The following is a 144,179-nucleotide window of genomic DNA, read 5'->3' on the forward strand; positions in this document are numbered from 1 at the left end:
TGTATAAGTGTGTCTTGGTTCGTAGAGTAGGAGAAGGCTCTGTAGCTGAGTGCACAAAGACCTAGTAGTTCGCAGCTGAGTGCACCGACCCCTGCAGCTGAGTGCGCAGGGCGGAGTCGAGTCTATAACCAAAGAAGAGATTAATAAAGAAAAGTTTTTGTTACCAATTCATGTATCTATTCTTGGATTAATGAATGGTTGATGTAAATTGCAAATATATCGTTTGTTTACTGCATGCACATGTATGAATGATTTATATTGCTAAGGGTAAATTAACACGTACAAATAAGCTAAGTTAACCAAGTAATAGTAGAATACTAGTAAGGACTTGGGTAAAATAGCGCTCGGCCCCCTAGTAGGGCTGCGTGAAGGCAACATCTCAGACTGCGAGGTATGGGTAAGTGCACGTAGTGACGTGCACGTAAGGTCTAACCGCAAACCACTTGGACTCATCAAACATCTCAAGGGTGCAGAAACCTAGTTCTACACCCTCCCATACTACTTTAGGTGAGACCTCAGTCCACGCTCCGCGAACTGTTGCTGAAAGGGCCAGTAGTACCAGGATTTGTTTGGCTAAATCACCTCCGAACCTGGGTCAGGCCCCAACAAGCCAACAAAGGATAACCTCATGTTGGTGTAGAATAGATTGAAACAACAAGTAGATCAACATCGTAGCAAAAGAAGTTTTGATGTAGGTGATTTAGGTATTCCTATGACTACAACCATATAAACAAATGAACCTCAAGCAAGCTAAGAAGGATAATAAATTGTCACCAAAGTATTATGGTCCGTACAAGGTGTTGCAAAAGGTTGATACCATGGCATACAAATTGGAGCTTCCTGTAGCTTCTCGAGTGCACCCAGTTTTCCATGTTTCTTTTTTAAAGAAGGTTATAGGTGACAAGCTCCCAGTTCAAACAATATTGCCAGAACTTGACGAGGAATGAAAAATCATATTGGAACCTAAAGCAGTCATAGAAACAAGAACTCGATAGCTATGAAATTGATCGATTTCGAAGTATCTCATCAAGTGGAAGAACTAATCCACTGAAGATTCCCCATGGGAGGATGAGAATTTTATACAGAAGCATCCAGAACTACTCAAGCATTGAGGACAACACTTTTCTGAAGGAGAGGGGCATGTTAGGTCCCTATAATAGTAGTGATTCCCCCATTACTATTGTCATTGTATCCCTTATTGTTATTATTGTGCCCCTATTGTCCCCATATTATTATTAGTGTGCACCATAGAAACCCACTATTGTTATTGTTGTGCCCTTATGTTATTACTGTTATGTCAACTTTGATTATATTGTGACCCCTTAGACTCCTATATATAGAAAGGAGTTTTAGTCATTTGTATCATCCAAGAATTGTTCATTTGTGTAATGTAAAGGAGGTTTCCCCCTCGAAGAGGTTGATTTTGAAGGCATTCATCTATCTTTTCTTCTATTTTGTGAGCTGGTTGCATAATAGAACACCTTTCTTAGACTTACATCTTTTACAAATTGGCCCCATTTGTTTGCTAAAATGATAGTGAACACTTCCATTTTCTCTACGAAACACCATTCTAGCTTGGCGATCATGCGAAGCAACTCATGGAATTGGAGTATTGGTTTTATCATTTCTTTCCATAACAAAATGGGAAATCATTCTTCTATATTCATTACACCTAACCAAATTATGTTTGGAAGAAATAAAATAATGTTTGTAAGAACGAAATATCTACAAAACAAATCAAATTTGTTAATGAAACAAAAAATAAATTACATTTTCTTCATTGTTGCATTGTCCATGTGAAAGTCATCAAACTGATATTTCTTACATTTCTTGCAAATTTGTTTCTCGACTACTATTCACCTCAATAGAACTCTGTGAAAAAACATCAACAAAGATATTTGTAAAACAATAAAATTTAACATTGACAACCACGAAGCCTTTCAAAATAAATATGCATTAAGCATCTGTGCTACGCTAAGAGGAAAATTAAATTCACATTCTTCAACTTCAACAATATTCTCTATAGAGCTATGTCGAGAAATATTGGTTCCAACATTTCCAACAGACTGACCCAAATCATCAACCATTCTAGCAAGCATATTACTATCACCAAAAACATCATATGCAACAACTTCTTCCCTGGAATCAGATTCCCTATCTTCCATTATAACATCTGTTGCACCATTTCCACAGCCCCCAAGGTTCTCATCTCTATCAAGGGTCCCTATGTAAACACAATATTCCAAAACATACAACATCTGAGAAGATATATGGAAGAAGACCAAAATTTGGAGAGAATCAACAACAAACCAAAAAAAAATGCAAACAAAATGTTCTCCTATGTACAGATGAAAGTTTCTAAACTTACGATTAGTCTTATTGTACGTTTCATCATTTCTTGAAGTTTGACAAGTCGGTCATTGACCCTCGCATTCAATAAGAAATAAATATTTGATTGCTTCTGAATTTATTTTCCGATTATTAATTATTTTGACACTATTCTAAAAAAAAAATACGAGAAAAATAGAATAGTAAAAAGTTCGGATTCACAAGAAAAAAATGCAAAAGAAAAAAATTGAACAAACACAATACATACAAATTCAGTAGGAGTAGCTATATTAACGATATTGTCGCTACCAAGAAACATCTGACCCTCTTCGCCAACACAGTCTCCCAAATTTTGAACCATTTCAGGAAATTCTTCATTCCTATAGTTCTCATCAACTCCAAAAACTACATTTCTTTCATTGTTTTCACATAAAATACCATTGTTGTTCATATGAAGACTCTCTTTCAAAACACAATATTCTAAAAAAAAGTCAAAAGTTAGTAAACCTTCAAAAAATATAAGTTCTTTCATATGATAAACATGCAGCGAAACGACCATCAAAATAAAATTTGCGCTACAGAAAACCACTGCTCTTTTCATACTTATGATTTATAGGTCCTCCTTCATCATTTGCTAAATCTCTTTTCTTTCATTAATACACAGATCTTCTCCATGATTTAATGATTTCCTTATTATGTTGATACCATTGTCGTTGGTATTCACTTAATCATTGTCATGTAGCAGTAGAGCGAGGTTTTTTCGCACCACTCTTGCTTCTTATTTCACTCAACATCTCTATGATAAAGTTAAAGTCAATTGAAAAGTCGTTTCACAATTCCGTTTGATGCTAATACATACTCTTCAATCTTGAAATAACTAAAACTAACAAAAGTGTAGAGAAGAAATATTTGAGAAATTATGTTTCCCACGACAAACTTGGAACACATGCAAAAATGTTCCCCTTACACATAATCAATACAACAACAAGTTGAAGAAATTAAAAACAAAGAAATACGAACCGCATTCGAAATTTACCATACGTATGTCGTCAATATAACTTCAAAATGTGAATTACAATGATGTTAAAAAAATATTTAAAAACATACAAAAGGTCTTCTGCATTATAAAAAAAAAAACATGGTCAACACTGAAATGCTAAATCAATACATGCACACATACTGCACCTATGTGAAGCATACAATCTGCATTATGAATAACCGAAAATAGATTTCCATTTTCAATGACATCATCAAAATCCTCCACTATTTGCAGATAAAAGCATGAGGCTATCTCCTTAATATAACTTCAAATTGTGAATTACAATGATGTTCAAAAACAATTTAAAAACATTAAACATACATATGGTCTTCAATAATATACAAAAAAGAACATGTTCATGCCTAACGCTAATTGAATACCTCCACAAGTAGTGGAGGTATCTCAATAATAGAATCTACACTAGGAATCAATGAAAAAATATTTCCATTTTCAATCACATCATCAAATTCTTCAATTGTTTGTAGATAGAAGCATGATGCTTCAAGCATGTAAAATCCATCACCAATTGTTGTTTTCCACAGTCCATTCAGTAAATCATACAATTTTAATTGCACTCCAGACCAACCATGCATAAGGACTTTTTCTCCAACTATGTGCAAAGGTAGGTAACCTGCACATTTACTATTTATATCCGAAGAGACAGATTAAAGCAATGACAATCTGTGTCCCCAATCATCTTCAAAATATTCCAAACTTTTCTCTTCCAACAGTCGACCAAATTGAAAATTATCTATCTTTTCAAGTGACCAAATATATGTGCGCCCATTATTAACAACACAAATAAGTTAATTCTTGTATAACCCTAATGACATACATTGTATGTCAACAATAGGAACAAACGAATAACCCCAATTATTTTTGTTCAATTCCAACCAGTAGATAGTGTAACCATAAGTAGGGTAATATTCATTATCTCTGTCTAGATATACCCAATAAAACTTTTCTTTAAAGTAGATAGCCTCCTTTGGTGGAGCTACACCACTGTATGGAAGCTTCGTCCTCTTCCAAATGTTGTCAATACTACTGCAAATGAGAAAAATGTGAGTCCATGTTTTTACAAACATGTTTCAAAAACACCCATTCATAATTTCCTAGATTGCATTTTTGATCCCCAACACAAAGAACTCTAACATTTCTAAATGTCTTCGTAAAAGGGTTGACAATGAAATAATTTTTTGTATGAAAATAACTTCCATGCATGTTGAATATAATCGTTGATCCCACTATTCATTGAATTCTATATGCAAAATGAAGAAAAGGAAACACCATAGTCGAAAAGCGACCAATATTGTTAAGGTATGATTCTAGGAAGTAATCATTGGGAAAACGAGTGGACAAAGAAATAAATCCTAACTCTTTCTCATGACATCAATCACAAGCCGCAAGAGAAAACAAAATTTCCAAGACAAGACGCCATTGTCTACAAACCAACTTAAATTTCATCAATACTGACAAAGGAAGCCAATGAAAGAGAAGCTCAATAATGTCAAAGAGGAGAAATTTCCAAATAGCAGTATCCATACCAAAAGAAACAACCTTTGTTGGCAACAAAAGGAAAACTTCCCTTGTGTACTGCAAAGAAAAAAAGAAAAATGTTAAATCACAATAGCAACAACATTCATTCATTGTTTTAATGTGAAAATTGATTAGGAAAACAATCCATTTTCATAATTACTTGGTTTTTATATACTTCAATATTAGACTAAATAAATTAAATAGTGCAACTTAAAAATCCAAAATTATACAAATTTTTAACCACTGCACAATAACCATTTTTTCAAAGATTTCCTCAAAGATAGGCAAATTAAAAGTTTTCAAAATTTGAAAAAAAAAATTCCCCTAAACACTTAATAAATCTATTTGTTAAATAAATTTAAACTAATATTGAATAGATACAAAATTAAGATAGCTATATACATATAACTTCTCATAAATTACTCACCAATTATTTTATATGTTTTTTTTTTAATAATAATAAAAAGTTAATTCACATTAAAAGACAAAAGCCAATAGTGACTATCTTTATCATTCATTATTAACTGAATTAAAATATCATTTTTCGCCTTCCAAATATATGATAATTACCCTCATTGTTAATTCAATTATTATGATATAAAATAAAAAAAAAAACTTTGAACATTCTTACACATCTACTAAGCACTCTAGCATAGTTCCAAAAGCTATATGCAAACCAAAAAATATTATGTCTAACATAGTTTTGAATTATAATGATATTTATTAAAAAAATAAAAATAAAAACATTTGAATATAATTACACATCTACTAAGCACTCTGACATAGTTTCGAAGGCCATATGCAAACCAAAAATCATTATTTAAATAACTCAACATTTTTCATAATGTTCATGAATTGTTATGACACATTAGATGGTGTATGCTATAACTTTAACATTTCCAAGGATTCTTTATAACCTTGCGGTCCTTGTTTACATGTCACCATCCCCCTCATACCAATTTTTTTTACTTAGATCATTAACTATCTACCATGTAAAAAGATACTTGCTTTCCTTACACATTTTAGTGTTGCCAATGCACAGGGTTATTGGGTTCGATGGTCATAATTATGGTTATGAATCTTTATAGAAATTTTAATTATCATTAGTTTTTTATAATCATACAAATTTGTTTTCCAAGGTTTGCATAGTCCTTGACATATCAAACCAATTACCGCATAGTTTAATATGGGCATAGGTTCATATTCCAAATGTAAATATATACATGCTTAGTTATGTCTCTCGGATTCATAGTGGTATGGTTTAATGTCCAACCTGAGAGAACATTAACTTAGATGGGGTTACATGTACCCCAACTTTCTCAAATCTTCCCTCCATTTACACACACCTGACACTGGAGCTACCTTTATTGAGGGATCAAGGAGTGTTCGATGGTGGATGTGGTTCTTGGGATTCGTAGATGATCAATGGCTCAGGAAACTCGGGAACACATCAACAGTGGAGAGGACTTCACGGTGGATGAAAGGTAACTGCCTCTGCCTTCCATGCCCTTTTGTCGCTCATTCGACTCCTCTGCCGAGCCTGCCTCTCTCTGCAACCTAGTTAGGGTTTCATGTACTCTTCCTTCTGCTCAATTTTTTTGGGGGTCTTTCCTGTCATGCAACTTCTCCCATGAACCCACTACTCACTAGGGTCTGTTTTATTCATGCCATACATCATGGTAAGTTGAATCTTTGCCAAATTGCTAAGGGTTTCATGATCTTTTTTAAGTTTCTCTCTGGTTCTTCATAAATTCACTTGTCTCGACAGATATCACACTCCATTTTGTGATATGGGTACTTGGCCCTTTTCCTGGTGTGAAACAGATATGTCGTCGAGTTCCTTCAAACCTCTGGCACTCATTTCTGGTAAGCGTTAGTTTATTTTTGTGTATACTATGGAGTTTACTTGACTTTTCCCTTGATTTGCTAGGGTTAACCCTTACCTTTCCATGTCAAGGTTTCCAGAGCGTTGAGAGAATCCAGAGGGTTTCCACAGGTGACGACACCTCTTGGATGGCTCTGACACTACAGGTGTGGTACTTGTGTAAATTTCTGCTCGTAGAAAAGGGTTCTTAATTTTCGATTGGTTGTTAACGACAACAACACTGTAGGCGCCATGGCTTGGTTTTTAATGTTTTGTCATTTTTTTTTTAAAGGCATATGTAAGATGAATTGAGACTCCTAATTACATTTTGGAGACAATCCTTCTATGAAGAAACCAGTTCTTTCATTCGTACTAATTAAGATCTGGGTGTTATTTTATTTTTTCCATATGGGAACGATTTTTTTGGTATGCAAATTGAAAATTTTATTTTGTTCTTGTATATGGCTATAAGCGTTGTTTCTATTCTTGCTTTGTGCACAAAATGTTGTGGTTTCTTCTTAAGAATATATGTATACTTGTGTTTAAACTGTTTACAATTCGTTGATTCAATTCTTTGCATTTGGATTTCCTTCAGTTAGGATTGTTGTGTAAAGTCGAAGGTATTCAACCGACACTGTTAACTTACATGAGTTATTTTATAGACTTTGAATCACTGTATTAGTTTTCACTGTATAAATTTTACCACCAGTTTAATGCTTTACTGTATAGTCTAATACCCAACACCTGGGTTTGTTGTTTTTAGTGATGGAAGAACTTTTGCTTGTTAACTCATTTCTTGGCTCCTTCCAGTAACTCCGTTTTTCCAGGCCATTTCTCTGTAGGGTTTTTTCTCCCCTACATAGAGAAATTTACCTATATAATAGTCCAATGTTACAACTTGACCTTTTCACCTTTAATGAGCCATATGAAACTCCCCTTCACCACTCTTGGTCTATAACTTCCTTTCAGTCATTCTCGGTGCCTTAACATGACCAAAACTTCAGTTAATAATCCGCTTAGGAAGAGGTTGTACATCCAGTTTAACTTACCAGTATGAACACTATGTATACAATATTACTCCTATTTATATGCTTAATAAACACATATACCATATTTCCATAATATAGACATGTTTGTAACATTCACATTAATTTTCTTCAATTATAGATAATAGGTTAACAACATCAATATTTCATTCCTTTCACACTCATTATGCATTATTTAGGAGTAAAATAAATATTGAGTTACTTTTCTTTTTCTATAATCTATTAACACGAGATGCTTTTATACCAAACTATAATAAACTCAACATAGCTAGTATCGTGTCATCATTCATCCATTTACCATCTATTCCTGTAAATATTTACTCGGGTTGAATGCTAGGCATTACTTGTGGAGGTTCCAGTAAAGTATGGTCTATTTTATATCATTAACTCAACATAGCTAGTATCTTGTCATCATTCATCCATTTACCATTTAGTCCTGTAAATATTTACTTAGGTTGAATGCTAGACATTACTTGTCAAGGTTCTAATGAAGTATGGTCTGTTTTATTTATGTATCATTATGGTATGTTTTATTTATGTATTATTGGGGTTCAACAACCTGTATGTTAGAAGTACCTGTAGATTCACAAGGGTTCCCGATATGGTCTTTTTTATTTATGTATCATTATGGTCTGTTTTATTTATGTATTATTGAGGTTCGACAACTTGCATGTTAGAAGTACTTGTAGATTCACAAGGGTTTCCGACCCTAATTGTTATTATGGATTCTGCATTATTTCGGGTAATGGCCATATGACCCCAATTCAGTTTTTCCTTCACATAATTACTATGATGATTAATTTATTTCAAGTTATTATCTATACAAGTTCTGGGTTTAGTTCTTTTGTTTCATTTGTTAGTTTGTGATTACAGTAAATGCAAATTCAATTTAATTGCATCCGACTGACTGTCATTTCACAATCTCTCATTTTATCTTGCCCAGTTTCCACTCTTGGGCAGTGAGAATATCTATAGTGGTGATTGGTTTAGGTAATAATCATTAACTTTGTGTATGCTATAACATTTTCCTACTATGGCTTCCACCTGTTTTCTCCAGTACATGAGTTATTTGTGATGGTGTGGCTTGATTAGCCTTCTTGAAAATTAAGATATCTATATACATATATCTCCTCATAAATTTCTAACCAATTATTTTATATGTTTTTTCTAATAATAATAAAAAGTAAATTCACATTAATAGTTGGTGCACTAAAGAGATAGTCTTATCTTATATAATTAGTTGTTATAGCAGTATTACAAATTTAGTTCACACACCGACATGGAACACACAATCAATTATTCCTACCTATAGGAATACCCTTACCGAGACAGAACGAGAGTTCCTACAACACCTACCCATAACCACCTGTCAAAGACAGGAGACGAGTCTGACCGAAGGGAGGCCTTGCCGAGTAGAACCAGTGTCTTATAGAGTTAGTCGTTATAATAGTACTACAACTTCAGTTCACTTCAGTTCCTACATGTAGGCATGACCCTTACTGAGATGGAACGAGAGTTCCTACAACACCTGCCCATAACCACCTGTCAAAGACAAGAGAGGAGTCTGACCGAAGGGAGACTTGCCAAGCAGAACTAGTAAGAGATAGAAGCACTCTAGTCAGAGCCCCAGTGCGTTGTAGGAAGTGCTCTGGTGGATGCATTCTTTTACGGTGAATAAGAATGGAAATTATCATTTCAATTTAGTTTATTATTATTATTTACAAAACTTGTTATAATCAATACCATTCAAGTATTCAACTATTTATGGAACTAAGCTTCTATACTTCACCATCTCGTGTTATATCTTTAATTAAAAATTTACATAGGAATTACATGGCAATTCATATTTTCAATAAAAAATGTCGTTCAATTGTATTACTCATTTGAAGAGAGACGATCACTCTAGTATTCCTCTGCAATGCTAAGATTATGAAGCACACCCCACCCATGCAATTATATTGCCGTAGCAAAGTCCAAGAAACAACAACAGAACAAGCCAAGCTTCCATAAAATATGAAATTTTACAAGCATGAAAGTGGTCTCAGCATCCATGATGAAGGCAACCATTTTGCAATGCACCCACAACCTACCCGTTTTAGCATCCACTTCTAGAAACAATAATCGGTAAAGACTGGTACAAGTAGTCATTAACCTTTAGGAATTTTTTTTTAACTTTCAATAACTTTTACCATATTAAGTTACTTTTAATAATTTACTTCTAACATAGTAAATTAAATTTTTAAAGGTCGAGTCTAGCTCGAATGCTTTCCTAGAGGAATGCTTTGCTGGAGGTAGTTTATTCCAGTGCAGTCCAATAAAATTGTGTCTTCGAATAAGGAAAAATTTTGTTTATTCGACCTTGGTCATGGAATTCATGGAAGCCAAATATAGTAAGATTTGTTTCAAAACAACTTCTCTGCTTTTCGTTATAAAAAACACAGTAACATTTAACTTTAACATGATTTTTTTTTTTTAATAAATTTTTCTATAGTAAATTACTTTCAATAATTTACTTCTAACATAGTAAATTAATTTTTTAAAGGTTGAGTCTATATAGAATGCTTTGTTATTCTAGTGTGGTCCATTAAAATTGTGGCTTGGAATAACCAAACAGGTTGTTTATGTTAAAAATACAACGAATCAATCTTATTAAATCAACTGAGAAATCTACAGATGTCAAACACCACCTGTAAGACTGCCTTTACAGTACACGCTCTATACTTCATACATTACATGCAAAATATATATAACAATCACACATTTAGGGAAGTTGAACTGAATCCTATAAACTAGGAACAAGATCCTAATCTAGGGCTCGGTTTGAACAATTTCTACATTAATCTCAACACTCCCCCTTAATGGAGATATTGATTGACAGATATATGTAACACTTCCTTAAACAACTCAAATTTGATTCTACCAAGAGGTTTGGTAAAAATATCAGCATCATTGTCACAACTATTACAATACTCAATATGGATTTCTTTTGACTGAACTTTGTCCCTGACAAAACGAAATTGTGTATCGATATGCTTTGTGTTCTTATGAAATACTGGATTATTTGCAAGTTTGATGGAGCTCTAGTTGTTGCATTTGATCACTGTTGCAATCTTCTGTTCTTTTCCAGCATCAAGGAGAAGTCTCCTCAACCAAAATGCTTCACATCTCGCTGCACACATAGCTTGATATTTAGCTTCCACAGAAGATAAGGATATTGTGTTCTACTTTTTGCTAGTCCATGTAATGACCCCTGATCTAATGTTGAATGCATTAACTGTTATGGATCATCTGTCATCTACATTTCCAGCCCAATCGGAGTCTAAAAAACTTGTCAATCTAACATCACACGAATCAGTATAAACAATACCAAAATCTAAGGTTCCCTGGAGATACCTTAAAACACCTTTAGCTGCAACCCAATGGCTCTCAAGGGGCTTTGACATAAATTGGCTCAATGCACTGACTGCATAAGCCAAATCAGGCCTAGTTGTAGTCAAGTAGATTAGACTCCCAACCAACTGTCTATACAATGTTACATCTACCTCCTTAGATCCATCATCATTCTGAAGTTTTAAATTATGTTGTAAAGGTACTGCTGCAGCTTTGCATTGATCCATTATGAACTTTTCCAGTAAGCTCCTTACATACTTACTTTGTGACAAAAAAGTTTGTCCAGAATTCCTCCAGACTTCCAAACCCAAACAATAGTGTAGTTCTCCAAGGTCTTTCATCTCAAAAACTTGTGACATTTGCTCTTTGATTTCTTTAATGAGATCATCAACATTCCCTGTAATGATTAGATCATCTACATATAAAGAAATCAAAACAATCCTCCCCTCTTTATCAAACACGGTATAAAGATTAGGGTCATTTTTTCTTCTTTTATAACCATGCTGCAAGAAAAATGAATCAATTTTGTCATACCATGACCTGGGTGCCTGTTTTAATCCATACAATGCTTTCTTTAGCCTGCAAACTAGATGTTCTTCCCCCTGTTTGAAAAACCCCTCATGTTGCACGAAGTAGACTTCTTCTTTTAATTCCCCATTTAAAAATGCAGATTTAACATCTATCTGGTGAATCATCCAATGGTGTTTGGTAGCTAAAGCAATTATCATTCTGATTGTGTTTAATTTAGCTACAGGGGCAAATGTTTCATCATAATCTATGCCTTCTTGCTGTGAATACCCCTTTGCAACCAACCTAGCTTTATACTTATCTATGCTCCCATCTACTTTAAATTTAGGCTTATACAACCATTTTCATCCTATGGGTTGTTTCCATTAGGTAGTTTAATTAAATCCCAAGTTTTGTTTCTAAGAATTGATTCATATTCCTCTTCCATAGCAGCCCTCCATTCACTATATTGACTAGCTTCTTTATAACTAGAGGGTTCAACAACATTCATCATACTAGTTATAAAAGCATTTTCCCTATATCTTGATGGAAACTGAGCTTTCCTACCTGATCTCCTGAGTGGTGGGGTAGCTTCAAACCTTGTATGATCATCATTTTCTAGACTTGGCTTGACAGCTACATCATCGTCTTTCCCTTCCTATTACTGCTATTGCTATTGCTAATGCTACTACTCATTCTTGTCACCTGATTCTTCACTTCCTTCTTCCACTAACAAGGGCACGTGCCATTCTTCATTAGCATTCCCATGGCTTCCTTCATTAACCTACTCATAAAAAACTACATTTATGCTCGCAAACACTTTATGAGTAGAGGGATTAAACAGTTTTTAAGCCTTAAATTCTGTACAATACCCAACAAAAATACATTTGATGGCCTTTGAGTCAAGTTTTTTTCTATCTTCCTTTGGGGTATGAGAAAAGGCTTTGCTGCCAAAAACTGTCAAATGCTTAACTGTAGGCTTATAACCAAATAAAGATTCAAAAGGAGTTTTGAAATCTAAACTTCTTGTTGGACTCCTATTCTTTAGATATACTGCATTATTAATCACTTCAATGCAAAAGATGTTAGAAAGATTCTTACCTTTCAACATATTGCGAGCACACTCCACAAGGGTTATGTTCTTCCTCTTTGCAACCCTGTTTTGTTGAGGAGTGTGGGGTACTATAAACTGTTGTTGTATCCCATTATCTTTGCAGTATTTGAGAACACTAGCTTTCTTGTACTCTCCCCCTTGATCCAAGCGGAGAATCCTGATGCTTTTACCTGTTTGCTTTTCAACCATACTTTTGAACTCCTTGAAGTATTCAAAAGTGTTGATCTTCCTCCTGAGGAAATACACCCAAATAAATCTAGTACAATTATCAATAAACAATAAAAAATAGTATGCACCACCTAACGATCTTGTCTACATAGGCTCGCATAGATATGTGTGTACCAGGTCGAGTATATCTCTCTTCTTTCTATCAGGATTCACAGGAAATTCATCTCTGTGCAAATTTTCCAGTGCACATGCATCACAATCAATATGAGCAGATTTTAAAACAAGAAGACCTTCGACCATACCTCTTTTCTGTAAAAGTAGCAGATCATTGAAGTTAATATGGCTGAATCTCTGGTGCCATAAGTCCACTGTAGTCATGGTAGATGATGCCAATGCCTGATGTGGTGTGCTTTTGACATTTAGCTTGTACAATCCTCCCACATGAATACTTGATGCAATAGGCTTCATACAATCCAACAGGTCTTTAATGACACAATATGATTTATAAAACTCTACCTTGATATTTTGATAAGTTATAGTAGAGACAGAGATCAGATTATTTTTGATCCCTGGTACATACATCACATTATGGATATGTCTAATATTTCCATTAGGCAAAACAACAGGAATATTACCATAACCTTTGATTTGGTACCCTCTATCATCACCAAGATAGATGTTTGCTCCACTGCTGGTTTCTTTGAAGTCTTCAAACCATTGTCTATTCCCTGTCATGTGGATGGATGCACCTGAGTCGACAAAACAGGTATCTGCTTCATCCTCCTTAGCTGAAAGTGCAGAGTCAGATATGAATAGCCTGATGTTCTCACTGTGTTCCTCATTGTTATAGAAATATTTGGGCACTGCAACCCCAATCGCATATGTCCATAAACCAAGGGCTTCTAAACCCATAAAAGTGTTGTTTCATACCCTAAAGGAACAAGGTCAGCTGATTACATCATTTCCCAAAAGTTCTCCCTGAAAAAATGCTCAGAACTGGTCAAAATTGGACCATCTCACCTGCTCCATGGTCAGGGTGCGATGCATCTCACCTATTGCACACGGGGAGTGTGATGCATACTAAAAATCCCTTCTGTAGGGTGCGATGGGTGAGAGTAGACAAATGGCAGAGGCAGTTTGCTAGGTGGAAACTCAAAGAATCTTCTAGAAACTGCTCATATGACACTTGCTTCTCTAAATTCGCCCAGGGATGAGTAAGAGATCATGAAATCTCCAAGTGGAACCAAGAACTATCAAAGAAATGACACTAATCAAAATCCCAGAAGCTGACTCACCCACCTGCAAATATCTATATATGGATCCCTCATCCTAGAGATCCAGAGGCTGGAATTTTGTATTTTGTAAGGAAGTGTTGTTGGTTTCTCTGTAAAGCATTGTATTGTTGGGTGATCTAGTCTTTTCATGAGGTGAAGAGGGCTTTCATGTTGGGAGGATGGCACTGGATCAGATAGCTGGGTTGTAATCCTCTCTTCTACTACTTCTATCAATAAAGCTATTTGAGTTTTCCTCCATATGCTTGTATATCTCTGAATCTTGTATTTGTGTATGAATTTGTATGGTTAATGTACATTTGATCCTATATTGTTTATCGTTATAGATCTCTATGCTTTAATGGTACTTTGCTGCTTTGACTCTACAGGTGTTCTTTGAAGCGGGACAAGTGAGAAAGGAGTGGCGCAAGCTCTATCAAAGGAGAGAGGAAACAAGCAAGGAGCCAAATGAAAGACTGAGGTTGGTACTCTCTGCTTCTCTCTCATTTATCTCTCATAAAGGAAAACAAAAGTAACTTTGAATTGTTTGTTTTTAAGATAGCTACCCGTCTTAGTGGGACTAGCTGTGCTGAATGGACACTAGTTTTCTTGGAAACAAAATGGTGACTCCACTGGGGAATGAATAGTTTGTTTGTTTGTCCTTGTTGTTTGCATTAAAAACTACAGACGAAGCCTGAAGTTAAGCCAGCTAGCCTTCAAACTGCTTTTGCTATGCAACTGCAAAGTAGATCAACGCTGCTTCAGTCAATCTTCGGGTTGGTTTATGAACTGAACATCTGACTTGCAAACATCCTAAGAGCCCTGGTGGTAGCTCAATAACCTCATTAGATCAGCCCCTATACTTTGTATTTACTGCCTATCATAAGCTCAGCCTAAACCCCTAAACTTAGTTGCAAACTATGGGTGAAAATCGAGCTCAGTCTTGTCCCTGGACCATCGCACTATCTCTCATTGGCAGTCTGGATGCATCACACCTCCCATGTGCTGTAGGTGAGATGCATCCCTATTTCCCTTAAGGACAGGTGCGATGATTGAGTGAGACTGTTTCTGCCTCCAGATTTTGGTTTTTTCTTCATTGTTTTCAGCTCTATTCAGTAGTTTTGCTATCTATGATCAGTATATCACTGTTGAAACCTTCTTCCTTTACATTATTCAGCCTCCATTGATAAGGAATTGTGAATGTTTTTTATGTATTTTTCATCATTTACAGTCCTCCTTTGCAAATAGTAGCTTAATCAAACTGTCGTCTTTTGATTTGAAAGTGTCGCAACTGTTGTTTTTAGTCAAGAAAAAGAGTGTCCTAAAGTCTTCCTCTTTTAGATAGTCGATTACACTTTTGCCATTGTATTTGATTTGAGTTATCAATTCTTTGAAGTGTCAAAAACAATTTTTCCTTTCGAAATTGAAAGTGTCGTCTTAGTCTTCCTTTCGTTTTTGAAAAGAAATTGCTAAAGTGTTGCTTTGAAGAAAAGTAATTCAGATCTGTACTTAGTTTTCTTTTTGTCATTCTCACATTAAGGAAACTGAAAAACAAATACATGCATGTGCATTTGCATTTAGACTGCATGCGGAAATTGATTTAGGAAAAGTGCATTTAGTGTGTGCTCTCTGCTCTATGTTGAAAGAATTTTACTCTTCTTTCCTTAGTAGCTAGGATTTTCATTGCTAAAAGAAAATAAATGACTGTTTATCATCTTAGATTGCATATTTAGGAATTTTATATCTACATCATTCAGTGAACCTTGAAAGGCAAACTTCTTAAGAAAGATCAACTGTAAAATAAACCTCAATGAACATAAAAACGCTTTGAAACCTAACGCACAACATCTAGAAGTCTAGGCTAGAGACATATTCCAGTGTCGTAAAGCCTGGTAATTATCGTTTTCATCGTAGGTTGGGTGATTCCTCCTCTTTGATACGAAAAGTGCCAGTACAGACTTGTGCTCCCATGTACTGTCAATTATATATTGGGAGACCACAATAGGTTGATATCCTTTATCCTTAGGAAGCCGTGTCTGCCGCCATATCAATCGAAATGCACTGAACACAACATTCGGGAAGATTGACTGCCGTACGCAAAGTATATTGAATTTTTGCGATTGGTTTGGTAATCCCTCTGTCTAGACTTCCAAAGTAGTCACTTTCATTCCTTTGCAGACTCCTTAAAGAAAAGGTCCATCTGAGCACTTGTCACTTTAGGCTCATTAAAAATCGAAGGCGACTAGAGTCATCTTTAGCTTTTTCTTGACTCTTAAAAATTGAAAAAGCAAGTTGTGTCAAAGCATCATAAAATTCATTTAATTCAGAATAACATTTTCCCCTTTTAATTTTGAGTTGATCAAGTAATCCGCAATCATGGAACAAAGTCAATCAAAACCCCGTCATTTTTGGAGACTAACGAGTCAACCATCTTTGACTCCGGAAACGAAACCATTCTCAGCCAAGTGATCACATTTAATTAGGTCAAAGTCTCCTGGTTTATTTGAAACTTGTGTTTCAACATCATCAGAGACTCCAGTTACTCCAATTATTTCTGGAACCCCTGCCTCTACAGAAGAAGTTCCGCAGTTACAAGAGGACATTAGAACTGATCCTAGTGTAATGGTAAACACTTCTATTCCTGAACCAGCTCCATCTAGGGCTGATTTGGAAGGTGTCACCCCTTCAACATCTGTCGCTACAGAGTCTATACCTTCTTCAGCACTAGAAATATTTTATGGACCTAACAGTTTATCTCTTCCACCTGGACTGATTGCTATAGAAGAGATTGTGGAGGATCTTCCATCCAGTACCCTATTGCATTTTGGAACTGGAATCCACCTATATCCTTCTACTATAGAAGTTAGTCACCCTTCACCGCAAGTTCCTGTATAATTGCTAGGAAATATTTTGGATAGATTCGATATGTCTGAACAACCATTGACATCTAGGACTATGTCATCTGATACAACAGTAGCAGAACTTCCTGCCGCTATTCCGACAATGTTCGTTGGTACACCATCTGTCCCAACTAGCTCTCAACCACTAGATGGAGTCCACCCAGGGACTGTTTCAACAGCATGGTCTGTTCCTGTTTGTTCATCCAGAATCATATCTGGAATTCCTTATGTTGAGTCTCAACAAATTGATCCTTCACAACAGTATCAATTTGGGCAGTCTAGTCTCCAAAGATCAATTTACCCTTTGAACACTGGATTTCTGCCATATGGGGGGCAATATGCCTTTTCATTGTTCCCTCCGGGAGAGCAACCATATGAGAGTTCATAACAAAATTCGGGTCAGGCTGGAATTGCATCCAGTGGTTGGGTGCCAATACTGCCTCAACAGCTAAGAGTTGTATATTCAATGCAACAAAATCAACTTGTGTCAAACATTCCCACTACACCAGCTATTGTGACGGTGTCGCAAGTACAAGCGCTACTTGTTGTATGTCAACCTCAAGTCTCTCAGGTCGTAATAGAACAACGTCTTATCTCCACAACTCAATCACAACTGCCGATTAGTGGCTCCTTAACGGAAGCGACTCAGGCTCAAACGGGTACTATCACCCTTCATCTTGGTCAAACATCCAGTATTGGACAACAACAAATGGTCTCACAGCCATGGCTGGTGCAATATCAACAACCACAATTCCGGTAATCTTACCGGGGACCTGAGCAACAAAGCTTTGCGAGTAATGGGAAACCGTATATTCAGAATGGTTACCATCAATCATATTATAATGGTTATGCCCATCAACCTTATCAAAGTTATCAGCATCAAATGCATTATGCTGGTATGCAAAGACCCACTGCTCAGGCGATCCCATCTTATCCTGGGTATTCTTTGCCGAACCTGAATCAACAGTTGCCTTTCGTAGCAACTTTAGAATTACAAGATCTGAATCGGCTAACAAATGATCCAATTGCTTACGCCCCTTGGTGGCCCGCGATTCCTCATAAACTCCCGTTAGATATTCCTAAATTTAATGGAAACCCGGGTGAAGATCCATCGAATCATGTGATGACCTTTCATCTGTGGTGTTCGTCCAACACTCTCAATGATGATTCGATTAGGCTTCGCCTTTTTCAGCTAACGTTAACTTGTCCGATAGCGAAATGGTACATAGAATTTCCTAGAGCTTCATTCGATAACTTTAGCGCCCTCGCCACCACCTTTTTAACCCATTTTCAGTTACCCATAAGGTACGAAACAGGAACGAAGCTTCTTACCAATTTTAAGCAGACGACAACCACTCACATATATGATCATATTCATGAGTGGCAGCATCATCGTCGAATGGTAAAGACATATGTTCCTGATCAGCTTCTAGCTGAATGGTTTATTAAGTCATTATTACCTTATATTACAGAAGATGTGGCCAAGGGAGGAGTTGTCACTGAAGAGCAAGTCATTTCTCATGCGCAATATCTAGACTTGATCTATACTCAGTCTGGCACGCTCTATGACAAAATTCCTAATGCTCCTAAACTAGAATTTTTTGTTCCTCCTCCTCCTAAATCGAACAGGGACTCTCATGTCGGTGACGGCGTGATTGGCACCTCAAGTACGCAAACTGCAAAGGCCCCATCTGGTAAAGCCCTTGTAGTTTCTAGTAAAAAGGAAAATGATAAAATTCCTGCCTCGGAGGTTAATTCCGTGTCAATCGACAAAGGCAAAGAACCGAAGCAACCAGGGGGCAAGAAGAAAGGGAAAAGCAAAAAGAAGAAACAGGATGATTCATCTCCTGAAAAATATTCTGGAAACCCTTCTGGACAAAAGAAACCTAATTGGCCATGTCTCATATGCGATGAGGACCATTGGACGAGAGATTGTCTGCATAAAGTTGAGATTAAGAAGTTCTTTAAGAGTTCAAAAACCTCAGTTGTATTGACTGATCTGTTTCCAAACCCAAAAACCAATCTGGTTGCTAGCGACAATGCTTCCCCATCCCAAGTGCTTATGTTTTCCATTTCAAAGCAGCAAAATGATGCTTTGATATTGACAAGGAATAAAGATTACGGGAATCCACAGCTGTCGAACAACAAGATTGCAGATCAACCTAGTAGTTCGACAACAACTTCAACTGAAGTTGTGCCACCCATCATTACTGAACTAACAATAAAGCCGCCAAAGGGAGTAGTACACAAATTGACATTTAATCCTCGTGCTTGAGTAGCACAGAATTATAATATAGTAGAGGATCTAGCCTAATCTCCATCCGCTATGTCGACGCTTGAAGTACTGCAAAATTGCCCCTCCCAAAAGCAGGCTCTATTATCAGCAATAGGTGGGATTGACCCAGTGGATTCCAATTTTGTGGCCTTTAATCATAAAGGATATGAACCTCAGTTACCAGCTCAACTCACTTTCCTCATACAAGTGAAATCCCTCAACAAAACTGTTCCTCGAAAAATTATTGATGAGGGGGCATCTACATGCATTATGTCAAGAGTTTCTGGAAAAATTTAGGCTTACCACCTTTGTCAAGATCATCAACAACATTAAAAGCATTTGATGGACGAACATACACCCCGTACGGGATTTTAAGTAACTTGAAAGTTGAATTGGGGGGCAAAACAGTAGAAATTGATGTCGAAGTTATTGATGGAAACCTTAATTACAACATCCTACTGGGAAGGCTCTGGATTTATGCTATGGTTGTTGTTGTGTCAACTTAGTTTAGAAATATTGCATTTCCCTTCCAAGGAGGAATTACAATCGTTGACCAACAAACCTTCCTCCCAAATAGTTCACAAGTTACGGGAAGCATTCCAATGATCCATGGAAGCTCTCAATCGCTTCAAAATATCAGAGTAGGCCTCCTAAAAGACCCTACCTTAATGGGTACTTTTGCCCTACCACCTCCGACAAATCTGGCGGAAGTGGCCACGGTGGAAACCTGCAATATGATATGTTCTATATTTACAAGGATTTAGAAGATTTCCGAAAATTTTATTAGCATGGATCATCGCCAGGAATTGCCTCCAAGCCCAATAGAAATATTGTAGCAATCAATTTTCTTGGCCTGGGGGGCAAACCTAAATCAATACTCATTGAGTGTTTGGATAGATAAGTCTAAGGAATATGGCACCTATTCAAATCCTTGGTCACATGTACATTCTACAGACGAAGGAATCATTAAGTCAATGATGATAGGAGAGGCACCATGGGAAGATTACCACCATCATTCCCATCTTCCGGATAACCACGAAGATTATTCCAGTGACCTTAATCATCCTTTAGTTTTTGATTTTCTATCAAATACTGTAAATATGGTGGATTCCGAGAAAAATCTGTACAATATTGAAGAAACTATCGCATAAATATCTCGACCAAACCTAATGTTGTAGAGAATATTCATGTCGGCAAATCTTGCTCTTCTTCAGAACTGGAAATATATTGCGTTCTCTTTCGCAAATTCAGAGATATCTTTGCATGGTCATATGAAGAATTGCCAGGCATTGTCTCGAGCATCGTTGAACACGAAATTAAGATGTATCCAAATGTCAAACCGGTACGACAACGGCTTCGGTAGGTACACCCGAAGAAAGCCGTTGCCATCAAGATAGAAGTTGAAAAACTTTTACATGCTCGTTTCATTTACCCAGTTCCTCTAATTGATTGGGTATCGAATATTGTTCCTGTGATGAAAAAGCAAGGAACGATTAGAGTGTGCGTTGATTATAGGGATGTAAATCAAGCTTGTCCAAAGGACAACTATCCTACACCCTTCATCGACCAGATAATTGATGAATGCACCGGATGCAAAATCTTTTCATTCATGGATGGATTTTTCGGGTATAATCAAATAAATATTCGCCCACAGAACCAGTCGAAGACTGCATTTATATGTCTGTGGGCCACATTCGCGTACCGTAAACTACCTTTCAATTTAAAGAACACAGGGGCAACTTTTCAGAGGGCTATGATTTATGCCTTCCACGACATCAAGAACATCGTTCAACCATATCTCGACGATCTACCGGCTCATTCGCGAAAGCGGACTGATCATCCGCAGCATTTGAGAGCTATATTTCTACGTTGTCGACACTACAAGATACGACTCAATCCACACAAGTGTGTTTGGTGTCAGTTCTGGTCGTTTACTTGGTTTCGTAGTTTCTAAGGATGGGATTCAGCTTGACCCATGTAAGGTTCAGGTAATCATCGATATGCCTCCACCTTCAAATTTGCTTCAGATTCAGAAACTCCAAGGGAAAGCAAACTTTTTGAGGAGGTTCATTCCAAATCACACCGAACTTGCTAAAGGTTATATGCGTCTTTTTGAAAAATTAAGTGCCCTTTAACTGGAATCAGGTTGCCCAAGCTTTCTTTGTTGCTATAAAGGAATCCCTAATAAAAGCATCATTAATGTATGCTCCTGACTATCAAAAAGACTTTAACCTGTATCTAGCCGTAGCAGATACGACCATCGCAATGGTTTTAGTTCAAGAAGACAATGGAATCGAACATCCTGTCTATTATTTAAGTCGAAACTTAAATGATACAGAAAGCAAGTACTCCTATGTTGAAAAGCTGGCTCTTGCAGCTATTCAAGCAGTACAGAGATTTCGACACTATATCCTCTTTCACAAAACTACCATTTTGTCAAATTGCAATCCTATGACTTACACTCTATCGAGACAGTTACTTGGGGGCAAATATTCGAAATGGATAGCCATTTTGCAAGAGTTTGATCTGGAATTCGTAAAATCCAAATCAAAGAAATCTCTGGTTTTTGCGGAGTTACTATGCGACTTCCCATTGTCGTCCAACGATTCAACATCCAAAGCATCAATCATGGATGAATCTTTGTTTCTGATATCGTCGAGCGATCCGTGGTATGGAGATATAATCATTTATCTCCAAACCCAAACATATAGGCCTAATACCTCTCACTCAGAACAACGACGTACTCGATACCAAGCAAAAGACTACATGATCGTCGGTGATACACTTTACCGTTGCGATATCGATAGAGTTCTGCGAAGGTGCCTAACCCATGAGGAGGCCGAAAAAGTTCTAAATGATTGCCATTCAGGCCCGTGTGGGGGGCATCAATCTAGTTACGCTACGGCGCAAAAGATCTTACGAGCAGGTTACTTCTGGCCAATAATGTTCAAAGATTACATAATCGCAGTCAGAATTTGCCATGCTTGTTAAATCTTCGACCGCAAAACTAGAATACCACCCGCACCTCTACATCCAGTAGTTGTTGTTAGGCCATTCACCAAATGGGGCATAGATTTCATGACATGTAACCCCACCTCGGGCGGGGGGCATGAGTATATCATAGTCGTAGTTGACTATTTTACAAAATGGGCCGAGGTGATGCCTACATTAAACAACAGCAAGGAAATGGCTGCTCTTTTCTTTTTCAATCATGTAGTCTCTAGATTTAGTGTTCCATAGGGTGTAGTCACAGATCATGGATCGCATTTCCGCAATCACATGATGGTTGAATTGGCTGCCAAGTTAGGACTGTCCCACGACAGTTCTACTCCGTATTGTCTGCAAGCTAACAGACAAGTTGAAGCCATCAACAAAGTCTTGAAGCGCATGCTGCAAAGGATGATTGGAGTCCACAAATGGAGTTGGCACCTAATCCTGTACTCAGCCTTGTGGGCATACCGGACATCGGTGAGAAATGAAACCGGATTTACACCCTTTCAACTGGTGTATGGCCTGGAAGTGGTCTTACCGATTCAGTGTGAAATTTCATCTCTCAAGCTTGCAGTCGACCTTCTCCCTGGAACTTCAGAGGAAGAAGCTCGTTTCTTGGAATTAATCCAACTGGATGAAACCCGTCGTGACGCCACCTTGGCTAAAAAAGCTCATAAGAAACAAGTCAAGGCGCAATTTGACAAGAATGTCAAGCCCCATGTCTTCTCAGAAGGTGACCTGGTCTTACTCTATGATCAGGAATCCGATAAATTGGGAGCAGGTAAGTTCCAATCATTGTGGATGGGTCCCTACATTGTTAAGCATGTATTAGCAAAAGGAGCCTACGAGCTAGTAGATTACGATGGGATTCCACTGTTGCAACCTCGAAACGGGTTGTACCTTAAGCATCACTATGCTTGACTAAGTGTAGTAATCTCTTCATATGCTTTTGTTATGTTTTTGTTTTCATCAAGAGTGATCGTTTTGGTTAGGTAATACAATTTTGCATTTTTTGCAGATGTTGAACCTATTGGAATCATTTGTTGGATACGCCGATGGAGCTAGTCGTAGTACGCGGAACCTATCTTCTGCAGCCTGGGCCATTTTTTATCCAAGCGGCAAATTAGTGAGTTTCAGAGGGGTATGTATTGGTCGGTCAATGAACAACATCGTTGAATATAGCGCATTGATATAACTTCTCTCAGAATTCGGTTATCTATTGTATGTTCCTAAGGGTCAGGATTTTGGAAAGGCAGTTTGATTCTATTCAATATCAACACATTTCCAGAAACTTAAACACATTAACTGATTCATTAGCAAATTATGTGTTAGATAGACATTTGTAGCATTTATAAAAGAAAAAGCATTTCAATCAACATTTGCATCAGGATCATATAACTTAACCAAAATAAAGCTCCGAAAATCAAAAATATATATAACTGTTTATAGTTTTTACAAAATGTTCTATGTCCAGGACAAAATCGGTCATACGACCCAAAAACTCAAAAATGCAGGAAAGCACCCTAGACTAATGGTGCTGGTGATAACAAGTCACCGCCTGTGCAATCATACATAAGAGCCTAGTCCATCAACTCAACACGCCAGTAGTATGGTGCTATAATCTCAAAGGTAGCTTGTCGGTCCTCACATTTGAAATACCAAGGGTGAGACCCTCGATCTGATCCTGTAATACTGCAAGGGTCTCGGCTACGTCCACATTGCGAAGGACAACCCTCCCTACAGCCTCTCCTGCTGGAATGACAACTGCTACCCTCAGGCGCACTGCTAGTCGCACTGGTCCAATATCTGCACAAATACATGGGTTTGATTAGTCTTGATAACATTTAAAAAACACAAGAACATTATAAAAACAATAAACAAAGATATAGTCAGATCTTTTTACCTATAACACCCCACTGCTCGCCAGCCAGCAACACCAAATCTGGGTCGCCCCGGAAATCCATCCCAACATATGGATACTTGGCATAAACCATCTGCTGACGGTTGAACCACTCGAAGAAGGCATCAGAGAATGAAATCTGTGACTGACCAGCATGTCTGGCCATAAGATCAACCCATCTCTGCATCCGTGGCTCTGTCGGTGCTGGCAGTCTGAGTGAAATGTATTGTGGCTGCATCAGTGGGATCTTCTCCAAGGTGAAAGCGGTCAGAATAGAACCATAACCAAAGTTCTTGGATCTTCCATTCTTCACCTTGGTAAGCTGTTCTTTTATAACTAGAAGTACTGCATCACACCAGTTGAATACCTTTGGTTCAAGGCATTCCAAGGCATACTGCATATAGGACCTGTTGGCCAAGTGAAGAGCGCGCTACTAGCCAATCTAGCAAAGGTGAATAAGATAGTCCTCAAGGATCGTTAGTGACATCTCGAATACTGATATTGCCATCCCTGCTCGGCTGAGATCCATCTCTATAGTATCGGCGAATGTAATCCCTCACGGATTCACCCCCACGGGCGGATCCTGATAGTGAGAGAGGGGCACCACGCCTCAATAAACTGGTCAAGAAGTAGATATCCTCAATAGTCAAAGGGATGGATTTACCTCTAATCTGGAACACTTGGTTGGTAGGATCCCATGCATCGAGAAGATATTGCAACAAATTGATTTGTTGCCTCATGCTGGATATGCAGAAGAACTTGAGCAAGCCACAGTTTCGCAATGCAGTAACCGTACCCGGATCATGTAAGGCAATCATATCCTCTTCTTCATGCTCGTGTTCACACCATGTAATGACCATCTTGATCCGATGAATCTCTGAAAAACAAACAAGGGAAGAATTAGGATCCTGATTTGGGCAAAAACAGGCAAAATTTCCATGAAAAATAGTGCATAAACTTTCCTCCTTGTGCCCATCGCACCCTAGCTATGTACAGGGTGGGATGCATACTGACTGGCTAATGGCCAGCTCAGTATGCATCACACCTTTCGATGTATACTAGGTGCGATGGGGAGAGAACGAAATGTTCAAACCCCTGGGGCCCAGAAAAACAGGAAAACATGCTCAGAATCAGAAAAGGAAAGAATGAAATTGAAGAGCTCAGGGTTAGCTCCTACCTGGTCTAGATGGTGCTGAAAATAGTCCATAGAATCTCTCGGAATTAGTTGATGAAAATTGAGAGGGAAAACACCTCCAGAGATCCAACAATCCAAAATTTGAATGAAATGGTAAAAATGAGAGGTAAAAAACTACTTTTATGTTACTGTTCACGTAATTCAAGTAAGATATTGGTATTTAACTCATTTTTCAAGCATGTATTTACATTTATAATCAGTTTGATGGAGCAATTGAACAAGTAGTACAACCGTCAAGAGAACATAGTGTTAATGGTGAATTGAACATCTTTGACTATTATCACAAGCAGGTTTACGCGAAGTTCAAGCTCGTTAAAAAATAAAACTAACGATGAGCATATGTTCCCCTAGAGTTCAAGTTCATTAAAAAATGAACCCACTCACGAGCAGGTTTATGAAAAGTTCAATCTCGTTAAAAAATAAACCTAGCAAAGAGCATATGTTCCCCCAGAGTTCAAGCTCATTAAAAAATGAACCCACCTTCGGTAAATAACCTTTGTGATCGCATTGCTATCAGCTTTTAAGCCTTGGTCGTGTTCTTACCATCACCTCCACTTTTTAGCCGATCATATGCCTCCACTTGATTGTTTACCCTTTTGAGGAACAACTGCGATGAGTGATTCTGTTAGCGACCTTCTTTACACTGCCATGATTGAAAAGTTCCAAACCTTACCTGGAACTAGCTACTACCCGAAAACATCACTCATTCCTCAAAAAATGAGTCTCTTTTAAGCTCTTTTTAGACTCGTAAAATATAAAAATATTGTTGAGCAATTGACCTCCCCAGCTCGTTAAAGTGATTGGAAGTGCCATCCCTCCTCTAGATTTTAATCTTTTTGGACATGAGGGATCATTACACAAAAAGATCGAGCACTTGTCTTTTTCGGCTCGCTAAAGTGATCAGAAAAGTCATCCCTTTCGTATTATTTTATACTTTTTCGGACTTAAGGGATTATACTACGAAAAAGGACTATTGGAGTTTCCTTTCTGTTTCTTTTCAGATTCTCTAAACCTGAAAAGGACCAAGTTATCTTTGTCGTTAAACTCATTAAAACAATAGTGACAAACTTGTCCATACGAACAAGAGCAAGCTTCACTGTCGCTAGGCTCGCTAAAACATAGCAATAGGTTTGCTCGAAGGGAAAATTATAGAACAAGCATATGTTATCCTCCTCAAGCTTGACAAAAATAAAGAGGTACTGGTCAGCAATGTCTGGGGAAAAATTGGGAAGAAAACTGGAAGAACTTTATTGGTAGCAGGTCGCTCTTGAACATGACACTGTCACTCCATTACCATGATTGAGTTGGGTTGGGTTATTCCGTTCACTAGTCATATCACCATTGGTCCTCTGTACCATCCATTTTTGGGGTTAACGCTACCAATCCATTTCAGTATCTCCGATATGCTCAAGAGAAGTCGCTCAGAGAATTCACCAACCCAGCTAACGCCTCATCCGTTACAATACCTTCACGCTCCTTTTTTCATGACTGCCACCATGAACCTTGTATCATCAGATCGTTTTCACCTCCACAAAATCATTTCCTCCGTTTCATGTCGTAAATGTGGGATTCATTAAGGCCCTCCTACGTCGGGTCACTTCTTGTCGACATCAGCTCATTATCCAAGAAGTTGACTTAGGAACAACCCTTTCAGTACTTTGAAGCTTGTATGCCTCAATGGCAAGTTTCTCACTTCCCGCGACAGGTTTACATCAATGGCCTTCGACCGAAAGATTTTGCGTGGTGTTCGACATCGACTCATGTATTCACACCACGTGAATTGTACTGTAATACCTTGAGGGTCATTAACATTATCGGTGATTCCTCTCGCGCCTGTTAACAACTTTCATCATTGGGTGGTACTCAGGCAATGTCTTTCTATGTTCGGCATCAGAACATCTTTTCACATGGATCGACTTGTACTTCGAGCATAGATTGAACGAGTTTGAAGACCCCGGATCTAGTTTCATCCATCTAGGCTGCGATATATTCAAGAAAATAAAGACATCAAATGTACTCCACAGCTTCACAAATAATCATCGTAGTTAAGGGATGATGGCTCTACCATAATCATCAGTCTGCCACACAGACGATTGTCTGTCATATGTACATGAAAATGAATTTATAAAGTTGAGCATGGGAATGCTTACCTCAGCTAAATCATGAAAATATTATAAAGATAATGTATTGTATTGTATCTTATTACAGGTCACCTTCCAGTTCGAAAAACCTCGGATCCTCATGATAAAGCATTTCACCCGACATTAGAAGATTTACAACCTCATGCTTTAGGGGGCAACTGTTATAGACATATTTGGGCATTGCAACCCCAATCGCATATGTCCATAAACCAAGGGATTCTAAACCCCTAAAAGTGTTGTTTCATACCCTAAAGGAACAAGGTCAGCTGATTACATCATTTCCCTGAAGTTCTCCGTTAAAAACTGCTCAGAACTGGTCAAAACTAGACCATCTCACCTGCTCCATGGTCAAGGTGCGGTGCATCTCACCTACTGCACACAGGGGGTGCAATGCATACTAAAAATCCCTTCTGTAGGGTGCGATGGGCGAGAGTAGACAAATGGCAGAGTCAATTTGTTAGGTGGAAACTCAAAGAATCTTCTAGAAACTGCTCATATGACACTTGCCTCTCTGAATTCGCCCAGGGATGAGTAAGAGATCATGAAATCTCCAAGTGGAACCAAGAACTATCATAGAAATGAAACTAATCAAAATCCCAGAAGTTGACTCACCCACCTGCAAATATCTATATATGGATCCCTCATCCTAGAGATCCAGAGGCTGGAATTTTGTATTTTGTAAGGAAGTACTGTTGGTTTCTCTATAAAGCATTGTATTGTTGGGTGATCTAGTATTTTCATGAGGTGAAGAGGGCTTTCATGCTAGGAGGATGGAACTAGATCAGACAACTGTGTTGTAATCCTCTCTTCTACTACTTCTATCAATAAATCTATTTGAGTTTTCCTCCATATGCTTGTATATCTTTGAATCTTGTATTTGTGTATGCATTTATATGGTTAATGTACATCTGATTCTATATTGTTTATGGTTATAGATCTCTATGCTTTGATGGTACTTTGCTACTTTGACTCTACAGGTGTTCTTTGAGCAGGGCAAGTGAGAAAGGAGTGGCGAAAGCTCTATCAAAAGAGATAGGAAACAAGCAAGGAGCCAAGTGAAACACTGAGGTTGGTACTCTCTGCTTCTCTCTCATCTATCTCTCATAAAGGAAAACAAAAGTAACTTTGAATTGTTTATTTCTAAGATAGCTACCCGTCTTAGTGGGACTAGCAGCTCTGAATGGACACTAGTTTTCCCGAAAACACTCATTAACAAAATGACATGCATGTTGCTTATGTCGCTTCCGACCTTCATCAAACTTCTTTTTCATGCAATATCTGGCTATATGGTTGGTTCTACCACAATAAAAACATTTGGTCACAGAGTCATTTCTATTGAAAGACGTACCTTAGGGTGAGGGCTGTGGGGCTACGCTGCTCTTCTGTGTTGCATTTGGCTTTCCTATGAAGGGCTTCTTCTTCGCCATTAAGGCCAGATCTGAACTCTGGGGTTTATGAGTCAGTCGTCTTTCCTCCTCCTGCATGAGGATCCCTATCAATTCTTCAAACGTGGGGGATCTTTCTCTTGCATTCAAGCCAATGATGAACATCTAATACTCGTCAGTCATACCATTCATGGTAATCACAACTAGATCTGTATCTGACATAACTTCACCGATATATTATTTTATTGGAATTTGAGACATTTCTGTATATCTGTATTCACATAGTGGGATAAAAGTGTCAAATGGAAAGGCTTTGATATGAAGATATAGTTTTGAGTGTGGCATTTATCTTTACTCTGCCTTATTTCTCTATTTTTTTTATTAAATTATAAATCTCAAATTTGGCATTCAACGATCTACAATGAGTTGATATGACATAACTTGTGACAGTTTGAGGGTTACCCTTTTGGTCCAAGAGCCACATTGACAACTAAAGGGGCAGGTTTTCCTATCCTCCATATGGTGCCTTGGAGTTTTTTTCTATGGGGGAACAACATGAGGACTAACGCCTTGTTTAGTAATGTTGTCATGTTGTTAGAGATTATCACATTAAAGGGTTTCCCTTTGATACTTTTGATTTTCATTCATTCCAAGGAAAATCTCATGAAAAGTTCATAATTATTAAGAGTCATTATTCCCAATGATTATAACCATTGGACCCTTAATACAAAATGAATCACACACTTCAGGATTGCAATCATTAGAATATCCAATACATACTCCCTCATAGTCTTTTTTTACTGAAACAAGAGTTCGTCCTTTTATTCAAATGTATCTAAACAACAAATTACATAAAGTACAACAATCCCAAAGGAGATGTGGGCCATAGAGTTAACGAGCCACACAAAGCCTTGGGCACCGAGCCAAAGGCTCAAAAATTGGGCCCAGGGCCCCAAAACATAAGCATGAGACCTTTAAAATAAAATAAATCTCTGAGACCGTTCGATCCGCCTTCAGATATTTGACAGATGAGGCTCTATATCGGAACGAAAACATGCAAACTCTTTAATTCTTGAATCAGACCCGATGAGGAAATAGAGACCATAATATAATGATTTCGGGTCTGCTAGGGGGGATAACCCTTGAGCACATAAATCGCTCGAAATCCACCAATCCCAACCTTGAAGAGAAACAAGCATGGTAGATAACACTGCACTTGGACCCGAATTCAAATGAAGCCATCGTTTAAGTTAAGTTCAGGTCCAACAGGCATGGTAACCTCCTTGCAAGATGCCATGCAAAATCCCCAGGATTGCTTCAAATTTGCCTAACTGTTAGCATGTTAACCAAACGTCCAACAAAGCTAATTCAAAGGCGATCCTCTTTTAGAGAATTTCTTTTCCATAAAAAGACTAGTCATTTAAATTGACTACCGCCCGAAAACTTTGGGTATGAAGGGTTTAGGGAACAAATTCCCGCCCGCAGACCAGATATCCATGCATTACTTCACCATAAAAGACCAAAATTCCCCTGTTTCCTTTAGTTTACATCCTTCTAGTTTCCACTGCTTTGATAGAGCTCCATGTCCACACTCGCCTGTCTGAGACATTCTTCCCTCAATCTGCCTTGGGGGGTCTCTATCCAATCGTAAATTTTATTGCTCTTAGCACAGAGCACGCCTTCATTAGCTAATATGTCTGCTACTTTGTTGGTTGTTCAGCGCACATGAGTAAAACTAAGGGTTCTCATGTTCTGCAGGTGGGATTGAATCTATTGATACACTTGCAGAAGCTGCCAATGTCTCGAGACTTTATCTGGAGTAGAGCCATAGCAAATTTTCTTGACCAAATTAATAATCAATTCAGAATCAGATTCAATTATGGTATTATGGAGATTTGAGTCCCTTAAGATTTCTAGACATTGCTCAACAGCCATAAGCTCTGCCATATTGTTAGTGGCTTTTCGCAAATGGCTATGAAAGATGGTCTTTATGAAACCCTTTTCATCTCTTATTACTCCTCCATACCCCGCCATACCCAGGTTTCCTTTTGAGGCTCCATCTATATTGCATTTCAAAAATCCCTGGGGGGTTGCCAAAAATCCTTATAAGTTATTATATGACTTACATTCATGTTTTTTCCCTGTGGGACAAGCCCTTGAAGACCCAAATACAATAGTATCTGCACATCCGTATCTTTAGGTTGGTCCTTAGGGGGGACTCCCTCATAGTCCTTAACACTATAGAACTTTCTTAAAAAAATAAATTATGCCACCTTTATCTACAATCATTTACTTGAAACTCTAGCATTGGACGTATAAATCAATTGAGAATTTTGGCTAGTTTGTTGTTAATGAAGTTATGGTTTCTACTTGAATCAATCAACACCATTGCCATTTTCTTTTTGATATATCTTTATATCTTGAGAGTTTGATTATTGTTGATGCCAACCAATAATTGAAAATATATGGTTGGAGTAATCTCTTCTAATTATAACTCTTATGACAAGTCTAGTTCTTGATCTTCTTCCTCTTCACAATTTATGTTGAATAATTTCCTCTCACCACATTATGATCCTTACTATACTTTCTATTGCAATTAGAAATAGTACCTATTCTCTTCCCCATTTTTACACTGAGTGAGGCTGAGAGAGGGAGCACATTGTTCTCTATAGTTGTTAGTTTCCACCCTTTTTGTAGCCATTTTTATTTTCAATTTTCCTTGCCAAACTAAAACATGTTCTAGGGATTTAGGTTCTAAGAGACACACATATTGTTAAATTCTCTCCCTTAATGTGCCCAAAAATATATTTAACAAATTATCCTGTCAATTATTATTTACTATAACAAACAACTTTTGAATTTTTTGAATGTGTTCTATAATTAGACATCTTAACTAGAACTCTATCAACTTACTAAGAATGTGTTTCCCTTAATATCTCCGTAATATGTTGTTAGTTCTTCCATAAAAAATGGATTTAGACAAAATATAATCAATTTCTTATTCAGAGAGTTATTGGTACAAGACAAATTAATTATGTTCTAAATACATAGATGCAAGAGTTACCTTTCGTAAAGTTTTACATGACGTAGATCAAATAACTACTCCATTCAAATATCTATTGAAAAAAGAAAATATCCTAATAAATAGGGTCAAACTATCAATATAATATCCCAAGTTTTGATTAAAATTCAATAACTATATTTGTATGAGATGGACTATCAAGCTTGTCTATGTAATGGTTTTGAATATTATTAATAAAATACATCACCGACTATAGATGAACAAGGAAAATAGTTATAGGTGGCTATGGTGACATGAGAGGAGGGTAGTTAGAGAGGCTAAACCTTTTTTATTTTATTATACCCATATTTGAATTATTGGAGAAACGGTGGGTATACGATCTTATTGTTGAAACCATGTGGCATTATAATAGAATGTTATTTAACCCCAACTTTTGGCTTCTTTAGAGTGAATTATTCATTATTCTCATTAACTTTGTCGTTCCATCTTCTAAGGGGAGAAGAAAAATTATACTACTGTTGGATGTATGCTAATACTTGTAAATTGTAGCATGATAATATGCTTGAGTGTTGGTATGCTTTGGAAGAACTCATCCAATTGTCCATGTCTAAGAGTATATGTAGCATCTAGTATTGAGATTTTCTAACGAGTAACACTAGATTTTTGGAGGGAAATAAAATGTTGTAGAGAAGGAGATTCTTTTCTCGGGGTTGTGCAATCTAAAAGGGAAATAGAACTAGGAATTTATATTTTCATGGGACTATTTAGTAATTATGAAGGCTAAAGGGGGAAAGAGAGATAGGAGTTGAGATTTTCATGGGACTAGTTGAGTAATTGTGTAATTTTGACTATTGTGTATATCTGTGAACAATGAAATATTGAGAGTTGATTTCATATGAGAGATAGAGTTGGCCTAAGCACCCATCCTTTTGATATCATAGCCTTAGCTTTAGAGTGACTTTTTGTAGATAGTGGATGTACAACGGAGTCTATGCTTATGTGGAAAGCATTACTTCTACATTTAGTTGGTGAATATTTCATAATGATAACTGTATTTTTTGTGCACTATGCATTAATATTGCATTTTGTATTCTAATGGTTATCATTCTTTTACTACTGTGTATTCTTATGAGCATTTGGATGACATATATTTAGTGTTTTTAAGTATCTTACATGAGTTCTTGAGTATCATGCATAAGTTTTTCATTTTCTAAGGGATAGATCACTTGTAATCCTAATCAATGGATTAATTTTCCAACTCTATTATACACATCAAATGGAAAATATGTTTGAGGATGCTTGAGTAGGCTGTGTAGGTGAGGGAGGTTTGTTATGGTGTCACTCACAACCTCTTAAAACTGTGTTCCAAATGTTGGCTAAAACAAGTTGGAAACTTGGATTTTAGAGGGTACACACTACTTTTATGAAGGAAACTCGAGTACATACACAGGTCTTGTGAAGGAAACCCACATATACATCTTGTAAGTGTTTTTCTCCGGATTCCTCACGCATCTCATGTATTTTATTTGTTTTTCCGATGGTTTTGCTGATAATTTTCCATGTAAAGGTCGGAAAAGGTCGAGGAACTTCTAGAATTTGGTTAAACTTGAAAATATCCATCATTTAGTGGAGAGGGTGGCTTGATCAAGTCAAGGAGTTGAATCCGAGCAAATTTAGATGTGTGAAAAGAATTGTTGAGTGCTCCATAACCTGTAGCATTTACTGAGTTAATCATCACAGAAAAATGATGAATAGAGGAAGGCTTTGAGTCCGTTTGGTTAGTTCCATTGAGAATGTGAGAGTATGACATAGTGAGGGCATTGAGAGTGAGTAGAGATTGCATTAGTTGCTCATGTATTTTTTTAATGTTTGACTAGAGTATTTTATGCAGAAATCTTAGATAGTATTGAGAATAAAATTCAAAGTTTATGTGTTGCAGGTGGCAGAGAATTGGCCGCCATTGATGTGTTAGAGAGCATATATTGGTGTGAGAATAAGAGAATAGTATCCCTCCTTCATGTTATAGCTTGATTCATATTTTATGTGTAGAACGATAGTGTTGTTGGGTTTCTCATGTTGAGAAGATTGAGAACCTAGTTTGAAAATAAATGAAATGTGGTTCGCATGGAGGAAGTGAAGGCATGGAGGCTTTAAAGTAGATAGTGATTTTGTATATTTAGTAGAAGGAACAATTTTCTCCATACAATAGGAGTTGGATAATCCAATGGAAGTTGGGTGAGGGTCTTTGATCGTGGTGGTCTTCAATGGATGGTAGTTCGTAGGTTCGTGAGAGAAACAAATTTCCTAACTGATAGGTGCTAGCATACTGTGAAGGAAGCCAATTATTTCAGCTTATGGTTTTAATCTAATCCATGTAAAATATTTTTTGACAAAATAATAGAAGATTTAAGCAGTGCAACAACAATAGGTTGGTTATCTCTCGAAAGGGTTTCCATGAGAAATACTTGTGTCTTCATGTGTGCTTATTTGTGTTGATGCTTGCTATGGTTATTATGATTTGAGTTTATTACTGCTTTCATATTCAATTAAGTTAATGTTTTGAATGTGTTTGTATATTTGATATCGTGGTACAAATATTTAAAATTGACATCATTACTTATTCAACCTCCTCGAGTAGTGAGCTAGTTTCCAACAACTGGTATCAGAGTCGATGCTCTTCAGTGAATATTGGCCGCTTGGAGAGTAGATCATATATCATGGCCATAAGTAAGAAGAGGATGTATCAAAAGAGAAAGGGTTTGAAGAAGGAAAATATTCAATCCTTTGCAAATGAAGCAGTAAATTCTGAAATCTCAACCAAAATAGTTGTGTAATGAGGTAATATGTTAAAAGCATTTTTTAATTATGATTCTAATGGTTTTGTTGAGTTACATAATGAAGTAGAAAATGATGTTTCTCTTGTTAAGGCTCAGTATGAATAAGAAATGGTCGCAATTAAAGAATGAGTTGCTGAAGTAGATAGACTAACCAATGCATGTAAATATTAGAAAAGAATGTTGCAGATTTATGGTCATAAGGAAAATGGTTTAAGAGAAGAGATTAATGGATTGAAAATTGAGCTTGAGGAAGCAAATAAGATTGAGGAAGAAATGAGAAAGCAATATAGAGAAAAGGAGGAGGAATGTGAGAGAATGGAAGCATAAGTGGTTTCATTAAGGAGTGATTTAGAGAATAAAACCACTTCCTCATCTATCAAGCCAAATTTCAGCATGATCAAAGGAGAAACCATTTTAATTACAGCTACAAGTATATCTGATGATAATAGTAGAAAAAGTTGCAAGAAGGGGAGGCATCAATAGAACAGGCAGAAAAATAAGGAACTCAAGGAAGAAAAGCACCTAGTGTTGGGCGTGGGATCCCCCAAGGTAAGTTTTGGGGCTTAAAGCCCAGGTTTTGACTAAATCTAATGTAAAGACTCCGTGTTTTTTGGGCGCAGAGCGCGAACTTGTAAATGAGTCATAGGGTTGTCTGCCCTTATTTTTGTAAATGTAATGTTGGCTTTAGAGATCCACCCATGGTCCACAGACCATGGATTGTATAAATAGAGTGAGGCTCTAAGTTGTAAATAAAGGAAGAACGAAGAAAGCAATAGATGGAGAATTGAGTCTTATCGAAGTGTAGAGTCGAGTCTTTGGGTCGTAGAGTAGGAGAAGGCTCTACAGCTAAGTGCGCAGAGGTCGAGTAGTCCACAGCTGAGTGCACAGGGCGAGTCGAGTCTGTAACCATTGGAGAAGTAATAAAGAGAAGTTTTACATCATTTATGTGTATCTTTTTCCTGTTTTGTGCATTGAATGTATCGGATATAAATTGCATTTCTATTGTTTATATGATGCGGGAACTTATATGAATGTGTTGATAAAATGAATATAATATAAAGTATATGTTTACGCGAAGATAACTAACTGTTATAAGAAGATAAGTAAGATACATGGTGTAACTTGGGAAAGTAGTGCAGATCACTGCTAGGGTAGTGCGAAATCACCTTAGCCCCTGGTTAGGGCTGCGCGAAGGTGATTATAATAGATCACGAAGGTCTCGTAGGTCAGGACAGTGCGCGAAGTAACTTGTGCGAAGGTATTCACAGTTGGACTAAATTGGCCCCTCAGACATCTCAAGGGTGCAAAAACTTGGTTCCAACATCCCCCCATACTGCTTTGGGTGAGACCTCAGTCCACGCTCCACGGGATGTTGCCGAAAGGGCTAGTAGTACAGGGATTTTTTTGGCTAATTAACTTGAACCTGGGTCAGGCCCCCTCAAGCCAACAAATGGTTCCATTGCCGGGACCGAAATCTGCATAGAGATGTCTGATGTCGTATCATTGGAATCCAACTAAGAAGGAAATTGAATATTGGTTGGACAGGAGAATTCAGGAGTTCGCAGCGTAGGAGAACAGGAATCTGCGACTATCAAAGGAAGAGTGGTTATACTGCTACCTGTACACAGAGATCCATGCAATCTTCTTCACATCTTTCCCTACTAAGCTGTACGAGTGGATCGCGAAGCTAGCAAATAGCCAAGGGAGGTGGAAGTTTGATGGTCATATTGTGTGGACCCTAGAGTTGGTGCACAGATTGGAAGCATCAGAAGATAAGATCACGTGTGTTGTTGATCACTGGCTCAATCGGATTATAGAAGGATTCATTACTAAGTTTGCGGTAGATACTTCAGTCAGCTATAGCGACGCAGAGCGATGCTTTCTCAAAGAACCGTGAGGTAAGTACATAAAGTCTCTGAATACTTGGATTAAAATGTTATAGTGTGAAAAGAGGGTTATGCATTTACCTTGATGTTCTGAGCTATGTGAAGTGGAAAAACCTACAGAAACAAAGGAAGTAAGGGACCAGAGAATAACCCTTTGATTTCACCTCCACGAGGGGACAAGGAAGAGCTTGCAAAGGTCTCTCCACGAAGTGCGATCCATTTGATAAGGCAAAGGATTCTGCGCATACCACCCCCACCCACACCACCACCAGTTTCACTGCCTTCACCTCCATCTTCACCCGTACCACCTCCGCCACCACCATGAGTTAACATGGCAAGCACGATAAAGTTGCCTGTGTTTAAGGGAGTAGGAAATGAGGATCCAAACCAGTTTTAGTTCGTGATAAGAGCCGTATGGGAAGCGAAGGTAGTTATAGATGATAATACAAAGAAAGCGACATTGGTTAGTGCCCTGCAGGACTGCACACTGACTTGGTATATTAAGCATTCTAATGACAATCTGAATGCGGGAATCGCGGATATCCAAACTGCGTTAAATAAGGAATTTAGCAGGCCGAAGTCGGAAGTGCAGTCGATCATTGGGTTCAAAGAGATCACAATGCTACCAGGCAAGACTCCTTGGGAGTTGGATAAGAGGTTGAAGTGCACAATTCATGAAGCTAATATGACTTTGACAGATGGAAAACATCGCGAATGGTTTGTAGCATCGCTAACACCACATTTGAGGAACTCACTATCGCAATAGAGGTTAATGACTCAAGAAGAGGCCTTGGAGATCATGATGAGGCTGCATGAAACCTCGATGCAAGATGCTAACTTGGGAGTTCAAAATATCGATGCGCAGTTGAGAAACTTATGCCTTGAAATGTAGAGTCTAAAATAGGATAGGAAAGCTCGACTAGAAGTGCGCGAAGAGGTATGGTGCGTTAAATGTAAGGGTCAGGGTCATGATAAGGACCACTGCCTAGTGTTCGCAAATTACCTCCTAGGAAGAGGACGAATGCCATTAAGGCTGGAAGCGCAAGCAGGACCTAGCGCAACACCTGCTTTGTGGTGCACGATTTGTCAAATAGGAGGAAGCATGCTATAAACAATTGCCATTTGTTACAGAAGTACACACAGAATTCGTAGCAATTGTTCTATAAATTTTGTAGGTCAGTAGGACACGATGAGCGCACTTGTAGAAGCTATGAGTTGATGATGGATAGAACTCCCAAATATAGAGTTCAGGCCGAAACACAGCCCCTAGACCAGAATGTAGGAGTGGCGCGAACTAGATTTCAGGGGCGCGAATGAGGCCAAGGTGGAGGAGGACCTGGAAGAGGTCGCAGACAGCTGATATGCTACAATTGCGCAGGGCTAGGACATTATGCTCATGATTGTATGAATCCAATGCGCCCATCATGTCTGTATTGTACCCTGTTTGATCATGAGACGAAAGATTGTCCTATGCTTATAGCTAGGATACGTGACAAGGGAGCGCTACCACCTCCCCCAACTCAAAAACTGCAGATGATGAGGTTTGAGCCACATGAAGAAGATCCGAATGTGAACATTGTGCTCCGAAGTGGAATTGCGATGGGGGATGATAAAGGAAAATAGCTCGAAGATATTACTTGGGTTCGCAAGGCTCCGACGAAAGAAGCAGAGTTTGATTTGGAGCACACTAAGGAAACCTTCATGGAAGCTAAGAAGAGCTTCCCTGGTGCCTCCACTTCAGAAAGAAAAGATAGGCTGGAACAAAAAATGGACGCATTTATGCTTACAACGTTCCTGGAAACATGCATGAAGCTACTACGTGACAGTAAGGCTGTAAAAGGATTGCAATAGCTCATTAACAGATGCGTTGGGACCGCACCAGGAGAATACGCATAGTCCGGAAGATTGGAAAGCATAAAACAAGGACGGGGAGAGAAATGAGGCTAACCATGCAGATTGGAGAATATGAGATGGACCAAGTAATTCTAGACTTAAGATCAGACGTGAACATTCTGCTGAAGTAGACATGGGAGCGCATGGGGAGGCCTACGCTGTAGTGGTCTCCTATTCAACTGTGAATGGCGAAGCAATAGAAGATAATACCTATGGGAGATTGCAGGGAATCTTCGTGGATATTAGGGGAGCAAGCACACTAGCAGACTTTGAGGTGATAGAGATTGTTGATGACAGTAATCCCTACCCCGTTCTCTTAGGAATTAATTGGGCCACTAACATGAACGGGGTGATTAATATGAAGAAGCGCAAGATGATTTTTGAGAAGAAGTCTCTGTGAGTAATTATACCCTTGGACCCTGCTGACGGGTCACACTATACAGAGCCGATGCACGACTATGAAAGTTGTTGTACCTCTGAGTTGATAATGGTCAGCTATCAAGCCAGAGCATCTAAGATAATTGTTTTGGGGTTTTGTTTTAATTTGGAGGACCAATGAATGAAACAGATGTAACACTGTAATGCCTAACCTTTTGAATAATATTAATATCAAAGCAAAGGGCTGCTATAAAACTTCACACAGTGAAATAGCTTGAATAGTGGTGAGCAGAAACAAAAATAATATGATTATCACAATTTTCAAAGAGAAAATTAAATAATCATAAGTATGAAAATCTCTGACCGATGTTCAGAAGGTTTAAGAGAATATGCTTAAGCTTACAACAAGATGCTGATGATTTATTGATTCAGAGGGAATTAATTAAACAGACAGTCCATTAATCCATTCTCTTTATATATTATCACTTCAAAAGCTTATAGGAATAGATTGAAACACAATTATTCCTACCTGGTTATCTCTGTAAGACATAAGAATATGAAGAAACACATAATGAGTGTTCTGGAAAAACTTATAGGAAACACAAACTGTGTAAAATAGAATTCAGAATCCTTTGATTTGTATTAAGTGTCCATAAAAGTCAAGTACATCAAGTGTTTGGAAATGCTTCATCAAAGGTGCAACCTTTCTTCAAGGATGCCACTCTTCTTCAAGGATCAACCTTTATTTAAGAGTGCAACCAAAAATAACTCATAAAGAGAGTTATTTATACAACAATAGAACTAAGAAAATATCTGAAACTGTTTTTACAAAAATAGATTATTATAAAATCAAAATAAAGAATGCTAGTTGATCTAGCACTATTTTGATGCTGCTCTGTTGATGGTTATCATTGAAAAAACTGAAAATTGTTGAAGCTGGCTGACTATTCCTCCAAAAACTGAACATTGTCAGATTTTCACATTGAATGTCATATTTAATTATGAACTTTCATCTGATACACTTTCATACGTTTGTCTTTGACTTGTAATTCTTTATCTATCTCCTCTGTTTTAATAGTTACTGTCTCTGTGTAAATGATTTCTTCTTTGTTTTAACCATTGCTGTGTAAATGACTTCTTTCTGCTTTGTGATAATTGTCTTTTTCTTCTGAATAAAGGCTTTTGAATGGATTTCCTTGTGAATCTTGGAGTAAATAGGTTTTTATATCAGTATCAAACTGTTTATACAAACTTCTGGCCTTCTGCTAATCACCTACAAAATACAACAATTTATTAAGAAACTCACAGGCTAACAGGGAGGTGATAAATGGCTTCAGGGAACAGGAAAGTCTATGGACAGAGTCCTGGCAATGTTTGGACGGTAATCGGAGGTCAAATTGGGTTGCAAAGTTTCAGGGTGGCGCAGGAAGGGTTAGGCAAGTTTCACTGTGTAAACGGGCGAAAAGAGCGAAAACGAGGGTCGTTGGCATTTAAACGGGAAAATTTAACTTTGGTGCAGAAATTCATAATGTGAACAGTGAGTGGTTTCATCATACATGGGGAGCCGGTTTTATTGCTCATTGCACCACTTTTGGCAGTCAGGCGGTATTTCCCCGAGGGCACGCGAGTTAACGTGAGACTGCCACATAGCTAAAAGGGGCCCGAGCAAAACCACGAATCTTGCATGCTCTCGGGCCTTTAAAGCTTGTAAAAGAAATGAACGCGATATGGATGTGCACCATTAGATTTGGGGGTGAAAGATATAATGGCTATTGTGTAGTAAAGTTGCACGGAGGGCAAAGATGCGGAGATTAGCAGGGCCCAGGGGATAATTACAAAGGATTTGTAATTATTTAATAATAAAGTGGCGATTAAACATATGCGGGTTTATGGAGTGGGACCAGGGTTAATCGTGGCGGGGTTTATTTAACCCTACCAAGGGTGGTGGGTTAAAAGAGTTTTTATATCGGGAAAATGATGATTTGCGCAGTTAACTTTATAAAGCGGGGGTAAACAAAACTTAGGCCAAGGGGTTTTATGGGTTTTTAGGGAAATTACAAGGGGAAAATGATTTTTTCAAAGGGGAAAGGGTTTCACACTAGGAAAAAGGGGTTTTTGGGTAGAAATGACCTTTGGAGGGTAATTTGCTAGGAAAATGTGTGAAACCAAGGGGCAAAGGTGAAAATGAAGGGAAAAGGGTATTTTCTTAGGAAATGATGGGATAATGAGGAAATTAGTAAGTATGTAGTGGGGGGTGAAATGAAATGAAGGGAAGTTAACCAAATCAACTTGTGAACATCTTTTCACTTTCATAACTGCTCCTGACACTTATTAAGACTATAGATCGTAATCCCAATTGACATTGGCAACCCTTATAAATTAAAAATCCCCGAGCTTAGAAGGGATCCTTTGTCAAAAGATGAATAAAATATATTTCTTGGCAAGCAACAACAACCTTTGTTTGATAGGAGGTCTGCCACATAATTTTGTTCTCTGTAGACCTTATTAAAATTTAGTGTCTAAAAAGTCCTCATCAATGTTTTAATTTGATGCATCCAAGATATGAGAGGAGGTGTGCCAAATTCTTTGTTGTACCTAATCCAGGATCACCTTGGAATCCCCAAACACAACTAAATCCTTAATACCAAACCAATTTTCACATTGAAGAGCCCCTCATAGTGCTATATTTTTGGCGCTATTGTTTGACCATGAGCCATAAAACCAACTTTAATGGAAGAAATTGTTTGCCTTCAAAACTAAATAAACACCACTGCCACAGATCCTATTATAAGTTGTTCCATCAAAGAAAGCTATAGGATAATGAGACCAAACCTCCTTGAGATAATATGCATAATCTACCCCTGATAAGGAAACAAGTGCTCTTACCATTAGGCCCACTCAAGTTGCATAAGCCTATGTTTTTATAATAATATTTAAAATATATACTAGAAAATAGAAATATATTGTAATATATTTATAATAATAGTATTAAATATATTAAAAAATAAAGATAGAATAATATTTAAAAATATCTTTAAAAAATGGTTGATTAGAAATATTTATAGAAAGGACTTGGATGAATGCATGAAGCACATGAAAGTTGCTATATTGTGAGGGAAAGGACTAGCTCCCCCACACTCTAGTGAAACCGATGTCCGTTGATATCTCCAATTCATCTTGAGTATCTTCACTTCATCTTGACTATCTCCATGTGTCTAGTGGTTATTTCTGCAATTTCTTTACTATGTTATGTTGGATATCTTGTTTCTTTGGATAATATGATCATATTAGCTATTGTTGATATGTATATGGATGAAAAACCATGGTTTTTAAAGTCTATTTTCTATTTTGTAAAATGTATTCATGAAAATTTAAATCACTGGACTAAAGCTCTACAATTTTACTATAGTTTGGTTTTCAATTTGGTAGTCCTAGGTAGACTAAGAGCCATGCATTATCTACACAACATGTACTTACTTTCATGACTAATAAATGGTTCTAAATGTAAATAAAAATAATAATAACAACATTTAAAACAAATATAGTAGAATCGAAATATAATAAGATTTAAAAGTATATTGTAATATTTTTATAGTAATATTTGAAACTATATTGAAAAATAGGGATAATATAATATTTACAAATATCTTAAAAAGGGGTTGACCATTAAATATTTCCAACTAACTCTTATCAAGCTTATTATTATGTCAAAGATATTTAAGACTTGCCAACTTGTAAAAATCTATGCTGGTTAAGACTAAGTGTGGAAATCCTAGTTCATGTCTAAGTTAAAGTTTGGATAGCCTCATTTTAATCTACCCTCTTTATGCACTAACATAAACTCTCTTTATGCACTTTCCTTGGAAAGTAATCTTCGTTCATTATATGGAAATCATAGTTCATGGCCAAGATAAAGTTTTGATGACCTCATTTTGTCCTAAAAAATCAGCACAAGCTCTCTTTATGCACCAACATAAACTCTCTTTATGCATTTTCCTTGGAAAGTAATCTTTGTTCATTATATTTATGAATGTTCTGAAATAATTAAACATTATATGGATGTAATTTTGTTAATCAAATCATTTTGACTAATATATACCCAATTGATCACTAACATACTTAAGGTAACACATATAAGTGACATAATTAAGTGATGCCCCATAAGAAATGTACATAAGTACCCTTCAAAGTGAAACAAATAATCAACATGACATAAGATACCTACCATAAGTGACATAGTTAAGCATCAACCCACTAAAACAAAGCACATAAGCCCCAAGTCACTTAATGTCTCTCAACATCCTTATGAGACACAAAACAACAAAATGCATTTTGTTGAATGTTCAAAATATTCCAATTTTATAATTCGATACACCTTTATAACTCCTCAACATGTGGGCTTAATTGACTTTGATTTAATTTCTTTAGTTAATAAAAATTCACATTTATTTTGGTTTACAATCTTGATTCTTCCCTTATTACCTACTCATCCAAAAAACAATTAAAAATTACATATCTTATATAAAAGACCGGTGTTATATTGTACTACTTCTTAATCAAAAAATTATTCAACTTCAATTACTAACCAAGTTTGGCATTCAAAAGATTGTACCACTCTCTAAAAAGCTTAATAATAATTATGCATAGCAATCAATTATAGAATATTAAACCATTCAATTTAAGCCATAATAAGACATTCAATTTAGACCATAATAAGCTATTAACTATAGGCTGAAACATGTTAAACCCTTGTCATTTTGTAATCTAGATTTAATGTAATATACATAATAATAAATTACAATTAATTATCAATATATGATAAGTTGAAAAAAATTATGAATTTTATTTAAATATTTTTTATATAATTTAATTTATTTAAATATTTATTTATAAATATTATAATTTTTTTAATTATAACTAATTTGTAAATTAGTTATTATTAATAGAAAAAATGGTTGAAACAATGAAGTTAATACCACAAATTAAATTGAAGTTATTTAATTTTAATTATTTATATGTTAAAATTATGTATTAGTAATTTTGATTTCAAATTTCATACATAATAATTAATTATGATACATGTTATATTGATCATTATTATTTATTTAATTCATTCTATCATAAACATTATATATATTAAGTTATTTTAATAATAATTATAATTAATATAAACATTGTTCCTTAGATTTTTAGATATTTTTGATTGCTATATTATAATGCAAAGATATATCTCTATGTTGAAACCAAAGTTGGTGGATGATTGATTGAACCTCTTAAAACCTTAATTGTTTATGCTTGAAATTAGTAAAGGGAGGTGAGATAATATATCATTCTCCTATATCTTTGTGATTTTAGATAATACACCATTTTCTTGAAACCTTTGTCATCTTATAACTTTGGATTGAAATGGTAAATTTTAATTGTTTTTATTTTATAATTATTTGAAAAGTAATATTTTTAATATTAAATTGATTTATTATTATAATTTCAAATTACAATAAAAAAAATTCTTAATAAATTTCTTTTTTTTATTAATAAAAAAATATAAAATTTCATCCCAATTAGAGATAGATATTAAAGCACTTAGCTTGACTATATTAACCCAATAATTTTTCTCATTTTATTTCAACTAATGTAATGCTTAAAACAAATTTCCAATTATTTTACGCAAACTCCACATAAATTTCACTAAAATATTGCCATGACTACACATTTATGCTCCTAAACAAGCATCTCATCTTATGCAAAAATAATTAGAGACAATGCCACAAAATCTTCTTACCATCTCACAAATCCTCCTTACCATGTTTCTCTTATAAATCAACATGTCATTCACATGTTGTTGCATTTTATCTCACGCAACCTTAAGCAAACCATTGTATTAATATAAATAGAGGAACAGTTCATAGCGTACAAAAATGAAATTTCATGACCTTCATACTACTAGTTTACTAGCTTTGCATACATATATGTGTATAAACTCTAACTGATGTACCTCCTGATTCAAAGGAACCTCATACACTCTGTTTTGACCAAGCCCATTATATTGTTCTTCAAATCAAACAAAAAATGAAAATCCTGATGAGTCTTCTGCGCATGAAGGAGGCACCAAGTGTTTGTTGTACATACATGCAAAGGACATCATCATCCAATGCATGGAAGAGAATCTGCCATGGGATGTCTACTTTCACACCCCCTCTAAAATGAAAAATTAGATTAGGAAACTCAAGTTAACCTCCCCTCGCACCAAGAACATTAAAACAAGGGATCCCATCAAGCGGCCCATTGAACAGTGGAGGATAAGGCATATTCCAGATTAAATTCACCATGAGAGCGAAGTAGATAGGGGCGACAAGGGAAACATAGGTTATGCCTGAATCAATTATAGTGATTCCTGATCCATCTGCTCCCACTCGAAAAAACTTGGAAGAAACGGGTAGAATTCGATCTCCGAGACTGATTCTCTTCATCTAAATAATATGAGCCACTATCAGAGTTTATGAGAGGTGAACTTACCACATGCTTACCTTCGAGAGCTGCAGATTTGCAAAAAAACATTGAGCTGGAAGCATTGTTATCTGCGGAAGTGAGGCAAAAAGAAAATATGTGACCTATCATGTGGCCTAACTGGGAAACTAATGAAAATGAATCCCCACCAAGACCTATTCTTCCAGCACTTGACACCCCATAATGCACATGCTTGCATTGCACACCCAAATGTTAAAATCTTGAATTTTTTGATGCCCGTGTTGACTTCTTTCAGGCTTAGGTCATGCACTGCTATGAGACCAGAGGAACCTAAACTACTTCTGCCATAGTTTCTCTTTGATTCGACAACATTTCAAAATTTCTTTGAGAACATGGATACAACATGATGCAGGCTCCTTTGTATTTCATTCTCAAACCGTTTCAGATCACTTAGAGAGGCATCATAGATATGAGAAAAAGGAGAATCTTTGTGGAACAATGGGAGCTTAAAAGAAATGGGTTCTTGGCTAGAGTTGGCTAAAGATAGAATAGGCATGAGAAAAAACACAAAGCGAAGTTGACAGAACAAGAAATATTGCTCGAAAGAAGCCATTGCAATAGGTGAACAACGTGGTAGAAGCAAGGTCACTGAGGCAACGGCATCGAAGACAGGAGGAAGGCACTGAGGCTTACGATGGACTGTTCCTGCATTGGTGCAAATTAAAGATTTCTCAGAAAATATATTGATTTTCTTCATGGGTAAATTTCCAGTGTAATGGAAAAAGAGGTTGTTGAATCATTTTAAAAGGGTGTCACTCTTGATGTGGCATCCATGGAAGAAAGAAACCAAACTATCAACAACAACATTGCAAAATAAGTGCAAATTTTTAGGGGTGAATAATTGAATCTTTGCATTTCCATCAAATACAATGGTTGAGGCCTCTACAAGCTGTAATCTCTACTTCAAAATATGGTACATGGGGAAAATTGAAAAGAGACAAAATAATTAATTATTGTGTGGGAGAACCTAACTCTCTAGTGCTCCAGCATTATTTACACTTATGTGTTGGCATTATGATGCATGTGTTGTTCTTGATTAAAACTCAATTGCAACAGAACAAGTATATGGTAACTAGATGAATCTACAGGTCAGATCAGAGGTGATAGAATGATGGAACAAAATAATGGTCAAAGGTTTTATATAGGGAGATTGTGTTAGCGTTTTCCTTGATAAGCAACCTAACTGATGAGTTATCCTTGATGACAACCTATTTGATGAATGGACTACTTGATAAAGGTATAAACAGGATGTGACAGAATGCATGGAAGTTGTGTTTATAGATGTGACAAAATGCAGGGTAGTTCAGAGGAACCAGTTCAAAAGTGTTGTATGATGGAAACTCACATTGTAACAGGTCAATTCAAAGGTAACAAAGTAATGGAATAGAAGAACATGATGATGGGACAAAGGATTTCAGATTAGAATCAAGAAATTGAAGAAAAAGAATGTTTTAAGTTGCATTAAGTTGTATACGTTGTTTCACCTAGTCCAAGTAGCATATACAAGCTGGTACACAGAACAAAAGGAGAGTATATGTATGCACACACTTTCAGAAGAGGAAAAGTGTGTATGGGATGGAAAATTAAGGTTTAAGAATACCAAGGGTCCATGCCATGGTATTAGCCCACAATATTGAGCGGAATAATAGTTACTTGATACTGTCTAGGAATACCATAGATTCTAAGTGTGGTTTTGGTGCATGGTATTGGCAAAGGCTCTCATTTATAAGGAGCAGAAGATCAAAGTGTGAAGGGTGTACAAGTAATGAAAATCTTATGTAGAGTTAGATCTAAAGTAAATATGCATGTTATGGGTCATTCATGCTTTTCTTGATCTGAACTAAGTATGCACCTCAATGTTTGATGATGGAAGAGATCTATTGATGGATCAGGATCATAAGACCTGAAATGACTTGTCATTATGTGATCTAATAATGGAAGGCTAGATCTGAGTGCTAAAAAATGTTTTGTCCTTTAAATATTATGATATGGGTATATTTGAAGTCTAGAATAGCTGCGAAGTTATAAGTTATTATTTGCAGATCTATATGCTAGTTCGCCTTGGTGAAGGTGCGTATACATGTAGGTTTGGCACTTCCAAGTCATGTATGTAGAGGAAGGGCTTGCTGTTCAGAGATGACTGATCTATCTAATCAGTGTTGTTGTTTTACTATTGTTTCTCAATGATGTCTTCATTAGATCTAAAAGTAAAATTGATTGTATAAGGAGATTGAGTCTGGTTGATTGATTGAGTAAGAAGGGTGATCTTTGCTACTATCTGCTTAGAACTATGTAATATGACAGTAGATCTTAAAAATGTATCTGGTTAGTACAGTTTTTGGTTCAGAAGTTTGATGATTTGGTATCTTTAGAGGTATACATAAGATGGGTTACAGAAAGTAGCGTATACATGCAGGTTGGCTTCATTGAAGTAGCGTATACATTCTGACATATGATTTTTGAGGCTGCAGTTGGTTCAGGTTATTGATGTAGTTTTCTGGGTTTAGATCTATGTTCTGGTGATAGTGATCCATTTGTTCACATTGATTGATTGTGTATTTATTAGGTGTCGGTTGATTGGGTTTTGAGTGAATGATTGATTCAGTTGTATCAGAAATTGGTGATTGGGTGATTTAGTTGTGTCACAGGTTTCAGTGATTGTTTAATTCTGTTGTATCAGAAGTTTGAATGCTTGGTTGATTCAGAAAGTGATGATTGGGTTTCAGTTATGTCAAAGATTGATGATTGGGTTTCAGTGATATATTGATTCAGATGGATGAATGTGTTACAACGATGAGTTACAGTGGTGATTGATGTCAAAGGTTGTAGAATGAAGTAACATCATTGAGAAATAAAGTGAATGAAAAGGATACAACAACCAATGAACTAAAAGAAAGAACCAGTTACTGTGAAGGTCTTGAAGCTGTGGTCGTCTCTCTAAAAGATCTTAAAAATGAAAATAAGAAGAATGAAGAACTACTTCAAGAATTTGACGAACAAGAAAATGAGGTTCTCAAATTAAGGAAACAAGTAGAAGAAGGAAGAAAAGTTGAATAAATCATGAAGAAGTAGTATATGGAAAAGGAAGAACAATATCAAGTTGAGGTAAATATCCTAAAAGGTAAATTAGAAGAAAGGGATAAAATTTTACGATTTCAAGATAGTACTAAGGTTTTGGATAATATTCTTAGTAGCCAAAGGTCTCCTTCCATCAAATGTGGTCTTGTTTTTCATGAAACTATTAAAGGTGAATCTAGCTCACAAACTGAAGCAAGGAATTCTAATGTAAAATATGAAATGCTCAACAAGGAGATAAGAGGTCAACCCCATCAACAACCAAGGAAAGAAAGTCTTCAAAGAAAATCATTTATTCCTAACTATGGAAGTGTTAATCAATTCTTTCCTCTGATGAATAATGTTGAATGTTCTATCTTTCATAATTTTGGACATGTTGCAGCTAGGTGCAGAAGTAGAATGCTTCAAGATAATAATTGTCTCACAAAAAGATCATCAGCTTCTAAGTACTTTAAGGGATATTGTTTTTCTTGCAATATGTTTGGTCACAAAGCTATTTATTGCTATAGAAGGAATATGAAACATATAAGATGTTATGCTTGTAACAAGTATGGGAATATAGTAAAAGAATGCAGGGACAAGTCTATGGATCATCGTAGACAATATGGTAAGAAATCAAATAAGTAGATTTATATAAGAAAATCTAAAAAATATGAATCCACTAAGAATCAAGAAAAGGAAGATCAAATAACGTTTGATCTTGCTCTCTTCTCATTCGAAGACAAAGATGATAACAGATGTGCTCATCACATGACTAGAGACAAGAGAAAAATGGAGTCTTTGATGAAGAACCATCATGGTAATGATATTCTTGGAACTGATGTTTCAGCAAAAGTTCTAGGACCAGGTACAGTCAAAATAGACTCAGGAGGAACTGAAAGTATGAAATTTCAATGTTCCAATTTTCATACGCAAATATTATGAAGATAAGTTGTGTATATATGCGAGTTAGAAACTACACAATCGCATATATGTTGGTTTGATGAAGAAGAAGTGGGATAGACTCAAAAAAAGGGTTTGATATGGTTCAGACAATTATCAATTGTCTTTTCTGTTTTGATGGTTGATGACTACAATCTGTGGATGTTATTTAGAAGTGATTTTTACCCTCATAAGTTGTTGATGACTTGATGTATAACTAGTTGATGATGATTCCTTGATGATTCTTACTGATATATGAAATGATTAGATCTGATAGTGAACAATTGGCATAGGTTCAGGGGGAGAATATGCTATGCTTCTAATAATGCATTGTTGGCATTATGTTTAGAAGTCTTTGGTACATAATGATTCTTATCAATGGTGAGGATTCTTATGTTGTTGAAGTGTTTAAATGATACATCATGCTATGTTACGGTCATGGGTTTCCTATGATGAAATCTCATATGATACTTATATTGCTTAATCCACATAGTTATGGCTGATTCAGATGATTCTTTTGATGATGCATATAGTACATATGTTATGTTTCTATTGATGGTGCTAGACCTGCCAAAATGTCAGGGGGTCTCCCCGGTAAGAAATCCCAACTAGACCTAAGACCGTTTGGTGTAGGAGTCCCAACAATGGGTCGTACGTTATTTCCTTGACCGCGGTTTTTCATAGAGGCAAGTAAGATGTCCCTATTGGTAGCAAGGGTTTGAGATATGCAGTAAGTGAAGGAAGCTGCATGAGCGGTTCTAACACACGGAGGGTGAGGTGAGTGCGCCCCTTGGAAACCTGTGAAAGCATGGAGTTAAGAAGGGAATACAAGAGCAAAGATGCATCACGACATGGAAGGGAAGTGAGCTAGCAATCCGAAGTGATGGTTAAACCAACATCACATTTCAGTAAGATTCATACATATACATAAAATAGCTACACATGCATGCGTAAGAAAACATATACATATATCATTTAAAGTAAACAAGATAGCTGAAATACAATACAACATATGCATGAAACATGCTGGCTATGTTATATTAAGAAGTGTAAGTTCCAATCATACAATACAACCATAACTAACCACTAGTTCTGACAACGGAACATTACAGTCACTGTTGCCTGCTCCTCCAAAGAGATATACTAGCTTTGCATAGTGGAGAAGCCAAGGCTCGTTACAATACTGTCCAAGATCTCTCTAAGATACTCCTATTAGAAGCTTGGCTGACCAAAAGCCTTTACAATGAGTTATGAGGGACTATTTATAGCAAAGGGTGGGGTGGCCCTTGACATTCCCCTTTGTGACTGTTCATCTATCCTCATGACTCTTCATCTACTCTATGACTGTTACATCCAACTATCAACACTTGAACTTACACTTGACAAGGCATCACATACAATCTGCACATGTACCCATGTCAGACAAAATAGGCTTGAGAAAGCCATCCAAGACATCACTATGATTCAGACAACTATGGGCAGACCAGCTCTTCAACATCCTCACGGTGGTCGACAGTAGCGAACTGATGCCAAGCTTGGTAGTCCACGATGGTATCTGTGTACTTTAAGGTGACATCTTTCTAGAAATGAACTCTTACCTCCATAACATCCGAGTACACTACTCAAGCTCCTTTGTCGAACTCATCTGATAACATGCGGATCATTTTCTTGAGTGTGGCTGAACCAGTAACATACTAATGCATGGTGTCTGCACTGATCACATAGTTTGCGCTGGTGACTATGTGCATCAACTCGCCAAAGTATGATTCAAGCTCCAGTCAAACTTATGCCTTTGTCTTTACCTGGGTGAGTGTCCCAATAGATGGGATCATGTGTGCATGCACAAAAACATCCATACTTCTGAATACCTTGCATGGGAATCCTGTAGACTAGTGATGAGCTGCGAGAGATATTCATAGTTTTGAATCCGACTTTGGATGCGTGCCTTCAGCTGGACCGCTCTAGGCTTCATCATCTTGGGCAAGTGTAATGAGGTTCCCTTGTATCTCATCGTCCATGTTTGCATGTAATCAACAACAACATGCATGTTCGACAAGATACGTTCTATCCTAGCACATCGATGCTGCCAACCGTTGAGATGGAAAACTGCTTTATGCTTGGTACCAAACTTGGATTACAATGCCCGCATGACTGTGTCAAGGGACAATACTTCATCCAATATTTCCTTCTTCAACTCTTCTCGGATGGATGCTATAACCAATTCTCCTCCCTGCTTAGCTGTCTGTAAATCCTTAGCCATTCACCAGTTCTTAGCTATCAAGAAGCGAACACTCGAGCAAGTGGCTTCGGCATAAGCTCTGGTAGCGTTGGCCAATGATGCTGGATGCTTGTGCACGTCAGACACAATCACTCATTCCTCAAACTGTGTAGGAGATGTGTGATCATCTAGAGTCGACACTCTGTGAGATTGCACAACTCTATGTTGAGACTCATCAAATGATATGTTGTGCATCTCTCCCTCTTGATTTTCTCCAAGGATTTCAGTGTCTCCTTGATCACTTGGGACTTGCTTCACTTGCACATCTAGTGAAGCTGGTGGGTTGACCTCTTTGTGGTAAGGCATGAGGTTGATTTCTTTCTCTAACTCTTACTACTCCATATCCGTATCCATCTGCTCAAGTGCTTGTTCAATCTCTTGAGCAAAGTATTTCTCCTGCAATTTCTCACCTTGTCTGCTTGGTGCCAGCTATTCGGATGAGTCGACTACCTGTATGGGTGCAGTTTCATCTGTCTATACATGTTGCGCCCCCTACTATACTTGTTCTTGCTACACTTCCTTCTCCTATCTGCGCAGCTCCTGTTCCTTCCAGAGTTGATCCTTCAACTCATGCAACTCCTTCTCTGTTTCCTCCATTCTCCGTTTTTCTCTTTGCCTTTGTGCATTCCTCTTATCGCATTGTTGCCTCTTCTCCTCTATTTCCAAAGCTACTTTCTGCACAAGTGGGTTTGCTAGGAACTTGTAGCTTTGTTCCTCCATTTTGTCGAAAATCTCCCTCTTTCCTTTGTCGCACGTTGGTATGTTTATCTCTTCCACTGCTGGTGTTGGTGCTCTCTTGTTATAGACAATTTTGTGCCTTGCAGCATCAGGCATGAATTGTCAATAATCCAAGGGATCCAAAGTCCCTAAACATGATGTTCCTACCCCTAGAGGAACAAGGTCAGCAAACCAACAGCTCTCAGATCAGTTCTCCACCTGAAAACACTCAAAAACAAGCAATCCTGAAATCAAAGCAGGTGCTCCACTAGGCTTCTGCGCTGAAACTCAACTCCTCCATGGTGTACCTGCGTTGCAAAGCAGGTAGAACAAAGGCCACCTGCACTGAGCGAGATGGGACAAGTGGCACACTGAGTCATTGCTCTGGAATCTTCCAAAAATGACACTTGGATCAGGGATTTCGCCTTGTGATGAGTCAGAGGCTCTGTTTCTCCAAGTGGAAGCAAGGTTCTCCAAGTGGACTCAAGAACTGAAGATCAACTGAAGAGAGAGAGGACACAAGGCAGCTACACATCAGTTGCAAGCTGACTCATCCTTTCTCAATTCATCTATATATTGAGCTCTCTCCTATGAGCTCAGGAGGCTGGAATTTTGTGCAAAGTAATGATATGCTATTGGTTTCACTATAGAGCTATTGGGTGATTGCTTGAAGGGTTTGAAGAGGAGAAATTCTTTCTGCTGGGAAGTGTTGCTGGATTGGGGCCTTCAATGGTTGTAACACTCTCAGAACTTTACTTCTTCCATTAATAAAAGCTATTGAGGTTCTTCTATATGCATTTGTTTCAATGATGTATTGTGATAATTGTATATTTGATTTATGCTAATCCTTGAATCAATTATGATTGCATGCTTCTTGTAGTTTCCTTCTTTGTTATTTTGCAGGATCTCATTGTAGCTGGGCCAGCAAAAGAGCAAGGAGCTGGGAGCAAGCAAGCAAAGAGAAGAGTTTGGATTCGACATTAAGCGCAAGACAACGGTTAGTGCATTTCTCCATTCTCTCTTGCTTTCATAAAGAAGTAAACCTTAAGTAGTTTTCTTTATAGTTGTTGCTGAGGTACTATCACCCTCAGAGTGGGATAGGGTCATCCGAATCGGATACTTTTCCCTACAACAAACTGGCGACTCCGCTGGGGATCGTATCTGTTTGATTGTTTGTAGTATTTTGCTATTCATTTCCTGAACAAAAGAGTACCAAATCGAAAAGCTTTTGACTATATCAAAAGCGAAGTAGAGGGCAGCTACTTTAGCTCATTTCTGAGCATGTTCATGATTTGAAGAGCTGATATACAAGGATCCTTGTAAGCTCTTAGTGATAGCTTTTCATCTTCCTTGTCATCCTTTAGTGTGTGCTTGACTGATAGCTTCTGATTTGAGCAAAAACTGTGAATTTTTGAGAAAATTGTGACCCGGAAACTGAGAAAACGCAACTTTCGTTTTCCAAAGCAGGTAGTACACAGGCTACCTGCTTTGCAACGTAGGTCCCGAAGGGGCTACCTGCGCTGAGAGCCAGACTGGCTGTGCAGCACCTGCGTTGGCCCAATTTTGCCTTGTGCATTTGGGGTTTCCTCCCTTTTTCTTGCCTGTTTTCACTTTAGATTTTGCAGCCAGTTACCAGTCTTGCACCTATTCTGAAACCAACCTTACTTGCCATCATTCCGCCTCTGTTATATAACGAAATTGTACTTGTTCTTTTGTATTTCTTACATCATTTACAATTTCCCATAACGAAAGTAAACTAGTCTTGCTTTGGCCTCTTAGATCTGAACCTGTGTTAGGCATTTTGCTGGTCTAAAGAGTTAGCTTGTTTGCTGTCCATAGCTGATTAGTCTTTTTACTTTCGTCATTATGGTTTGATTTCATGTATTTCTGGTGATTAAACAAGTAAATCTTAAAGGTGTCTTTTGATTTTGGACAAACTTGTTTACTTTCGCTTTAAATCGAAATCAAATTTATATAACAACTTTCTTTTTGTAATACATCAACATTAAGAAAGGGAAAAGAAAATACATGCATTGTGCATTTTGCATTTGACTGCTTGCATGACGATTTAGGAAATTTTGCATTAGTGTGTGCTCTATGATCTGTGTGAAAAGATTTGCCTTTCTTCTCCCTCAGTAGTTAAGATTTTCAAAGTTGAAAGATTGAAAAGTTTGCTTCTCATCTTAGACTGCATCAGGAATTTGTCATATACATCTCGTGGGGATCCTTAAAGGCAAACTGCTAAGCAAGATCAACATTAAAATAAATCCAATTTACATAACAATGCTTTGAAACATAACGCAAACACATAGAGGTCTAAGTAGAGACGTGTTCCGGCGTCATTAAACGTAGTGACTGTCGATCTTTACGAAGGTGGGTGATTCCTCCTGAGAGTCGGTGGCACTAATACGGACTTGTGCTCCCACGTACCGTCGCGTATATATTGGGAGACCCCTATAGGAACAAAGCCTTTATCCATAGGAAGCCGTGTCGGCCGCCCTACTGATCGCGATGCAGTGAACACAGCATTCACGAAGATCGACCACCCGTACTGTAAAACGTATACTGTGGTTTCGCGAAAAGTTTGGCACACCCTCTGCCTAGAACTCCAGAGTAGTTTCTTTTGGCCTTTTTCAAACTCTATAACTGAAAAAGTCCATCCGAGCATTTGTCACTTCGGGCTCGTTAAAACATCGAAGGAGACTAGAGTCATCTTTAGCTTTTTCTCGACTCTTAAAACATGAAAAAGCAAAGTTGTGTCTAAAGCGTCGTTAATAAAATTTATTTTAATCGGAACATAATCACCTGTTATTCCCACGTTGATCTTTCAGTTGAAAAGTATGGAGCCCACCAACCAAGGAAGTCACCTTGGCGGGAGTCCCAATCCCTTCTCCTCTTGGGGAGATGTTGGTGCGCCTCATATGGCCACATTGTCACTTCCAGGATTGACAATTGGCCTACCTGTATGGCTCTTTTCAACTAATGTAGTTCAAATCGCCACTAATCCTGAGCAGTCGAATCAACAGTCAGACTAGTCTCGAGCTACCCACCAGCCTTCCACAGCTTACAATTCTTCCTCTGATCCTTCATCTTCGCAGGGTAGAGCTGGCAAAAGTCAGCCTCCCATGGAGAAGAAGGAAAAGAAGAAGAGAGAAAAGAAGCAGAAGGGGCCTATGGCGAAGGCAACTGGGGGCAAGCAAAAGACATCTGACAAAAATCCACACACTGCACCGACCGGGCCTAAATCACCATGTGTCATTTGCAAAGGGACCCACTTCCATCGTGATTGTCCCTGTATTCCCCGGATACTAAGGGACTGGTCCCCCAGGTTGCACAATCCGGTAGCATCAACCTCTGGTAGTCATGTTGATTGTAGTCCATCAACTAGTGAGAGTGAAGGACGAAAAGGGAGACCAAGATCACCCTGTATGTTGTGTGAAGGCGATCACGCCATCCACAGATGTCCATTCTTAGATGAGGCGAAGAGAGTTTTGGAAGATCGTCCGGTATCACCGTTACGACTTCCTCCTGGATACCAAAAACTCGTGCCTAATCCCTCGATAGTTGAAAATCCAGCTGGCCCGCTCAAGTGGTCAGCTGAAGTGTCCGTCATTGAGAATGAACCTACTGAATCCAGACCAGACGAAAGTCTAAAGGTCGAAACGACAGTTGACCCGGTTCTTCCTTCAGAGGTTTCATCCTCAAATGACACCGTCGTTGAAGATTCATCTTCAAATGACACCCTCACTGAAGAGAATAAGGATGACACCATCCAGATTCTTTTCATCAACACAGACTCTGATGAGCATCAGGGCAATGCGCCCATTCCTTTATCGCAGGAAGGAACATCGTCAGGGTCGTATCCGGCCGTGTATTCAGTCCCACCACCAAGCAACCTGGTTGTGTCCTTTGATTGGAATCAACTAGGCAGACCCCGGTTACCAGCCAGTATCCCATTCAGAATCATTGTCCAAATCTACAGAATGGTGATGGCTGGAACTATCATTGATGAAGGGGCTTCTGTGAGTATCCTTTCCTCTATTGCTTGGAAAGCACTGGGTTCCCCGGCGCTTTTACCTGAGATGAGAAATCTATCAGGTTTTGATAAAGGAACCAGTCGCCCGTTAGGGATTCTCCCCAATGTTCCCATTACATTGAAGGGGAAGACAGTTCATATGAACGTCATGGTCGTCCAAGGACCCTTGGTGTATAACTTACTCCTTGGACGAGACTATATATATTGCATGGAGGCAATAGTGTCCTCACTCTTCAGAGTTATGTGTTTTCCGCATGAAGGAAGAATGGTCAAGCTCGTAGACCAACTTTCATTTCCAGGATCACGCATCGCAAATAGTCAAATACCATCCCTTAACGGTTTATTCACTCAAGGAATGCCTCCACCCCCGGTTCTACTTCCCGATGAATGCGAGTGATTCGGAAAGATGTAACTGGGACCCAGGGGGCATGCACCCTGGCCTGCCTTGGGCAGAGGAAACCTTGGGTATAAAGTTGATTTCCGCAGAAGAATATGACTAGTCCGTACCCCGTCCGAAGGAAGGAAGAGAGGGTTGTTCTAGAATAAGATTCTTTTGTCAAAGTTATGTGAGTGAGATAATCAGCTTCTCGCTCCCCTTGTCTAGGTAAGTAGGCTCTCCTGAGGAAGGAGATCCATTTGTGGCAGCAAGTAGCCACCATCTTTGAAGGCAAGCCTCACCCATTAAAACATATGTTTTGAAGGATAAGTAGGGGCAGCCTCCAAAGAAAGAGATGAAATTGCTGCAACAAGTAGTCACCATCCTTAGCAACCTAATGATAGACATCGCCGAAAAGAGAGTTCAGTTTGCGGTAGCAAATAAAACCATTTTTCGGATAATAAGAAAGAGGCAGCGCCTCGAAATTATACTTTATACCTGGGGGCATGCAAACCTTTTGGAATGCAAGCACGGGACGACTATTTATTTTTTAAATTTTTAGGTCCTCCCTTTAAACCTGTAGGTCTAACCCGTTAAACTCGTAGGATTAGCCGTTTCCAGCTTGCATAAAGAAAGGATGTGGGGCAAAAGTCAAAACTTGCCAAATAGGAGCATAGCTTCGTGAGATAAAGCTCCTTAAAAAATAGCTATCTCACCTGAGGCGTTTCTTGTATTATGACTGGTATATTCGAGCAGTTTTAGCACACAGTTCATGCTCGTTAAAAAATAAACGCAAGATCCGAGCAGTTTTAGCACATAGTTCATGCTTGTTAAAAAATAAACATAAGGTTGAGCAGTGTTCAAGCTCGTTAAAAAACGAACCCAGCTCGGTAAATAACCTTGGTAAATGTAACCTTTGACAGCCATATTAAAAGCCCTTGGTCGTGTTCTTGCAGTCTCACCTCCATCCGTTCATTTGGCCAATCGTTCATCTCCATATGTTTGTTTACCCATTTTGAGGAACAGCTGCGAAGAGTGATTTCACTTAGCCATCCTTGTGACACTGCCGTGATTGGAATATTCCAACCTGTACCTGGAATCTGCTGCTATCCCTGTTTATCACTCGTTCCTCAAAAGGCGAGTCTTCTTTGAGCTCTTTTCTCCTGACTCGTAAAATATGAAAAGTTTGCCGAGTTTTGGCCTTCCAGCTCGTTAAACGACCGGAAGAACTATCCCTCCTCTAGATTTTAATCTTTTTGGACCTGAGGGATTATTGCACAAAAAGATCGAGCGCTTGTTTTGTTCGGCTCGTTAAAGCAATCGAAAATTCATCCCTTCTGTATTGTTTTATACTTTTTCGGACTTAAGGGATTAGATGACGAAAAAGGAATTCTAGAGTTGACTTTATGTACCTTTTCAGACTCTCTAAAAATGAAAAGGACCGAGTTATCCTTGTCGTTAGACTCGTTAAATTCATTAAATAGCGACAAACTTGTCTTTAGACGAGAACGAGTTTCCCTATCGCTAGGCTCGTTAAAACATAGCGATGGGCTTGCCCGAAGGGCAGGTTATAGAACAAGCATATGTTACCCTCCTCAAGCTTGATAAAAATAAAGAGGTACTGGTCAGCAATGACTGGGGAAAAATTGGGAGAACCTCACAGCTTTAATGGTAGCAAGTCGCTCTTGAACATGACACTTTGTCCTCCGTATCACATCGGGTTGGGTTGTTTCATTCACCGGTCTCATCACCATGGTCCTCGCCACACCATCCACATTTGGGGTAATGCTACCAATCCATCACATCAGTGTCATTATATGTTCAAGAGATGTTGTTCTGCAAAGAGTCAACCGTGTCCCATCCACTGCCATACATTGTCCTTCATCCATTTCATGACCGCCACCCTGAATCATACATCACAGTTTGTTTTCACCTCATCACAATCACTAGCTCCGTTCCGTGTCACTGATGTGGGATTCATTAAGGCCCTCCTTTGACGGATCGCTCCTTGTCGACATCAGCTCATTATCCAAGGAGTTGATCTAGGAACAACCCCTTCAGTACTTTGAAGCTTGCATACCTCAATGGCAAGTTTCTCACTTCCGGCGATAGGTATACATCAATGACCTTCGACCAGAAGATTTTGCATGGTGGTCGACGCCAAGTCCTTTATTCCCACCATGTGAATTGTACTGCCGTACCTTGAGGGTCATCATCCTTATCGGTGATTCCTCTCGCGCTTGTTAACGGTTTACATCATTGACCGGTAATCAAGCGATGTCTTTCCATGTTCGACTTCAAGAAATTCTCACATGGATCGACTTGTACATCGAGTGAAGATCGGAAGAGATTGAAGACCCCGGATCTAGTTTCATCCATCCGGGCTGCGATATATATTCAGGATATAAAGACATTTGATGTGTACATCATTGCAGTAGATGATCATCCTTCTCAAAGGATGATAATTTCAGCAGAGAATTATCAGTCTACCATCAGACGATCGTCTGTTCTATGTACCAAAATGAATTTATAAAGCTGAGCATGGGAATGCCCGCCTCAGCTAGATCATGAAAAAGTATGAAAAATAATGTATTGTATTGTATCTTATTACAGGACACTTCTCAGCAGATTGAATGAACTTCGGATCCTCCTAATAAAGCATTTCACCTGATAAACGACCTCATACTTTAGGGGGCATCTGTTATAGACAATTTTGTGCCTTGCAGCATCAGGCATGAATTGTCAATAATCCAAGGGATCCAAAGTCCCTAAACATGATGTTCCTACCCCTAGAGGAACAAGGTCAGCAAACCAACAGCTCTCAGATCAGTTCTCCACCTGAAAACACTCAAAAACAAGCAATCCTGAAATCAAAGCAGGTGCTCCACTAGGCTTCTGCGCTGAAACTCAACTCCTCCATGGTGTACCTGCGTTGCAAAGCAGGTAGAACAAAGGCCACCTGCGCTGAGCGAGATGGGACAAGTGGCACATTGAGTCATTGCTCTGGAATCTTCCAAAAATGACACTTGGATCAGGGATTTCGCCTTGTGATGAGTCAGAGGCTCTGTTTCTCCAAGTGGAAGCAAGGTTCTCCAAGTGGACTCAAGAACTGAAGATCAACTGAAGAGAGAGAGGACACAAGGCAGCTACACATCAGTTGCAAGCTGACTCATCCTTTCTCAATTCATCTATATATTGAGCTCTCTCCTATGAGCTCAGGAGGCTGGAATTTTGTGCAAAGTAATGATATGCTGTTGGTTTCACTATAGAGCTATTGGGTGATTGCTTGAAGGGGGTGAAGAGGAGAAATTCTTTCTGCTGGGAAGTGTTGCTGGATTGGGGCCTTCAATGGTTGTAACACTCTCAGAACTTTACTTCTTCCATTAATAAAAGCTATTGAGGTTCTTCTATATGCATTTGTTTCAATGATGTATTGTGATAATTGTATATTTGATTTATGCTAATCCTTGAATCAATTATGATTGCATGCTTCTTGTAGTTTCCTTCTTTGTTATTTTGCAGGATCTCATTGTAGCTGGGCCAGCAAAAGAGCAAGGAGATGGGAGCAAGCAAGCAAAGAGAAGAGTTTGGATTCGAAATTAAGCGCAAGACAACGGTTAGTGCATTTCTCCATTCTCTCTTGCTTTCATAAAGAAGTAAACCTTAAGTAGTTTTCTTTACAGTTGTTGCTGAGGTACTATCACCCTTAGAGTGGGATAGGGTCATCCGAATCGGATACTTTTCCCTACAACATCTCTGGGATGCTACTTCATGCTGCTCTGCTAACCATTCTACAATGATGCCAACCAGTTAATTGGGCCTAGAGAAGCTAAAACAATATCTCCATGGGTCCTCCTCCACCTAATGACATGCTCCGTGGATCCAAGGAAACTGTACTCTCGTGCAGTGATCCTTTACAAGACAATGCAGGTCGTACAAATTGTAGCTTCGGGCATCGAGTGGATATTTCTTGATCTCCTCTTCTTTGACATCCGCGTGCTTGAAATTTCGTATCTTGTATAACCCAATCTGAAACGGAAGAGCAGGCGATGGTGCCTTCTTCTTTCGGTGCAACCTACCTGTTAGTCTTGCCAATATGTGGTATGATACTTCCTACATGACAAGCTTGTCCAAGGCAAACTTCAGCAAAACATGCAGAAGCTTCTTCGCATTGTACATCCATATGAAGGTGCCAAACGGTGAGGCATACTAATCAGCTATGTCAATTAGTGCGTCCATTATTGCCTTCGACATGTAGGGTGGATCTTGTTCAGATATAATCTTATACACTGGGGTGACAAGATGATTGGATAGCTATGCGATAACTCCTCTGAAGCTATATTTAGAAAACATTATAGAATAAGTGTTCATAGAGGTCTCTGCCAATTTCCATGCCCACTTCAATTCCTAGAACTCCTGACAGGCACAGATTTCATCCAAGATGTAAGGAGGCATGTAGATTTATGCTTGCTAACCTTTGGGCAGCTACCGAGCTCTTGTTACCTGTTCCTTCAGTCGGAGATCCAACATGTCGAACTAGTTGCATGCTTTGCCTTCACTGGCCAGTTGGTCCAACGCGATCACCCAACTCTGCGGGAAGGTTTCCTTGCTCTCTTCGCCATAAAAGTGACATGAAAAGATGACCAAGTATTGATACGCCTTCTGCATTATCTTCGTCTTGTAAACTTGGTTGGGTGTCATCCTGAATTTGGCCGACTCCTTCACCCAGTTCTTCAAGATATCCATGGAGTTGGCATTGCTACTGGGTATGTTGAAGGGTGTCTCCATGGTGTTCACTGGCTTCAACATATGGTACATCTGTTCATAATCCTATGCCATGAAGGTAGAAATCTCTGTCCCGCAAAGACTGCTCAATGTCATCGCCTTGGGATTAGTGTGCAAGAAGATCCAATGTATCATGTCTACGCATGGGAACACTGGATACATGCATGCAATCTGGTACAAGCCGGACTTGTGAATGTTCACATAGAATTGGTGGTCTTCAAGGTCTTCCCCAAATGTGCTTGCAAATGCATCATTGACATATTTCCATTTCAACTTGATTTCCTTGTCTACAATTAGCTTGGTGTCTTCGTAGATCAGAAAACTTGTAGACACTTACTCAACTACTGCTCCAATTGCACTTCCGTCGGTGTCCTTTGATCCTGCTCTATTCGAGGCCATTGATCGTGAAGTACTGAGAGGCGAAAGAACACCTGATAGATCTGGAGACATGGAAACATGTGATCCGAATTGGATCCATGAAGGTTATCAAAGTGCCATGACTGTATCAAAACAGGACAGACTTCGAATTTGTGAATAAAGAGTGATCAGGAAGACCTCTGGATAGTGACAGTTTGCAGCCAGCAAGGAGTAACAAGGACCTTGGTCAAAGCGCACTGACCGAGGTCCCTGGAGACCATGCAGGAGGCAAAACTGGCAGTTAGGAAGCCCGTATCGGGAAATGTAGGCCATTTCTGATGCGTGATTAATTGCGCATCGTTGGGAAAAACCCCTCGAGAAGGAAAAGCCCGGAAGCGCTTGGTCGCATGGGAAGCCGGGAAACCGTGGGGAAAGCCCTAAGGTGAAAGGCAGGTCTCGCGCTCCAAAACCGACGATATATTGGAGGCATCCTTCGGCGGTAAGCAGATTTGGAGAAAAATGAGTGATTCCATTTAGTGCCTGACATGTGTTTGGCGGATGAGAGAGAAAACCACCGCTCATTGCGCGCTAATGGTCGAGCAAGTCAACTGCGCGAAATGAGCGAACATCGTAGGATCTGGGGGCTCCAGATCTGACGTCGGAGATTGCGCTCGATGGAGAAATCAGATTTGACAGGGGAATTAAGCCATGACATAAAGAAGTTTGAAGTTTGATTTGACCACTGGGTTGGTAGATGAGTTATTCCATAGTCTAACTGAAAAACTAAACCGTTGAGGATGAGCTGGCATAGTTCATGAGAGGACAAGTGGCCACTCCCTGTGAGACGTTGGCGATGACGCAGAGGCAGGGAACTCCAAGCGAACAGTAGCAGGCGATCTGAAGGGGCAGAAGAGGAAGCGAGCAGTCAGGATGGATTGGCTTTAAGCCATGAACAGACACAAAATAGAACAAACCGAGAAGAGAAGAGAACGAAGATAGAGAAAGCGAGAGCGAAGAAGAGACAGTAAAGCAAGAAGCAGAAAGACAGTGAGCCAAGCTGACTTGCAACATAAGGTAGCATCGAGCAGATAGAAAGCTTGAGAGGTTCAAGCAATCCCTGAGAGGATCTGTCGGGAATTGAGCACCACATTGGGCTCCTCCCATTAAAGACTAGAGAGGTCAAGATCTGGTAAGGGAAATATTCTGTGCACTCTAGTGGTTTTGGGAATCCAAGAACCACCCTACAAACATTATCTATTTTAGGAGACTCAAAATGGAGCTCCTCATTGTAAATATCTGCTTTAAAGACACAATAAAAGAAGGCCACCACTGAAAGCTGGACCGGAGATGTAGCCCTTGAGAATAGGGTGAACTCCTTATTAATTTGTTGTGTTCTTGTATTTGCTTACTGTGTTTCTCTTACTGTTTTCCATTTTCCAGTGTCTGTGTGTTTTGCACTTTGATCGATCCGTTGCCTAAAATAACATAGACACACACCAACACATGAGTCTGTAATACCTTTGTTCAATAATTAGTTAACTGAGATCACTCAGGGGTGATTTTCAGATCAAGTGGTATCAGAGCTTTAGGCTGTTAAGGTTAGACAAGCTTGTGTTGGTTTAGCTGTTGAATACTAACTAGATCAAAGCTCAAATTAGAAGAAGGAGAGTTGGTCGAAACTAATCCTGAAATTGGGAGACTCTATCCTCGGAAGACAATGTTAGAAGAAGGTTCTATGGGGCCATACCCTCAATTCATAGATAGTTTCCTAGCCATAAGGTCCATGGTAGAAGAAATGTATAGGGACTTTAGAAAACATAAGGATGAGGATTCATCAGGCTCTAAACAAGACAAAGGAGAAGATGACTCTCACTTCCATGACCACTCAAAAGGAAAAGGGAAAGAAGAAAGCTTTCTCACATCTCTTATAGCCCTGAACACAAAAAGAAAGCATCTTTGATCAAACTTGATGTAAAATTTGATTTACCTATATATGATGGAGAGTTGAATGTAGAAAAGCTGGACAATTGGATTAGACAAATTGATGTTTACTGTAGAGTGAAAATTATCGATTCAAACAAGAGCAAGATTCAGCTGGCAAGCCTAAGCCTTGGAGGCACTGCCTTGGTTTGGTGGGAAGGCAGGACCCAAGTTGACATGAAAAGACATGGTAAGACTATCTCTGTCTAGAGTGAATTTGTCTCTGTAATAAAAAAGCAGTTCTATCTATTGGCCTACATGCAGCAAGCCATGATGAGTTCTCAAACTCTTTGACAGTTGAAAGGGAAAAGTGTGCAAGGGTACACTCAAGAATTTAGAAAGAGAGCATTGATTCTAGGGATCTCATTAGACTCACCTGAGACTTTGTTGAAGTACATTGGTGGTCTACACAACTACATGAGGCACACTATCCTCATGTTTAATCCCACTAGTATAGATGAGGTATCTGTACAAGCTACTCATCTAGAAGCTAGAGGAAAGAATGGAAGTCCAGAAGTTGGGGGATCATCCCAACCCACTGCAAGCAAGAATAAGGAGAAAAGAAAGCAGAAATGGAAAGAAAGGAAGGCTAACACTGCACAGAAAAGCAAGGCTTCATGCACTCACTGTAAAAAGGATGGGCATGATGATGAGCATTGTTGGATTCTGCATCTGGAGCTGAGACCTAAGAAGTTCGAGGGCAAGAAGAAGAAGACTGCTGCAACTATTCAGAAAGATTTGGGGTCAGACTCAAGAGATGAAACAACTATTGCAGCCACAGGTATAAAAGGTAAGAATTTTGAAGCATCTACTAGTAATTCTACACAATCTACTATTGATGAAGAAAATGAGAAAAAGACATGAGCTTTTCCATATTCGAGTTATTTCCAAACATCAAAAGATTGATACTTTGTTTGATAGTGGCTCACAAGTAAATTTAATTTCGGAAGAAATTGTAAAGAAGTTGGGATTAGTAACTACGCCTCACAAGAAACCATACCCATTAGGATGGTTAAATGATAAAGCACCACTACAAGTGACTAGACAATGCAAACTCAAGTTTTCTTTTGGATCAGCATTTGTAGATGAGGTTGAGTTAGACATAATTCCTTTGGATATATGTGGAATTGTTTTAGGAAGTCCTTACTTGTATGACAGAAAAGCTATTTTCTATAGAGCTGAGAACAAGTATCTACTTGTTAAAGATGGAATCGAATACTTTGTAAGAGCTCATAAGCTCAAGAATAATTATACTCTCATAAACCTAGGGCAGATGAAACGAATGATAAATTCATGTAAACAATTCTTACTGATGGTTGTAAAGGAAAAGAAACCTGATAAAACCAATGTATTTGACGGCTATGATGTTAGGGTCCCACCCTAACCCCCTTATTTATGTAGTAGGATCGAGTCATAGTTATAGTTAAGTAAAGAGTCAATAAAGCCCATATTAATAATTGTAAGTGGTTAACCTGCATTTAATGCCGAGACCACAGTTAGTTGCAAATGGGCCATGGTATTAGATAGATGGTATTAATAAGAACCATGGTATTGATCCATGGTATTGCATGTATGAGTCATATATAAAGGATAGAGACTCCCTGCGAGGAGCATCACGTCTTATTTTGTAATCGAGCTCTGCTCTATTGGAGGTTGCCCCCTCGAAGAGGCCAGTGAACATTGCTTTCTGAATAAAAAAATACTTGCTCTTGTTTCTCACTATTCTACGTTCTGGGTATATTTCTTCACATATTTGGTATTCTGGTAATCGTCTTGCAGGTTAAGAGCATAACAAGTGGTATCAGAGCTCTTTCCGGGGTAGGTGGGACCTCCATTTCTTAGCAAATTTTTTTTTTGGCTAGAGATGTGTTCCGGCGTCTTTAAACCACGGGATTTGTCATTGAGCGCATAAACCTGTGGATTTGGGGAGGCATGCATGTAGGAAATATAAGAGGTGGTCACGCTTGTTGGACTCCCTTGTAACCCCTTCAAGTAGTAGCGCATTAGACAGAACCGCGCACGGACTGTCTTCCAAGTACCCTTTGTGTATATCGGAAAACCCCTAGCTCCTTTGAAACCGCGCCATAGATAAACCATCAGCTGTCTTGCTGCTATAGTACATCGAGAACAGCACTCGGAGAGATTACTCGCCCGTACGATAGGGTAGTCGGGTTGTACGGCTAAGGGTACGGTTGATCCTCCTTAGTTAGAGCCATGAAACATTGGGCCGAGTACTACTTTCAGACCCTTATGTATATTGCAATCTGTAGCACCTGACACTCCTCGAGACCATAGTTCCCTTTTCTATCTTGGGATCACGCATAATCTCTGCCAGATCAGATCTTACAAGAGGGTTTGCAGCAGCAGCAGACATCAGTCCCGCAGTTCCAAGTTAGCAGACCAGCCATTCCAATCCGTAGCAGCAATCTGTCCCACCGATCAGAGCTATCCAATCAGCCATTCAGATCTCTTATATCCACTAGATCTGAGTAGTTGTGTGGGGTTCCTATACCGGGGCGTGATTTTCGCAGGACTTTTGGCAGCAGTGACATTTGGAGGATTCGACTACTGCAGTATTCTGAGACCCCCCGGGACGCTTATTGGTGATCTAGCCCATAAGAATCAGGATGACGAGCTGAGCAAGTTGGTACCATTCAATTGTTAGTGAAAAACATTCAGGCGGTCCAAACTTTCCAGTACATTGGATCGGTGCATGGTAGCAACTAGAGCTCAAGCTATGGCTAATGAGAAGATCGACAAACTTGAACAATCCTTGCAAGCCATCCAAGATCAGCTTGGCAAACTATCTAACGCACTCTCTAAGGGCAAGGAGGAAGCCCGCAAGGAGGCGTATATTGGAAATGGACATAGTGAGGGTGAGTCTAGCCACTCTCTTCACCTCTAGGGCACCCGCCAACAATCCCGTCTGCGACCTCCCAAGCTGGATATGCATAAATTTGATGGTTCTCACTCGGCCGCAAGGGTAGCACAAATGGAGCAGTATTTCAATCTGAATAACATCTTAGATAATGAGACTTAGCTTATGGTGGGGAGCATGTACTTGGACAATGAAAGATGGCAATGGTGGGAATGGCATCAACGTTGCAATGGAAGTTTTTTGACTTGGGCCACCTTCAAAAAAGCTCTTGCAGAGCGCTTTGACCAGGAATTTGCTTTCTTGGGTTGTCTCACTAAGCTCCGACAGACGGGCACAGTGGATGAATATGTTACAGCCTTTGAAGCCTTAGCTTTCCGCACTAGGGATCTCCCAGATGCGTTCTACACGGAATGTTTTATCAGCGGTCTTGAAGAGGCCATACAAGCCCACGTCCGATTGCACCACCCTCCCACATGGTCGGAGTCTTGCAAGGTAGCTCGTAACGTGGAACATGCATTAGCGGCCCAGTACATTCGCCCAAATTTCACCGCCAAGGGTCGCCCCCCACAGGCTCACAGCATGACTCAAACACTTAAGGTTCAAAAGGTGTCACCTGTAGAAATGGACGAAAGGAGAAAGCAGGGATTATGTTACTACTGTGATGAAAAATACTCCCCAGGTCATAAATGCAAGGAGCCCAAATTTTTTCAAATTGATGCCACTGATTACAGCTCATCGGAGGAAGCCCCACCACTTGAGGAACTTGAGGAGGTAGAAGAGGACAACTAGAAGGACAATGTCCCTGATGAACTAGTTATTTCGCTGCATGCTTTGGCAGGGATTTCTTCACCTCAAACTCTCAAAATCAGAGATTTTATTAAACATCACCCATTATTAGTCTTGATTGATAGTGGAAGTACACATAGTTTCATCCGTCAAAAAGCAGTGGAGGCAGTGCATTGTTTTGTACGAGTAGTTTCTAACTTTCAAGTCCAAATTGCGGATTGGGGAACAATGAAATGTGTAGGCCACTGTGAAAATGTCAAACTTCAAATGGGGGATTATCAGTTGAAGGCCCACATGTTTGCCATACACATGGGAGGGTGCAACATTGTCCTCGGTGCTGAATGGCTTCGCACTCTTGGGCCAATCACAATGGATTTCTAGGAGTTATATATTAGCTTTAAGCAGAACAACTCCACACATACTCTTCGCGGAGTCTAGGAGGGAGCTCCCTCTATCATCAGCTCACATAGGATGGAAAAATTGCTAAAAAAGGGCCATCATGGAGTTATAGCTCAATTTAATGCCATCCATGCCGTCGAACCCAATTCTCTGCCGATTCATCCTGAGATGCAACAGATTTTAAATAACCATCTGCCAGTCTTTGACAACCCTCATGAGCTTCCACCCTCGAGAGGGGAACATGATCATAGCATCACCTTGGTTCCAGGGGCCCAACCACCAAATGTGCACCCATACAGATATCTGTTCACCCAAAATAATGAAATAGAAAAAATAATCAAGGAACTTTTGGAAGCAGGTGTCATTCGTCCCAACATTAGTCCTTATTCATCATTGGTGGTCATGGTGCTCAAGAAAGATGGGGAATGGCGGATGTGTCCAGACTTCAAGGCCCTCAATATGTTGATAGTCAAAGATAAATTTCCCATCCCGGTTGTTTATGATTTGCTGGATGAACTCAATGGGGCTCAATTCTTCACTAAGCTGTATCTTCGCTCAGGCTACCACCAAATTCGCATGAAGGAAGTCGACATTCCAAAGACTGCTTTCAGAACTCATGAAGGCCATTATGAGTTCCTGGTCATGCCATTCGGTCTTTGTATTGCCCCATCTACTTTTCAGATCCTTATGAACCACCTTCTCAAACCATATCTCAGGAAAATTGTCCTTGTCTTCTTCGATGACATCCTCATCTATAGTTGCACTTGGGCCACACATCTTCAGCATGTAGATCTGCTCTTGCAACTGCTCCACAAGCATAAATTATTTGTTAAGATGTCCAAGTGTTCTTTTGGCATGGAAGAAGTTGAGTATTTGGGCCACATTGTGGGGCATGAAGGTGTCAAGGTGGACCCCAAAAAGATCCATGCAATGCAGGATTGGCCTCAACCTAAGACCTTGAAGAGCCTGAGAGGATTTTTGGGTCTCACAGGCTATTATCACAAATTTGTTTGCAACTATGGTCACATTGCGAAGCCCCTCACTCAACTCCTCAAGAAAAATTCATTCTTTTGGAATGATGATGCACAACAGGCATTTACAGCTCTCAAAAAAGTCATGTGTTCCACTCTAGTCTTAGCACTACCTGATTTCACCAAATCTTTTGTCATTGAATGTGATGCTTCGGGTACGGGTATTAGGGCGGTCTTAATGTAGGAAGGTTGACCCTTGGTCTTCACAAGCCAACAACTAAGTGGGAAGAATCTGGGACAATCTACCTATGAAAAGGAAATGATGGCCATCTTACATGCAGTAGATACCTGGCGACCTTACTTACTGGGATGATGTTTCTAAATCCGCACAGACCATCACAGTCTTAAATATTTTTTGGAGCAATGCCTATCCTCCCCACAACAAAATAAATGGCTCGCCAAAATGTTGGGATATGATTATGAGATCATTTACAAGAAAGGGCGCAAAAATAGTGTAGAAGATGCATTATCTCGCCAATTTGAGGAGGAAAGTACCCTGCTCGCAATTTCCCTTCCCATTCCAGAATGGATTGAAGAGGCTCGTAGGGAATGGTTTTCACATCCCTGGCTCTCCCAACTCATTACTCAATTGCAGGCGGATCCAAATTCCACCAAGGCCTACTCGTGGTAGGATGAGATTCTTCGCTACAAGGACAGAGTCGTAATATCACCAACATCCACCCTCAAAAGCCGCATTTTGGCAGAATTGCACTCATCCCCTATTGTAAGACATTTAGGGTTTCAGAAGACGTATGCTCGCACTAGAAGATCATTTTTTTGGACAGGCATGAAAAAGGACATCCTTACTTTTGTAGCGGAATGTGATGTCTGTCAATGCCACAAAAGGGAGACAGTCAAAGCACCAGGCACATTACAACCGTTGCCCATCCCAACATCAATATGGACAGAGGTTTCTATGGATTTCATTACAGGTCTTCCAAAGTCAGGAAACAAGTCAGTCATCATGGTGGTTGTGGACCGACTTTCTAAGTATGCTCATTTCTGCGCCCTACCCCACTCGTTTACACTGAATTTGGTTGCTCATATTTCATGGATCAGATCTTCAAATTACATGGCATGCCCACTTCTATTGTGTCTGATTGTGACTCAATCTTCACCAGTAATTTTTGGCAGGAACTCTTCAGGCTACAAGGCACCCAACTAAAACTCAGTACTTCCTATCATCCACAAACGGATGGTCAAACTAAAGCCGTCAACAAATGTCTGGAAACCTACCTTAGGTGTTTCACTTCAGAAAAGCAACATCTTTGGGTACAGTGGTTACCTCTAGCTGAATGGTGGTATAACACCAACTGTCATGCCACCACCAAAGTGACTCCCTATGAAGTAGTTTATCGTCAACTCCCTCCTTCCCCTACTTCTTATATCAAGGGGTGCTCAAAGGTACAAGCAGTGGATCAACTCCTACAAAACCACACAACCATGCTCACCCATCTTAGAGAGAATCTTCATCAAGCTCAAAACTACATGAAGCAACAGGTAGATCAGCACCGCTCAGAGCGCCAATTTCAAGAAGGGGATCAGGTATTTTTGAGGCTGCAACCATATAAGAAAATATCACTCAAAGACAAGGGTTGTCAGAAACTATCTCCAAAATTCTACGAACCATATCAAGTACTTCAACGCATTGGAGAAGTGGCCTACAAGCTAGCTTTGCCACCCACTGCAAAAATCCATCCAGTTTTCCATGTCTCATGCCTCAAGAAAGTGATTGGGAACAATTGCAGAATTCAAACCAGTCTACCTGAATTGGATGGAGAAGGGTCAATCTAGCTCCAACCTGAACAGGTCCTCGACACACGAGAATGGCACCTGCGTGGCCGCATGATCAGGGAAGTCCTCGTCAAGTGGAAAGACACCTCTCTGAAAGATGCAACCTGGGAACCAACCACTATTCTTCAGTAGTTTCTGCAGCTTCAACCTTGAGGACAAGGCTATTCTTAAGGGGGAGGGCATGTTAGGGTCCCACCCTAACCCCCTTATTTATGTAGTAGGATCGAGTCATAGTTATAGTTAAGTAAAGAGTCAATAAAGCTCATATTAATAATTGTAAGTGGTTAACCCGCATTTAATGACGGGACCACAGTTAGTTGCAAATGGGCCATGGTATTAGATAGATGGTATTAATAAGAACCATGGTATTGATCCATGGTATTGCATCTATGAGCCATATATAAAGGATAGAGACTCCCTACGAGGAGCATCGTGTCTTATTTTGTAATCGAGCTCTGCTCTATTGGAGGTTGCCCCCTCGAAGAGGCCAATGAACATTGCTTTCTAAATAATAAAATACTTGCTCTTGTTTCTCACTATTCTATGTTCTGGGTATATTTCTTCGCATATTTGGTATTCTGGTAATCGTCTTGCAAGTTAAGAGCATAACATATGATGCTAAATAGCAAGTTGATTTAGAAAAGGTTGTTTCAGAGTATGATATCTTGTTTCAAGAACCTAAAGGTCTGCCACCCAAGAAGGAAATAGTGCATGATATTATTTTGTAGCAAGATGCTCCATTGCCTAACACTGGAATGTACAGGTTGTCCGCTTTAGAGAATGCTGAAATCAAGAAGTAGGTGCAGGAGTTGCTCGAGAAAGGGTTCATTAGACCTAGCACATCACCATGTGGGTCACCAATCGTTTTGGTGAGAAAGAAAGATGGCTCGTGGAGAATATGCATTGATTACCGAGCACTGAATAAGATAATAATAAAAAATCGTTATCCCCTTCCTCGCATAGATGATCTTTTAAATCAATTGAAAGAAGCTGTTTATTTCTCCAAGCTAGACTTGCATAGTGGATACCATCATATTAGAGTTGCAGAACAAGATGCATGGAAGACTGCTTTCAAAACAAAGCAGGGGTTGTATGAGTGGCTGGTTATGCCTTTTGGCTTAACTAATGCTCCTGCTACTTTCATGAGATTAATGAATGATGTACTAAGACCTTTTCTTGATGATTTTGTTATTGTGTATTTGGATGACATTATTATATTTAGCAAAACATGGGAAGAACACTTACAACATGTTAAGTAGAAACTAGATGTTTTGAAAAGAGAAAACTTCATGTTAAACTCTCAAAATGTGAATTTGGCAAAACATCTCTGAATTATTTGGGTCATATAGTAGGGGGTGGTGAATTGAAGATAGATCCCTTTAAGGTGGCAGTCATTGTAAACTGGCCTAAACCCAAATCTGCTACAGAAGTTAGAAGCTTCTTAGGAGCAGCACAATATTGGAGAAAGTTCATTTCTAACTTTTCCTTAATTGTAACTCCCTTACATGCTTTAACATGATTAAACAAGGTGTTTCAGTGGGTAGGAAAATAGCAGAAAGCCTTCAACACCTTGAAAGAAAAGATTAGTACAACACCTGTACTAACACTGCCTAATCTTCAAAGACCATTTGAGATCCAAATAGATGCCAGTGACTATGCCATCGGAGTAGTGTTGACACAACATGGTAAACCCATTTGTTATCATTTTGAGACATTTAATTCTGCAGTAGTTAACTATCCTACATACGATAAAGAATTGTATGCATTAGTACAGAGTGTGAAAAAGTGGAAACATTACTTAATGGGCAAAGAGATAGTAATACATACTGATCATCAACCACTTCAAAATCTACACTCCCAAACAAAGTTGCAACAATCAAGACACTATAGATGGATGGGTTTTCTACAACAGTTTCATTTAGTCATCAGATATAAAAAGGGCATACACAATAAAGTTGCAGTTATGTTATCTAGACCCATTATAAATGCATCTACTATACTTAAGCATAATTCTGTGTTACATGAGAGTTACATTGAACAATATGCTCAAGATATAGACTTTAAATATGTATATGCAACTTTAAGTCAAGGCAAACAAGTAGAAGAATTGGATTACCATGTAAAGGATCGACTCTTATACCATTATGGGAAGTTATGCATTCCACAAACTGAAAGAGTGAAGATAATTAGAGAAGCCCACACTTCTCTAATATCAGGTCACTTTGGGGTAAGTAAAATAGTTGCACAACTGCAAAGATTTTTTTATTGGCCAAAAATGAATGAGATAGTTTCTATATATGTAAGAGGGTGTACTATGTGTGCTAAAATCAAGCCCATCAATAGAAAACTAGGCTTGTACACTCCATTACCAGTTCCTTCTCACCCTTGGGAAAGTGTTTCCATGGATTTTGTTGGAGGACTGCCAAAATCTAGGAAAGGTCATGATTATCTATATGTTGTTGTGGATAGGTTCAGCAAAATGTGTATTTTGATACCTTGTAATAAACATATTACAGTTGAACAAACTGCAAAACTATTTTTTGAACATGTATGGGTTCATTTTGGATTACCCACTTCCATTGTATCTGATCGAGACACCCGATTTGTTGGGAAGTTTTGGTCAAGTATGTGGGAACTGATGGACACCAAACTGAAGAAAAGCACAACTTTTCATCCACAAACTGAGGTCTAGATAGAAGTAGTTAACAGGACAATGATCCAGTTACTCAGAGGATATTGCAGCAAGCATCCTAAGCTTTGGGATGAAAATTTGTGTTATTTGCAGCATTCTTACAATAGAGCAAAACATTCTTCTACACAGAGATCTCCTTTTGAGATCTGTTTTGGTTTCACACCAAGGTCTATTATAGACATTTTTTTGCCTTACAGCTCTAAGCATGAAATGTCCATAAACCAAGGGATCCTAAGTCACTAAAAGTGTTGTTCCTGCCCCTAAAGGAACAAGGTCAGCAAACTACAGCTTCTCCCAGAAGTTCTCCACCAGAAACTGCTCAGAATCAGTCAAACCAGGATCATTTCAGCTGCTCCACTAGCTACCTGCGTTGCATAGCACCCCAGTGCACTAGCTAGGTGCGTTGCAACGCACCTAAATGCACTACCAGGGTGCGCTGAGCGGGAAATTACAAATGGCAGTGCCATTCCGCAAGGTGGAAAGACAAAGGAAGCTTCCAGAATCTTCCTCCATGACACTTGCCTCAGTGAGTTCGACCAAGGATGAGTAAGAGGCTCTCAGACTCCAAATGGAAGCAAGAACTGACAGAGAGAAGACACTAGTCAAATGACAAGCTAACTCATCTTCTTTGCATACATCTATATATGGATCCCTCATCCCTGAGATCCAGAGGCTGGAATTTTGTACATTGCAGAGAATTGCTATTGGTTTTGAGATTGAGATCAGTGCATTGGGTGATTTATGCTTTGTTGGAGGTGAAAAAGGGATTCCTTTGCTGGGAGGTTGATGCTGGATCGGGACTCACTTGGTTGTATCTCCTCCTGGATCTTCTTGTTATATCAATAAAACTATTTGAGTTTCTCCTACATGCTTGTGTATCATTGATGTTTGTTGCATTAGTATGTTTAGCTTAAATCTGATCCTAAGCTATTTATGAATATAAATCCATGTCTTTGTGTAGTTTTCCTCTTCTGTGATCTTGCAGGAACTTGGTGAAGCTGGGCAAGTAAGAGAGCAGGTAGCTGGAAGCTGTCAAGGAGAAGAGAGATTGGATCAAAGGACTAGCGCAAGACACAGGTTTGTTCATCCTATTCCTCTTCGCTTATAGTTCATAAAGGAGAATATAAAAGTAGTTTTCTCTGTTTGTTGCTAAGGCACTGTCACACCTTAGGTGGATAGGGTCGTTCTGAATAGACACTTTTCCCCACAACAAAATGGCGACTCCACTGGGCACGATTGTCTAATTAGTTTATTTGTGCTTCTCTTGCTGTTTGTTTCATAGACTTAGAAGTAGCAATCGAACTGCATTTGCCATTTACAAATGCAAAGTAGACACCTGCTACTTCAATCCATTCACTGGATCTGTCTATGATTTGAACAATGGATTCAAAAATGATCTGATTGCCCTTTGCGATAGCTCTTAGTCCTCCTTTAAATCATCCCTCTGATTGTACCTTACTGATTGCTTTTACTCGGCCAAAAACCATAGATTAAACTGCAAACCGTGACCCAGAACCCGGATAGAAGTCTCGTTTCTACCCCAGTGCAGGCTCTGTGAAGAGGTTCTGCATTTCAATGCAGGTCCCGAGAGGGCTACCTGCGCTGCAATTCAGTTTCTCTGTACAACAGGTGCGCTGATCAGCTTTTGCCTTGTGCAGCTGAGGTTCTTTGCTTCATTTTGTCCAGTTTTGTCTCTGATTTTTGCAGCCTGTGATCAGTGTGTGTACCTGTCTGAAAACTTCTTTTCTTTGCCTTAATTCCGCCTCCTTTGTACAAAAAGACTGTAGGTTTTTTTGTGTGTTTGTGGCATCATTTACAGTTTTCCATTGCAAAAGTGAAATAGTCACACTGTCGTCCTTTGATTTAGATCTGTCGTAACTGTCGATTTTGGTCTTAGGAGAAAGTTTATTTGCTGTTGACAGTCGATTATACTTTTACTTTTGCCTTTGGTTTGAATTTGTCACTTTCTAGTGTCGAAACAAGTGTTATTTCGAAAATCGTAAAGTGTCGTAATCTTCTCTACCTTTTGATTTCGAAAAAGAAGCTTGTTTGTGTTTGTCATTTGAAAGCGAATTCAAATTTGTACATCAACTTTCTTTTTAGGCATCAATATTAAGAAAGTGAAAAACAAATACATGCACTTGTGCATTTGCATATTGATAGTTTGTATGGCTTGATTTAGGAAAAAGTGCATTTACAGTGTGCTCTTTGCTCTTTGAGAAAAGATTGTGTCTTTCTTTTTGCTTTGTAGCTAGGATTTTCATTGTTGAAAAGAGATAAAAGATTTGCTTATCATCTTTAGATTGCATTTAGGAATTACATCTACATCTCGTGGTGAACCCAAAAGGAAAACTTCTAAGAAAGATCAACTTAAAATAAATTGAATGAATCTAACAACGCATTGGAACTTAATGCACAACATAGAGGTCTAGGCTAGAGACGTGTTCCGGCGTCGTAAAGCATGGTAACTGTTGTCCTCACTGATGGTTGGGTGATTCCTCCACTGTGAGACGATAAGTGCCAGTACGGATTTGTGCTCCCACGTACCGTCGAGTATATATTGGGAGACCCCTATAGGCTTAAAACCTTTTATCCATAGGAAGCCGTGTCGGCTGCCCTACTGATCGCAATGCACCGAACACAGCATTCGGGAAGATTGACTGCCGTACCGTAAAACGTATTCTGCAGTTTTGTGATTGGTTTGGTACACCCTCTACCTAGATCTCCAGAGCAGTCCCTTTCGTTCCTTTTCAGACTCCTTAACGGAAAAGGTCCATCTGAGCACTTGTCACTTCAGGCTCATTAAAAATCGAAGGAGACTAGAGTCATCTTTTGTTTTTTCTTGACTCTTTAAAATTGAAAAAACAAGTTGTGTCTAAAGCGTCTAAAAATTTATTTTAAACGGAATATTCATCACCCTTTTCCTGCGTTGATCTTTAGGTTGAGAAAATGGAGTCTACCAACCAAGGAATTCCCCTTGGTGGAAATCCTAGTCCCTTCTCCTCTTGGGGAGATGTTGGTGCACCCCATATGGCCACATTGTCGCTTCGAGGACTGACAATATGCTTGCCAGTCTGGCTCTTCTCAACCAATGTCGTTCAGAACACCACTATTCCTGAACAATCGAATCGACAATTAGACGAATCCAGAGTTACCCACCAACCTTCTACTTCCTCTAATTCTTCTTCTCCTCCTTCCTCTTCGCTTGATGGGGCTGGCAAAGCCAAAAGTCAAGTTCCTAAGGAGAAGAAGGGAAAGAAGAAGAAAGAGAAGAAGAAGAAGGAGCCAAAGGCGAATGGGGGGAAACAAGTGTCGTCTAACGAAAATCCACACACTGCACTGACCAGGCCTAAATCGCCATGTGTCATTTGCAAGGGAGACCACTTTCACAGAGATTGTCCTTGCATCCCCCGGATACTAAGGGACTGGTCTCCCCGTTTGCACAATCCGGTGTCATCAACCTCTGGTGATCATGTTGAAAGCACACCGTCAACTAGCGAAAGTGAAGCCCCAGGACAAAAAGGGAGAGCTAGATCTCCCTATAAACTGTGCGAAGGCGATCACGCCATCCACCGTTGTCCCTTCTTAGACGAAGCTAAAAGAGTTTTGGATGATTGTCCGGTTTCACCGTTACGACTTCCTCCTGGATATAAAAAACTCTTGCCGAGTCCTTCGTTAGTTGAAAATCCAGTTGGCCCGCTCAAGTGGTCGGCTGAAGCGCCTGTCATTGAAGATGAACCAGCTGAATCCATAACAGATGAAAGTCAAAAGGTCGAGGCGGCAGTTGACCCGGTCTTGCCTTCAGAGGTTCTATCTTTTCGAATGATACAGTCACTGAAGAGAACAAGGATGACACCGTCCAAATTCTCTTTATCAACACTGACTCCGACGAACAAGGGGGCAATTTACCCATTCCTTTACCGTAGGAAGGAAGTTCGTCAGAGCCGTACCCGGCCGTCTATTCGGTCCCACCTCCAAGCAACCTAGTTGTCTCCTTCGACTGGAATCAACTAGGCAGACCCCGTTTACCAGCAAGCATACCATCCAGAATTATCGTCCAAATATATAGAATGGTCATGGCTGGTACCATCATAGATGAGGGGGCTTCTGTGAGTATCCTTTCCTCTACTGCTTGGAAAAATCTTGGTTCGCCATCGCTTTTGCCTGAGATGAGAAATCTGACAGGCTTTGATAAAGGAACCAGTCGACCTTTAGGGATCCTTCCCAATGTGCCCATAACATTGAGAGGGAAGACAGTTCAAATGAATGTAATGGTAGTTCAAGGACCCTTGGATTATAACCTACTCCTTGGATGAGACTATATTTATTGCATGGGAGCCATCGTCTCCTCACTCTTTATAGTAATGTGTTTTCCGCACGAAGGAGTGGTCAAGCTCGTGGACCAGCTTTCATTTCCCGGATCACGCATAGCAAATAGTCATATACCATCCTTAAATGGTCTCTTCACGCAAGTAATGTCTCAACCCACGGTCCGTCCTCCCGATGAGCGCGAGTAATTCGGAGGGATATGATTGGAACCCAGGGGGCATGCGTCCTGGTCTGCTTCGGCAGGAAAACTTCGGGTATAGAGTAGGTTTCCGCGGGAGAATATGACTAGTCTATACCCAGTCCGTCAGTGGAAGAGGGGTTATTCTAGAATAAGATTCTCTTGTCAAAGTTATGTGTGTGGTGCTCGTTGTCACTCACCTTTGTCTATGTCGATAGACATCGCCGAGGAAGTGTTTCATTTGTAACGCGAATGAGACAATCTTTGGTAACCTGTAAGAGGTAGGCCTTTCCTGATAGAACAAATGTTTTGGCTGCGAATTGAGGGGTAACCTTGAAATCGTATTTTATACCTGGGGGCATGCAAACCTTTTGGAGTGCAAGCAAAGAGCGGTTATATCTGTTTTTTGGATTAGTCGTTTCCTAACTTGCATAAAGAAAGGATGTGGAGCAAAAATCTAAATGTTGCCGTTTTATATGAGACTTTCTTATCATATGACTGGATTAATCGAGCAGTTTTAGCACATAGTTCAAGCTCGTTAAAAAATAAACATAAGACTGAGCAAGTGTTTCAATCCGCATTTAAGCTCGTTAAAAAATGAACTATCCTTCGGTAAATAACCACCGTGAATGTAGCATTATCAGCCATTAAAGCCTTGGTCGTGTTTGCACCGTCACCTCCACTTTTCCATTGGCCGATCATTCAACTCCATTTGATTGTTTACCCATTTTGAGGAACAACTGCGAAGAGTGATATCACTAGCCATCCTTGTGACACTACCGTGATTGGAAAATTCCAAACCTTACCTGGAATCAGCTGCTACCCATTTTATCACTCGTTCCTCAAAAGACGAGTCTTCTTTAAGCTCTTTTCATCTGACTCGTAAAATATGAAAAGATTGCCGAGTTTTGGCCTTCCAGCTCGTTAAAGTGACCGGAAGTGCTATCCCTCTAGATTTTAATCTTTTTGGACGTGAGGGATTATTGCACAAAAAGATCGAGCGCTTGTTTTGTTCGGCTCGTTAAAACTATCGAAAATTCATCCCTTCTGTATTGTTTTATACTTTTTCGGAGTTAAGGGATTAGATGACGAAAAGGAATTTCGGAGTTAACTTTACGTACCTTTTCAGACTCTCTAAAAATGAAAAGGACTGAGTTATCTTTGTCGTTAGACTCGTTAAAAACATTAATAGCGACAAACTTGTCTTTAGACGAGAACGAGTTTCACTATCGCTAGGCTCGTTAAAACATAGCGATGGGTTTGCCCAAAGGGAAAATTATAGAACAAGCATATGTTATCCTCCTCAAGCTTGACAAAAATAAAGAGGTACTGGTCAGCAATGACTGGGGAAAAATTGGGAAAAACTCAAAGAATCTTTATTGGTAGCAAGTCGCTCTTGAACATGACACTTCCACTCCGTACCAGAATCGGGTTGGGTTGTTTCATTCACCGGTCACATCACCATGGTCATTCCATACCATCCACATTTGGGGTAAATGGTACCAATCCATCACATCAGTGTCGCCGATATGTTCAAGAGAAGTCATCCAGAGAAGTCACCTGTGTCCCATCCACTACCATACATTATACTTCATTCTTTCATGACCGCCACCCTGAACCATATATCATCAGATCGTTTTCACCTCCATCAAAATCATTTGCTCCGTTCCGTGTCATTGATGTGGGATTCATTAAGGCCCTCCTTTGACGGATCGCTTCTTGTCGACAATGTTGGCATTATGATTCAAGTGTTGTCCTTGATGGCAACTCACTCAGAGGTTGGTACAGGTGCTCAGAGGTTGGTACAGGTGATGGCAACTTAATGAGAGGACAGATCTTAGTACAGCAGGCCAAGAAAGTTCATACACGCAGGTTCATTAAGCCCAAGTCGCGTATACACACTAGTTCACTATATACCAAGTCACGTGTACGTAGGTTCGCTATATACCAAGTAGGGTATACACGCAGTTTCATGAACGGAAAAGAGCGTACATGTCAGAAAGCTTACTTTTGGTCCGTGGTAGTTAGTCCTTGGAATTTGTGCCTATGGTTTTGGACCATGGAGTCTCGACAGACGTGTTGATCCCTAGTATTGAGTTGATGGTATTGGGTTACTATGGTTTTGGACCGTGGTATTGTGAAGGGCCTAAAGCTATATAAGGAGAAAGATCATTAGGCCAAAGAAGGGTGTGTGAGTAATGAAGATCTGAGGAAGTGTGAGATCCAAATGCTGGTTATGGGTTGGTGATCTGAACCAAGGTTTCACTCATGTGGAGGATGATGGAACGAGATCTCAAGGCTTGGAATGATTATCTTCATAATGTTTGACTGTGGATAGACTAGATCTACTGACGCATGTTTATTATTATGATCTGGGTATGTTTTGATGTCTGATATAGCTGCGGAGTTTGGTTTTGGTAAAAGAGCGTATACACGCAGGTTGGGTTCATCCAAGTGACGTATACAATGTGAAGTATGATATTTGAAGATGAAGTTGGATCTGGTTGTTGTTATGATGTTGTTGACAGGGTTTCAGTGATTCAGTGTTGGGTGTTTCAGTGATTGATGATGCAGGTTGTACTACAATGGTGATTGTATTATGGATCCAGTATGAAAATGTATGAAACGTGGTCCCGGGAAGATTGTAGGCCGGCACCTACGTACTGGTAAACATATTAGCTAGTACAAGAGCCAGGGGGTTGTAGCTCCCTTCCAGGAGCAGCTGGAAAACGAGTAAAGGTTGTAGCCTTCTGTAGGGTTGGCACCCACATACTAGTAAATGGATCGGCTAGTACAAGAGCTATGAGGGTTGTAGCCCTCTGCAGGTTGTAGCCTGCGTGCTGGTAAAGGACTGCACCAGTACATTGTAAAAGAAGTTTCTTATTAAAGGAAGATAGAAACAAATTGCAGCAGGTGGTTTTCAGCCACATTGTGTTTCCACCTTATATCATGGTGTTCATATGTGTGCCTTATGTGTGATGATCTGTTCTGTTATACTGCACCTGTTTACTGTTAATATGGTTAATAATGTTCTGATGCATTTACTGAAGATAAGCTAACTGAATCATAAGATTACTGCATATACGCTAGTTGCCCTTAACGAAGTCGCGTATATACGCTGATATCCTTAACTGAAGCTGCGTGTATGAATCTGAGTATGAAATTGAAAAAGTTTTATCTGATCTGATAATACTGATTCACCCCCCCTCTCAGTATTATTTCCAACAATTGGTATCAGAGCAGGTCCTTCAGAGAAGCTTGATCGCTTGAAGGAGATTCGTAGAACAATGGGGAAGAAAGCACGTCAGAAGAAGAAGACAGCTCAAAGGAACAATGACAACCTACCGTTGAGTGGAAGCAAGTATTCAGATCCTGAATCACCTCAGATTGAAGATGGACAAGCAAATGAAGCATCAGATCAAATCATAGATCAGCAAGATCTACCTAGCAAAAGGGAGAATGCCCTCAAAGAAGAAATCATCATATTAAAAGATCACTTGGAATGTGCATCCAGAATTCGACAAATGCTGCTAGCGCTGAATAAAGAGCAAGAAAACGAGATCCTTGAACTAAGGCATCAGTTGGATGAAGGAAGGAAAGCTGAAGAGACCTTGAAGAAGCAATGTCTGGAAAAAGAAGAACAACATCAAGTTGAGGTAAATATCTTGAAAAGTAAATTAGAAGAAAAAGATAAACTATTACGATTTCAAGATAGTACTAAGATCTTGGATGATATTCTTAGTAGTCAAAGGTCCCCTGCTATCAAAACTGGTCTTGGTTTTCATGAGTCTATTGAAGGTGAATCTGGTTCACAAAGTAAGAAAAGAATCTCTAATGCAAAATCTGAAAGGCTCAACAAGGAGATGAAAGGACAACTCCATCAACAATCAAGGAAAGAGACTTCTCAAAGAAAATCTTTTACTCCTCCCATGAATAATGTTGAATGCCATGTATGTCATAATCTTGGACATGTTGTAGCCATATGTAGAAGAAGAAGGCTTCAAGACCATCATGCAGAAAGATCATCACATTCAAGGTACTTTAATGGATATTGCTTTTCTTGCAATATGTTTGGCCACAAAGCTGTTGATTGCTATAGGAGGAATATGAAACATGTAAGATGCTATGCATGTAACAAGTTTGGACATAAAGCAAAAGATTGCAGGAACAAAGCTCATGATAAGAAGAAATCATCAAAATGCTTGAAGATATGGAAGAAGAAGGAAGCTCAGTCAGAAAGATGTGGCACAACACAGTGTACTCAGCACAGCACAGACATAACAGACTCAGGGGGAGCTGAAGGTGTAAAACTTCAGTGTTCTAATTCTCATACGCAAGTTTAATGAAGGGAAGCCGTGTATACACGCGAGCTTCACACTGCAAAAGAGTGTATAGGTTAGTCTGAAGAAAAGTAGTGGGGATAGGCTCAGAAAAGGGGTCTGATATGATTCAGTCCAGTATTTTCTCTATTGGTTAACAATTACAGTCTGCTGAGGATGTCTGGAAATGTTTTGATACTTGTAAGATGTTAGAAGTGTTTTAATCCTAACTTGATGATGATGAGATCTTGATGCTTATTACTGATGTATGCATGATCAGATCTAACAGAAAAATAGATGGCACAGGTTGAGGGGGAGCACATGCCTTTTACATTGTTGGCATTATGGTTAGAAGTTGTTGATAAAGTCTATGAAGCTAAATGATACATCTTGCTGTTTGATCAAAGGAATGATATTGCAGGCTGATGCTTATGGTACAGATCACATATGATGAATGATAGTCATGGTCTTGAATGAATTGCTGGTCTTAGAACCTGCATCTGCTCAGGGGGAGCATGGATGGATTGATACAACTTGGCATATACAAAGGGGAGCCCAATCAGGAACTTCAGCATGAACTCAGGGGGAGTATGGACAGCAAAAGGTATACCAAAGAACAGAATATCTTGGTCCGCCCTTTGCCCTTGATGTCAAAGGGGGAGAGTGACTTGGTGTGGTGGTTGCCATCAAGTCCAAAGGGGGAGATTGTTGGCATTATGATTCAAGTGTTGTCCTTGATGGCAACTCACTCAGAGGTTGGTACAGGTGCTCAGAGGTTGGTACAGGTGATGGCAACTTAATCAGAGGATAGATCTTAGTACAGCAGGCCAAGAAAGTTCATACACGCAGGTTCATTAAGCCCAAGTCGCGTATACAGGCTAGTTCACTATATACCAAGTCGCGTGTACGCAGGTTCGCTATATACCAAGTAGGGTATACACGCAGTTTCATGAACGGAAAAGAGCGTACATGTCGGAAAGCTTACTTTTGGTCCGTGGTAGTTAGTCCTTGGAATTTGTGCCTATGGTTTTGGACCATGGAGTCTCGACAGACGTGTTGATCCCTAGTATTGAGTTGATGGTATTGGGTTACTATGGTTTTGGACCGTGGTATTGTGAAGGGCCTAAAGCTATATAAGGAGAAAGATCATTAGGCCAAAGAAGGGTGTGTGAGTAATGAAGATCTGAGGAAGTGTGAGATCCAAATGCTGGTTATGGGTTGGTGATCTGAACCAAGGTTTCACTCATGTGGAGGATGATGGAACGAGATCTCAAGGCTTGGAATGATTATCTTCATAATGTTTGACTGTGGATAGACTAGATCTACTGACGCATGTTTATTATTATGATCTGGGTATGTTTTGATGTCTGATATAGCTGCGGAGTTTTAAGCTTGAATTTGAAGATCTGTACGCAGGTTGGTTTTGGTAAAAGAGCGTATACACGCAGGTTGGGTTCATCCAAGTGGCATATACAATGTGAAGTATGATATTTGAAGATGAAGTTGGATCTGGTTGTTGTTATGATGTTGTTGACAGGGTTTCAGTGATTCAGTATTGGGTGTTTCAGTGATTGATGATGCAGGTTGTACTACAATGGTGATTGTCTTATGGATCCAGTATGAAAATGTATGAAACATGGTCCCGGGAAGATCGTAGGCTGGCACCTACATACTGGTAAACATATCAGCTAGTACAAGAGCCAGGGGGTTGTAGCTCCCTTCCGGGAGCAGCTGGAAAACGAGTAAAGGTTGTAGCCTTCTGTAGGGTTGGCACCTACATACTAGTAAATGGATCGGCTAGTACAAGAGCTATGAGGGTTGTAGCCCTCTGCAGGTTGTAGACTGCGTGCTGGTAAAGGACTGCACCAGTACATTGTAAAAGAAGTTTCTTATTAAAGGAAGATAGAAACAAATTGCAGCAGGTGGTTTTCACCCACATTGGGTTTCCACCTTATATCATGGTGTTCATATGTGTGCCTTATGTGTGATGATCTGTTCTGTTATACTGCACCTGTTTACTGTTAATATGGTTAATAATGTTCTGATGCATTTACTGAAGATAAGCTAACTGAATCATAAGATTACTGCATATACGCTAGTTGCCCTTAACGAAATCGTGTATATACGTTGATATCCTTAACTGAAGCTGCGTGTATGAATCTGTGTATGAAATTGAAAAAGTTTTATCTGATCTGATAATACTGATTCACCCCCCCTCTCAGTATTATTTCCAACAGACATCAGCTCATTATCCAAGAAGTTGATCTAGGAACACCCCCTTCAGTACTTTGAAGCTTGCATGCCTCAATGGCAAGTTTCTCACTTCCGGCGACAGGTATACATCAATGACCTTTGATCGAAAGATTTTGCGTGGTTTTCGACGCCAAGTCCTTTATTCACACCACGTGAATTGTACTGCAGTACCTTGAGGGTCATCATCATTATCGGTGATTCCTCTCGCGCTTGTTAACCGTTTACATCATTGACTGGTAATCAAGCGATGTCTTTCCATGTTCGACTTCAAAACATTTCTCACATGGATCGACTTGTACTTCGAGTGAAGATCAGACGAGATTGAAGACCCCGAATCTAGTTTCATCCATCCGGGCTGCGATATATATTCAGGAAAAATAAAGACATGGAAATGTACAGCCTTGCAGCATAGATAATCATCCTACCAAAAGGATGATGGCTCTATCAGAATCATCAGTCTGCCATTAGACAATTGTCTGTCCTATGTACATGAAAATGAATTTATAAAGCTGAGCATGGGAATGCCCGCCTTAGCTAGATCATGAAAACAGTATGAAAATAATGTATTGTATTGTATCTTATTACAGGTCTCCTCCCAGCATTGAAAGGACTTCGGATCCTCCTAATAAAGCATTTCACCTGATAAACGGCCTCATACTTTAGGGGGCAACTGTTATAGACATTTTTGTGCCTTACAGCTCTAAGCATGAAATGTCCATAAACCAAGGGATCCTAAGTCCCTAAAAGTGTTGTTCCCGCCCCTAAAGGAACAAGGTCAGAAAACTACAGCTTCTCCCAGAAGTTCTCCACCAGAAACTGCTCAGAATCAGTCAAACCAGGATCATTTCAGCTGCTCCACTATCTACCTGCGTTGCATAGCACCCCAGTGCACTAGCTAGGTGCGTTGCAACGCACCTAAATGCACTACCAGGGTGCGCTGAGCGGGAAATGACAAATGGCAGTGCCATTCCGCAAGGTGGAAAGACAAAGGAAGCTTCCAGAATCTTCCTCCATGACACTTGCCTCAGTGAGTTCGACCAAGGATGAGTAAGAGGCTCTCAGCCTCCAAGTGGAAGCAAGAACTGATAGAGAGAAGACACTGGTCAAATGACAAGCTGACTCATCTTCTTTGCATACATCTATATATGGATCCCTCATCCCAGAGATCCAGAGGCTAGAATTTTGTACATTGCAGAGAATTGTTGTTGGTTTTGAGATTGAGATCAGTGCATTGGGTGATTTATGCTTTGTTGGAGGTGAAGAAGGGATTCCTTTGCTGGGAGGTTGATGCTGGATCGGGACTCACTTGGTTGTATCTCCTCCTGGATCTTCTTGTTATATCAATAAAACTATTTGAGTTTCTCCTACATGCTTGTGTATCATTGATGTTTGTTGCATTAGTATGTTTAGCTTAAATATGATCCTAAGCTATTTATGAATATAAATCCATGTCTTTGTGTAGTTTTCCTCTTCTGTGATCTTGCAGGAACTTGGTGAAGCTGGGCAAGTAAGAGAGCAAGTAGCTGGAAGCTGTCAAGGAGAAGAGAGATTGGATCAAAGGACTAGCACAAGACACAGGTTGGTTCATCCTATTCCTCTTCGCTTATAGTTCATAAAGGAGAATATAAAAGTAGTTTTCTCTGTTTGTTGCTAAGGCACTGTCACACCTTAGGTGGATAGGGTCGTTCTGAATAGACACTTTTCCCCACAACAAGGTCTCCTTTGGATTTTGTCTTTGGTAAAGACACCACAGTTGAGGGACACAGTGATGTGGACAGGGCAACTAGGTTCATTGAACAAATCCAAGAGATCCACCAGGCAGTATAGGAACAACTGGAGAAGAGCCAATCCAAATACAAGGAAAGGCATGGCAAGCATAGGATGGAGCATAGTTTCCAAGTTGGTGACCAAGTCTGGTTGTATATCAGCAAGGACAGGATGCAAGGTGAAGGTAAAAAGCTAAAGCCTATCAGGTATGGACCCTTCAAGATACTTGAGAAGATTGGTTAGAATGCTTTTCGCCTTGATCTACCAGCTTACATGCACATCTACTCAGTCGTAAATGCAGATTGCCTGAGATTGTTTGAACCCTCACTAACTGAGGATCCCGAAGAGCAGAGTCAATTGCCTTCTATTGATGACCTGCTACCTGAATATCTTAATGAATTGCAGGAAGACACAGTTTTGGACAGGAAGGTGAGGATGATGCGAAAAGGAGATGTCGAGTACCTCATAATTGGGCTCAAGGGTTCAAAGCCAAGTAGTGCAAAGTGGATAGAGATTGGACAAGTGAGACAATTGTACCCTCACTTAGTCAATGCTTAAAAACCAACTTTTGGTGGTGCAAAAGCTTTTTTAGTGGGAAGGCCGTGATCCGAATTGGATCCATGAAGGTTATCAAAGTGCCATGAGTGTATGAAAACATGACAGACTTCGAATTTGTGAATAAAGAGAAATCAGGAAGACCTCTGGACAGTGGCAGTTTGCAGCTAGCAAGGAACGACGAGGACCTCGGTCAAAGTGCGCTGACTGAGGCCCATGGAGACCGCGTAAGAGGAAAAACTGGCAGTTAGGAAGCCCAGATCGAGAAACGTAGGCCATTTTTGAAAGCATTAATCGCACATCCCTGGGCAAAACCCCTCGAGAAGGAAAAGCACCGAAGCACTCGGTCGCATGGGAAACCGGGAAACCATGGGGAAAGCACTAAGACGAAAGGTGGGTCCCACGCTCCAAAACTAGCGGTATATCAGAGGCATCCTTGGGCAGTAAGTGGATTTGGAGAAAAACGAGTGATTCCATTCATCACCCGACGCGTGTCCAGCGGATGAGAGAGAAAACCACTGCTCATCACGTGCTAACGGTCGAGCAAGTCAACCGTGCGAAATAAGCGAGCACCGTAGGATCTAGGGGCTCCAGATCTGACAGCAGAGATTGTGCCCGATGGAGAAATCGGATTTGATAGGGAAATTAAGCCATGGCATAAAGAAATTTTAAGTCCGATTTGACCGCTGAGTTGGCGGATGAGTTATTCCACAGTGTAACTGAAAAACCAAACCATTGAGGACGAGCTGGCGCAGTTCGTCAGAGGACAAGTGCCCACTCCCTGTGAGACGTTGGCGATGACGTAGAGGCAAGGAACTCCAAGCGAATAGTAGCAGGTGATCTGAAGGGGCGGAAGAGGAAGCGAGCAGTTAGGATGGATTGGCTTTAAGCCATGAACAGACACAGAACAGAACACACTGAGAAGAGAAGAGAACGAAGACAGAGAAAGCGAGAGCAAAGAAGAGACAGTAAAGCAGGAAGCAAAAATACAGAGAGTCGAGCTGACCTGCAGCATAAGGTAGCATCGAGCAGACAGAAAGCTTGAGAGGTTCAAGCAATCCCTGAGAGGATCTATCGAGAATTGAGCACCATATTGAGCTCCTCCCATTGAAGACCAGAGAGGTCAAGATTTGGTAAGGAAAAGAGTCTGTGCACTCTAGTGGCTTGGGGAATCCAAGAACCACCCTACCAAACATTATCTGTTTCAGGAGACTCAAAATTGAGCTCCTCATTATAAATCTCTGCTTTAAAGACACAATAAAAGAAGGCCACCACTGAAAGCTGGACCGGAGATGTAGCCCTGGAGAATAGGGTGAACTCCTTATTAATTTGTTGTGTTCTCGTATTTTCTTACTGTGTTTCTCTTACTGTTTTTCATTTTCTAGTGTCTGTGTATTTTGCAATCTGATCGATCCGTTGCCTAAAATAACACAGACACACACCAACACATGAGTCTGCAATACCTTTTTTCAATAATTAGTTAACTGAGATCACTTAGGGGTGATTTTCAGATCAACATGCATGGCAATAAATATGTCAGCTAAAATAAAATAAACTTGAGGAACAACATGAAACATACCTGGGGATTTACTGGTAAGGATTGCACAATTTTTCTTGGGAGGCTGGGAAACTGGCTTCCGAAACTGCACAAAAAGGCATTCCAGACTACTAGGAGGCTAGATGGCTGCTAGAATTGCACAATGTGCAATCCAGACTAGCTTGCTAGCTACTGAGATTGTGCAATGCACAATTTCAGCTGGCAGGGGTTGTAGGCCCAGTGGCTGGACTACGCAATTTTCTGGGCCAGTAGTCACTGCCTCTTAGAATTTCACAATGCAAGACTAGATGATAGTCACTGGGCAGAAATGCTTATTTTCTGGGAGAAAGGCAGAGCCTTCCCTCTCAGGATTGCACAATGATGTCTTGGTGAGGTAGAGTTCGGGCCAAGGCTGCCCAATCCCTCTGACAAGAAACTGAAAGAAAATGGGGAAGTGAATGCATGGTGATACTGGGTATAAGTAGGAGTGAATGATCATGCATGAAAATAATGAATGCAAGATTCAAAAAACTGAACAACATGCTTGTGTGTGAAGTGAGTCACCGAATCGACGACTATTCGTGCAAAACAATGTCATGCATGTGACAACAATGACATTATAATGAAAACTAAAATGGTGCTAGTACAAGCTAATATGCATGTAAAAAATAGAAATATTTCATAGAAATCAAGCAAACAACACTCACACAAGCCAAAACACAAAAAGCAACAGAAATGTTGCAAAAGACAAGTTAAGTCGACTTACCCAGAAATAGTTGAGCTGGTTGTGTCGAAGACTCCTATATGTGTTGTGGGATGTGTTGTACCATGTAACAACCCCCCATTTATACGAGTAATAGTTAATATTTGACATATAAATGGGGACCCTTTTAAATTTTTAGCCTTTGAAAATAAATGCTAACTCTAAGAATTTGCCTTAAAACCCTTAGAATACAACCCAAGCTTATAACCTATATAGAAAATCCTGAAATGCGATATGCGATGAGGTCCCCGCTGTGATCTTCTGATCACAACACTTGAATAACACGCGATCACACTTCACAAATCACAAATTAATACAACATGCCATTGTGTCACCCCTTAAGAATTTGTGAAATGCGATATTGCGATTCTCACAATCACATTTCACATTAACTCCGAATAACGTTATATGGCAATGTTTGAAAGTTGCGATGCGCAAATAAAGCATGAAGTGTGGGGAAGTTATTGAGTTTTAATGTAATAATGAGTGGTTTGATAGAGTAATTAATGTTTAGCAGCTCAAGGAGAGGAATTGATGTTTTCAAGTTATGGCTAGTTAACATTGAAATCTCATGTAAAATCTTCCCACGATTCAAAGTCATTTCAAAGAACTCTCTGCCATAATTTCCCTCCATTGTGTGTGCTAATATATCTCTTTCATTTCAGGCAAGCTTCGAAAGAGATGTCATTGCAAAAGGTGATGCAAAAGTAGAAGAAGTAGAGAATTACAGAGTCTGAGTTATCAGAAATGTCGCCTATATTCGCTGATACAGTTTGCAGCACCGATGGAGGAGCAACAGCATGGGAAGTCATATACAACAGGCTTGAAGATGAGCATCCTAAAATTATTGTCATAAAGGCAATGACCGACTCAATAAAACCTTCGGGGGTCCAACTCAAGGATGCCACTTGTTCCTTCCTTCACAAAATAGGAGCAAGAGAAAAAATACTCCCATACACTGGTATGATTAGATGGGTGGTGGAAAATATCAGTATTGAAGATAGGAAATTCAGGAACTCAATGATGGAGCTAATGGGTTCATTCAAATCTCAAGACCTAAAGAAATGGTATCATATAACTAACCCTCAGGACATGTATGACAAATCATACTTGGCCAACTTCGCAAAGAGAAATGAAGAACCTTTCAAGATGATCCAGGGCTGGTGGGTCCTAGAGAACAAGTTCAAATATGATAAAATGGGTATGTATCTCGTAGCTTCTTTGGAAAACCCCTACAACTATGTAGCTTCTATGCTATGTAGATTATATGGATTACCTAATAATAACAAGTTTTCCATGGAATGTATTCCTTTAACTAATGCTTGTGTCAATTCCCACATAATGAATTGGGCCACTATCCTATCTGATAACCTAGCCACTACCATCTCTGAGTATCATCAGAAGAGATCCTCCTCGACAGAGAACCTTTCTGCATTATATTTCAGTGCCTATATCATGGATGCCATCTGTTTCTGCACTAAATTTCCAATCATAGGTTGGAAATGGACTTTGTAGGACTCCTACCCCATCCATCTCATCCATAAACATATTTGGGAATCCCATTATTTACCCCATTTTTATAAAGTATGCCACAGTGTTATTTTACCATTGCCTCAATTGATTTTTAATAAGAAAGTTGTCGGGTTTTCCAAAGAAGCCGCTACATACCTGTTGGAAATAATACTGAGAGGGGGGGTGAATCAGTATTATTAGATCAATATAACTTTTCACTTTCCATATTAAGATTCATATGTGATGCAACAAGTATATATCCAGTAAACATATGATTCAGTTAGTTGTGTGTGCTGATATATCTCTTTCTTTTCAGGCAAGCTTCGAAAGAGATGTCATTGCAAAAGGTGATGCAAAATTAGAAGAAGTAGAGAATTATAGTGTCTGAGTTATCATATATGTCGCCTATATTCGCTGATACAGTTTGCAGCACCGATGGAGGAGCAACAACATGGGAAGTCATATACAACAGGCTTGAAGATGAGCATCCTAAAATTATTGTCATAAAGGCAATGACCGACTCAATAAAACCTTCGGGGGTCCAATTCAAGGATGCCACTTGTTCCTTCCTTCACAAAATAGGAGCAAGAGAAAAAAATACTCCCATACACTAGTATGATTAGATGGGTGGTGGAAAATATCAGTATTGAAGATAGGAAATTCAAGAACTCAATGATGGAGCTAATGGGTTCATTCAAATCTCAAGACCTAAAGAAAATGTATCATATAACTAACCCTCAGGACATGTATGACAAATCATACTTGGCCAACTTCGCAAAGAGAAATGAAGAACCTTTCAAGATGATCCAGGGCTGGAGGGTCCTAGAGAACAAGTTCAAATATGATAAAATGGGTATGTATCTCGTAGCTTCTTTGGAAAACCCCTACAACTATGCAGCTTCTATGTTATGTAGATTATATGGATTACCTAATAATAACAAGTTTTCCATGGAATGTATTCCTTTAACTAATGCTTGTGTCAATTCCCACATAATGAATTGGGTCACTATCCTATCTGATAACCTAGCCACTACCATCTCTAAGTATCATCAGAAGAGATCCTCCTCGACAGAGAACCTTCCTGCATTATATTTCAGTGCCTATATCATGGATGCCATCTGTTTCTGCACTAAATTTCCAATCAGAGGTTGGAAATGGACTTTGTAGGACTCCTACCCCATCCATCTCATCCATAAACATATTTGGGAATCCCATTATTTACCCCATTTTTATAAAGTATGCCACAGTGTTATTTTACCATTGCCTCAATTGATTTTTAATAAGAAAGTTGTCGGGTTTTCCAAAGAAGCCGCTACATACCTGTTGGAAATAATACTGAGAGGGGGGGTGAATCAGTATTATTAGATCAATATAACTTTTCACTTTCCATATTAAGATTCATATGTGATGCAACAAGTATATATCCAGTAAACATATGATTCAGTTAGTTGATCTCTAATGAGTGCATCAGAACATTATTAACCATATGAGTAGTAAACCGGAGTAGTAAAATAGAAGAGATCATCACACACAAGAAGCACACATGAACACCATGATGTAAGGTGGAAACCCAATGTGGGTGAAAACCACCTGCTGCAAGTCGTCTCAATCTTCTTTAATAAGAAATACCTTTTACAATAGTTCTGTACTGGTGCAGACTTATACCAGTACATAGGCTTCTACCTGCAGAAGGCTACAACCTTCTCTCGTTCTCCAGACTCTCCTGGAAGGGAGCTACAACCCCCTTTGCTCTTGTACTAGCCGATGTACTAGTACGTAGGTGCCGACCTACCGAAGGCTACAACCTTCTCTTTCTTCCTCCAGGTACCACGTTTCATCAATTTTCAGACTGGATACACTGAAGCACAACATCATAATCTGAAAGGCCACGTTTCATCCAATTTTCATACTGGACCCAACAACAACATTGAAGCACAAGAAAAACCCATCAACTACACTTGCATCATCAATCTCTGATTTATCCAATACTGTAACACTGTCAATCAACACAGTCACATCACAGACAACAGAACTCTGCAATAATAACCAGATCCAACTGTATCATCAAAAACATGCATCAGAGTGCATACGCTACTTGGAAGTGATGAACCTGCATGTATACGCAACTTCACTAAAGTGAACTAGTGTATATGTCATCAATTACTTACTTATAACTTGATGCACTTCCTGACTTCAGACATATCCAGATTATTACTTGTACAAGGATAATATGTGTGTTAGCAACCCGATCTAGTCCATTAGATCACATAAATATGAATCATTATGATCCTGATCCATTATTAGATCTCATCCATCAACACTGAGGCTAAACACAATCAATCAAACTGAATATGTAGAATACTGACACCATTAAACAGTCATCAGAACACATCAACAACCTGAACCACCTGTAACTTTAACCATCATAGCTCAAATGGTATACACTACTACAATGAACCAAACCTGCATACATACGCACTTTCACCAAAGCCAACCCGCGTACAGATCTATAAATATTTAATCATGACTTGCAGTAATTTCAAACTTAAGTTATACCCAGTTCAGATCATTACAAGCGTCAGTATATATATCTAGAAGAAGCATAATCAACTATATAGAGATAGTTCATTTCAAACCATTTGATCCTGATCTATCCATAGATCTTGTTCTCCATCAACCGGTGAGATCCCTCTTTAGCTCAGATCCAGATCTGCACCATAACCCAATCACAGTATTCCAGATCTAGCACTTTATCAGATATTCAATAATTCAAAAGATGCCTTGCCAAATGATCTCCTTCCTCCTTTATAGCCTTAGGCCTTTCTCAATACTACGGTCCAAAACCATAGGATCAAAAAACTATTGGACTAATACCATGAACCAACCATGAAAGTGCGTGAGATCAACACTTTTGGATGCAATACCATGGACCAAAACCATAGGATCAAAAACTGTCGGACTAATACCATGAACCAACCATGAAAGTGCGTGAGATCAACACTTTTGGATACAATACCATGGACCAAAACCATAGGATCAAAAACTGTTGGACTAATACCATGAACCAAACATGAAAGTGCGTGAACTTTTCTCTTGCATGAAGGGAACTTTTCTCTGCATGAAAGTGCGTGAACTTTTCTCTACATGAAATAAACTTTTCTCTGCATAAAAGTGCATGAACTTTCCTCTACATGAAATAAACTTTTCTCTGCATAAAAGTGCGTGAACTTTTCTCTACATGAAATAAACTTTTCTTTGCATAAAAGTGCATGAACTTTTCTCTACATGAAATAAACTTTTCTCTGCATAAAAGTTCGTGAACTTTTCTCTACATGAAGGAAACTTTGTTGCACTATAATTTATCAAATAAATTTGCTGCACTATAATTTATCATTTGTGTGATTTGCCATCAAGGACAACACTTGTCTCATAATGCCAATAATCTCCCCCTTTGGACTTGTCATACTGAGAATTGTCATCTGATATCTCTTCCGTAGATTCATCTAGATATATATAAGTGAGTTGATCTTCTACGAGTTGGTTGCCATCAAGTACAACACATGCATCATAATGCCAACAATCTCCCCCTTTGGACTTGATGGCAACAATACCAAATCACTCTCCCCCTTTGACATCAAGGGCAAAGGGCGAACCAAGATATTCTCTTTCCTAGAAAGGCATTCCGCTGTTCATACTCCCCCTGAGTACCTGCTGAAATCTCTGAATGAGCTCCCCCTTTGTATATGCCAAGGTGTACCAATCTGTCCATGCTACATGCTGAAAGCTCTACTCTTGCTGAATTGTGCTGTTCATGCTCACCCTGACTGTAGGAAATATCTGCAAAAGATGTTCTTCAAGAAGAACCAAGACTTATACATCATAAAAGACCTTCCTATCACAAAAAGACTCAATACATACATCCATCACCCAACCAAGTGGGGATCATCCACCCAACCAAGTGGGGATACATCAGAAATATGACAACCAAATACACTACATCTTCATCCCAGGCATAGTGGGGAAACCAAAATAGGTCGTTACATGACCTTGACACCATAAAAGAGATACATGACATAGAGACGAAATATCTAGAGCAAGACTTATGAAAGTCACTAATAACTGATAGCAGTAGCATCTGTCAATCACCATTCAGATCAGCAATCATGATTTCCTTCTGTTCTCCCTTTGCATTTGTTCCACCTGAAACCAACAACAGCTAGCACCAAAAGCTTCTAAGGTAATGCCAACAATGCATTATTAGAAGTTAATCTGCTCCCCCTGAACCTGTGCCAGATGGTTTCTGTCAGACCCATATCAGACTCTTCTCACCCTGAGTCTGGCCCACTGATTTCCTCCATATTAACATATACGCGACTGTATCCACAGAAACAAGCGTATATACGCGGATACTCCTTATGAAACTCGCGTACAACCAATTCCAGATCAGCAACCTGTAAATGTCCTATGACAGGGTATGTCTGCATATAGATATCAACTCATCATCATAAAATCATTCACATTATATCATATGTGAAAAACACCATAGCCATCTTATCAACAAGATCATCCATGTATCATCACTTGGGAATATCTGCATCAATCAACATACGTAAGTATCAACATATAGGTAAGAACTCATCATCATCATGTCTCCAACAACCAGCACTCTGTATCTTGAGCTCAAGATCATTTGTCAAGACTTATTTATATCATCAACATCAACAATCCTCATCCACATGAGCACAAAGAACTATAGGAATCCTGCATCATAACTGTATTATATGATCTTTATGCATATGACGACAGCAGCATATGAGTGACTCATCATCAAGTAATGAAGATGTGTATTCAAGCTTTGTACTTCTCCTTATCCTTATGAAGATCACCATGTAAGCATCATATATGCACCATCTAAGAATCAATCCACTAATATGATCTGAACATCAACTATGTAACCCCAAGAATCATATGGACAACTCATAACCACATCATAGCAAGATATATCATTTAGCCATATAATCTTCATCACCAAGGACTATTAACCATAATGCCAACAATGCAATATTAAAGGCATATGCTCCCCCTCAACCTGTGCCATCTGTTTACTGTTAGATCTGATCATGCATATATCAGCAATAAGCATCAAGACATCATCATCATCAAGTTAGGATCAAAACACTTTTAAGTATCAAGACATTTCCACACATCCTCAGCAGACTGTAACTATTAACCAATAGAGCAAATAATGGACTGAATCATATCAGACCCCTTTTCTGAGCCTATCCCCACTGCTTTTCTTCAGACTGACATATACGTGACTGTGTAGTGTCTAACTCGCGTATATACGCAACTTCCCTTTATGAAACTTGCGTATGAGATTCAGGATACTGAAGTTTCACACTTTCAGCTCCTCCTGAGTCTGTTATGTCTGTGTTGTGCTGCGTCTGAGTACATTGTGCGGTGCAACATTTTTCTGACTGAACTTCCTTCTTCTTCCATATCTTCAAGCGTGATGATGTTTCTCCTTTTGGTATGGTGCCCGTACTTTGTTCCTGCATTCCTTTGCTATATGTCCAAGTTTGTTACAGGCATAACATCTTACCTGTTTCATATTCCTTCTGTAGCAATCAACAGCTTTGTGACCAAACATATTGCAAGAGAAACAATATCCCTTAAAGTACCTGGACCGTGATGATCTTTCTATGTGATGGTCTTGAACCATTCTTCTTCTGCATCTAGCTGCAACATAACATTCGACATTATTCATTGGAGGAGCAAAAGATTTTCTTTGAAGAATTTCTTTCCTTGGTTGTTGATGGGGTCGACCTTTCCTCTCCTCGTTGATCATTTTAGATTTCTCTTTAGAGTTCCTTGCCTCACCTTGTGAACTAGATTCACCTTCAACATATTCATGAAAACCAAGACCAGTTTTGATAGCAGGAGACCTTTGACTATTAAGAATATCATCCAAGACCTTAGTACTATCTTGAAATCGTAACAGTTTATCCTTTTCTTCTAATTTACCTTTTAAGATATTTACCTCAATCTGAAGTTGATCTTCCTTTTCCAAACATTGCTTCTTCAACATTTCTTCAGACTTTCTTTCCTCTTCCATTTGTTGCCTTAGTTTGAGAATCTCCTTTTCTTGTTCTTCATTCACATCCTGCTGCATTTGACGAATTCTGAAGGCACATTCCAGCTGAGATTTTAAGCTGATAACTTCATTTTCCTGTTTTTCAATAGCTTGGAGTAGATCTTTATTCTGCTTCTTTGTTTCTTCAAGTTCTTCCTTTAGCAAGAGGGTCGTAGCTTCAAGACTTTCATAATTACTGGATCGATCTCTGAGCTTCTTGATTGTTGTGTTCTTTTCAATGACTTCATTTCTTAGAGATGTTACTTCATCCTGCAACTTTTGATATTTGTCCTTGAATAACTCTCGTTGAGCCTTTAGTCTAGTAGCAGCTTCTTTGAAGGCACCATCCTTTATGTTCAAAAGTTTTTCTTGATCTCTAATTTTGTTTGTCAGCCTTTTAAATTCTGCCTCTATTTGATATCCTTCTTGCTCACCCATAAGAGCATATTCAGTTGTTTCGTTATCACTTACATCACCTTCAAATGGATAGATAGTTGGAACATCAGAGGATAACAAATTCATACCTGATAGTTCATCTTCATTTTGAAATGATTCTGAATCTGATTCTGAATCTGAAGTGCTTCTGCATAATCCCCAATTGATTCTCCCATTGTCATAGTTCTTCTGAGATGACTTCTTCTTCTTAGGTGCTTTCTTCTTAAGCTTCTTTCCCATTGTTCCACGGATCTCCTTCAAGTGATCAAGCTTCTACCAAAGGACCTGCTCTGATACCAATTGTTGGAAATAATACTGAGAGGGGGGGGTGAATCAGTGTTATTAGATCAATATAACTTTTCACTTTCCATATTAAGATTCATATGTTATGCAACAAGTATATATCCAGTAAACATATGATTCAGTTAGTTGATCTCTAACGAGTGCATCAGAACATTATTAACCATATGAGTAGTAAACCGGAGTAGTAAAATAGAACAGATCATCACACACAAGAAGCACACATGAACACCATGATGTAAGGTGGAAACCCAATGTGGGTGAAAACCACTTGCTGCAAGTCGTCTCAATCTTCTTTAATAAGAAATACCTTTTACAATAGTTCTGTACTGGTGCAGACTTATACCAGTACACATGCTTCTACCTGCAGAAGACTACAACCTTCTCTCATTCTCCAGACTCTCCTAGAAGGGAGCTACAACGCCCTTTGCTCTTGTACTAGCCGATGTACTAGTACGTAGGTGCCGACCTACCGAAGGCTACAACCTTCTCTTTCTTCCTCCAGGTACCACGTTTCATCAATTTTCAGATTGGATACACTGAAGCACAACATCATAATCTGAAAGGCCACGTTTCATCCAATTTTCATATTGGACCCAACAACAACATTGAAGAACAAGAAAAACCCATCGACTACACTTGCATCATCAATCTCTGATTTATCCAATACTGTAACACTGTCAATCAACACAGTCACATCACAGACAACAGAACTCTGCAATAATAACCAGATCCAACTGTATCATCAAAAACATGCATCAGAGTGCATACGCTACTTGGAAGTGCTGAACCTGCATGTATACGCAACTTCACCAAAGTGAACCAGCGTATATGTCATCAATTACTTACTTATAACTTGATGCACTTCCTGACTTCAGACATATCCAGATTATTACTTGTACAAGGATAATATGTGTGTTAGCAACCCGATCTAGTCCATTAGATCACATAAATATGAGTCATTATGATCCTGATCCATTATTAGATCTCATCCATCAACACTGAGGCTAAACACAATCAATCAAACTGAATATGTAGAATACTGACACCATTAAATAGTCATCAGAACACATCAACAACCTGAACCACCTGTAACTTTAACCATCATAGCTCAAATGGTATACGCTACTACAATGAACCAAACCTGCGTACATACGCGCTTTCACCAAAGCCAACCCGCGTACAGATCTATAAATATTTAATCATGACTTGCAGTAATTTCAAACTTAAGTTATACCCAGTTCAGATCATTACAAGCGTCAGTATACATATCTAGAATAAGCATAATCAACTATATAGAGATAGTTCATTTCAAACCATTTGATCCCGATCTATCCATAGATCTTGTTCTCCATCAACCGGTGAGATCCCTCTTTAGCTCAGATCCAGATCTGCACCATAACCCAATCACAGTATTCTAGATCTAGCACTTTATCAGATATTCAATAATTCAGAAGATGCCTTGCCAAATGATCTCCTTCCTCTTTTATAGCCTTAGGCCTTTCTCAATACCACGGTCCAAAACCATATGATCAAAAAACTATTGGACTAATACCATGAACCAACCGTGAAAGTGCGTGAGATCAACACTTTTGGATGCAATACCACGGACCAAAACCATAGGATCAAAAACTGTCGGACTAATACCATGAACCAACCATGAAAGTGCGTGAGATCAACACTTTTGGATGCAATACCACGGACCAAAACCATAGGATCAAAAACTGTCGGACTAATACCATGAACCAACCATGAAAGTGCGTGAGATCAACACTTTTGGATGCAATACCACGGACCAAAACCATAGGATCAAAAACTGTCGGACTAATACCATGAACCAACCATGAAAGTGCGTGAACTTTTCTCTTGCATGAAGGGAACTTTTCTCTGCATGAAAGTGTGTGAACTTTTCCCTACATGAAATAAAATTTTCTCTGCATAAAAGTGCGTAAACTTTTCTCTACATGAAATAAAATTTTCTCTGCATAAAAGTGCGTGAAATTTTCTCTACATGAAATAAACTTTTCTCTGCATAAAAGTGCGTGAACTTTTCTCTACATGAAATAAACTTTTCTCTGCATAAAAGTGCGTGAACTTTTCTCTACATGAAATAAACTTTTCTCTGCATAAAAGTGCGTGAACTTTTCTCTACATGAAATAAACTTTTCTCTGCATAAAAGTTCGTGAACTTTTCTCTACATGAAGGAAACTTTGTTGCACTATAATTTATCAAATAAATTTGCTGCACTATAATTTATCATTTGTGTGATTTGCCATCAAGGACAACACTTGTCTCATAATGCCAACAATCTCCCCCTTTCTACTTGTCATACTGAGAATTGTCATCTGATATCTCTTCCGTAGATTCATCTAGATATATATAAGTGAGTTGATCTTCTACGAGTTGGTTGCCATCAAGTACAACACATGCATCATAATGCCAACAATACCTTCTCGTAGTATGAAAGTATTTTGTTGAATAATGGTTTACATATATCAGATTTTTTGGAAATACATCAGACCCACATGTACTCCCTTTGTCTCTAATATGCTACTAGCAAGAGAAATAACTCACCAGACTGTGGGTAAAGGCTTCCGCAAGACCCTAAAAGATAACAAGAAGTCTTTGTGGGCATCCTTTCCTATTTGGTGTGGTTATTTTTAATTGGCAAATTTCAACCATGCAACCAAGTGATCACTAAGCCTAGAGAGCCTCAGGTTCCATACACTGCCAAAGAGGCAATTCGACCCTGAAAAGATAGCACATAATATTATTATTGCAGTAAAGATTAAGCCCTTCAATAATGAGCCTAATGATTCCGAAGATCTTTTATAATCTGTTGAATCATCTAAATAAGTGTTTGATTGGGCAAAGGCCAATTTGAGTCCTAAATATTTTGAAAAGTTTCAGGAATTCAGAAATCAAAGGCTCGAATTAATTCCATTGCATTTGTTAAGAGCCAAGGAAAAAGCTACACCCATTGTAACTATCAACAATGTGGGACCAAATTCTCGCATAGAGTCTCAAGTGGACACAGGGAAATCCCAGGACACCGAGAATACAATGGAATCGAGCAGAAGGTCAACCGAAAAGCGGGTCATAAGTGACCTAACTAAAGATACTGGTTTTGAGATGAGAAGAAACAATCTGGAGTAGGAGTGGGACCACTTAAATAAGAAACTAGAAGACACTCCTAGGACAATAGATGCCCAGGAAACAACAGAATATGACACTCCTTTGCAAACTTAGTAGAGTTCAGTGTCTGAGCCGATGGATGAGCAAGGGACAAGTTCACATCATACAAAAATCATTCCTGCATTGCCAGCATATCAAATTATCCTAAAGGTGACTAAAATTCCTCCTTTAGATGTGTTCTACATCCCACTACACAAGGATGTAGTGAGAAGACAGAGGAAAATAATAAGGGTGGAAACACCCAAGATCCCAACCGGGAATGAGCCGACGGACATAGTTTGTGAGGACATCCCTTCCAATCCTACTGAAATTTTAACAAGACTGGCGCAGTTTACAGGGGCGTATGCTACAACCACCATGGATAAAGCTACGGAGGTATCTATTTTTATGTAGATAGAACGGCTCGAGCAACAGCTGCAAATTTAAAAAGAAAATGTGAACCAACAAGTTGCTGAACAAATTGCTCAATTGCAGAAGAATATGGAAGCGTTAAGATAAGCCATGAAGCAGACAAGTTTGTGAAGAACATGCAAATTCAAGAATTGCAAGAAGCCATGGAAAAATATGAATATGTCCCTACTGTCGATGAATTCATCAAAGAGGCAGTAGAGATAAATTCCCTTCTATCGAAACAACAAGATTTATTTTTCCAAAGAATGTCGCATGTCACTCCTTATCTGATCACCAGTGATCAGTTAACGGATAAGGCGATTGACCAGAGAACTGAATTTAATTATTTAAATACAAATATCTTTGAATTCATTGAATGACAAGAAACTGAAGAAGGAAGGAGATCTAATTTGCCCAAGATTAAGGAGACACATAAGGACATTATGTTCATAGATTGGGATGTGCGCATCAAACAGGTGGAGTTAGCAGTGGCAAGAGCAGCAGGAGTGGCAAAGAAAATAGTAAAAGCAATAAATTACACTTTTCACACTACCAACTTAATGAAATAAGGTAATCCAAAGCCGCTTCCACATTTAAATGACTTGGATCAAAACTGGAAGGCAAAGGTGAAAACCCAAAGGGAAGCGATCACAAAGTTATCAAAGGCTGACTGGGAGGCATATTGGCAATACCTTGTCAAACCTCACAGCTAGATCATGATGCTTAATTGCTCAATCCATTCAACTCAAAGGATGCTACAACCTCTCATAGATGTTATCTTCACAGGACAGGTTAGAACACAGTTTGTAGCACCTCCTCAAGTGAAATTGATATCCGATATATGTGATCTAAAGGAGAAGCTAGAAAACAACAAATCATCTTTATAACCTCTGCTCATCCATTCACTTTTATTTTTAGAGTTAGTTGCTAGTTATGAGGAAGGTTGTTTGAAACCTCCTTAAATTTTTGTATAATCTATTTTTGAACATTAGTTAGAATAGTATTTATACCCTTCTCATGCATTTAGAGAAGGGTCTAGAAATTTATCAAAAACATTTGCAAAGAATGCACTTATGAAAGTTTGTGAATGCCATGATGAAATTATGGAACATGGTTGTTTATTTTAAATATCAAACTACTTTCCTTTGTTGATGCACTATTGTATACTTGAAGAATAATTTGATCTAAAGAGAGGAGTTGATCTATGTCAATAGTCAAATGAGAAGAAATTCACACATATGGTACTTTTATCTTGTATGAATAGTTCTATTTCTGTTTAATTAGTGATAACATTTCTTTTTCATGAATTGTATATGGAATATGTTCTTTCTGTTATGCGTTAATTGCACTACTTTATGATGCCTAGCTGAAGGTGTATATTTTCATATATAATCATGAGATATATGCGATATAGTTTACACATTTCTTTGACTAACTATTTAGTCAAAGAAATTATCTTTGCACGTTATCATCTCTGTTTAATGTGTGATTGATCTTTATTATCACATGTCAAACAAATATCTTTTTAGATCACATATCACATAGAATACCCGAGTTTATATTAGATTAAGTTAGCTAGAGATTTGCATGATAGAATAGACCATTTAGTTATCATTATTCTTACTACAATCGCTTGAAATCCACCCATTCTCATTTTAAAACCCACATTGGGAAACTGGTCCCATCATCCCCAATCGGAGCCACCACTTCAAACGGAAAAGGAGTTGTCTTTCTTTAAGGTCTAGACCGAGTGGTTATTCCCCATGTTGGAGCAGTAGAAATCTGAGGCTTCAACATTTTTGCACTAGAAGGAGGGCCATCCGACTATGAATTTCATATAACTTTAAAGATAAATTGAAAATTTTTCATAAGAGTCAAAACCCCTCCACAAATTCTACTTCTTCTAGATCTCATTCAAAATCTTTGGATCAGAAATATGAAGTAGTAGAAACATCTCCCTCATCTCTTGAAGTATTAAGACACCGACCTTCTTCATATTACACTCTTGAGTCTCCTGAACTTCACTCCTTGATACAGAAATTGGAAAAAATATCCATTTCTTCCGAGAAAACGAGAGACCTGAAGCCTTTGAAGAAAGTGTCACTTCCTTTTTATGAGAAACTGGTGTATTAACTGGATTACAAGGTGAAAGGCTCAAAGTAAATCCTTTTGAATTTCCCATTCATTGTGATGTAAGAAAGTTACCACATCAAGATCTGAATCGGATACCAATGATATCACCTCACCATTCCCTCCATTTACTTCCCCATTCACTTCTACTAAGTCCACCTCTTCTCAACAATCCACTTCTTTAACTAGTACTAATCTAGTACTAAGTTCTTCACCATCCATACCTACTTCTAGACCAGACTTCTCATTTTCCCAATCTCCAACTCAAGTTATGGCCAATCAATGGTGAGCTCCAATATTGCAGCAATAATGCTGCAACTCCTGGGGCTCCCTACTTTACTTTTATCAACCCGGTAGTTCGTAACAAACTTGCAAGCGACGGTGCTATATTCACAAGTACTAGCTCTTACTGCAGGTTGTCACTTGATCAACTGGCACAAGTTCACTAGGAGCTTAAGCCAAATACTATGAGTTCTCAGAAAAAGCTTTTAACTGTGATGAAAGAAAGCTAAATCAAAAGAGGCTATTCTACTTGCAGAAGGAGGATGAAAACGCAAACCCTAGAAAACCCTAGTTTTACCCACTAACCCTACTTTTACAAGAAAAGAGATGGAAACTACTGAGATGGGTGCCATTAACTACTAGAAAGGTAAAATGCATGTATTCAAGCTACTTTGGAAGAGAAATGAGAAGAAACCATCTTTTTGTACTTTTGAGCAAGTTTATGTGGAATTATTATGCTTGTGTTTTAACTAGTTGTGACTGTGCAGAGGTTTGGTGGCAAAGGGAGATGGAGCTGGATTTTGTAGGAGGTGAAGAAGGTGTAGAGGGGTCTTAAGAAGTCCCTAGTACCCTTTTGGAGACTTCCATTGCGATCAGACTTCGAAAAATCACTCGCATGAACTTCTACAGGAGGTTGCAGGGGATCTACAGGAGGATCTACAAGAGGAGGCCGAAAGTGGTTTTTGGAGGTTTGAAGGTGGAAAAATGATGGAAGAAGGGAAATGAAGGCTGGATGGAAGTGTTGAGGGGTCTAGGACTTTGTTAATGAAGATCAGGAATGAAGGAGATGGTTGGATTGTTCAAAGGTTGAGAAAGCAATTTTGCACAAAAACGCAGAAATTAGGGTAGTTTGGAGAAGTATGGCGAATGAGTGGGGGAAATCTTGAGAGATGAATTGGAGCAGGATGTGTTATGGAAGAATGATAAGCTGGAGTGCTCTTCAAGTGAGCTGCACATTTACTCTTCAAAACTAACCCAAGCAAGAACCGAAAAACAGAGTTTTGCCTATTTTGACCTAAAATCTGACCTAAAACCAGAGAAATGTTGAACAGAACTTTATAGACAGAAAATTATGCAAGAAATCCATGGTAAATGAACAAGAAATGATCTAAGCATGAGAATCCAACTGATATCAACTTCTCCAACTCGAAATCTCACACTAGCAATTGCATTGGAAAGCAAAAACACTGTTTTTGGTGGCAGTAATAGTGCCTTGATCTCAAATCATGGTCCCAAGGAGGGAGAAAGGAGATCAAGGCCTGCTTGGTAGCCTTTTTGGATATTTTTCTGTTACTGCAGCAAACTATCTAATCAACTTGAAGCAAGAACAATTATTCTAATCATCAAAAGAAACCTAATTAACAAAGCAAGATTTAACCTAAACAACATAAATTATCTCATGAATGCAAGAAAAAGCATATAAATACCCAAAGGAGTTGTTGGGAACTTGGGTTGGGCCCAAACCCAAGAGTTGCAGCCCTCTACGAAATATCAGTGCTGGTTCAAAGCTGGATTTATCTTTATTGATAAAAAATAATGGTTACATCATAAAACTGTCTGCAAAAATAGCTCGAAAATGAGCTGAGTACAAGGTTGCACTAAAGTGCGAAAATAGACTATCAAATGGCTAACCTACTGAGGCTTGAAGCCTTCTTATTTATACAAGTGAGGACTCCCAACAGTCCTCCTAAACTTAAGGAACTCGGCTGCCTAAAACTGAAGATAACAACAACTTTACTAGACTTGCTCGGCTGCCCCTTGGAATCATCATTGTGGGCCTTTGTACTCTGAGTTGTTGATGGAGAACTCAAGGAAGGGGTCATTAATGAAGGAGACACCCCTCCTATAAGTCCTCAGCCTTGTTTCCTCGAGTTTGGCTGCCAATCTGCTCATAAATGCCTGGTCTTTGTCCAAAAATGTCCAAAAATCTGCAATAAACACTCATTAGACTATGTGGCAAAGTGACTATCCCCATTCACTCTTTTGACATAAATATATTCAAAAACATGCACAAAACTATTGAGAATGGTGGATTAAATGAAAATAATAGGTAGAATGAGCCCATATAGTTACCCATTTCTTGGGCTCATCATCACCCCCTGCTGAATGGGTTGCTCGTCCTCTAAGCAACTAATTTAGCTCTTCATCTTTAATAGCTTTAACAGCTTCCCTGACATCCCAAGCCTCTGAGGTGATGTCCTCTTCTTTGTCATGAAAAACTGCTTTCCTGTCCACTTCCTCCCATTGTTTTTGTTCTTCCTCCTCCTTGACACCTTCCAACAGTCCTAGCAGTAGTGGAGGACTGAACTTAAGACCAATCCAGTTGGCTTTCAAGTTTTGCATTGATTGTTTGTATAGGGGTACTCTCCTCATAGCTTCCCTCATTCTGGGTGGGGAGTGATACTCCCTGATCTTTAGGCTATGTGACAATGTATTCCATCTTCTTGTGCAAGCATGAAGGTAGTTATCGCCAAAAATCTCTCCATATCTTCAAAGTGAGCAATAGCCTGTGCTTGCCTTTCAACATAGTCAGGGGAAACTTGAGGATTGTCTGCAAGGTGCTGGTGGGCATATATGAGAGCTAGTGGATCTGCTGGTTCTGCCCTTACCATGAGGGGTTCACTTAGCTCCTTTGTCATGATCTTCTGAATTTATACTGCTCTCTTTTCTTCATGGCTCAACCAAGAAGCCATATCCATGAGTTTTAGATCTCCCAATGCAGTGTTTGGATCCCATAAATTCATGTCTGGAAGTGCCATATTATGAAGGTAAAATTATGCTAATTTGGCTTTATCCTCGGCTGAGCTAGTATCGCATAGATTCATAAACTGACCATAATTTTGGAATGGGATTGTGCCCCTCTGGGCCAATGTTTTAATATGGAATTGGAGGCACTGGTCTTTGAGATACAATGCATAGGATTTAGCTGGTTGTCTGCACTGCAAGGCCTCCATTTCCCAGTTGGCCATGCAGGCCATCTGGGCTTCCTTTTCCTGCAACTGCTATTTCAAAATCGGCACTTCAGCTGCTGCCTGAGATTCTTTTTCTTGCTGTTGTTTCATCGGCATTCCAACATCGGTCTATGGCTCTCCCTCTTGCTGTTGTTTAACTGTTGCTTCAGTATCTGCTAAGGGACCTTCTTATTGTTGTTGCCCTTCCAAGATTGGCAACTTGTCTCCCCCTTGAGTTTCTTATTCCTGTAACTGCTTTTTCAGTAGTTCATTTTCTTCCTGTAGTTGGGCTCTTCTAATGCTCTCTATGTGCCTTACCATGCCCAACTACCTTCTCAATTCGTTCAACTTGTCTTCCATGTGCCCTATATCTTCAACTCCTTTAGATTTTGCAATTTGCATCTAGGTGTGGGTTCTGACCCTTTCTTTTTTCTAATTCAAAGAAAAGATGCATAGCGAATTTTTGTGGGATGATCTTACCACCTTCTAGCAGATTGTAATAGGAGCCTAAATTACGCTGAGGGCTTGGTTCATGTATTTCTTTGGCCTTGCCTTCCTCTTATGATTGTCCTGCTGCCTTCTCTTCTAATTTTTCAGTTTCGTTTAGCTTGGCCATTGTCTCCTGTAGAGAGGTTTGAGCTTCCTGTAGGACTACTTTGGAGACCATCAATTTGATTCTTTCCTTCTACGTGGAGGTTTTGGGACTCCCTCTCTCGTAGGTGATAGATATCTTGGAGGGAGATTCCTCCTTCAACAATGTAAACTTTGAAACGGGAACTGATACTGTTACCCGTTTTGTAGAGGTGGCAAAAAAATGGCCCGATTTTCAAAAGTGTTGATGCAAAATACACATGTTTTTTTAAGAACATGCTTTTTGGAACTTTAATTTTTTTCATGTGCATTAAGTGGGTGAGGCTCGGTGAATGGTAGTGATTTTCATCCTGATTTTAAAAAGTGTGTATTCTGCATCACACCCTTTTTTTAAAAGACCTATTTTTTGACTTTAAATTTTCTAGTGTGTGAAATGTAAAAAATTATTTTCTAAATTTGATAGTTTTTGAAGTCGTCATTGTATTCATATTTTCTTGTTCTCTATCTTAATTTTTTTTTTTTTTAGTGGGCTTTTTATTGTTTTGCGTTTTTAAATTATAAAGTCGATAGTTTGAATTTTAGATAATCTACATATTTAGACATCTTTTCAACCCCCTTAATTAATTTTTCAATCCACATGAAATAATTGTTTCTAAAAAACAACATTTTTTAACAATGGACATAAAAAATAACCATTTTTAACATAAATATAACAAAAAAACTAAACGTTTTGATAATTTTTTGCTAGAATTAACATGTCAAAATCACAATTTTTATACAAAAATATTAACTAAAAATGGTCAAATAATAGTTTTTTTTATGAATTTCATGTCAAAAAGATAATAATAACTACTTTTTTTTCAAAAAAAAATGATTAACTTAAAAATCAATGCAAAAATCACATATTACCAATATTGAACGTATAACAACCCTAATTGAGTGTTTATTCTTCTCATAAAATGTCAAAGTCAAAACATTGCAAAGCTTGAGTTACAAGCATAACTTAAATTTAATCAAGAATGTCACGTAATCCAAACTCTTCGTCCTCTAGAGTTTCATCATTGTCCTCTTCCACAATATTTTCTGTTTCATTTTGCTCATTTTGCTCATTTTCCTCTTCCAGTTGGTCTTTCATGTCTGCAAATCCCCCAATATGTGTCTTTCCATACATTCCATGTAATGGTGGTTGGGGTTCCTTTGCCTTTTTTGCCACACGTGATTCACTAAAGTCCCCTTTCTTCAACCCAATTTCTTGCATTGCATCTGGAAGAAATTTAAGAGCATTAATTCTTTGCTGAATGAAATTGCATTGTAATGGATCTTTCTCAATTGCAATGCAATTTCTTCCTTTTTGAAGGCAGCATGCTAGTGTTGTACCTAATTATCAAGCACAAAAAAATAATGAAGTAAATTAGTACAATGACATATTAATTAAAAAAAAGAACATATTGAAATTCAATTCCATGTGGCAAAACGTACCTGAGCCAGAAAATAAATCCAGAACCCAATCTCCTTCATTTGAACATATGTCTATAAGATAGTTAATCAATAATTGTGGTTTCTGATAAATGTTAACTATCTCTCCTTTCATTTCTTTGTCTTCATATGTTAGTTTTCTCACAACAGCATCATAAGTCAGTATTTGGCTATGACTCTTTTTGTCCACCCGATTAAAAATCATAGACATATGGCTATCATCTTTTGCCCAACTATCAATATGAATGAACTCACAGTCATTTATAAATTGTTGATCTTCATTGTCAAGAAGATTTGACTTTTGCCTGTAACATAAAATAGTAAAAGTTCAATTAACTTGTACATAAATTAATTTTTCAACATTAATCAAATATACCTTTAAACATCTTACCATGTAAGCTGCATCCTTGAATTTGTTTTCCCCTTGAAGCTTGACAATAACATTGCCAACTGTGTGTCTGAATGAAATGTCACAAATCTCCATAATGGTGATGACGTCACTTCCTTAAATCCCGCCACCACTTTATTAAAAGCTTGATAAGTATAAGGGTCATTATCATAGCAAATGTTTGGAATATTGAAACCATGGGGAATATCTGCAATAACGAGGGCATAATCCCTTTTTGGTATGAGTTTCGCAATGTCTTCACAGTCGCCTTGTATTACTTGATATTGAATAGTGTCTAGCCCATTCCAAATGAAATGATTAAGAGTTGGATCAAGTTCAACATTCTTAATACGTTGCTTTCTCATTCTTTCAATCTTTATTTTTTCAATAAAAGTCTTGAAACTGTCTGGTGCTCCATTATCTTCTTTCTTCATCTTTTACCAAACAAACAAATGTATGTGTAAGTTTTAATTTAAATTAAAAATAGTACACAGATGATTAAAACTGAATGTATAAATCAAGTTACCTTTTTAAATGCAAGATAAAAAGCTTTCAATGTTGATGTAGAACTTGAATCTGGATAGTTGCGTACAACATCATCCCAACTATCTTCATTCAACAATTTAACCATTTGTTCCTGAATTTTCATGTAAACTTTGTGACTGCATAGATAAAGTAAGAAAAAGTTAATATACTGATATGTATAACAAATACTACCAATAAAAACATGTTTTAGTTAAAAGATAACTATAATCCTGGAAATAAGTAAAAATAATTCAGCAAACTTACTTTTGAAATTCTTCAGACATTTCTTCCAATGATAATTCCCCCGACTTCACACGAGATAATATTGTTTTGACAATTTTTTCATCTTTCACTCCTTGCATCGCCCTCCAAGGCGTGATGGTCATATCGTCTAGAAGTTGCTTCAGTTCAGGCGCTGATTTATTGTTGCTACATATCAATGGCTTAGACTTTCTGACCTTCTGGTTTTTAATGCCAATGTCTTCCCACATGCTAAAAATGTCATCAATCAAATTCCAAATATCTCCAGTTCTTAATGCCAATTGGAAAATGTTATCAACACCTCTGAATAAATCACTAGATCTGTTGTCTTTTCCATTTTTTGAATTGCCTTTATCTTCAATTTGATAGCCTATTTCCATACAACATTCCTTTCGGAAATCTGTAGTAATATTGATCTTATCCCCACCACATTTTTCTAGGAATTCACTATGAATAAATCTAACCTTTTGGACCAAAGTCATAGACATCCTATATTCATTATCTGAATTATGATCCCATGCCACTAGCTTTGCTTCTGTTTCATTTAAACCAGCATAAATGATACATTTCATCGTTTCAAAACGTGGGTTATTAGGATATTCCTCCATCAATTGTCTTTGAGCTTCAACAGAATGGTTCCCCCCAAGCACATAATAATTGTATTCAAAACATTTTGACTTATCAAATGCTTCTTTGTTGGGAACTTGAAGTGGATCAACAAGAAGCACATAACTAACCACATGAGCATATGGATTGTACCTCATCAATGTCTTCAAGTTGTGAACATGCAGATGATGCGGCTTTCTGACTTGATATTGGCATTGTCCTTCACTTGCCTTATAGGTTTGTGTCACATTTAATTGAAATGTACGACCACCATCAAATAAGTTTCTCTTTGTCAAATTCTGTCGAATGGCATTTTGTTTTGTTTTGATAATGCCATCACCTAAATCAGCTCCTGGTGTAATGATTTCTCTGCTTTCTTTTGAAGTTTCACTAGGTTCTTGACTGCTGGTAATGACTACTTCAAGATCTTCAACTCGACTTTTTCTCGTCTTAACATTCTGAAGAGATCTATTCTTGGCCATTGTTACTTTTGGTCTTTTATGACCTTCCACAATTTCAATGTCATCTTCAGTAATGGCAACATATGCTTCATTGTCAACTTCATCGTCCTCAAAAGTAACTTGTTTACCCTTGCTAGATTTATCCACCAGAGGCCTTTTTTTCTGATTCTTTGGATGTAGTTTTGTAGCATCATCAATTACTACATTTTCCATGTTTTGCATATCTTCCTCTGACACTGAGTAAAAATGGCAGACAACGTTCATGATATCATTCTCTATGTAATGAATGCCTCCCACCATAATTGAACAGCTTTCAACAAAATTCTGCCAAACAAAATATCATATGTTAATATAATCAAAGTTAAAAAATATAGCGAGACATTTTCAAAACGCAAAATAAAAATACAAATAACAATACTTACCGTGTTTTGTGTCATATCATTTACGATTTGTTTACACAACTTTGTAGATACCTCTCTCCTATCATATAATGAATATGATAGTCGGTATTTAATCCTTTCATGTGACTTGGCAGTTTTTGTAAGTACGTAAACAACTTCAGTGTTTGGTACCGAACACATATCTATGACTTTTCCCATCACCTCCAAATTTTCATTAGTATTGCGTGTATCAATGTATAGATATATATTCACAGTTGTGCTCTCTCTTTCTTTCACATACCAGGCTCTTGATGGAAATTTCACCTCTTTTGAACTTTTCCAATCTGAGATTAGCTTCTTATCACTTAAAGGAGTTGACATATTTGTAGGTATGAGCTCAGGTGGAGTTCGTTCACCAACGTTTTTTGAAGATACACCTTTAAGACTCCTTGCTCCAGAAAGATTCACAGAAATTTTTCTTGATGCCATTTTCCTAAAAAAAAACACATAAATTAGTAAATAAAAAAATTGCTGGGCGGGGCGGGCGGGGTGGGCTGGGCTGGGCGGGCGGGGTGGGCTGGGCGGGGCGGGTGGGCTGGGCGGGGCGGGCCGGGTGGGCTGGGCGGGGTGGGCGGGCTGGGTGGGCTGGGCGGGCGGGGTGGGCGGGGCGGGACGGGTGGGCTGGGCGGGCGGGTGGGCCGGGTGGGCTGGGAGGGGCGGGCGGGGTGGGCTGGGCTGAGCGGGGCGGGGCGGGGCGGGTGGGCTGGGCGGGGTGGGCGGGCGGGGTGGGGCGGGTGGGGTGGGCAGGTGGGGTGGGCGGGTGGGCTGGGCGGGGCGGGCGGGGTGGGCGGGTGGGCGGGGCGGGCCGGGTGGGCTGGGCGGGGTGGGCGGGTGGGTTGGGCGGGGCGGGCCGGGTGGGCTGGGCGGGGTGGGCGGGTGGGCGGGGTGGGGCGGGCGGGGTGGGCGGGTGGGCTGGGTGGGGCGGGCGGGTGGGCTGGGCGGGGTGGGAGGGGTGGGCTGGCCCACCCCGCCCGCCCCGCCCAGCCCACCCGCCCACCCCGCCCGCCCCGCCCAAACCACCCGCCCACCCTGCCCGCCCCGCCCAACCCACCCGCCCACCCCGCCCAGCCCACCCAGCCCGCCCGCCCCGCCCAGCCCACCCGCCCGCCCCGCCCAGCCCGCCCGCCCGCCCCGCCCAGCCCACCCGCCCACCCCGCCCCACCCACCCGCCCACCGCCCAGCCCACCCCGCCCGCACAGGGCCACCCCCGGGCCGCCCCGCCCTCGGGCGGGGCGGGGCAGCCCGGGGGTGGCCCTGTGCGGGTGGTGTGGGCTGGGCGGGGTGGGCGGGTGGGCTGGTGGGGCGGGCGGGTGGGCTGGGCGGGGCGGGCGGGGTGGGCTGGGCGGGTGGGCTGGGCGGGGCGGCCGGGGTGGGCGGATGGGCTGGGCGGGGTGGGCGGGGCGGGGTGGGCGGGTGGGCCGGGTGGGTTGGGCGGGTGGGCGGGGTGGGCGGGTGGGCCGGGCGGGGCGGGCAGGGTGGGCTGGGCGGGGTGGGCGGGGTGGGTGAGGGGGAGGGGGAGGGGGAGGGGGGAGGGGCGGGGGAGGGGGATGGGGAGGGGGGAGGGGCGGGAGAGGGGGGGAGGGGGAAGGGGGTGGGGGTGCGGCGGCCTGGTGGGAGGGAGAGGGTGGGGTGGCCCGGTGGTCGGAGGGGCAGGGGTGGGGGGGTGTGCCGGGCGGGGGGAGGGGGGTCGGGGCGGCCCGTGGGGCCGGAGGGGGAGGGGGGCGTGGCGGCCCGGGCGGGGGACCTAGGGGTCGGCCCGGTGCCGGGTGGGCTCGGGGTGGGGTTGGAAATTTTTTTTGGCCGGGGTGGGGGCGGGTGCCGGGTGGGGTTGGAAATTTTTTTTTTTAAAAATTAAAAAATGGGGGGGGGGGAGGGAGTTAGGGGGGTAGGGGTTGGAGAAGGGGGGAGGTGTGGCGGGCGGGGTGGGGTAAATAGCAAGATTAGGCTAGACAGTTACCGATTCACCATGTGGTATAAAAAAAAAAAATTTGGCTTGGAAAATTTTTTAATTTAAAAAAAAATATGTTTTTCATTAACGTAATTTAATATGAAAATTTCGAAAAAATAATTGTACTTGCCTTTCAATTGCGACAATTCTTCGTTGTATATATTGTTGATAGCAATATCGCTGCTCCACAAATTCACGAGTCTTTCAAGGAATTTCAGAAAACCTAGATGTGAGGCGAGTAATAGTGATAGCGAAATTTATTATATAAGTGAAATTACGAAGATGTTTTTCCATACGATTAATGTGGGATAATTTGTTTTACATTATTATAGAGAGAATATTGTAGAGTTGTTTTACAACGGATTGAATGTGGGATTAATATGTTTGAGAATATATTATAAAAATTAGAAAAAAAAGAAATTGTTGAGTAAATATGATATACTTTAACTATTAGAATAATTAATGTACAAGTTGTGATTTACAATTTGAATTTTAGTGATTTATTTCATAAAAATAAATTAGTTTATGTTTTTCAATCAATTGTAGAATAAAATAATAAAGGTAAATAAATCTAACAAACTTTTGGAGGGAAATATTTTCGCGAAAATTTTTGGAGGGAAATATTTTCGCGAAAATTTTTGGAGGGAATAACTTTGGAGGGAATATTTCATTCTTTAAGCTATATAATACTCTCAGGAGACTCCATTTGTGTCATTCAACATTTTCTATTTGAAAGTGATGGATTGCTCTGATGGTGAAGTTTCGGTTTATACACCATCAACATCTTCATCGCGTAACAACTCTATTCATATTGATGAATATAGTGGGAATCCTTCCACTATGAATAGAAAGTCAATTCTTCCACTTAGTCCCGATTCTAAGGACTACGAGAGCAACACTGATGAAAGAGGGGATGGAGAATTTAAAGAGTCACAGATTCCACTTAGTCCAAATTCTAAGGACTATGAAAGCAGCGGTGATGAGGAGCATGATGGTGAAGTTCAAAAGAATGGGGTGTCACAATGTCCACTTAGTCCTAATTCTGAGGACTATGAGAGTAGCAGTTTTGAAGAATGTGATGGTGAAGTTCAAAAGAATGGAGGGTCACGATGTCCACCTAGTCCTAATTCTGAAGACTATGAGAGCAGCAGTTTTGACGTGCATGATGGAAAATTTCAAAATAATGGAGTGTCAAAGTGTCCACTTAGTCCTAATTCTAAGGACTATGAGAGCAGCAGTGATGATGAGCATGATGATGAATTTCAAAAGTATGGATTGTCACAGTGTCCAGTTAGTCCTGATTCTAAGGACTATGAGAGCAGCGGTGATGAAGCGCGGGATGATAATTTTCAAAAGATTGGAGTATCACAATGTCCTCTTAGTCCTAATTCTATGGACTATGAGAGCAGCGGTGATGAAGCGCGGGATGATGATTTTCAAAAGATTGGAGTATCACAATGTCCTCTTACTCCTAATTCTAAGGACTATGAGAGCAGCGGTGATGAAGCGCGGGATGATGATTTTCAAAAGATTGGATTATCACAATGTCCTCTTAGTCCTAATTCTAAGGACTATGAGAGCAGCGGTGATGAAGCACGGGATGATGATTTTCAAAAGATTGGAGTATCACAATGTCCTCTTAGTCCTGATTCTAAGGACTATGAGAGCAGCGGTGATGAAGCGCAGGATGATGATTCTCAAAACATTGGAGTATCACAATGTCCTCTTAGTCCTGATTCTAAGGACTATGAGAGCAACAGTGATGAAGAACAGGATGATGCAGTTTGTCCTAATTCTAATCAGTATAAAGGTAGCAGTGACAAAGGACAGGATGTAGCATCTTCAATAAGTAAACAGCCACATTTTCAACATAGTCCTAATTCTATGGACTATGAGAGCAGCACTGACAATGTACATGAGGAAGAATATCCATTAAACATCGAGTCAGATTTTCCATTTAGTCTGAATTCTAAGGACTATGATAGTAGCACTGAAGAAGGGGAAGATGAAGGGTATCCTCTCAGTCAAAATTTGAAAATCAGAGCAGATCATAGTGTGGATAACGTTCCTCTTAATGATGAAAGTCCTTATAAAAATGAAGATCCAATGATGGAGATGTTGCCAAGAAATATTGTATCAAGGAGTAGGAGTAGACCTTTTCGTATCAATGCAAGCTATTCTAGTTATACAAGGGGTAGAGCAGAATATCTGACGAGAAGAAGTTCTATCAGCGCTCTCATTTCAAGTGAATGTTGCCAAAAAAATTGCTTGAAACGTATGGATTTCACATTTGCATTAGAAAGCAGGAAGAGATATTTGTCAATGAATAAAAGCATGCAAAACTCATATTTAGTTGGCTGCATGCAATCTACATTGTCAGGTTATGATTATCATATTAGGAATTTTTTATTGTGTAGAAAAGCTTTCAAAATGTTTCATTCACTTGGGAATTTTCGTCTCTCGAGAATTCAAGAAAATTTGGAAAAGGATCCCACATTTTATTCAGAAGTACGTTATAAAAGACAGTTTGGGCCATTATCAAATACTGCAATGTCATGGATGAAAGATTTCTTTTCAAAGCATGGAGAGTGTATGCCAAATAGAGAGACAATACATATTCCAGATAATTTTTCAAGACGAGAAATCTACAACTTATACAAAGAATATGCAGAAAGTGCTGAGGGACAGGGCCACTTTATTACATATCAATATTTTGTGAAGCTATGGAAGAAAGAATTCAATAATGTTCGTATTCCTAAGAAGACAAGGATGGGGATTTGCAGTACATGTGCTTCTCTTAAATCAAAAAGGGACAAATGTGAAGGCTCAGAAAGAGGTAAGTGTTCATAACTTTTACTTTTAAAATTGTATAGTCATCAACTATGAAAACATATTTCTTAATGAATTTCTTTTATGTTGTGTAGATTTAATTGTCAAAGAACTTCAGGAGCATCGCGAACAACAAACAAATGAAAGGAAGCAGTTGTACAAGCATCGAAAGAAGTGTTATGATAATCCAAATAAATATTTGGGTTTGATAATTGATGGTATGGACCAGAAGAAAACACTTTTACCACATTTTGTTCGCACACCCAAAAATCTACAAGAGGAAAATTTTATTCAGTTTCACTTGGTCGGTTGTATGGTCTTCAATGGGAAAATGTTGCCAAGGGTGTACTTCACAGCTCCAAATATTCATAATGATGCAAATCTGACCATAACCATAATTCATGATGTCATTTCTCATTGGTCTGGTAATCTTCCTGAAGTTTTGTATCTACAATTGGACAACACTTGCCGTGAAAACAAAAATCAGATTGTTTTTGGGTATCTGAACATGCTTGTTGAATTGAGAATTTTTCAAAAGGTAAAGGTTGGTTTCCTTCTTGTTGGGCACACTCATGACCATATTGATCAGATGTTCAGTCGTTTTTCAGTCACATTGAGGAGGAAGGAAGTTGGGAGCTTGCCATCACTAATTGAATGTATTAAGAAATCATACATGCCAGAGCCTGCTTTTGAAGTGTTGGAAGAAACTATTGAGATGCGAAGGTTTATTCTGGGATCATATGGTGAGGGGAAATGCATTGAACAACTTAATGACATTAGCTTCCAACATCAATTTCGTATCAAAAAAATTGATGGGAAAACACTAATATGGGGCAAGAAGTATTCAACTACTACAGAGTGGGCACCGTCATCAGGATTGCAATTTTTGAAGTTCATTCCAGATCATCCAATATTTGCATCAAAAATATTGTCATTACAATCAGTTGGTGAAGTTCAGAATGCACGTAGACAGAACAGGGCTATAAATTATTCTGATTGCCTGGAAGAAATTAAAAAATGTATTAGATATACATATGAGTACTTTGACATTGCTGATTCAGTTTGGTGGGAGTCGTTTTTCAATAATCAAAGTGATCTCATTTCGACAACAATAAATGAAGATATACCTTTGAAAAATCCATTTATTTGGCCACAAAATGTGTCGAATGAACATGAGGAAGTAAACATTGTTGAACAACAACAATCTCAGGGTATTATTAATTCTTCACAGGCAGAGGAAAGAGAGATGTATATAGGTTCCAGAAGATCTCGTGCACAACGTGAAGCCATGGAAGACCTTTATAGGGTTTCAGTACAGGATATTAAGGAGGGTTGCATGATTGCAGTGCTAGCAGATGGAGATCCCAATGGCTATCCATTTTGGGTTGCTAAAGTTTTAAAGGTCTTTACAGAAAATGAGGATGTTACAGGTGTTGAAGTACATTGGTATGCCACAAATACACACCCATTCAATGGTGTGTATAAGCCAGAGATGGTAGTTGACAAAAAAAATGGTGGAAAAAGAAAAAGAAAGGGTACAAATATAAATCGCCGCCGCACAGACATATTACAATTGAAGGATGTTGACATACTTGTTTATGACTTCAATTTAACAAAGAGAGGAACTCTTCGCTTCAAGACGACAGAGATTCTGAAAAGGTTGTTACCAGAAGGAACAGTGTTGACATGGGACTCTGCTGAAACCAGTCGTAGATCTAGAAGACTTTTGAAACCTGGAATCTTGGGCATGCATGTGGACTCATATGGGGCACTAGTTGATGACAGAGAAGAATATGGAACATCTTCGTCAGCATCCAGTCACTCATCTGAAGATGTGAATTCTGATGGTGTGCAAGAAAATATGAGTGATTTTGAATAATTGTTTAAGACAGTTTATATAACTGATGTATGCATCGTATCTTCAAATAAAATGGATGTTTTCCATATTTTGTTAAATGAGAAGTTATGAAGCATTTTTATGTTGTTGGATTATGTCTTAAGTATGATAAATCTTATTGTTTAAATATCTACAATGCAATATCAAATTAGAGATATAATGTCTCTTTTATTCAGTGTACAAATAAAGACTTTTGAATTCATTCAGTGAAATAATTTGTTCATAATGTCATGTTTTTTTAGTTTTGTGGTTGAAAACATGTTAAATTTATACTTAAGAAAGAAAAATGATATTCTACCAGAAACATTAATGTGTTTTTCCTTAAAAGTTAACTTTGTTTGAGACATAAAAAATTGGTTTTATTAGCATTGTTTAAAAAGTATGAAAATTGACCCTAAAAAAAAAAACCATTATTCCAGTATCAACACTTTTTTTCTGAAGCTATATTTTGCAGAAAAATTTCGTAGAAAATTTCGTAGTCGCTGCCATTTTTAAAACAACCGCAAAATTGACACCTAAAAAAAAAAACATCGTTCCAGTATACACACTTTTCGTTTTGAGCACTGTTTTTGTGGTTTTTTTGGGGTTTTTGGGCCAGAGTTCTCGTTTTGAGTTTATAGTTCCCGTTTCAAAGTTTACATTGTTCTTCTTCTTAGTAGGTGCATCCTCAATGATTATGGGTTCTTTTGATGGTGGTTGGGGCTTGCCCACCTTAATCTTGGTGCTCCTCCTGGCTTTGAAATACATAGAGGTTTGCCTTTTTCTTTTTCCCTTTTGTTTTGCTGGAGTGCTTAATGTAGAAAGCATAGCTGCTGCTTCCCTTGCCAATGTTTCAGGGGATGTTTCTTCCTGCTGTTCTTTTCCTTCATCTCCTGCAGTCTTTCTTGTGTCTGTTGTTTTTACTTGTGTCTATGCTATCTCTAGTGGTGTCTTCCCCTTTTCTTGCTGAGTCCCTGCCTTTCCTGTGGCAGTCTTTTTCTGGGCTTTCTTGGGCTTTTTCTTCTCAACCTTTTTCCTTTTCCTCTTCTCTATTTTTAAGGTTGTCTCCTTTTCTGCCTTAGGCTCAATAGTGGTTTTGTCAAATTTCTCCTCTTTTTTTCCTTCTGTTTGAATTTCTTGTGCTTCCTCATTACTATTCTTCTCAAGTTCCTCTATCTGCTCCCCTCTTCATTGCTAGATGGCCTAATGCCCTTAGTCAAAGTTTTGATGTCATCATCTCTAGACATATTCCTGAAAATTTCCCAAGCTATGGGGATGGTATATGTGTGTAGGGCATCTTCTGCCAACAGTTTGATGAGCCCATGGTAGGCCAGTTGGTCTAGGACCCCTGCATTTAGCTTGATGCCACATTCTATCAAAGACTGGAGGAGGAAATATGGGAGACTGAGTTTTCTAGCTAGAGGTAGGTCCATCCCATATCTCAATTCATGTAATAACCTGAAGTGATAACCATAAATTATGTTGAACCTCCCTTCACAGGTGATATATTTCATTATCTGGTAGCTGACTTCACTCCATGGAGGAGGTAAGCTTGTCCTTCTGACCCCATTTTTATCCTCTACAGGATGCTCCTCAGGCTGAAAAAATGTCTTCTTAGCAACCTATCCCAATGTTTTTTCCTCCTTGCTCCAAGGGAGCCCAAGTGGAAGACCTGTGATTCTGCTGATAAAATCAGGTGTAAGCTCTAGGGTCAGACCCCTAAAACTGACTGTAGCATGTGTTTTCGAATGGGGTCTTAAGGACATAAAAAATTCTTCAGTCACCTCCTCATCATATCCATGAATTCTCTCAAAGAAGGGCATCCAGTTTTCCCTGGTGAAGAGGGCCACCACTTTGGGTTGCTCATGCAATTTGTTGGAGTTCAAAGGTTCTTTTCTCATGAAACCTCCTGGCATGGTGTTTAGTGGTTTCTAAAAATACTCAGGTGAGGAAGAAGGCAAAACCGAAAACAGAGGGATAGCTGAATTTTGTCTTTTTCTGAAACCAGAGAGGGAATTTTCCCGTGTGCTTTCTCTTCACAACATCAATTTGCAATTTTTCCTTTCTTCAAACTATTTCCAACCTGAATTTTCTTCTCGGTTTTTGGGAAAAAATACTTTTGATAGAATAGAGAATATATATAACACAGTGTTTTTTTCAGAGAGTGGACAGTCTTGCAAATTTGGTTTTTTCATAGGCTTAGTTTCTATGGTTGCATCTCCTTTTTTACAGCAGAATTGTGAGGAAGAAAAAGGTATATTTTGAATGCAAAGAAGAACAATGGAGAGACGGTGTAGAATTTAGAGAAAAAAAACAGTAGAATTTTAAGCTTCACTTCCCTTTCTTTCAACCCAATACTGTGTTTTTAATCCTCCACCTTATATAGATATATCATATGCAGAGCAGTTTCCTGAGCCTACCTCGTTTCAAGCTCGAATTTTGACAAAAATCTCGGCTTTTCCTTCTGCAGAGCTGCTCTCCGGCCTTCTTCTAGAAAGCTTCCTGTAGACAGTGTTCCTGCTCCTGTAGAATCCAGTAGTGCTCCTGTAGAGCCCGATAGGCGGGAGGGTTTTGAAAAACTGGCAAAAATTGGCAGAAAATGATTGGTTCGCTGTTTTGAAGGTGGTAGGTGAGTACTGCAGTTGAAAGTTTCGTAAATGGAAATGAAACAAAAGGGTGGCGGAGGCTTAGACTGCATTGTACTTAACTGAAGGCATAATTTGCTGTGAGGAGATGAGGTGGTTGGATGGGTACGTTATCCCCATCTGGATTGTTGGTCCTACGCCAGTTTCATTATTGTTCTTCATGTTGTCTAACCACCATCACCTCCCTTGATCCCGTTATACGCCGCCACCACTACCAGTTTCGAATGTTTTCTTCCCGAGTTGACATGCCACATGTGCTGACTGCGTATCTGATCGTCAGTTCGAATTTGACGAGGCTCATTTGAATTCCACAAGGGTGTGTGAACTAAATGAGGGTTGTCAATTAGCTGTCCACTGATTCCATTTAATCATGACCATTCCCACAGTTCATGCAGTTTTGAAATAATATTCATGCAATGGAGGAATAGGTTTAGCCACTTACCTGCTTAGTCGCTGCTGTGCTATGCATGCTTCGAACTTTGGCACTTTATTTCCTCATTGTTGTTGCTGCTTCCGCTCTACATGCTCGGCCTTTGGCTTATTCTAATGAGTTTTTTTTCAAGCTCTGCTCCTTGCATGCTTCATGCATCCTCCTGTGTTGACCCTGTCTCTTGAGTATGTTTTTCAAAGGGATTAGCTGCTACATGAATCTTGTAGGATTTCCTGTAGTTGCTTCTCCTTCTGAAATTCATGCTGATGCTTGAGTAGGGGCTAAAAACTGCTGAAGAAGGTCTCGAATGAAAAAGAAATAGCAGCTAGAAGGTATCAGGTAGGAACAAGTAAGAACGCTGCTGCATTATTTGTCATCATTTTTTTGGGTTTACAGAATGAAAGAAATAGAATTTCTGTGTTTGTTGTGTAGGGATAGAAGAAAACGAGTAGAAATGTGGGTGTACAGGGATGGAATGGAGAAATAGGAAGATGGATGATGGCAGGGAGGTTCACAGGCCTCATAGAAAAAATTTCAACTCTCGAGTCCTTCTCTGAAATTGATTTTGGCCTTTTTGTAGTTTCTACAGGATCCTCTTGTAGAATACACAAAGTTTCCTGTAGGATGCAAAATTTTCAGAACAAATGAGACCAAGGCCTGGGAAATGATAACAACGATGGAGGGATGGACTGTGAAGGGTGTATGCAGCCTGGCCATGTATTTTTCTTGTGTGACCCTCCTACAACCTGCAATTTTATTCAAAAGAAGTTAGGTTTTTTCTTTTCTTTTTTGTTTTTTTCTCTTTTTTTTAGATAGACGGGGCGCCTCTAGGATGCTTTCATCCTCACTGCCTGCCCTGGGCACCTCCAAGAGGTTTTCACCCAGGGATATTTTATTCCTTTTCCTGTTTTTTCTCTTTTTGTTGTTGTTGTTGTTGTTGTTGTTTGTTTAGGGTGTGGTTGGAGTGGAGACAGGGACCTGCTCCATTACCAACACTGATTTACCTAGATTCTCAATGAACTCTTGCTTGGAAAGGGGCTTCCTGTAGATCTTCAATCTATACCCATTGACGAGCATGGGGATGGCTTCTTCATCAATGGTCCAGATAAGGAATGAACCATTTTCATTGCATTTTTCTACTGCATATGGTCCCAGCCATCTTGTCCTCAGTTTGCCCTTGAAATCTTTGTATCTCGAATCATACAGTAGCGCCTAATCTCCTTGCTGGAATTGTTTTTCTTTGAGGTGTCTGTCATGCCATATTTTTCTTTGAAGTTGGACTACCTCTGAGTGGAGAAGGGCCTGCATTCTCTGTTCATCCAATCCATTTAGCTGAAGCAATCTTTCTTGTTGTGCATGGCTGGGATCTAGGTCCAGCTAAGCTACCATCCTTAATGTGTTATATTCAAATTCTATGGAAAACGAAGCCTTCTTCCCATAGACCAGCTCATAGGGTGTGAAACCTATGGTGGTTTTCAAAGTAGTGTGATAGGCCCAAGTGGCCTCAACCAATCGGTCTGCCCAATCTTTTCTACTGCTGCTCACTACCTTAGTCAAAATCCCTTCCAAAGCTCTGTTAGTGACTTCCACCTACCCATTTGCTTGCGGATGATAAGGGGTGGAAGTTCTATGCTTAATCTTGTGATCTGTGAGCAAGTCCTCAATCAGATTGGAGGTAAACTAATTTCCTTGATCTGTGACTAATTCTCTTGGATAGCCAAACTTGTAGAAGATATTTTCCATCAAAAACTCAGCTATTTTTTCTTCTGTTGCTACTTTGACTGTCTTTGTTTCTGCGCATTTTGTCAGGTAATCCATGCATATAATGATGTAAGACTTTTGTTTTGAATGAGGGTTGATAGGACCCACAAAGTCCATGCCCCACTTCTCAAATGGCTCGAAAGTCACTTGAGGTTGTAGGGGCATCTCATCCCTTGGAGTAGGTTTCCCCATCCTTTGGCATCGGTCACATTGGCTTATGTATCTCCTAACATCTTGATGAAGAGTGGGCCAATAGTAACTTGCCTGCAAAATTTTGAAAGCAGTCCTCTTTGCTGCAAAGTGGCCCCCACAGGGCCCATCATGACAGGTTAGGAGGATGTCAAAAGTTTCCTCCTCCCTGATACATCGCCTCAAAATCTGATCTGGGCCAAGTTTAAAAAGATTGCCCCCAATCCAAGTGAATGGGGCACTTTTTCTCATGATCTTGCTCTTCTCTTTGGAGGACAGGTGTGGCGGAAAGTGTCTTGAAACCAAATAATTTGCTATATCAACAAACCATGGAGAGAGTACAGAAATAACAAATAGGTGTTCATCTGGAATTTGATCATCCACCATTGCTTCTTCACCTATAGGAAGATCTAGTTTAGACAGAAAATCAGCAACAACATTTTCCTTACCTGACTTATCAACAATGGTCAAATCAAATTGTTGCGGTAAAAGTAACCATCTAATGATATGAGCATTTACATAAGGTTTATTCATCAAATACCTAATTGCAGCATGATCAGTGTGTACGAATGTTTGATAGCCAGTGATGTAGTGTCTGAACTTGTTTAGGGAATGGACTATAGCTAGGAGCTCTTTTTCGGTTATAGTGTAGTTTAATTCTGCCTTGGACAGGTTTTTACTGACAAAATATATGGCATACGGTAGCTTCTCTTCAACTTGCCCTAAGGCTGCTCCTATAGCTTTGTTCGAGGCATTTGTGTGAATGTGGAAAGGTAGGGCCCAGTTTGGACCTCTCAAGATTGGGGCAGTTACCAACTTACCTTTCAAGGCATCCAGAGCCTCTTGATAGTTGTCAGTTCATATGAATTCAGAATCCTTTCCCAAAAGACCAAACAATGAAGAGGCTAGCTTACTAAAATCCTTAATGAATCTTCTATAATACCCTGCTAAGCCTAGAAAACTCCGAACATCTCTTACCTTTTGAGGAGGTGGAACCCTTTGGATGATAGCAATCTTGTTGGGATCCACCTGTAATCCTTGCTGAGAAATTGTATGACCTAGCACGGTCCCTTTAGTCATCAGGAATTCGCATTTTTTAGGACTGAGGGATAGGTTCATTTCAATACACTTGGCTAAAACTTTCCTCGGGTTAGCCAAAGCTTCTTGGAAGTTAGAACCATAATGGGTAAAGTCATCCATACAAATTTCCACTGAATCATGAACCAGTTCAGCAAATATGCTCAATACTGCTCTTTGGAAAGTGGCAGGAGCATTGCACAACCCAAAGGGGAGGACCCAGTAGGCAAAGGTACCCCATGGACAAGTGAAAATGGTCTTATCTTGGTCTTCTAGACTGATTTGGATCTGATTGTACCTGCTAAACCCATCTAGCAAGGAAAAGAAATTCTTCCCTGCCAAGCCATCTAAAACTTGATCTATGAAAGGCAAAGGGAAATGGTCCTTCTTGGTGGCCTTGTTTAGTTCCCGATAATCTACACAGATTCTCCACTTCCTGTTTTTCTTTGGCACTAGCACCAAAGGAGAAACCCATTCGCTGTTAGAGATGGGGTAGATGAATCCTACATCCAGCAACTTTTGCAGTTCTTCTTTGACAATGTCCTTAAGGGCTAGATTCATCCTCCTTTGAGGCTGCCTGACTGGTTTATAATCTTCTTTAATGTAAATGTGATGAGTACAGACTAAATGGTGGACTCCATTCATCTCCTTATAGCTCCAAGCAAAAGCATCCAAATGGTTGTTCAATAAGCTACACAGTTCTTTCTCCTGAGAGGTGGATATGGATGAGTTGATCTTCAAGGTTCTTTTCGGGCCAAATTCCATGTTCTTAACTCAGAGAGAGGTTAGATCAGCCACACAGAGATCAGCTACAACATTGGCTTGGGTTTCTTCCACTAACTCTTCTAATGGCAACACGCTGGGGGGTGGATTCTGAATCAAGTTCTCAATAAGGTCATCCTCAGTTTGTGGACCCCCCATGGTAGCTTCCACTGTGCATAATGGTGCGGAGTAGACATCATCCTCATCTTCCTCCTCTAACCAAAGAGGTAAGTCCTGTTCTAGTAGAGGTTGGGCAGGAGGATATAGGACTAGCTATTTGGACATATGCCCATTCTTGATGGTCATGCTCCTAGCTCAACAACTGATGTAAGAATCTGCAGTAGCTAACCAAGGTCTTCCAAGGATGAGAGGATACCTAGTGAGCTTTGCCTTTGGCTGAAGAACTAGGAAGTTAGCAGGGTACTCCCAGGAGTCAATAGAGACCATTACATCTTCCACAATCCCCTCAAGGGTCACAGTGGAGCGGTCTGCCAATTGCAATACTGTTGAGGTCTTCCTTAGGGAACCCTAAAGGTTGAGTTTGAACATAGTGTCCCTGGTCATCACGTTAATGGTAACCCCTAGATCAATCAAGATGTGGGGGATTATGGTGCCATTGATGTGGACATCGACTATAGGACTCCCAGGGTCCAGATATTTTGGACAGATTACTTGCCCCAACATTAGGTCGGACAGTTGTCTAATAACATTTATAGTTGGGGCATCTCTCTTGCGCCTGCCTGGGTGCCTAAAGCACTTCTCTTTGATCAACTTGTTGTAGATTGGTACATATTTTATGGCTTGGAGAAGTGGTATTTTTACACATAACTGTTTTAGTTCTCCCAGAAGTTCAGTTTCTTCTGGGGTCGGTTGTGTGGTTCCAGTATATCTCTCAGGAAAGGGTGGGATGGTTTTTGGTTCACTTTCCTATTTCTCTTCCTCATCCTCCTTAGGAGGAGGTTGGCTATCCGAGAACCTTCCCAGATCGTAGGTTGATCTCCTGAATCTCCACAGCATAGGTAGGGCATGTTGTTTCTCCAATATATACCTGCTGGGCCTATCTGTTATTGGGGTTCAGGTTCGGTTGAGCAGGTATTTGGGGTTGTCTTGGAGGAGCAGGAGGTAATGGTTATGGTTGAGCAGGTGGTGGAGGAAAAAGAGTAGGAGGAGAGTTGTATTGGGGCCTCCACCCTTGATGAGGTGCATTCCACTGAGGTTGTGGCTGAGCATAAGAGTGAAACGAATGAGCAGCTAGTTGAGTATGATATTGAGATGGATACGACCAAGGAGGGGGTGTGGACCAGGAAGGATGAGCAGGGGGACCCCAAGAAGGCATGGAAGTGGCTTGATTGGGATTATAATGAGTCTAGGATGTCCCTTGCATTCCCTGCTAGTAAGGTCTGGGTCCATGTGGCCTCCTTTGGTTCATGAAATAGAGTGGTTCAGTGGCTCCTTCAGCCCCTTGGTACATAGCTTTGAATCCGGGCAAGGAAGGGCATTGATTTGTAGGATGGTCTTCTTCACAGAAAAAACACACTTCTACAGAGTGCAATGGACATTCATTCCTAGGATGCTTTCTAGTGCACCTAGGACAAAAGATGGCCAAAGCCCTCTCGGCTTCCTCTTGCTTCCTTTGGATTCGCAAGGTATCCATTTGCATGGCAATAGTCTGCCTCATCTCGCTTTTGAAATCTTCCATCTGATTTGCAAGTTTGTTTTTAAGGGATGAACTGGATAAGGGGGTACTGGCTAAAGGTTGACTTCCCCTACCTCTCTTTCTGGCTGCCCTAGAATGGTTTCTAAACACAGTCTTTATGTCATCATAAGGTAGTTGGTAGATGTCTCCCCCAGCCAGCAAATGGAGGGTATCTAGAAGGTCTTTAGGGACTCCTCTGAGCAGAACCAACTTCAGAGATTCGGGGTCAAGTGTGCACCTGGCCCTTTTATAGTTGAGTTGGAACCTCTCTTCATAGTCTTCTAAAGATTCATCACTTCCCATGGTTATTCAAAAGATTTCTTCCTTGGTATCCTTTGACCTACAGTAGTCCCGGTATTTTTTGTTAAAGGCTTGCTACATTTGAGCCCAAGTTGTGATACTGTTTCCAGGTAACCCCATGAACCAACATAATGCTGCATCCTTGAGGGTAGAGGGAAAGAGTTTCAACTTCTGCTCATCTTCTGCATAGTCATAGGTTCAATAGAGAACAACAAACTCAAACAAGAAGGTATCAGGGTCTTCGGTAGTCAATCCATGGAAGTGAGGTAAGGCTGAGGGACTTATGTTTTTCATCTTTGTGTCCCCATTGGTCTCTCGGATAGGAAAGGCACCTTCTATTCTTTCCCCATTTCCTCTAATGTTTCTGTTTTCAGCCATGGTCTTAGGAGGAATGGTTTCTTGCTCTTCTTCTGTTATAGGATCTTTGTATATCTTTGGAGGTTCACCTATAGGTTCTTCTAGATCACTGCCACCAAAGAAGAGAGAAGGGTGACTTAGTGATGTGGTGGGGGTGTTGGGTAGGAATTTTCCTGAATTGTCTCTATTCCTACGAGGCATGAAATGAAATTTCTTTTTGGGTGATTTTTGTGTTTCTTTTTCTACTTGTACTTGCAAAAACTAAAATGGATTGAACAACAAATTGCAACTAACTAAAATAAACCTTGCTGAAATGAAAATTGCAGAATTGAAATGAAAGAAGGAAATGACTAATCTATTTTGCTGAAATGAAATTGCAGAATTGAAATGAAAGCAGGAAATGACTAATCTATTTTGATGAAATGAAATTGCAGAATTGAAATGAAAGCAGGAAATGACTAATCTATTTTGCTGAAATGAAATTGCAGAATTGAAATGAAAGCAGGAAATGTCTAATCTACTTTTGCAGAATTGAAATGAAACAACTACTCTACTCTTGCCGAAATAAACTATGTAGCAGAATGTTGCAGTAGAAAATAGAAAAAAAGCAATAATCACAAAATACTCTGACGCATCTCTGGAAATGGCACCAAAAATATGGTGAGCTCCAGTATTGCAGCAATAATGCTGCAACTCCTGGGGCTCCCTACTTTACTTTTATCAACCCGGTAGTTCGTAACAAACTTGGAAGCGACGGTGCTATATGCACAAGTACTAGCTCTTACTGCAGGGTGTCACTTGATCAGCTGGAACAAGTTCGCTAGGAGCTTAAGCTAACTTCTATGAGTTCTTAGAAGAAGCTTTTAACTATGATGAAAGAAAGATAACTCGAAAGAGGCTATTCTACTTGTAGAAAGAGGATGAAAATGCAAACCCTAAAAAACCCTAGTTTTACCCACTAACCCTACTTTTACAAGAAAAGAGATGGAAACTATTGAGATGGGTGCCATTAACTACTGGAAAGGTAAAATGCATATATTCAAGCTACTTTGGAAGAGAAATGAGAAGAAACCATCTTTTTGTACTTTTGAGCAATTTTATGTGGAATTATTATGCTTGTGTTTTAACTAGTTGTGACTGTGCAGAGGTTTGGTGGTGAAGGGAGATGGAGTTGGCTTTTGCAGGAGGTGAAGAAGGTGTGGAGGGGTCCTAAGAAGTCCCTAGTACCCTTTTTGAGACTTCCATTATGATCAGACCTCGAAAAATTACTCGCATGAACTTCTACAGGAGGCTGCAGGGGATCTACAAGAGGTTCTACAGGAGGATCTACAAGAGGAGGCCAAAAGTGGTTTCTGAAGGTTTGAAGGTGGAAAAATGATGGAAGAAGGGAAATGAAGGCTAGATGGAAGTGTTGAGGGTTCTAGGACTTTTTCAATGAAGATCAAGAATGAAGGAGATGGTTGGATTTGTTCAAAGGTCAAGAAAGAAATTTTGCACAAAAACGCAGAAATTAGGGCAGTTTGGAGAAGTATGGCGAATGAGTGGGGGAAATCTTGAGAGATGAACTGGATCAGGCTGTGTTATGGAAGAATGATAAGTTGGAGTGCTCTTCAAGTGAGCTACACATTTACTCTTCAAAACTGACCCAAGAAAGAACCAAAAAACAGAGTTTTGCCTATTTTGACCTAAAATCTGACCTAAAACCAGAGAAATGCTTAACAGAACTTTATAGACAGAAAATTATGCGAGAATTCCATGGTAAATGAACAAGAAAGGATCTAAGCATGTGAATCCAACTGATATCAACTTCTCCAACTCGAAATCTCACACTAGCAATTGCATTGGAAAGCAAAAACAGTGTTTTTGGTGGCAGCAATAGTGCCTTGATCTCAAATCATGGTCCCAAGGAGGGAGAAAGGAGATAAAGGCTTGCTTGGTAGCCTTTTTGGATCTTTTTCTATTACTGTAGCAAACTATCTAATCAACCTGAAGCAAGAAGAATTATTCTAATCATCAAAAGCAACCTAATTAACAAAGAAAGATTTCACCTAAACAATAGAAATTATCTCATGAATGTAAGAAAAAGCATGTAAATACACAAAGGAGGTGTTGGGCACTTGGGTTGGGCCCAAACCCAAGAGCTACAACCCTATAGGAAATATCAATGCTAGTTCAACGCTGGAATCATCTTCATTGATAAAAAAATAATGGTTACATCATAAAACTGTTTGCAAAAGGAGCTCGAAAATGAGCTGAGTACAAGGCTGCACTAAAGTGCGAAAATAGACTATCAAATGGCTAACCTACTGAGGCTTGAAGCCTTCTTATTTATACAAGTGAGGACTCCCAATAGTCCTCCTAAACTTAAGGAACTCGGCTGCCCCTTGGAATCATCATTGTGGGCCTTTGTACTCCGAGTTGCTGATGGAGAACTCGAGGAAGGGGTCATTAATGAAGGAGACACCCAACCTATAAGTCGTCAGCCTTGTTTCCTTGAGTTTGGCTGCCAATATGCTCATAAATGCCTGGTCATTGTCCAAAAATGTCCAAAAATCTGCAATAAACACTCATTAGACTATGTGGCAAAGTGACTATCCCCATTCACTCTTTTGACATAAATATATTAAAAAACATACACAAAACTATTGAGAATGGTGGATTAAATGAAAATAATAGGCAGAATGAGCCCATATAGTTACCCATTTCTAGGGCTTATCAATCAACCCACCCAACCTTGGACAAATCTTGGTGTTGTACAGGTTGCTAATCCAAATGCTCTCCTAGCAAACCCAAAAAAATGGTTACCTAAGTATGATCCTGATTACAGTCTTCCTGTTGAAGAACATATAAATAACTTTATGCTAGCCATGAATATTAATGGAGTTGCACATGAGGATGTTGTGATCAGTCTATTTCCTTATACTTTCCAGGGATCTGCAGGATCTTGGTATTTTTCCCTTCCAACAGGCTCAATAAGAAACTGGGATACTTTTCAAGAAATATTTCTTGCGAAATTTGGTGATGACAAGACTATAGCATCTTTAATCAATGATCTTTCCAACTTAAAAGCAAATTCAGTTGAAAGGATCAAATACTTCAACTCGATATTTAACAAGTTGTTAAACAAAATAAAAGTTCCCTCTAAACCTATAGTAGATGTACAAATAGAGTGGTACATATTCTCCCTTCCTTCTAATATCACAATTTTTGTAGATAGAGCTAATAAGGCTACCCTCGTAGAAAACATGAAAGAAGCTCTGTCTGTAGAAAGAAGAATTATTGCCTTAGAAAAGAGGTCATAGATAGATGAAAGGAAATCAAAGAAAGTAACATTCAAGGATGATTCAAAAAAGAAAGCCCCAAAGGACCCCTTCGACCTTTGAAGGCCTTCAGAAAGTGTTAAAGACCATGTCAAATGAAATGGTTGAAATCAAGAAACAAGTTACAGAATCATTTGCTCCCAATAAACCTTTTCGCTCATTTAAGAGGAATCCTTATTCCACATCTCAGCCACAAAATACTATTTCAAATGTTGAATCCGATAAAAAATTGGAAGAAGACTCACCAAATGAAGAAGAAGTTGAAGCTGAATAAGAATTTGAGTTAAATGGAATGTGGGACTTCATTCTTCCAACTGAAGAGGAAGCACAAGCTATGCCAATGACTACGAGAAGTAAAAACTCTCATGATACGTCTACAACAATCTAGAAACTGAAAGCTGCTACTCCTATAAAAGAGGAGACAATAAGTAAGAAATCTAATACTACTCAAACTTATTCTATTCCACTAGATCCTCCAACTGCTTCCAAAATGTTAGTAATCTCGGATACAGTAGAATATAACATAGTTGAAGATATGAAAAAGACGAGAGAAAATATTTCATTACATGAACTGACTAAACTAAAACAACAACAAAAAATCCTACTTAGGGAGTTAAAAGTAGTCCCTATAGCTCCTTTACCATCCGCTGTAGTCACTCAAGTTTCTTATGATATGGGAAAACCTCCTTCATCTTCAAACAAAGTAAATCCCATAGATTTAGTTCTGATAGGTGATAGATCTATTTCTCACACACCTCCATTTCTTCTTACTTATGATATTTTCAACAAAAACATCCATAATTTCCTTCTTGATTCAGGGGCCTCTTCAAACATCATGCCAATGACTATGTGCATCAAATTGGATTTTACACCTCAAACATCTATTGTACACATAGTTCAATTGGACAGAACAAAAGTAGAGATACTTGGAGAAATAGAATTAGTTTCAATCAGGCTTTCCTCTAAACCAAAAGTCTCACAGATAATCGATATTCTAGTGTCTGATATCCCTGAATTTTATGGTTTAATTCTAAGTAGGGATTGGTTTGAAAATTTACACGGATACTTTGCAATTGATTGGTCTCACATGTGGTTTCCACATAATGGTAAACCTAACCAAATCAAAGTAGACCATGAGAAATTCATGAAGTACACAGTCACTGATCTCGAGGGAAGCAATGAACCTGTAGCTTTCACCAATAACATCATTGGAAATTACTCGGCTGAGTCATTCTTGGGATCCTTTAATGCTCAAAAATCTCCCTTTCTAGATAATGCTGTAGTATCTTAGATATAAATTTTTTCACAAACAGATGCTTCCAAGTGTGTACATGTAGTTGATAAAATTGTAGATAATTCACTATTCTGGACTCTTTATTTTGATGGTTCCAAGTCTGAAGATGGTGCAGGTGCAGGATGTATCTTAATCATCCCGCAAGGAGAGAAAACCATGTTATCCTGCAGGCTTGAATTTCAATGCATTATCAATATGACATAATATAAAGCATTGATTCAGGGGCTGTACAAAGCCATTAGCCTTAATGTAAAGTATTTGCAAGTATATGGATACTTTGAAATAGTTATTAAACAGGTAAGAAACACAATCCATTGTGTGTGTAGGAATCTAAAAAATTATCAATCTTTAGCCCACAATCTTACTTCTCATTTCACTCCTTTTAACATTTCTTCAGTCCCTAGATTACAAAATGCAAGAGTTGACTTACTTGCAAATGTAGCATCTAGGCTCATACCTTCAGAGGAATTTAGTCCAGATAGGTTTTCCATAGAGTTAGTTTTCAGACCATCCATTCCTGATAATGTAACAAATTGGAGAGTGTTTAATAATGATGCTGATATAATCGATTTCCTTACATCAGAAGGATCTTATGAGGAACAAATCATAGATGAACATGAACATGACTTGCAAATCAACCATAAACAAGATCAAAACCCAATTCCGAAGTCTGTAGTCAAAATGGAAGATCTCTATGATTTGAAAGATAGATTTAAGAAGATTACCAACTCCAAGACTCAGAGTTCTACTTTGAGATTTGAAGTGGTAAACCTAGGTACAACTGAAAAACCTCAAAATGTCAACCTAGGTCTTGGTTTATCATCCGAAGAAAGGATATCATTCATTAAGTTGTTGAAAACATATAAAGGTGTCTTTGCCTGGGATTATTCAAATCTCAAGACCTATGATACCTCTGTAATTCAGCATACTATACCGATGACCTCTAATGAGAAACCAGTTCAACAGAAGCTCAGAAATATTCATCCAAACCTTGAACATCAAATAAAATGTGAGTTGAACAAAATTCTGAAAGCAAAGATAATCTTTCCTATTAAACATTCAAAATGGTTATCAAATATGGTTCCTCTCAGTAAAAAGAATGGATACATTAGGATTTGTATTGATTTTAGGAACTTAAACAGAGCTTGTCAAAAGGATAACTTTCCTTTTCCTACCATGGAGAAAATATTGCAATCAGTTGCAGGTTTTGAGCTAATGTCTTTTCTAGATGGATTTTCAAGATACAATTAGATTCTTCTACATCCAGATGATAGATTAAAGACAACATTTAGGACCAAGTGGGGGACATACGCTTATCAGAAGATGCCTTTTGGACTCATCAATGCAAGTGCTACATTTCAACGTGCCATGGATATTTCTTTTAAAGGTCTAATTAATAAATCAGTTGTTATTTACCTAGATGACATTACAGTCTACTCTAGGAACAAAAACAATCATTTGAATGACCTAAAGCATATCTTTGAAAGATGCAAGAAATTTGGCATTTCTTTGAATCCCCAAAAGTCATACTTTTCTTGAGCATAAAGCAAGCTTCTTAGATTCATAGTATCCAAGAAAGGAATTTATATTGATCCTGATAGAATAAAAAAAATTGAAAAGATTCCTCTGCCACATAACAAAAATACCATGCAATAATTCCTAGGCTAGATTAATTTTGTAAAAATATTTGTTCCAGATTTCTCACAGATTGTTTTACCCCTTCAATCAATGATAAGAAAGAATGCAGTCTTCAAATGGGGTAAAGACGAAAGAGAGTCATTTGAGTTAATAAAAAAGTCCATCATCAATGCTCCTTCTTTAACAACTCCAGACTTTCTCAAACCTTTTGTGTTGTACACTTTTTCATATGATACATCATATGCAATAGTTTTAACACAGCTGAACGATCAAAACATAGAGGCACCTATCTCCTTTTTCAGTTCCAATTTAAAAGGTACCGAGTTAAACTACTCAGCTGTTGAGAAACAAGCTTTTGTTGTTTTTAAAACCTTGAAACATTTCAGACATTTTCTCGTTAAGACCCATACAAAAATAATAGTACCTTACCCTGCAGTAAGGAAATTATTGATTCAAAGAGAAGTAGGGGAGAAAAGAGCCAATTGGGTCACTACACTTCAAGAATACGATCTAGAAATCCGGCTAACTAAAATTGTTAGGGGCCAAGATTTTTGCGGGATGCTAACTGGAGCTTCCCACTTATCAACAGAAGAAGACCAAGGTAATGAACTAAAAATATTGGAGGTAAGCCTCAACGATGCACAATCACAGTATGTTGATTTGAAGTTTTATTTAAAGAATGGATATGCTCCTATGCATCTCAATTACAAAACAAAATGTGCTTTAAGGTTGAAATAAAATCAGTATCAATTGGTTGATGATGTATTATTTAGAAAAAATTATGATTCAGTGTTATTAAGATGTCTAGAAAAACCTGAAGCTAAAAAGGTTATGCAGGAGTTACATGATGGACCAGTTGGAGGTAATTTCGGAGGAAACACAATAGCTCACAAAATCCTGCATGCAGGTTATTATTGGCCAACACTATTCAAGGATGCATATGACTATGCAAGAAAATGAAAACTTGTCAAATTGCAGCTGGAAGAGAAAAGAAACCAACATTCCCTTTGCAGCCAATGAATATCCAACAACCATTTGAACAATGGGGATTAGATATAATTGGTGAGATTGTTCCTAACTCTTCCATACAACACAAGTACATCCTTACAACAACTGATTATTTGATGAAATGGGTAGAGGCTATCCCACTAAAGTTAGCTAATACAGAAAGCATTACAGACTTTATTGATCAATACATAATCAACAGGTTTGGCCTACCCACAACTTTAATGTTTGATAATGCGTCTTCTTTTTCTGGAAATACTATGGTAGAATTTTCTTTTAAAAGAGGTTTCAAATTGAAGTATTCAACCAACTATTATCCACAAGGTAATGGATTAGTTGAATCAACAAACAAAAACATTATTAGAATCATGAAGAGGACTATAGAACAAAATCATAGGAATTGGCACAAAGCATTGACATTTGTTCTTTAGGCAGATAGAATAACACAGAAGGCCTAAATCAGTTATTCTCCTTTTGCTTTAGTTTATGGAAAAGAAGAAGTTCTCCCCACAAACATAACAATCCCATCTCTCACCCTAGTGCAATTTATCAATGAAAATCCTTCCTCTTCTCTTCAAGCAAGACAATTTCAGATCCTTAAGCTTGAAGAAGAAAGAGAAAAGGCTAAAGCTACCCATTCCCATCATCAACAGTTAGTCAAGGCCTCTTTTGATACAACCTCTGCCAGTCATTAAACTTTCGAATTAGGTGATCTGGTTTTGAAATAGGACAAATCACATGAGAAAAAAGGTAAGCATACCAAGTTCCAAAGATTGTGGCTTGGACCATTCCAAATCATTGAGAAAATTGGTCCATCAACATTTCTTTTACAAGACTTGTCAGGTAAGATGGATTCCTTTCCCATTAATGGGAAAATTCTGAAAAAATACTTTTCCTAGAAGACAACCTCTTCTAATTTTGCATCATATTGTCTTTAAGATTCTTAGGAAAATAAAGGTTAATATGGTAGTATTTACTTTTTGGCTTCTCAAAATAAAGTCTCTGATAATATTTTGATTTTTTCACTTCTATAAGTAGGAAAAGTTAAAGAAATAATTAGAGCATTTGAGTACCAAAATGAACCTTATTTCTTTGGAAAAACTTGACCTCACTAAAAACACTTATTCTATGAGAAAGTTCTTATCTTTATAAGATATAGATGTTTTTTTATTAGTCAAGAAAATAAGTTTTAACCTAGAAATGACCTTCTACAGATCAGTATCACAAAACTCTATTATTATCATCCAAAACTCTTTAAAAGGGCCAATGATTCACCCCATGTGATAAAATTTTCTTCTTTCACAGTGTAATTCTAAAATATACAAAACTTAAAAGATAATAAATTTCATTACGAGCTTGTTTACCATGATCGTAGGGGAATAATTAAACTAATATTACCAAAACTGCGTATCAAAATACGATAATAGCCAATGATCTAATCAATCAAAGGAAAAGGGGTCTCATTAAGAGCTAGCTTGTTCAATTTAGTTACAATTAGTGAATGGCATTGTCATTATTGCGTTACCAAGCCTAGACAATGTCTTTTAAGAAACTTGAAAAGAAAATTACATGAAAAGAAAAACAAGGTCCAAATGAGAAAAAAGAAAAAGAATATCATTTTGAATTTTGAAAATTTCTTTGAATGGGACAATGAATCATTGTTGGTTAAAAGATAACCCTGCTGAGGCTATGAACGCCTGCTGGCAGCAGAGGCTCTATCTGTGATAAATGAGTAAACAACAAAAAACTAATCTATAGAAGACACCTGCTATATCTCTTTAAATCTTAGTATTGACTTATGCAAACATTTGTATTTTTATCACTACAAGAGTAAAGTAGTTGAATAGATAGATTGAGTGAGTGATTATGATTTCAGAGAAATGTTGTTTAGTTTGTAACTCATGTAATGTTTATCTCTATAACTTTTCTTATTTTGAAAGTTTTAGAAATGTCAAAAGATCCATTAGAGATAGCTGCTCTCCCAAGTGAATCGCCAATTGTTGTACTATGTAACAACCCCCATTTATACGAGTAATATTTAATATTTGACATATAAATGGGGACCCCTTTAATTTTTTAGCCTTTGAAAATAAATGCTAAATCTAAGAATTTTCCTTAAAACCCTTATAATACAACCCAAGCTTATAACCTATATCGCAAATTGCATTTCGCAGTTTTTCATGTCATAGTTCTAAACATCTTAAAGAAAATCCAAAATGCAATATGCGATGAGGTCCCCACTGCGATCTTCCAAACACAACACTCGAATAACACATGATTGCACTTTTCAAATAAAAAATTGATAGAGCATGCCATTGTGTCACCCCTTAATAATTTGCGAAATGTGATATTACGATTCTCGCAATCTCATTTCTCATTAACTCCAAATAATGTTATATGGCAATGTTTGAAAGTTGTGATGCACAAATTAAGAGTGAAGCGTGGGGAAGTTATTGAGTTTTAAGGTAATAATGAGTCGTTTGACAGAGTAATTAATGTTTAGCATCTCGAGGAAAGGAATTGACGTTTTCAAGTTATGGCTAGTTAACACTGAAATCTCATGTAAAATCTTCCCACGATTCAAAGTCATTTCAAAGAACTCTTTGCCATAATTACCCTCCATTGTGTGCACTAATATATCTCTATTGTTTCAGGAAAGCTTCGAAAGAGATGTCATTGCGAAATGTGATGCAAAAGCAGAAGAAGTAGAGCATTACAAACTCTGAGTTATTAGAGATGTCAATTATATTCGTTGATACGGTTTGCAACACTGATGGAGGAGTGACAACATGGGAAGTCATATACAACAAGCTTGAAGATGAGTGCCCTAAAATTACTGTCATAAAGGAAACGACCGACTCAATAAAACCTTCAGGGGTCCAATTCAAGGTTGTTTCTTGTTCCTTCGTTCACGTAATAGGTGCAAGAGAAAAAATACTCCCATACACTGATATGATTAGATGGTTGGTGGAAAATCTTAGTATTGAAGACATGCAATTTAGGAACTCGAAGATGGAGCTAATGGGTTCATTCAAAGCTGAAGACCTGAAGCAAATGTATCATATACCTGACCCTCGGAACATATATGACAAATCATACATGGCCAAATTTGAAAAGAAAAATGAAGAACCTTTCAAGATGATCCAGGGCTGGAGGGTCCTAGAAAACAAGTTCAAATATGATAAAACGGGTATGTATCCCGTAGCTTCTTTGGAAAACCCCTACAACTATGTAGACTCTATGTTATGTAATTACCTAATAATACCAAGTTTTCCATAGAATGGATTCCTTTAATGGATGCTTGTGTCAATTCCCACATAATGAATTGGGCCACTATCCTATCTCATAAACTAGCCACTGCCATCTATGAGTATCGTCAGAAGAGATCCTCCTCCACATAGAACCTTCCTCCATTTTATTTCTGCACTAAATTTCCAATCACAGGTTGGAAATGGACTTTACAGGAGCCCTACCCCATCCATCTCAGTCATAAACAGATTTGGGAATCCCATTATATTGTTGGAAATAATACTGAGAGGGGGGGTGAATCAGTATTATCTAATTTTTTAATAAATCTTCTTTATTTGATTTTTGAATTATTTTTGCATGTCAGTACCATAAAATAATGAGCATGAACAAAGAAAACAGATAGTCACACCAAGGAACACAAGATGTAAGGTGGAAACCCAATGTGGGTGAAAACCACCTGCTGCAATATGTCTCTATCTTCTTTCAAATTAGAAACTCCTTTTACAATGATTTTGTACTGGTGCAGTCCTTTACCAGTACGCAGGCTGCAACCTGCAGAGAGCTACAACTCTCTCTCTCATTTTCCAGTCTCTCCTGGAAGGGAGCTACAACCCCCTACTTCTTTTCTTACAAGGACCACTTTTCATAAATTTTCAAACTAGATCCATAAGCATCAAATGATCATCAAGTATAAGAGAATCACCCAGTCAACTGTAGTAACCAGATCAACAATAATAGGACCAAACCCAGAACACAGCAATGAAAAACAAAGATTTTAAGAGAAGTAAGCAGCTTCACCCATGTACTGCCTGCTTACAGTACGCACCCTGCTCAACTGCTCGCCTGCTTACGTACGCACCCTGCTCAACTGCTCGCCTACTTACGTACGCACCCTGCTCAACTGCTCGCCTGCTTACGTACGCACCCTGCTCAACTGCTCGCCTGCTTACATACGCACTGTATCCATTGAACTGCTTGCGGACCTCCGCACCTGCAACCCTTCTGTGCCTGCGTACCGGCGCACCTGAAACGCTTCGTTCCTGCGTATGTACACACTTTTCTTTCACTGTACCTGCGTACCTTTGGGAATAGATGATTTCAAGACTTCAGAAATAACCTAGACAGTCAGATCTACAGATCTAAACATGCGCCGAAGAGATCTCAATCCATCAGTAGATTCGCCTTATTTAGATCTAGACATACTCCCAAGAGATCATAATATTTCAGATCTAGCCCTCATAAGATATTCAACCCAAAACATGCATAAGCCAAATGATCTCCTTTGCTTTATATAGGAAATCTCTTCCTCAAATCATGGATCAATACCACGGGCCGACACCATAATATCACAATACCGTCGGCTAAATACCAAGGTTTAAACATAAGAAACCCCACGTGTGCTTTTCTTTGCCTTGAAATGAGTGCACTGGGGGTACGCACCTCCTGAATGGGATAACTGCGGGTATGTACGCACTTTATGTAACACCGGCCTGCGTGTACGCACCTTATGTAAGGTGTACCTGCGTACCCCTTATTTTCTTCAATATTTGATAGCTGATCATCAATCTCTGCTGCTGACTTGAAGTACTGTGATCTATCACCTGAATGGGTTGCCATCAAGGACAACACTTTAGCCATAATGCCAACAATCTCCCCCTTTGGACTTGATGGCAACCTCACAAACTTCAGCTTCATTCTCCCCCTTTGACATCAAGGGCAAAGGGTTATGCTCCCCCTAAGAACATGCTCCCCCTGAATATGAACCAGATCTGCAGCGACGAACCATAATCCACCATGAAAGAGATAGAGACATATTGCAGCTACTTCCAAGATCTCCTTCTGCACATCCTCCATAATGCCAACAATGCATTATATGCTCCCCCTGAACCTGTACCATCAATCAAAAGAGGTTCAACAATAAGATGATGCATCAACAACCCCCAGCTTTTGCCTGAGGTATTCAAAAGTGTCCCTGGGCAATGGTTTGGTGAGTATATCAGCAACTTGTTCCTTAGAAGGAACATACTCCAACTTGATTTTCTGTTCAAGCACTTGTTCTCGGAGAAAATGATACTTGATTGGTATGTGCTTGGTTTTTGAATGCATAATAGGATTCTTTGAGATGCTGATTGCACTTGTGTTATCACATAAGATGGGGATAGGTGGTGTACAAGTGATTTGAAAATCCTGCAAAGCCTGCATCATCCAAAGGAGTTGGGTGCAACAAGATGCAGCAGCAACATATTCCGCTTCAGCTGTAGACAAGGCAATCGAACTCTGTTTCTTGCTGAACCAAGATACCAGTCTGGAACCCATAAAGAACGCACCACCACTTGTGCTTTTCCTGTCATCCACACTTCCGGCCCAATCTGCATCTGTATAAGCATGAAGTGTAAGATCTGTATCTCTAGGATACCATAAGCCATAATTTTGAGTCCCTTGAAGATATTTGAAAATTCTCTTCACTGCTTGAAGATGAGTCTCCTTCGGATTTGCCTGAAATCTTCCAACTATTCCAACTGCATGCATGATGTCCGGTCGGGTACCTGTTAAATAAAGTAAACTTCCAATCATAGATCTGTAGGTTGGTTGATGTACTGCTGCAGATTCATCATTTGCACTGAGGCTACATCCTGTGACCATGGGTGTACATACTGGTTTTTCATCTTCCATACCATATTTCTTCAAAATCTGTTTGAGATACTTGGTTTGAGATAAAAAGATTCCTCCTTCTTTTTGTTGGATTTGTAAACCAAGGAAATATGTCAGTTCTCCTAGCAAGGACATTTCAAATTCTTTCTGCATGACCAAGGAAAAGCTTTGACTCATAGCTTCTTCATTGCTGCCAAAAATAATGTCATCTACATACACAACAAGTATTAGCAATTTGTCATTTTCAACTTTTATATAAAGATTGCTATCTGCTGATCCTTTTGAAAAGCCTTGTTGATGAAGATAATTGTCCAAACGGTAGTACCAAGCCCTTGGAGCTTGTTTGAGACCATAGAGAGCCTTTTTCAATCTGCATACAAGATTTGGATCATTTCCAAGAATGAACCCATCTGGATGTTCAATGTATACTTCTTCTTCCAAGTCTCCATTCAGAAAGGCTGATTTCACGTCCATTTGAAATACTTTGAAGTTTTGAAAACTTGAGAGAGCAAGGAACATTCGGATGGCCTCAAGTCTTGCAACAGGAGCAAAGGTTTCTTCAAAGTCTATTCCTTCTTGCTACGCATACCCTTTACAAACAAGTCTGGCTTTGTTTCTAATTACTTCTCCATTTTCATTCAATTTATTTTTGAAGACCCATTTTGTTCCGATAACGTTCTTATCCTTTGGTCTAGGAACCAGCTCCCAAGTGTTGTTCTTTTCGATCTGCTCAAGTTCTTCATCCATTGCTTTCACCCAACATTCATCTTTGCATGCCTCTTTCACATTTTGTGGTTCAGTAGAGGAGAGTAATGCCAAATAGCTTGAAGCTTCTGCAACTGTTCTTCTTGTTTGTACGCCTGCTTCTTTCTGCCCCAAAATCTGAGATTCTGGATGATTCTTCTGAACATATCTGGATGGAGTCTTTTCTTCTATTCTTGTTTGCTCCTCTTGTTCTTCTTGAGGTTCTTCTTGAGGTTCTTCTTGAGGTTCTTCTTCTTCATCATTCTGTCGTTCGGGGTAGCCTTCATCTTCTTCGATGTCTTCATGATGTACTTGCCTAGGAATGTATCCCTTCTCATCAACCACTACATCAATGCTGTCAACAATTCTGCCAAGTCTTTTATTGTAGCATTTGTATGCTTTGCTATGTGGAGAGTAACCAAGAAGAATGCCTTCATCTGCTCTAGGTTCAAGTTTGCCAAGCTACTCATCAGTATTCTTGATATAGCATTTGCTCCCAAAGATTTTGAATTGCTTTACCGAAGGAGTCCTACCACTCCAGAGCTCATGAGAAGTTTGAGTGCTGTTCACCCGGACATTTGTTTTGTTGAGAATAACAACCGCAGCATGTGCAGCTTCACCCCAGAAAGTTGCGGGAGTTCCTGACTCATCAAGCATAGCACGAGCCATTTGTTGGACTGTTCTGTTCATTCTTTCCACAACTCCATTTTGCTGAGGAGTTCTTGCTGTAGAGAATTCTCTTCTTATCCCATGTTCTTCACAGAAATCGAAAAATTCATTTGAAGTAAATTCCCCACCTCTGCCGGATCTGAGGCACTTAATTTTGTGACCTGATTCATTTTCAACCAAGGCTTTGAAGGATTTGAATTTTTCGAATGCTTCATCTTTGTGCTTCATAAGTCCTAACCAGACAAACCTGGAGAAATCGTCAATGAATAATATCAAGTATTCTTCTCCTCGAGGTGTTCGTTTTCTGAAGGGACCGCATGTATCTGTATGTACTAGCTCAAGAGGCATGCTAGCTGATCCTTCTTTCTCTAGAAAGTTAGTTCTGGTTTGTTTTCCAAACTGACATGATTTGCATATGGTGTTGTCAGGAATTTTGATATCTGGGAGATCGCGAACTGCCTGATATTTGCATGCTTTCCTTATTTGTGAAAAGCTTAGATGTCCCAACCTCCGATGCCATAACCAGTGCTCATCATCCTTGCTCAGATAGCATTGTTGTTGTCCTTCTTCAAATATGTACAGATTATTTGGAGTTCTTTTGCCTTTGATCACTGTTTTATCTGTATCAAGATCACGAACAAGACATCCATTTGATCTGAATATAACATCGGTTCTTTGATCACACATCTGGCTGACACTTAGAAGATTATGCTTCAATCCATCAACATACAAAACATTTCCAGCCTTGACCTTTTCTTTTAACTGAGCAATGCCTTTTCCTTTTATAGTTGCAGGGGTATCATTTCCAAAAGAGACTTTCTTTCCTTTTTCTAGATCAGAATATGACTCAAGTTTTTCTTTATCACCTGTCATATGCTTCGAACATCCACTGTCAATGTACCATAGATTTTCCTGTCCTTCTGCATAAAATGCTATCCCACATCTTTCTGTTTGTGGTTCCTTTATTCTCCATGTTTGGGTGCTTGAGGCTTGTTCCTTTTTCTGCTGAAACCTGCTCCTGCATTCAGAGTCTTCATGACCAAAGTTATTGCAAATAGAACATTCAACTTCATTTTCAAGAACCGAAAAGTTGTTATAGGTCCCTTTTGTAATCCCGGTCATACTTCTTTGTTTTTGAGCTTCCCTAGTCATGATCGTTTTATATGCAACACATTGAGCTGCTTTGTGACCAAAGTTATGGCAAGAAAAGCATTGTCCATTGAAGAAACTTCTACGGTTATCGAATCTACCAGCCAATTGATTGTAATTTCTATTGTCATCTATTCTTGAACCAAATTGAGAATATTTTACCTGTGGCTGGTTGTAGCTTTTTTTCACCCTTAAGATGGATTGCCCCTGATAGTTTTTGTTTGCAATTTTTCCCTGCTTTACCTGATGGTCTTCATTGTGCTTTTTCTCATTTCTTCTTGCTGCATCAAGATAACTTTTTGAGGTGGATGCTTGAGAAGTTTCTCCATTATAGCCCAGACCTGTCTTGTTTAGTGGAGACCGCTGCACATTGATAATCTCATCCAAAGTTTCAGATCCTTTGACAAACTTAAGATTAATAGCTTTTGTTTTCTCAATCTATTTTCTAAGACCAACAATTTCACCTTCTAGTTTTTCAAGATGTTTTTCCTTTTCATCAATTTGAAATTGTAGAGTATCAATGATCATATTCTTTTCTTCTATACATCTCTTGAGTCTAGTAATTTCATCATAAATGTTATCCACATCTATAGCATCCATATAATCATCATCTTCAAATGCCATTAGCAACTTATATTCATTACCTCGTTCATCTTCATCACTGTTCGATAGACCATCACTATCTTCATGAGTGTAGTAGCTTTTCTTATTTTCACTCTGTTTCTTGTTCCATCTAGCAGGTTCCTTTCCTTTATCCTTATAAGGACATTTTGCAGCATAATGACCTACTCTTCCATAAGCAAAGCATTTAAAAGGTAACTTACCTCTGAACCTTCCAGAACCCCTTTGAAGATTTCTGACAAAATTTGATTCTTCTTCCTCTTCTTCTAGGACGTGGCTTGCTTCATAATAATCTTCTTTGCCTGATGCCTTGAAAGCAGCTTCTCTTCTGTCTGATGGACCTCCCTTTCTCATTTCATAAGCAGTTAGAATTCCATGTAGCTGAGACATAGTAAGAATTCGTAGATTTTCCTTTTCTTCTATTGCAGATACTTTAGATTCAAACTTGGGGGACAATGATCTTAGAACCTTTTCAACCACTATAGCCTCTT

General features: G+C 39.1%; 1 protein-coding gene across 1 annotated transcript; it reads right to left on the reverse strand.

The window, feature by feature from the left end:
• Window positions 1–1,940: 1,940 nt before the first annotated feature.
• LOC149244041 (uncharacterized) lies at window positions 1,941–109,549 on the reverse strand. The gene is made up of 5 exons (XM_089371387.1): window positions 109,188–109,549; window positions 108,800–109,101; window positions 2,597–2,808; window positions 2,426–2,501; window positions 1,941–2,224 (listed from the first exon to the last, which is right to left on the reverse strand). Exons 1-5 carry the CDS (start codon window positions 109,547–109,549, stop codon window positions 1,941–1,943), a joined length of 1,236 nt encoding a protein of 411 aa, XP_089227513.1.
• Window positions 109,550–144,179: the final 34,630 nt, after the last annotated feature.

Source organism: Pinus tabuliformis, chromosome 8 (assembly GCF_031772625.1).
Source record: "Pinus tabuliformis cultivar Carrire ecotype Pingquan chromosome 8, CPIR1, whole genome shotgun sequence".
Lineage (NCBI taxonomy): Eukaryota > Viridiplantae > Streptophyta > Pinopsida > Pinales > Pinaceae > Pinus > Pinus tabuliformis.

Excerpts from the sequence above, each read along its gene's own strand:
- LOC149244041 (XM_089371387.1), bottom strand. The coding sequence starts at position 109,549 with ATGAGAAAGCAACGTATTAAGAATGTTGAACTTGATCCAACTCTTAAT. Across the intron at positions 2,502-2,596 it reads TAGCTACTCCTACTGAATTT|AATAGTGTCAAAATAATTAA; the intron begins GTATGTATTGTG and ends TTTTTTTTTTAG. Across the intron at positions 2,225-2,425 it reads ATTTCTTATTGAATGCGAGG|GGACCCTTGATAGAGATGAG; the intron begins GTCAATGACCGA and ends GTGTTTACATAG.